Source organism: Mustela nivalis (genome assembly GCF_964662115.1).
Source record: "Mustela nivalis genome assembly, chromosome: 4".
Taxonomy (NCBI): domain Eukaryota; kingdom Metazoa; phylum Chordata; class Mammalia; order Carnivora; family Mustelidae; genus Mustela; species Mustela nivalis.
The window spans coordinates 148,684,013-148,828,191 of NC_139023.1; the positions used below are offsets into that span (position 1 = coordinate 148,684,013).

Sequence of the window (144,179 nt, forward strand, 5' to 3'; positions counted from 1 at the left end):
CCAGAGAGGACCAGAACAGAGTGCACAGCACAGCTGGGTAGAGGTGTGCTATCTTAGAGCTTCTTCGTCTCCACACATAGAGAGGAATTTGAGCAACACACGTGAGGAGCACCTAAAGGGCTTCCTCTCCTTATCTGATGTCGCTGTGTGGATCACTCAGCCGTGTACTTCAAAAGCAGACAGTCACTGGTCCTTTTGAAAATGCAAAATCTGATCTGTCAACTGCCACTAGCCCCCTGGGCTGTTAAGAGTCAAAATAGCCTCTTCTGCCTAGCTTGGCTGGTGGATATTAACCGGCGGATGGTTTCTGTACTTGGTGGGTGTTGGCTGGATGTGGTGGGAATTCCTACTATGTGCAAAGTCCTGAGGCTTAGGTGGAGTTCCTCATCTCTCTATTCCTGATCTTGAGGCTCCCTCTCAGGACTCCCCAAACTCCTTACAGTTTCCCAATGCAGGGTCTCCTAATCCATGCAGTTTAGTGTACGCTGTTCCCTCTGGGGAGTACCCTTCCCTTCTTTCTCCCAGTGAATTCCTACTCTTCTGTTAAGATCCTGTTTTAGCATATGCTCTGTGAAACTGTCCTGATTCCCAGTCATTCCCTTCTTTTGTCACCACTGCTCCAAGCACACCTTTGTTATAATTCTTTCTTGCCCCTTGTCATATCCACATTCGTTTCAGTGTTGTGTTTCCATGATGAAGTACAATCACTAACAATAAATACTGAATGAATGAATAAAATAATGGATAGGAAGCTTCTGATGAGATTCTACACCATAGGATGTTTTAAGCCAATTGGTTTTTTAAAATTTTTATTTAAACCAATTTAGTTTACATAATTAGAGTCCCAGCTTTAAGAGTAAAGCAAAGAGTAGGAACAAAAGGACAAGTGTACAAATGGAGCAGCATCAACCACAAAGAGTGTTGGGAATCCTGAACTTGATAAAGGGATGACACGGCAAAAGATATGGACAGGACTTCATAGTTGTCTCCAAATACATGACCTTAGAGTTGATTATACAAGAAGGATGATACATGTTTTCTGTGATCCCAAGGGAGGACCACTAGGACTCTTGGTTTCTGTGAAAGCTATATTTGGCTTAACATTCTCTAGTAGTTAGAGTTGTCCAAAATACAAGGAGCTCCTTTAGAAAGTAATGAATTTTCTGCCACTAAAGGTATCTAAAGGTATGACCTCATAACAATGGCAACAGACTAGATGTATTGTAAGACCTCTTCAAATCCCAAGATTCTATGTTCTTACTTGAAATGTTCACCAGCAAAGCTAGTAGTAGAAGTCCTCTGAGAGGTCACAAGAATTCACGAGAGACCCAAGCAGCTCCTGGTTTGTAATGCTGAGTTGGAAGAGCTAAACTACATCAAGTCCTAGCTAAGATAGGAAAACAAACGGGTAGATGAGCTCTAATGTATGCAAGTAATGGCAGTGCCTATCAATAACGCATTTTTTTAAAAAGTAGGCTCTATACCCAATGTGAGGCTCGAACTCATGACCCAAAGATCAAGAATCGTGCTCTACCGACTGAGCTGGCCAGCGGACTCCCCTCATCAATAACTTTAGATACAGAACTAAGAATTACCCTAAGAAAGAAACCCATCTGTTGTTTTCTGAAGACAGTAGCTCAATGAGCCACAGCCACAGTCACACAAAATGCTAGGCACTATATCATAGGGAGTGCTGGAAACAAAACAAAATATATGGTCCTAACAATAGACAAATCCACTGTAGAACTTCTAGAATAACTTGTGTTCTGGTAGCCACAATCCAGGAAGAAATAGAGAGGTCAGATGAAGTCCAAAAAACTAACAATTTGGTAAGCGTTTACCACCATACAAATGCTGAGATGAAGGCCCTTCAGTCTGAGAAAGAAGGAGATTTAGAGGAGAAGCAGACATGTTCACCAAATCCTGGGCACTGGTTTTGACTTCTTTTAGAGTCCCAGCAACGTCAGTTATCTAACTTCATTTATGAAATCAACAGTACACAATGGCCAGCAAGGGCTGTTATCATGTAACTATCTGTGTTTGGGCTGGGCTTAGCTGCTGCATGCCGCAGAAACACCAAACCATTGGTCTCCCAACGCCGGGGCAGCTATGGTACCAGTACCTGAGTAATTTGTGATCCCTAACTGAAATGTGGAGAAACTGGAAGTGATTTGAGTTGTGGTGTGGCGAATCGGGCTTCCAATTCCTTCTGCCAGTGTTCAAAGACTGGCAAGAAGAGATCATTTGATCGGCAAACCAAGACACTGGAAAGTGGAAGGTATCAGCAAGAAAAAGGCTGAGAAAGTAGAATGAAAGAAACACCGCGCACTTAAAAGGAAAGATTTAAACAATTATATCAATAGGGAGGGTAGTATGCTGCAGACTGTGAGTATCTAGTCACTGAGCTCAACTCCGTGATGGTAGGAAGGGCAGTAAGCTACCAAGCAGGTGTGGAAGGTACAGCTCTGGTTTTGCTACCAGTGAAAGGAGCTGGCAGCACTTCAGCCAAGCCATTTTATCACCCTGGGTCTTAGTTTCCCCATATGAATGAGAGATTGAACTAGTCCTTCTCGGATTTAGTTGGATGCCAAAAAGATTAAAATTCTTAATATGAAATGTCACCTGCCGTGCAATTAGGGCTCCCGTGTCATCAAAAGTAGCACAACCAAGATTCCTGTAATTTCGGGTTCATTTCACTTTCAGGAGCAAAAAAACCATGGGGGCACAGTCCTTCCTCAAACGATGTAGGCATCGACTTTACCCCCAAGAAGAGACAGTGGTGATAGTTGCATTTTGTGAAAGTTTGGCTGCTGCAGAGAAGCAACTGAAAAGAGTTCAAATTGATTGCTCATACAGGCAAGGTTTTCACGTATGGTTTATTTCACTTGTATTGCAACTATGCGGTTAGCACTGAAGTTTTGATTTTAGTACTTATTTACATTCATGTGCACTGAGCCTAAAAATAGCATCTTTTAAATGAGACTCTCTGCATATTTGGCTTGATATGGGAAAGTTGCACAGGACGCATTTCCTGTTAAACAACTGTGACTTTTGACAGTTGTTCTTGCTTCTCCCACTCTCCCTCTCTTGTTTGTGTTTACTTGATGTCTTTTTTTTTTTTTTACATCAAATGCACAAATGCAATAGTTATTCCTTTACTAGAACATCTTCATATAGTGGAAGTAAGTAAAGAATGCTTCTGAGCTCCTTCTTCTACAGATATGGACAATGAGGCCCAGAGAGGGAAAGGAACTTGTCCAAAGTCAGAGCAACTCCGAGTTCACTGTTCTCTCCATTCCACCAAGCAGCCTCTCACAGGTACTATATAAATAAAGCCTCTGGAGCTTAAATGCAGGAGAAGAAAGGGAACAGCACTCCCTTCAAATACATGACAAAAAGGCATTTTGGGAATGAAGGCTATTGTGTTGGACTAAGACAAGCTACTCAATAAAATTGTACTTGGGGCTTAAACTGAAGCTTTTGATTGAACATTCATTCTTCACTGCCCTCAGAAGTAAAACAAGCCAGTGTGTGTGTGTGTGTGCGTGTGCGTGTGCGTGTGTGTGTGTGTGTGAGAGAGAGAGAGAGATAGAGAGAGAGAGGTGGGCATGAGAGACTGAGGAGAACACTTACACTGCATTCCGTTTCTGATGCGGAATTGAATGTGCGTAAGAATTGCAAACATCCTGTCCTTGTCCCCCTAGCTCTTCTCTTACAGCCAGAATCTCAGCTCACCCTTCCTTGCTTCACAGCATTAGCCCTTCCTAATATGATTCTTGTTATCCTTGCATTTCTGTCTCCTACCCCCACTCCCACCCCACCCCCAAGGAAGCACTAATAGGAAAATATCAAAATGCCTAATTTAATAAACTTCCTTTACGGGGCATTTTTATCATTAACTGGTTTACTTTCTACTTTTATTGACTGTAGGAAGGGCTTGGTCCATAGTAAGCACTGAATAAATATTTGTTGGAGGAATGAGGTATTATCTTTTAAGTGTGTCTTAGATGGTAAGATTTAATAATGGCAGGAATTACATTCATTCATTCCTATAATCAAATATTTGTTGGGGCGCCTGGGTGGCTCAGTGGGTTAAAGCCTCTGCCTTTGGCTCGGGTCATGATCCCAGGGTCCTGCTCAGCAGGGAGCCTGCTTCCTCCTCTTTCTCTGCCTGCTTCTCTCCTACTTGTGATCTCTGTCTGTCAAATAAATAAATAAAATCTTAAAAAAATATATTTGTTGCATGTCCATTATGTGCCAGGCATTGTTCCTAGGTGCTGGAGCTACATCAGGGTATGAAGGGGGAAGGTGTCTATACACACAGAGCTTACATGCCAAAATGTGAATGGCGTAGTGGAAATTACTCAGGATTTGGCATCAGAATGTCTGGATGCGGGGATCATGTTCCAGGACTCCAACATAACACTGAACAAATCACCTGACCTCTGTAAGCCTCAGTTTATCTACATATAAATAAGTATCTCAAGTACAAAGAGACCTATTTCAGGAGTTCATTGTGATGAGTAAATGTGATATTGCATGCACGGTTGGTCTGTAGGCACTTAAGCGGCTGTAAAAATGTTATTTATTTTTAGAATATTTGATGAAGACAGTTAAATTAGAAATCAGTACAAGGATTCACCAGGGTCAAGTCTATTTAGTTTTGAGAATACATATGCCATTTTCACTGATAATCTGACTCCATTCTTGTCCACATCGATCAGTCAATCACCTCGAGAGTTCTATCTCATTGTCCTTCGAGAGTCCTTGGTGAAATCTTAACCTCCTCCCACAGAGAGGTGGGCTGGAGTATGAAATAAGAAGGAGAGTCTTAATAAACTGATGGAATGTTGGTGACATTTAGGATTTATTTCCTTTCTTCTTAAGTTTTAAGTACATTTGGTATTGGCAACACGTCCTAACCACTTTATTGGACGTTGCACTGCTCTTCCAAGCTAGCTATGTGCCAAAAAAGCCATTTAAACACATGAGCTCTGAAGCAAAAGTGAAACAAAGGCCTTCGAATCCCCAAAGATTAAGACCTACATTTTCAGCATTAACACACAAGCTAGTACTGTAACCTGAGAAGGGAAGCCCACAGAAGTACATACAGAAAAGGAGCTATTAGAATAACGTGATTTTCTCCCCCCTTCACACCCACACCATGAAGAGGTAAGTAAAATAAGCACATATTTTCATAACGTGCATTATTAGAGTCTAACAAAATGAATTCCAATTCTCTCACACCACTTCCCCAAGCTTACCAAAGCTAATGAGGCATAAGATGACATTAATAGGGGCGCCTGGGTGGCTCAGTCAGTTAAGTGGCCGCCTTTGGCTCAGGTTATGATCTCAGGGTCCTGGGATCAAGTCCCGTGTCAGGCTCCCTGCTCAGTGGGAAGTCTGCTTCTTCTGCTCCCTCTGCCCCCCAACCCCATGTTCATCCTCTCTCTCTCTCTCTCTCTCTCTCAAGTGAATAAATAAATGTGATATTAATACTACCCCTAATGATGACTGAAATTGCTGTGTTTTTTAGAAGGGAGGAATGATTAGTAACTTGCCTAAAATCACATTCTTATGTAAAATTCAAGCAAAAACCTGATCCTCTGAATTCTAGTTTATTGGTCTTTGCATAGCCTTATGATTCAGAAAGTGATACCCACTTTCCCTCATGAAAAAACTACTTTAAGATGATTAAGAGAGGGAAAAGAAACAAGTTTCCATATAGAAAAATTCCAAATATTTTTTGTAGGTACTCTATCCTCAAGAAGAGGGAGCATAACCATCTACTCCTTAAGTGTGGGCTTTGCAGAGGGCAATACAAAAGGAGGCAAGAAGAGTAACTTTACAGTAAAGAGATCTGGACACACACTGCACACAGCCAGGTGATGAAGGTCAACATGAATATTAATAGATCAAATCATCTGTATGTACCCTTGACCTGATATGATGAGAGCAGCCCTTTAACTCTGTGATCTCCCTCCCCTAAACCCATCACTTCAATCTAATCATGAGAAAAACAGTTACATCTCAATAGGGGTTAAGCCTACATAATATCTGACCAGCACTCCTCAAAACTGTCAAGGTCATTAAAAACAAAGTCTGAGAAACTGTCACAGCCAAGAGGAGCCTAAGGAGACACAACAATTAAATGTAATATGGTGTCCTGGATGGGATCCTACAACACAAAAAGGACAGTAGGGAAAAAAAAAAAAAAAACTAAGACAACCTGAATAACTTTTAGCTCTTAGTTAATAATAATGCTATAAATATGGATTTATTTATTGCAACAAATGTACCATTCTGATGTAAGATAGGAGAGAAACTTGGGTGTGGGTTATATGGGGACTCTTATCTTCTCAATGTTTCTGTAAATCTGAATTCTATCTCTTTAAACCAAGCACACATAACAGCAAAAATTACATAAGAGAAATGACTTACCAGATGTCACTTTTTCTGCTTTGGCTCTAGGAGTCCACAGAGGGGATGGTGGCAGTTTCTCCACCTTGGTAGAGATATGTGGAACCAGCTGAGGTATTTAGCCCTTTGCGGCTGCAGTCACAAGCCACATTCACACAAGCAGAAGTGAAACTAACTTGCCATCCGAGGGCTATTTATGAGGATCTCCCCCTTCAGAAATTGATTCGTACTATTTCCCCCTTTTCATTTAAACTTAAATTGTGTGTTAATTGGGGATCTTACATCCTTCTCGGCCCTATTCCTACAAGCAGGCAGGTATTAGTCATTATTAGTCATTCTTTTCTTTCCAAATAAATTATAGCATCCATTCTGCAGCATCCTTTCTTTGAGGGGGAATTTTACTCTGATGAATCTTCATTTTAAGACTTGTTTTATTTATTTATTTGAGAGAAAAAGAGAGATCACAAGCAAGGGGGAAGGATAGGGGGGAAAGCAGATTCCCCGCTGAGCAGGAAGCCTGACTCAGACCTCAATCCCAGGACCCTGAGATCATGACCTGAGTGGAAGGCAGATACTTAACCAACTGAACCACCGAAGTGCCCTATTCTGATGGATCTAACTTACTTGAGCAGATAGGAAAAATACCCCAGTCCGAAGAGAAACAATGCACTTATTCCTGCACCACACCTCAAATACAAGATCACTGCCCAAGATAGATGACGCAGATGAAAAAGATAAACTGCCTCTTGGTAACGAAGCCTTGAAACTCACCAAAAACCAAACACCATTGGATTGTTTGTAGAAATGAGGGTCATACAGTTTTAAAGATCTCTTTGGAATTTAAATTTTACATCCATATTTTAAAAAAGAGAGAGAGAGAAAAAGAGAGGTGCCTGAGTGGCTCAGTTGGTTAGACATCCTACTCTTGATTTCAGCTCAGGTCATGAACTCAGGGTCGTGAGATCAAGTCCCAGGTCAGGCTCCATGCTCAGCAGGAGTCTGCTTGAGATTGTCTCCCTTCCTCTCCCTCTGCCCCTCCCCCCCATACTTGCGTGCACGCCCCCCCCCTCTCTGCAAAAATCAATTAATCAATCAATCTTTTTTTAAAATCAGAAAAACAAATAGTTTTAGAATGCTATCCAATGGAGAAGAAGGAGAATCTACTCTACTTTGCTATGTTTGGCCACCTAAATAAGCACATCATGTAAGGGGAAATAAAGGAACTTTTAACCTTCAGCTTCAGGTAGCATTTGACCTTCAAAGGCAGAGTCAATCATTACCAGGATTACTGTCAGTACCTGTAGATATTTTTTAGTCCAAAGTGGGGATTCAGACAGCAAAGAGGTTAAAAAGAATTAAAGATAAATATTTAGACTGTGATCTTAAAAGTTGCTTTGAAGTTTTAGCAAGATGGTATGCCTCGTCCATAAGAGAACCATAGAAATAACGGTATAAAGTTCAAAGCAAAGAACATCAACATGAATACCATCATCAGTGTTGGATCTTCTGTTTCTGGGCAAAATCACACCTTAGTCTTGTGTTCACGTCACATATGCTTAGGTCTCCCCCTACCGGCTGTTTCTTTGCTCCAACAGTTAACCGTATTCTAAATCAGAGGTACTACTAAAATACCTAATAACTAAAATTAATTTTGATCATTTTTAAAGCTGCCTGGGCTATTTATGGTGGTCCTTCATGCCTGCTATCAGACACTTGAATGCTAGGTCTGTTAAAAGTTTGGGAAATCTACCAGGCTGCATTTTCATTGAATTCACTGGAAACACTGAAGCAATTGAAATAAAACTTGCTCAGAGTCCCATCACCACACCAGCCATCTCTCAGAATCTGCACCCCTGTGCTCTGCCTTCCAGCCTGTTACTAGAAGAACTATCCATGCACCCATCAAAAGCAAATCCCTTCTTCTGTGCTCCTCTCTCCAAATGCAGGACTAGGAAGAATAGTTTTCTCTTACAATTCATCAGATTTTCACTCTCCATTGGATTATTCCCATTGGCATAAAAACTGGCTATTATTTATTATTATGTTTTATTTTATTGTGAAAGATTGTATTTATTTATTTGGGAGAGAGAGAGAGTGCATGAGTGGGGAGGGGAGGCAGCGGGAGAGGGTCAAGCAGACTCCATGCTGAGCACAGAGCCCAGTGTGAAGCTCTACCCTAGGACTCTGAAGTCATGACCTAAACCAAAGTGAGTTGTTAAACTGACTGACTCACCAAGTGTTTATTTTAATAAACACTTCCTTTGACACCATTTTCCCTGCTGCCTACTACCCCAATTCTCTGTACTTCTTGAAGACAAAATCCTTCAAGAGTTGTCTAAACTCACTGTCTCAAGTTCCTCTCTTCTCGATCTGTCATAAACCTTTCGAGACAAGCCTTCACATCTACACTTTCATATAACTCTTGTTGTCAAAGTCCCCAGGATCTTAGTTTTCAGCCCTCATCTGACTTGACCCTTCAACAGCAGCATTCGATCCAGTAGATCACTTCATCCTCCTTAACACACTTGCACTTGGCTCCCAGGTAACCACCACTCTCCTAGTTTTCTTCCCACATCCCTGGGGGTACCTCCTCAGCTTCCTTTGCTGATTATTCCTCATCTCCTCAACCTGCTAAGAATCGAATGTCCCCAAAGCTTGGTCTTTAGTCCTCTCTTTCTTTTCCACTCTTACTCTGTTTTGTAGCTTTAAATTTCATCTATGTACCTGTAACTCTCACTTGGTAGGTCCAGCCTGAACTTTTTCATGGCTTACTGCTCGCTAGGATCCCAAACATGACAAGTATGGATTGACCTCCTCACACGCCCCTGCAAAACCCCACTCTGTCAACAAGCTTCTCCATTTTAGCCAACGGCAACTTCATGGTTCCAGTCCCTTTGTCCAAAAGTTTCAGTGTCAGTCTTGATGTTGAGGTCTTTCTTTCTCTTATATCTCACATCTGGTGGATCAGGAAAGCTTGTTGAAATCTTCAAAATGTTTTCAGGTTCTGAACACTTCTCATCACATCTACAGCCTACAACCCTGACTCAAATTATAATCATTTCTGGGCTCGTTTAGTAGTTCTCAAACTTTGCTTCCCATTAGAATCACCCAGGGATCTTTAAAACCTGACTGGCTCCCACCCCTTGATATTTTTATTTAATTGGTATGATATGGGATTTTTCACTGTTCTCTAGGTGATTCCAATGTGCAGCCAACTTTGGGAATCTGTAGCATAGGTAAGAAAATAGCCACCTAATTGATTTCTCTGCTTCTGCCCATGCCCACCTCCAGGGCTATTTCTAACACAGCAAATAGAGACAATGTTATTTTACTTAAAAAAAAAAATTATGTATTTATTTGACAGAGAGAGAGAGACACAGCAAGAGAGGGAACACAAGCACCGGAGTGGGAGAGGGAGAAGCAGGCCTCCTGCAGAGCAGGAAGCCCAATGAGGGGCTCTATCCCAGGATCCTGGGAACATGACCTGAGCCGAAGGCAGGCACTTAACAACTGAGCCACCCAAGCGCCCCGAGAGAGATAATTTTAAGTTATAAATCAGATCACGTCTCTGCTAAAAAGTCTCCAACAGCTTCCCACATCATTTAGAGTAAAAGGCAAGGGCTTTTGGCCTACAGGGTCTTATATAAACTGCTCTGTCCCTGACCCACCCCACCCCACCTCATCACCTCTCTATTACACATCCCTCATTCAGTGCTCCATTGATGCTGGCTTCGTTACTTTCCCTGAACATACAAGGCACCCCCTCACCCCAGGACTTTTGCACTAACCATCATTCGCTTTACCTGAAATACTCTTTCCCTTGATATCTGCATATCAAACATTAGCTCAAATAACATATTCTCAATAAGGCCTACCCTAACCATGTTTTAAAATTTACCACTGTACTTCTACCTCACTTATTCTCTTGTGTGAGTCAAAAGAGTGATAAGGTGAATGACCATGACTTCAGATAAAGAAGAGTGGGAAACAGGCAGATATGGAATAAAAATAGAGTTGTTTGAGATGCCCAAAACTAGATACCAAGATCTAACCAGAGGTCAAATGGGGAAGCTGGCCTATAAAAGTGGAGGCAGATAGATGGTATTTATTTATTTTTAAAGATTTTTATTTGACAGAGATCGCAAGTAGGCAGAGAAGCAGGCAGAGAGAGAGGAGGAAGCAGGCTCCCTGCTGAGCAGAGAGCCCGATGCAGAGCTCCATCCCAGGACTCTGGGATCATGACCTGAGCTGAAGGCAGAGGCTATAACCCACTGAGCCACCCAGGCGGCCCTGGATAGATGGTATTTAAAGCTTTGATACTCTTGGGATCACCTTGGGAAGAGACAAGGATGAGAAGTGAAGCCTTTGCTACACCAATATTTTGAGGTGAGGTGAGGTAGAGGAGGAATCCACCAAAGAGATGGGGAAAAAAATAGAAGAAAAACCAAGAGTGTGGAGGGTCCGATCATGAAGACTTTCAAGGAAGCTAACATGTTCTTTGGTACCAGCATGACAATAAGGACAAATACTAGTGAATTTGGTTTGATGGGAAGTTACAAAACTTGGCCAAGACTGTTTCATTGTCACGGTGGGGTCAAAGACCTGGGGTTACCTCAGTTCTAGTGGGAAGAAAGGGACTGGAAGCAGCACCTGTTCCTGTCTTTATGTTAATGAAAGGAGTTCTATGTTTCTGGCCCATGAACAAAGATCACGGATGGCTTTCAGGAAAGCGTCTTCCCAAGTCCTGTCTCCAAACTCTGCAAAACTTCGTGCGTGTGCTAGTTTTTCTGGAGTTATCTTCATTGCTTTCATGATGTTTATCGATAATTTGTGCCATTCATCTGAGACTAAGGTGATTAACTGGTGTCAAAGCCTGCCCCTCAGACTGATACTCGATTCCTGTATGGTCTCTTCCAGGCTCTGATTTAGTTTCCAACACACTAGGTGGTTACCCTCAGACGATCGATCTCCCACTCGCCTTTCAGCCCCGCCTCCTTGGACGTGGCGCGTCCAGGGCTCCTCTTTAGAGACCACCTACATTCACACTCCCATCTACGCCTGCTAGCGCAGCTCCTATTCATAAGCATTGTCCGGCCGCTCTGTTATTCAGGTCGAGCTTTCCAACGCCCAAGCCCCAGCTGTCCTTTACCTTCAGCCCATCCCCTGTACCGCCCTTAAACCCCAGCAGAAACCTCCCAGGCGAGCACATTTTCCCCGCCTCCTGCAACTTCGAGAGCAGCCGCTGAGGGGCGGGGCGGGCCTTGGCGCGGGCTGTCTTCGGGGAACAGCTTTACGATACGTTGACCGTCATTTTACGACAGGCTGGGGTTGCTTTGTGGCTGTCAACTTTCCCCGAGGTCCGAGTTGGTAGCTACCCAGCGTGTGACGGCGGTTACTGCCGCGGCGGAGAAATGAAGCAGAAGCGGAAAGGTACCGAAGGGAGGGAGAGGAAGTAGAGGCAAGCAGGGTGATAGGGAAGGGGCGAACACCTAGGCGGTCAGGTGCTGAACGCTGTTTTTCCCGCGGAAATCGTCCGCCTGAGCCAGTCGCCCTGCCACCCTAGGGTCAGTCCCTGTGTCGGCTCCAGCCCCTTGCCTTCTCGTTTTACCTGTTGCGCCTTTTAAACCCAGCCTACCCTTACGGTCTTCCTTTTTGGTAGTCATTTGGTGTCTTTTGCACCGGTGGCAGGAAAAGCTGTATTCCAAGGTGTGTCCTCCAAGGAGTTAACGTGGTCGGTGGATTTAACGTGCTCTCGGGTCTCTTAATTTGCTAAAATTTGTTTTAGGATACATTTCATGTATTTTTTTCAGGTTTTTTTTCTTTTTCTTTTTTTTAAGATCTGGGTTTGAAAAAAAAAAAAAAGGAAGAGTCTGAGTTCTTGAGTTTTTTGTGGGTCAGCTATGTAGTTTTTTTCGTTTATACTACCTCCTCAGTTACCCTGGAGAAGTTCCATCTTTCGTTTTCAACAGGATGGAGTCAAATTTTCAAGTCTTTTCTCACAAGTTCTAAACATCTCTGTACACTCATCTGAGCAGTCGGTCTGATCATGATTGATGGCTATTGATAATAATAGCTACTAGTTATTGAGCCTTTGCTAATAATTTTTGAAGTTGATATCATTTCCACTGTGATGGAAAGTAGAATCATTCCCACGGGAGATTCGAAGAATTAAGTAACTTTCCCATCGCATCCCATCTATATCCCATAGGAAGTAGAACTGATGGTCAGACTGTGTGTGTGCACCCAAAAAAACACAATTTTTTCTTTTAAATCTGTCTTTGATCACTGTGCCTCTGGGCATCCACTACCATTTCTTGGAACAACAGCTCCAGTTGCCCAGGTTATTTTCAGGTGTCTTATGGCATCAAATTACATGCCCCCAGTTAGTCATCTTCTTCCTCTGCCCTACTCTTCCTCACACTGTCAGGCCAGACAGCTTCACACTCTTCCCTTAATCTATCACTAAGCCCTGCCTCTTGACACAGTTTATTATTCATCATTTAGGCCACCATCCTCCTAAACCACCTTCATCAATAACTAATATTTGAACATACTTTGGCTTTCCTATGTGTTATTTCATTTGGTTCTTGCAATAGTCTTGTCAAATGAGTATGTTTTATCCCAATTTGGCAGGCAGGGAAATGGGTGTACAGAAGTCTTTGATCTTCCCATTATCACACAGCCAGTAGGGGTTGGTTGGGATCTAGGGATGGGAGCCTAATGTCCGAGGTTTTTTTACTTAAAATCTTGTGGGGTTTTTTTTTACATTGTTGCCTTTCAAGGGCCTTTTATTTAGTATCAAATTATATGTATTCTCTTCACCTTCTGAATTATTTTTATATCATTTTCTTTATTTTATATACTTTTTAAAAACACTACTTTCATCTTTTTACTCCCAAACCTGAAAATATATAATTCTCCACTCCATTTAAATGCCTTTTTCCAGTAGTCAGTGTACCCTGTAATCTGTTTTTTATTGAACCTTATCAGAAAGCCTATATTCTTGTCAGGCAACACTTCTTCACACAAAGATAGGTAATTCCTACACCTGACATTGTTCCTTCTGAATTCCCCTCTGTTTTGCTTGTCCCCTCCTTTCCTTTCTTTAAAGACCCCTGTGCCATTTCCTCCATGAAGCCTTTTCTTACTAATTTGCTTCTCTAGTTAATTTTTTATATACTCAAGAGCTATACATTTGTGGTTTTCAAATCTTTATTTTTATCACCTGAATCCTCTTTTCCTTGCTTCAGTATATTAAAGATGCAAAAGCTGAGCTGCTTTGGTTTAATGAAGAAAGAGACCCTCCTTTTCTTTCCTTTCCTCCCTTTTCCTCTTCTGGCACCACCACCAATCCTATCTCTGTTATATTGTTCTTGAAGCGCCTTTTTGGAACTCTGGAGGGCTGAATTACATGGTTTCGAAAGCATTTAGCCTCTGATTATAGATGGACTTTTTTTTCTCTCAACATTGTATGTGTTAACTTTGTTTCATTAAGTAAGAAGCAGCCTAGTTTAGTGATAAAAGGGTGGAAGTTTTGGAGAAAAACCTGGATTCGAGTCTTAACTATGCCATTTACAATGGCATCTTAACTTTAATTTTTAACATCTGTAAAAGGGGCTAACAACATCTACTTTACAGTGTTGTGAGGTTTCGAATGAGATAAAGTAAATGAAGGGGCTCCATAACTGCCAGAGCTTTCTCGTCTATACTTCTCTCTGATGATTCCATCGTCTCTGCGCACTAGCTTTCTCTACAGGCCGGCATTATGTTTGGTGGCAGTTCCCAAGCTGTAGTCTCATGGCTTTTATCAGTGGTGGGAAACTGGCATTTTTTTGTCTTAAGGAAAGAGCTCCGCTTGGCCTGACTTGGGTAGGTGCCCATCCTTGAACCAATCTACTGTAATTGGAATGGGGTCATGTAAGAACGTGTCGGCTTCTGCTTGTCTCGTCAGCCTCAGTTGCCAGAAGGTCATGATGGTGAATAGATTATATTTTAGAGATGCATTAAGATCCTTAAGCAAGTACAGAACCAACATCCTTTGTATTACAAGGTAGCATTGCATTGCTTTGTAATATTACTTCTGTGGATACCTGGATTTGAGTTTCAGCCTTGCCACTTGGTGGCATTTTTAATGGAAAAGCAAATATTCCTGTTCTATCTACTGCATTCTGAGAGTTAGGTGAAAGAATGCATCTAAATGTCATTACAATTCTGGAGATAAAGGGAAGCTATTTTAACCACTTTGGTGCTTTCTTGTGCAATTAGGTTCTTTCTCCGCAAGTTTGTCTCTCTTCTTCCCTGTATTTATCGTTCTTACAATGTTTGTGCTTCTAAAGTGAGTTCTTCCCATGTATAGGTGAAGCAAGTTTGTTCTTACAAAAGATCTTACAAAAGATACATCAAACTGTAAACAGTGGAAGTTTGGTGTTTTTTTGTAAATTTGAGCTGTTCATCTGGGATGGTTGGAATTATTTTGGGAGGAAAAAATAAATACAAAAAACTTTACTGGGTAAAATGAATTTTTATATTGTTAAATATTATTTTTCTAGGAGATCTCAGCCCTGCTGAGCTGATGATGCTGACTATAGGAGATGTTATTAAACAACTAATTGAAGCCCATGAACAGGGGAAAGACATCGATCTGAATAAGTAAGTTGATTTATAAAACAAGGCGATCCTGTTCTTAGGTGGTAGATATTTTTATTGAAATTATAAATACTACTTGTTTTCTTTCTCACATTTTAAATTTAAATAAGAACTTAGCTTTCTGCTCTGCCCTGTCTCTCATTTATGGCAAAATTCTCTCATAGCCTAATAATACAAATAGCTTCTAATATTCATTGGGCACTTACTATGTCCCAATCACTGTTAGTAGTTTATTATATTAGTTCAGTTGGTCCTCTCAAAAACTGTGGGAGTTAGGTACTTATGTAACTGTCATTTGACAGTTGGATAATCTGAGACAGAGGAAGGTTAAATAATTTGCCTAAGAGTAAAGAACTAGTAATTGGCAGAACTGGGATTTGGAATTAGATCGTCTGTTCGTCTTAGAGCCCATGTTATCTTCTGTGCTACATCACTTCACATCCTTGTTCCCTTCCTACTATCTCAGAAGAAGCATTAACTCTCTCAAGAAGACCCTGCCTTTGGGACACCTGGGTGGCTCAGTTGGTGGGGCAGCTGCCTTCAGCTCAGGTCATGATCCTAGCGTACTGGGATCGAGTCCCACATCGGGCTCTTTGCTCAGCGGGGAGCCTGCTTCTCCCTCTGCCTCTGCCTGCCTGTGCTCGCTCTCTTCCCCTCTCTCTCTCTGATAAATAAATAAAAATTAAAAAAAAAAAAGAAGACCCTGCCTTTGGGATATCCTTGATCTAATACAACCCTTTCCTACTTTATAGCCTCTATGACCTGTTCATCTGTAGTTTTGACTTTGCTACATTCTCAGTTAAGAGTAGTCTTTTATCTCTACATCTTTTGTTTTCATTAGATATTCACTATGTAGATCTGCTATAATGAAAGGGTTTTCTTTCCACTCTTAGGTAGGTCATCAGTGATCTAATCACCACAGCATGGCCTTTTTAAGACTGTTTCCTGTTGTGTGAGATACTGCAGTGTTTTATCACTTCTTGGAATATTGCACTTAATAAATTTTTGCTAAAAGAATACATAAGTTACTTAACTGTCTTTTTTTTCCTTTTTTTTTTTTTTTTTAAAGATTTTACTTATTTATTTGGCAGAGAGAGAGACAGCAAGAGGGGGAATACAAGCAGGAGGAGTGGGAGAGGGAGAAGCAGGCTTCCTGCTGAGCAGAGAGCCACAAGCAAGGCTCAGTCCCAGGGTCCTGGGATCATGACCTGAGCCAAAGGCAGATGCTTAACCCAGTAAGCCACCCAGGTGCCCCTTAACTATCCTTTCTTGACTGAGGAGTTATATGTTACTGATTTTTCTATCCTGTCCTTAGAAGTTGCTTTTCTCTCATTGTTGGCTATACCGCTAATTATACAAAAGTCTTTTATTTCTAGAGAACATTTCTACCTCTTGTATATTTTTGTCAGTCTCTTTAATTTAGTATATCTATAGTTTATGTTAACATCTTCCTGAAAACCAGCCTCTCTGCAGATGTCCTCTTTGCTTAATTGTGTTAACCTTTACCCAGGCTTGAAACTCTAGTGTCCTCTTCAAATTGTTTTTGTTAGATCCAATTAGTATTTAAATTTTGCTTACTCTCTTCTTCTTTATGACTCTCACTTTCATTCCCACTACTAATAATCCATCCCATTTTGAACTTAATTCTGGACTACTGCAGTGGCTTATGCTTTCATCCTCTATCTCTTGCTGGGTTAATTCTTATCTTTTAACTTTTAACTGTACAGCAGTTTTCAGTATGTCCCCAACATTTATGAAATTAAATGCATATTACTCAGCCTATTATGTAAACCTTGTGAATGCCCATCTGAAAACATGCAAACATACAAACATAGAGCGTGAAACAACTATGCCTTATACCTTTGGCATACCAAGTACTTAGGTACTTTTTATGAATCATGTACTAAATTAACATCGTTTGAAAATGATGCAAGTACTTCACAATATTTTTAGATGGATTAAAATGAGAAATTAGGGTTTGCTAGCAGCAAAGAAACAAGAAACCAATAAAATAATAGAGAAAAGCAAGGAATTATTGGCTGGGCTGAAGGTTATTTCTAGGAATTAGGGGTAAAGTTATAATCGGGAAAGGGTATAGTCTTCTGAAGTGCTGATCATATTCTGTTCCTTGGAGTGCAGTAACATAAGTGTTTGCTTCATAAATGTTAAGGAATGTTTATATGTTTTATGTTCTGTTTTTTATGTATACACTACTTTATATTAGAAAAAATTTTAAAACACTAAGAATATATGTACTTTATTTACTATTCAGTTCTGCTCACCTTTCCTTTAAATTATTTTTTGTTTGTTTGTCTGGTCTAAGACCACGGCTCATAACCAGTCATGATACCCACCCTCCCACCCACCCAGGAGATGTTTCACAATGTCAGGAGACATTTTTAGTTGTTAACAATGGAAAGTAGGGTGCTGGTGGGTAGAGGCCGATGAAGCTGCCAAAAATCCTACAGTGTAATAAACAGTCCCTTACAACAGAATTAATCCCAGATGCTGTAGTGTTGAGGTTGAGGAAAGGGTGGAACCCTTGAAAGCCAGAGCACTTTGTTGAATGAGGCCTACCTTGTGTCACTGTCCTGCCACCCTTCCCTTTAGTCATCTTGTTTTCTTTCTGGTACTCCAGGCTAAGAGAAGAAGTCGTTGATATGATTTCCTGATTTTCTTCTATTTTTCTGATACTCACAAATGTTAAAGCCACTGTTGTCATCGCATAGGGTGACAGGAGTTGATGATGTCATCTGTAGGTCATTCTTTTGGTAGTTTCAAGTTTATGCCTTGAAATACTATGATTTTGATAATGCTAGGTGCTTTACTTCCAGGGTGAAAACCAGGACAGCTGCCAAATATGGCCTTTCAGCACAGCCCCGCCTGGTGGATATCATTGCTGCTGTCCCACCTCAGTATCGAAAGGTCTTAGTCCCCAAATTAAAGGCAAAACCCATCAGAACTGCCAGTGGGGTGAGTAGTTTGGTTCATGAAATATTGATTGTGTATCTCTTCTGCCAGAAATCCTTGCCTCCATGTAACATCCTAGATTCAGTTTAATAAAATCCATGTATTATGATTTGTGCTGCAGTAGAAACACGTGCAGAATGTTATGAGGTCATGGTGAGGAAAAACACTCATGCTTAAAGGAGTAGATGATATTCTGATGGCCATAAAGGTATAAATTGAGACATGGTGACTATCTCAATATGATAAATATTGTTGGCCATTTTAAGCTCATGGCTTTCGATACAATTGATACTTTTAAAAGGTACTTTTATTTTTAAAAGATTTGGTTTGTTTGAGAGAGACAGAGAGAGAGCACATGAGCAAGGGAAGAGGTAGAGGGAGAAGGAGAGAATCGGGCAGACTCTGTGCTGCGTGCAGAGCCCGATACTGGGCCCAATCTCACAGTCACGACCTGAGCTGAAATCACGAGTAGGACTCTCAACAGACTGAACCACCCAGTCACCTCTTGTACCTTTGAAAGGTAATTAATAGTACAAAGGCATTCTGTATATGGTATTTGTGAAGTAACTGACATCGTGGGAAGCACGATGTCCCTGAAGTAAAAGAGACTAGGGAAAGCCCAAGAGAAAGCATGGCACTCACTTGACATATAAATGATGCCCATATAAGCTGAGAAGAGTAGGCTTGAAAAATAATGGGACCAAAGGCACAAGGAACTAAGGCACTAAGAGGTGTTATAAGAGTATGATGTGTGGGGCGCCTGGGTGGCTCAGTAGGTTAAAGCCTCTGCCTTCTGCTCGGGTCATGATCCCATCCCAGAGTCCTGGGATGGAGCCCCGCAACAGGCTCTCTGCTCGGCGGGGAGCCTGCTTCCTGCTTCCTCCTCTCTCTCTGCCTGCCTCTCTGCCTGCTTGTCATCTCTCTCTGTCAAATAAATAATTAATAAAATCTTAAAAAAAAAAAAAGAGTATGATGTGTGCAGGGAACAGTTAGTATCTCAGATTGACTGGGGTTGATAATTGATTTGAGAAAGCAGTAGAACATTAGGGTAAAGAGTTAGTTTGGGAATGAGCTTGTAAAAGATCTTAAATGTCCTGTAAAGAAGCTGGGTAATAGGAACCTGTTAAAGATATTTGAGGAGGGGCACCTGGGTGGCTCAGTGGGTTAAGCCGCTGCCTTCGGCTCGGGTCATGATCTCGGGGTCCTGGGATCGAGTCCCGCATCGGGCTCTCTGCTCAGCGGGGAGCCTGCTTCCCTCTCTCTCTCTCTCTGCCTGCCTCTCCATCTACTTGTGATTTCTCTCTGTCAAATAAATAAATAAATAAAATCTTTAAAAAAAAAAAAAAAAGATATTTGAGGAGAGTGATAAGAACAAAATAGACTTCCAGGAAATTAATTTGGATCCAAGATGTGGAGTAGCTTGCTGCCAAAAAGACCAGTTAGGATACTCTTGGCTTGATCAAGGAGTAAGGTTAAGAGCTAGAATTAGGGTAGAGGCTTTAGGATAAAAAAGATGAGTGTGAAAGATAGGATCTGGACCCTCTTAAAACATGATCTCCAGAATTAAATTGTGTGTGTGTGGTATGATCATAGAAATTCAATCTGTTATTTGGATAGGAGTATTATACTTGGTAATAACAGTTTATGTTGACTTGTTTGGTAGTCTTCTCTCCTGGATCATATTGCGTTTGTAGTTAATTAAACCCTAAAACTTTCATATACAATGTATCACCAATCCTGGTCTCTTCTCCCTGTACTTAAGTGGTTTTTTTTTATTTATTTGTATCTAGTGTAAAGGTTTCTTTAAGAGAAATTAATACCGTTGAACAACATGGGTTTGAACTGCATGGGTCCACTTACAGGCAGATTTTTTTCCCATAGGTACAGTACTACAGATGTATTTTCTTTCTTTCTTTCTTTTTTTTTTTAAAGTTTTTATTTATTTATTTGACAGAGAGAGAGATCACAAGTAGGCAGAGAGAGGAGGGGAAGTAGGCTCCCCGCTGAGCAGAGAGCCCAATGTGGGGCTCGATCCCAGGACCCTGAGACCATGACCTGAGCTGAAGGCAGAGGCTTAACCCACTGAGCCACCCAGGTGCCCCTACAGATGTATTTTCTTTATGATTTTCCTGAAACTTCCTTTTTGTGTAGCTTACTTTATTGTAAGAATACAGTGTATAATACCTATAGCATGCAAAGTATGTATTAATTGATGGTTTCTGTTACCAGTAAAGCTTCTGATCAACAGTAAGCTATGAAAGTAATTAAGTTTCTGGGTAGTCAAAAGTTATATGTAGATACTCAACTGAGTTGAGTGGTTGTCATCCCTCAACTCCTGCTTGTTCAAAGGTCAACTATATTTTCAAACCCCTTACCTCCCATTTTTCCCCTCAGGGCAAGCACTTTTAACTCTTAGCTGATTTCTTGGTGTCTGCTTCCATATCCCCAGATAACACACTCTGTAGATAAGCCTTGATGTTTCGTTTTTCAGCATTATGTATGAGCTTGCCACTATGGAAGACAAAACCTTATCAAACTTTCAACCTAATAAGCCTGGCTTCCATGACACCATTCTCTCTCTTCTTTTCCTCCTACCTCTGATTACTTTGCTTTCTTTAAGGTCTATTCTTGTTCTGCTTGCTTCTAAAAATTGTTGTTTTCTGTGATCCAGGGTCCACTGTTCTTAGTACCATACATGCCTTCTTTGGTGATTATCCATTGACATTTCTAAGTATTGTTATATGCTGACTTCCAGCTCTGACCACTCCTCAAGCTTCAGGCATTTATCGAAGTGCCTGTTAAACATCTCTCTTTTGACTGCCTGTATACCCTCAAGTATAACATAACCAAAACGAACCTCAAACTTGCTCATGCATCTTTTGTCTCCATCCTAGTCCATGGTGCCTCTGTCCATTCAGTTTCCAAAAGATGTGAAATGCATTGTCCATTCCAACCACCAATGGTAGTAATATTTTGGCCTTCATTATTTCTTGTTTAGATTATTTTGGTCTTTTCCTAACTAGTCTGCTTTTTCTTACCTGCACCAAATCCATCTTTGACAGCGTCACAGAGTGAATTATTAAAAATATCAGAAGTACAGGGAGAGGTTAGAAGATGACAGAGTAGGAGGAACCTAGGCTCACCTCATCCCACAAATATAACTAGGTAACTATCAAATCATCCTAAATACTCCAGAAATTGACCTGAATAATTGCAGAACAAACTACACAACTAAAGGTAGAGAAGAGGCCACGCTGAAGAAGGTAGTAAGTGTAGAGATACAGTTTGGGAGAGAAAGTTATCATGCCACTGTGGTTGAGAGTGAGCCGCAGTGACAGAGAAGGGTGAGAGACAGACTAACACTGTCATACCAAGGAAGACACAGGGAAAATGAATCCCCATAGCAATTGGCTTGGCAAGTTAGAGGGGCTGAATTTTGGGAGTTCTTGCTACCAGCGGACATAAAGTCTGGAATTTTAAAGGTCAGTGGGCTTGGCTACGATAGAGCCCAGAGGGCATTGCACTGCTCTTATAAGTTAGGCAAACAACCTATGACATACAGTGTATAAACAGTAATCTGAAGAGCACCTGGAACACACAGTGCAGAGGTTATTTGCTCATCTCAAGAACACATCCCAGAGAAGTAGAGTTCAAGGAGAGACCCTTCCATGAACAAGGAACTAACAGGCACCATTTCCCTCCTGCACACGGAGCACACGGCCACCGTGGGAATCAGTGTAGTGCCCACACTTGCTACCTAACTTGCTTATACCAACCTTACTTCAAGTGCCTTTTCTCCTATGGAACTGCTTTTCTCTGCCATGCTTGCCTCAGTCCCAACTTGGCCAGTCCCCTCCCCAGAAGACAGATCCAAAGTCCTGCTTACACTGTGTCTCCTGACTCAGAAGTTTTGTGGAGCCCCTGTTCAGATAGCAGTGGTGACAGGTCTCATTCACAAGCTGACCAGAGCACACGTAGTTAAAATGTACTATATTCAGGTCAGGGCCAAGCACTACTCACAAAAGGCAAAGAGAGCCTTTGAAGATGACTTGCCTAAAGGGTAGATCAGCTAGGATAAAACAGCAAGCATGTGCACCACACATTGGTGACATTTCCAGAAGCGCCAGGCCCTGCGGAGCTGGGTACAGTACACAGTAGTGCAGTACAGGACTTTTTCATAAGGCCATAACCCTCAACAGGAGATATAGCTGACTTTCCTAACACACAGAAACAGGCACAGAGACTTAGAAAGAATAGGACAGAAAAGGAAAGAAAGGAAAAAGATAAGGCCACAGCCAGAGATCTAAGTGAAGCAGATATAAGTAACATGTGTGATGGGGTACTTAAAGCAATGATCAAAAGGATACTCTCTGGACTTGAGAAAAGAGTAGAAGACATGAGTAAAGTACTTAAGACAGAGATAAGGAATAACGTAGTAGAGATAAAGAGCTCGATAAATTAAATGGGAAACACACTTGATGGACTGAATAGCAGGATGGAAGAAGCAGAGGACTGAATTAATGACCTATAAGATAAAGTAATGGAAAATAATCAAGCTGAACAAAAGAGAGAAAAAAGAATTATGAAAAATTGGAGTAGAGTTAGGGAACTCAGTGGCTCCATCAAATATAATAACCTTCATATTATAGGTGTCCCAGAAGAGGAAGAGAGATCAAGGGGGGTGGAGAATTTATTTGAGGAAGTCATAGCTGAAAACTTATCTAATTTGGGGAAGGAAACAGATATCCACATCCAGGAGCAATGTGAACATCCAATAAAAGCAACAAAAGCAGATCCACCCCAAGATGTAATGTAATTAAAATGGCAAAAAGTAGTGATTAAAAAAAAAAAATATATATATATATATATATCTTAAAAGCAGCAGAGGATAAGAAGACAGTTCAAAAAATGGGAAACCCCCCATAAGGCTATCAGTGGATTTTTCTGCAGAAGACTTGCAAGGCAGAAGAGAGTGGCATGATATATCCAAAGTGCTGAATGGAAAAAATCTTCAGTCAAGAATACTCTATCCAGTAAGGCTATCATTCAAAATAAAAGAGTTTCCCAGATAGGGGTGCCCAGGTGGCTCAGTTGGTTAAGACTGCCTTCGACTTAGGTCATGATCCTGGAGTCTGTGGATGGAATCCTGCTTTGGGCTCCCTGATCAGCGGGGAGTCTGCTTCTCTGACCCTTTCTCATACTCTCTCTTACTCTGTCTTTCTCAAATAAATAAAATCTTAACCAAAAAAAAAAAAAAAAAAAAAAAGAGGACTCTTGGAGTGGAAAGGAAGATCAAAAGTGACAATATGAAGGTAGAAAACAACAAAAGCCGTAAAAGTGAATATTTATGTAAAAAATTTGGTTATGTAGAAAATCACAAAATAAAAGGATATAAAATATAACACCATATAGCTAAAACATAGGGAGGAGAGGAGTAAAGAATGGGTTCAAACTCAAACAGCCATCAACTTAATATAGATGGCTATATGCATGCAAACCTAATGGTATCCACAAATCAAAAAATAATAGGTACGCCAAGAATAAAAAGAAAGGAATCCATATATATCACTAAAGAAGACTAGCAAACCATGAAATAGAAAAAGAGAAGAAAGGACCAGAAAAAACATCAGAAACAACCACAAAACAAGGAATAAAGTGGCAATAAATACGTATCTATCAATAATGACTTTGAATATAAATGGACTAAATTCTCCAAAAGACACAGGGTGACAAAATGAGTTAAAAAACAAGACCCACCTATATGCTGCTTACAGGAAACTCATTCTAGACCAACTGACACCTGCAGACTGAACGCGAGGGGATGGAGGAATATCTCTCATGCAAATGTGTATCAAAAGAAATCCAGAGTAGTGATACTTATATTGGACAAAATAGACTTTTTAAGGGCGCCTGGGTAGCTCAGTGGGTTAAGCCTCTACCTTCGGCTCAGGTCATGATCTTAGGGTCCTGGGATCGAGTCCCAAGTCGGGCTCTCTGCTCAGCAGGGAGCCTGCTCCCTCCTCTCTCTCTGCCTACCTCTCTGCCTACTTGTGATCTCTCTGTCAAATAAATAAATAAAATCCTTTAAAAAAATAGACTTTAAAACAAAGACAGTAATAAGAGACAAAGAAGGACACTATATAATAATAAAGGGGACAATCCAACAGAAGATAAAACAATTGTAAATATTTATGCACCCAACATGGGAGCATCCAGATACATTAAACAGTTGATAACAAACATAAATGACAAACCATAGTAATGCAATAATAACAATAATAACACAGGGCTTTTCCAGCCCCCTTAAATTGATGGGCATATCATCCAACCAGAAACAAGGAAATAGTAGCTTTCAATGACACATTGGACTAGATGGGTTTAACAGATATATTCAGAACATTCTATCCTAAGATAGCAGAATACACATTTTCCAGAAAAGATCACATATTAGGCCACCAAAAAGCCTCAGCAAATTCAAGAATATCATACCATGCATCTTTCCTGACTAGAAGTCAACCACAAGAAAAGATCTGGAAAGGCTACAAATACATGGAGGCTAAATAACATGCTACTGAACAATGAACGGATTAATCAGGAAATAAAAAATTTAAAAGTACATGGAGATAAATAAAAATGAAGACACAATATTCCAAAACCTTGGGATGAACCAAAAGCAGTTCTAACGGGGAAGTAACAATACAGACCTACCTCAGGAAGCAAGAAAAATCTCAAATTAACAACCTACTCTTACACCCAGAGGAGCTAGAAAAAGAACAAATGAAACCTAAAAGTAGCAGAAGGAAGGAAATAATAAAGATTAGAGCAGAAATAAATGATACAGAAACTAAGCAAATAATAGAACAGATCAATGAAACCAGGAGCTGGTTCTTTGAAAAAAATCAATAAAATTGATAAGCCTCTAACCAGACTTATCAAGAAGAAAACAAGAGAAAGGACTCAAAATCACAAATCAGGAGAAATAACCAACATCATAGAAATACAAGAAAATATTATGAAAACTATATGCCAACAGATTAGACAGTGTACAAGAAATAAATTCCTAGAAACATGTAAACTACCAAAACTGAAACAGGAAGAAATGAAAAATCTCAAGAGACCTATCACCAACGAAGAAATTGAATCAGTTAAGAAAATAACTCTCGGGCGCCTGGGTGGCTCAGTGGGTTAAGCCGCTGCCTTCAGCTCAGGTCATGATCTCAGGGTCCTGGGATCGAGTCCCACATCGGGCTCTCTGCTCAGCAGGGAGCCTGCTTCCTTCTCTCACTCTCTATCTGCCTGCCTCTCTGCCTACTTGTGATCTCTGTCTGTCAAATAAATAAAATCTTAAAAAAAAAAAAAAAAGAAAAGAAAAAAACTCTCAACAAACAAAAGCCCAGGACTGGATGGTTTCACAGGCAAATTCTACCCAATTTTTTTTTTTTAAAGATTTAATTTATTATTTGACAGAGAGAGACACAGTGCGATAGGGAACACAAGCAGGGAGGCTGGGAGAGGGAGAAGCAGGCTTCCCGCTGAGCAGGGAGCCTGATCCAGGGCTCGGCTCGACTCCAGGATCCTGGGATCAGTACCTGAGCCGAAGGCAGACGCTTAACCGACTGAGCCACCCAAGTGCTCTCTCTCTATTGCACTTTTATACACCAATAATGAAACATCAGAGAGCAAAATTAAGGGGTGCCTAGGTGGCTGTCAGTTAAGCATCTGACTCTTGATTATAGCTCAGATCATGATCTCAGGGTCATGAGATCAAGCTCCATGTCAGGCTCCATGCTCGGCATGGAATCTGCTTGAGATTTTTTTTCTCCCTCTGTCCCTACCATACCCTCCCCCGGTCCCTGTTCTCTCTCTCTCTCTCTCTCAAAGAAATAAAATCTAAGGAAAATAAAATTAAGAAAACAGTCCCCATCTACAATGACACCAAAAATAGTAAGATACCTAAGAATAAACCTAACCAAAGGGGTGAAAGACCTGAACTCTGGCAACTGCAAAACACTAAAGCAAGAAATTAAAGAGGACACAAAGAAATGTAAAGACATCCCATGCTCATTGATTAGAAGAACAAATATTGTTAAAATATCCATCCTATCCAAAATCTACACATTTAATTCAATCCCTATCAAAATGCCAATAGCATTTTTCTTAGGACTGGAACAAGCAATCCTAAAATTCATATGGAATCACTAAGACTCCAAATAGCCAAAACAACCTTGGTTGGGGAGTGGGGAGCAAAGCTGGAGGGATCACCATTCCAGACTTAAAGTTCTATTACAAAGCTGTAGTAATCGAAACAGCATGATACTGGCACAAAAATAGACACAAAGATCAGTGAAACATAATGGAAAGCCCAGAAATAAACGTCCAGCTGTATAGTCAATTAATGTTTGACAAAGCAGGAAAGAATATCCACGGGGGAAAAGACCATCTCTTCAACAAACCAGGTATTGGAAAACTGGGCGGCAACAGGCAGTCAAAAGAAAACTGGACCACTTTTTTCCACCATACACAAAAATAAATTCAAAATGGATTAAAGACCTAAATGTGAGACTTGAAACCATAAAAATCCCAGAAGAAAACACAGGCTATAACTTCTTTGACATCAGCCATAGCAACTTCTTTCTAGATATATCTTCTATTATGGGGATATTGTGGCTACATCAAAATAAAAAGTTTCTGCACATCAAAGGAAACAAGAAGCTACTGAGTGGGAGAAGATATTTGCAAACAACATATCTGATATAAAGAACTGATACAACTCAATGTCCACCCAATTAAAATGGAATAAAAATGGGCAGAAAATGGATAAAAAATGGGCAGAAAACATAAGCAGACATTTCTTCAAGGAAGATATCTAGATGGCCGAAAGACATGAAAAGGTGCTCATAATGATTTACCATCAGAGATAGGCAAATTAAAACCACAATGATTTATCTCCTCACATTTGTCAGAATGGCTAAAAGCGGCAGCACAAGTTATAGCAGGTGTTGACAAGGATGTGGAGAAAAAGGAACCCTCTTGTACTGCTGGTGGGAATGCAAACTGGTGTAGCCACTGGAAAATAGTATGGAGGTTCCTCAAAAATTTAAAAGTAGAACGACGCTACAAACCAGTAATCACACTACCAGGTATTTACCCAAAGAATACAAAAACGGTAACTCAGAGGGGAACATGCACCCCTATATTTATTGTGGAATTATTTATAATAGCCAAATTATGGAAGCAGTCCCAAGTATCCATCAATTCATGGATGGATAAAGGAGTTGTGAGATATATAGATACAGACATATGATGGAATATTATTCAGTCATTAAAAAGAAGGAAATCTTGCCATTTGCAATGACATAGATATATGCTAGAGATATGCTAAGTGAAATGAGGCAGTCAGAAGAAGACAAATACCATATGATTCTTCTCGTGTGGAATTTGAGAAACAAAATAAATGAGCAAAGGGAAAAAAAGAAAGAGAAATTAGGAAACTGCCATGAAGTTTATAGTACAAACTGAGGGTTACCAGAGGAGAGGGGTTTAGTGGGATGGGTTAAATAGGTAATCAGATTAAGGAATGCATTTGTTGTGATGAGCACCAGGTGATATATGGAATTGTTGAATCACTGTGCTGTACACCTGAAACGTGTAATACAATGCTGAATGTTAACTAACTGGAATCAAAATAAAAACTTTTAAAAAATTAAAAATACAGGGGTGCCTGGGTGGCTCAGTGGGTGAAAGCCTCTGCCTTCGGCTCGGGTCATGGTCTCAAGGTCCTGGGATCCAGCCCCATGTTGGGCTTTCTGCTCAGCGGGGAGCCTGCTTCCCTTCCTCTCTCTCTGCCTGCTTCTCTGCCAATTGTGATCTCTGTCAAATAAAAAAAAAATCTTTAAAAAAAGAAAAATTAAAAATACAAAAATACCAGAAGTACATACACAGGTGATTGTTATTCCCTATCTGCTATGCATCCTGATCTTCTTGCCTTTTTTTTTTTTTTTTTAAAGATTTTGATTATGTATTCATGAGAGACAGAGAGAAACAGAGGCATTAGGAAAAGCAGGCTCCCTGTTGAAGGACTCAATTCCAGGACCTTGGGATCAACCTGAGCCAAAGGCAGACGTTTATAATCCACCGAGTCAGCCAGGCACTCCATCTTCGTGCTTTTATTCCTGATGTTACCCTGCTTTGTTGTTATGTGTTTTTTTTTTTTTTCCTGTTTTTAACAGAGCAGTTTTAGGTTTACCTAAAAATTTAGCAGAAAGTATGCAGGGTTCCCCTATACTTCCTTTCCTTCCTGCCCAGGTTGCCCTTGGCATTGGTTTGCACATTTGTTAAAATTGATGAACCAATATTGCTACATTATTATTAAGTGAAGCTTATAGTTTATATTGGGGTCACTCACAGTAGTATGTATTGTGGGGTTTTTTTTTGTGTGTGTGTGTTTTTTATGATTTTATTTATTTACTTGACAGACAGAGATTACAAGTAGGCAGAGAGGCAGGCAAAGAGAGAGGGGGAAGCAGGCTCCCCGCGGAGCAGAGAACCTGATGCAGGGCTCAATCCCAGAACCCTGGGAGCATGACCTGAGCCGAAGGCAGAGGCTTTAACCCACTGAGCCACCCAGGCGCCCCTGTATTGTGGGTTTTACCAATGCATAATGTCATGTGTCCACCATTTCAAGATCATGAGGATTAGTTTCCCTTCCCTAAAACTCCTCTATTCATCCTTTCTGTTGCTCCAAACTTCTGGCAAACTGATCTATTTACTGTCTCTGTAGTTTTACCTTTTTCAGAAAGATGTAGTTGGAATCAAACAGTAGGTAGCCTTTTCAGATTGGCTTCTTTCACTTAGCAATATGCGTTTAAGGTTCGCCACGTCTTTTTAGTGGCTTGGTGCAGCTCATTTGTTTTTAGAACTGAATAATATTCCATTGTCTGAATGTACCACAGTTTATCCCTTCACCTATTGAAGGGCATCTGGGTTGCTTCCAGTTTTTGGCAATTATGAACAGGACTGCTATAAACATTGTTTGAAGGGTTTTGTGTACATCTAAGTTTTCAACTCATTTGGGTGAATACCTAGGAGCATGGTTGCTGGATTATATCATAATCCATAAAACTAAACCTTTGTGAAATTGCCAAACTGTCATCCAAGTGGCTGTGCCATTTTGTATTCTCACCAAAAGTGAGAATTCCTGTTGCTCCGCATGCTTGCTAGCATTTGGTATTGTCCGTGTTCTGGGTTTTGGCCATTCGGATAGGTGGGTGGTAGTATTTCGTTTCAGTTTGCTATTCTAACAGGTAATATCTCATGGTTTTAATGTGCATTTCCCTGATAATTATTGATATTGAACATCTTTTCATCTGTCTGCTGGTCATCTGTATGTCTTTGGGAAAATGTTCAAGTCCTCTGCTCATTATTTAATCATATGTAGTTTTGCTATTGAGCTGAGTTTGTAGTGTATTTTGGATATTAAACCCTTATTGAATATATGATTTACAAATATTTTCTCCCAGTCAGTAGGTTGCTTTTTCCTTTTGTTGATGGTTTACTTGGCTATGCAGAACCTTTGTAGTTTGATGTAGTACCACTTACTTATTTTTGCTTTTGGAGTCAGTTCCAAAACTTCAGCACCCAGACCAATGTCAGGGAACTTCCGCCTGTGTTTTTTTTCTAGGAGTTTTATGGTTTCGGGTCTTAACATTCAAGTCTTTAATCTATCTTGAGTTAATTTTTTGCGTATTATATAAGATAGTGGTCTAGTTTTGTCGTTTTGCATGTGGGTGTACTGTTTCCCCAGCACCATTTATTGAGAAGACTGTCCTTTCCCCCACTTGTATATTCTTGGTTCCTTTGTTGTAAATTAACTGATCGTATATGAGGGGTTTATTTCTGGACTTTCTGTTCTGTTGATCTATTTGTCTGTTTTTATGCCAGTATCATATTGTATAGTACAATTTGAAATCAGGGAGCATGATACCTTCGTCTTTATTCTTCTTTCCAATATTGTCCACTTTGAGCAAGTTAGCATCTCCTAGGCTTCTCCTCTGTAAAGTTAATCTTTTCCATTTTGTAATTAAGAAGCTTTGTGCAGGGGGCACCTGGGTGGCTCAGTGGGTTAAAGCCTCTGCCTTCGGCTCAGGTCATGATCCCAGGATCTTGGGATCGAGCCCCGCCTCGGGCTCTCTGCGCAGCGGGGAGCCTGCTTCCCCATCTCTCTCTGCCTGCCTCTCTGTCTACTTGTGATCTCTCTCTCTCTCTCTGTCAAATGAATAAAATCTTTAAAAAAAAAAAAGGAAAAGAAAAAAAAAGCTTTGTGCGGTGAAGTACTTTGAATTCCTTATCACATTTTCAGTTTACTCATTCATTTATTTGTATGAATGGTTTAATGATTTCCAGTCTGATGGTTATAATCTGTTACTATCATTATTTATTTTGACTACAGATGATTCCTGATTTGACCAGTGAGAGCCTTTAGGCTGGTTTCTTGGTCTTTCTAAAATGTCCCCATCATTTTTCGAGCAGTTTCTAGCTTTCTGTTCTAATAAAATGTTCCAGGTTCATTTTGTCCTTTCTTTGCTCCATGTCTGGAATCAGCTGTTTCTCCACAGACCGCTGGTTTTTTTTCAGTGGAGAAAGGTATTTAGAAACCAAGATCTGAGTGCTAATACACTCGTTGATATTAGGGTGTTGCTGCTTCTAGCCCATGTCCGTGAGCCAAGCTAGGAAATATGTATGTATACATACATATGTATGTGGATACACATATACTAACACATTTAACATTTATATTTATTTGTATATGAGTATACTTATTGAAAACTGTGAGTTCACAGCAATACCTTCTATCACATCCAAGTTCTCTCCCTTTTCATATTTATAACTTCCTTCTCCAATACTAAGAAACCTGGCTTGCATTCACCTTAGTCTATACCCTTATTTGGCCAATTCCCCACGTATGTAACCATACTTCTATCTCTGTCATCACCTCCTTTCTGAGGCACATACTGTCCTCAGATTAGGAAGGCTCTGACAGACCCCTCTGAGAATATTTTGCACACACTCTGAAGTATAGCTCCTAGCTTAATACTGTGCTCTAAATATTGAGGTCCAATATTTCCATGAGGAGGTTGAGTTACAAAGATTAGGCTTAGATACAATTTTATATCTTTAATGCATAAAGTAATTTTTTCTTGTAGGCTATTTTAGTAAAATAAAGAGAGTGAGAGAATGGAATCACTTTGACTTTGAAAAGTATTAATTCCTTATTTTTCACGTAATTTATAGGTAAAATATAATCTAAGCTAGTATATAAGTGCATTTGTGTATTTTAGAGATTTAAAACACTTAAAAGAAGTCACCCTTACACCTACTGCTCAGCTTAAGAAATACAGCATTACAGATACACTGAAGCCCCTTTTGAGCCATTTTCTTTTTTTGTATCTTTCCTTATGTACCATTTCCTGATTGCATTCATTTCCCTCCTAGATAATCACTCTCCAGGATTTTATATTCATTATTCCATGATAACTTTTTTATTAATTTTTTTTTTTTTTGTAGATTGCTGTTGTGGCTGTGATGTGCAAACCCCACAGATGCCCACACATCAGTTTTACAGGAAATATATGTGTGTAAGTGTGGATGCTTTTCATAAGTTGTGTGCATGTGTCCTTTAAATGAATTAGTTAACCCCCTAGAATCTTAATCAGTGTATGCTGGTTAATATTTAAAACTTTGGTTCAATAGATTCATAAGTTAGTTCTTTGAAACAAACAGCCATTGATAGGATGTTTCACTGCTTTAAAAATGAAACATATAAAGATTTTAATCTGTTGCAGTAAACAAAAAAATACTTAAGTTATAGAACTCAAGAGTGACAGTCTGTCAACTTCATAAATGAAACATGGAAATATGAGCTGCCTAAATTCTAAATGTCAGAAATTTAAAATGACTTTGGATCAGAAAAGTATCATTACAAAGTTATAATAAACTATAAATATATAAACTATATATAAACTATAAATAACCTTTAAACATTTAATTTTAGATAATTGGAAAAATAGGCAGAAGAATATGCATGATTCTAGGTAGGAAGATTAAATGAGAGAAAGGTTTTCCTAAGTGTAGTTACCGAGAGCACTGTATCATTCCAAACCTAGGAAAACTTAAATCCTCTTACTTGTCCCTAAAAGCTTAAACCTCTAAAATAGCAGTGACTGCAACATTCTGAAAATGACTACAATAATGTAGACATATAATGTTCCTTATATGTTTCCTGTGTTTACTTGTTCATAGAAAATAAATTAGTTGTAGATACTGCAAAGATAGACCCTTCTATTAGGATTGGAAAATGAAGCTTGTTTGCTCTCGGGATTTTATGGAGACTGCAGATACTTGATCTAGACTGTTGGACTGAGTTTTGTATCTGACATCCTTCTTTGGTTGTATTGGCAGATACTGCCCTGGTGGACCAGATTCAGATTTTGAATATTCAACCCAGTCTTATACTGGATATGAGGTAAAGTGATGTGAAGTCATCCTGAGGAAGTGTAACATTGTACTTTGACCTATAGTGTGCTTGTAGAAGTACTGGCTTTCTTAAATTTTTTAATTTTATATTTTTCTCCTGAAGATAGAAGTTGTTCATTCATCAAATATTTGCTGACTATCTACATATACTGCTCTAGTCACTAGAAAAATACTTATATAAGCATTTGTTATATATGTCAACTATTCCAAGTGCTTTACAACTTTAAACCATATAGCAGCATCTTGAAGGTAGATACTGTTATTATCCTGGTTTTATGAATAAGGAAATAGGCTTAGAAGTCCTAAACATCAGGCCCAGAGACACACTGCTAAGTGTGACAGAGCCAGGTTTTGAATTCTTTGTTCCTTACCACCACATTATACTGCCTCTACAGCAGTGAAAAATGGACAAGGTCCGTGATCTTACAGAATTTACGTTCTAATGGAGATAGAGAAGAAAGAAGAAAATATCAGGTACTAGTAAATACTAAGCCAAGAAGTAAAATAGAGTTAGATTTGTAGAAGCTGAGTAGATACTTTAGCCTTGGTGGCTGGCAAGTGACTGTCTAGGAGATGATATTTGGACTGAATTCCTGAATGACATGAAGGAGCCATGCAGGAATATCAGGAGAGAACGTTCCCAGCGGGGAGGATATCTAGAACAAGGAGCTGTAGCAGGAATGACAGTGGGGTATACCAGGACTTATGGGTAAGGGGAAGAATGAGATTGGAAAGACAGATGACATAGGGAGTTTGTAAGCTGCTCGGAGAGTTTGGATTTTATTACAGGTGTCATGAGAAGCCATTATGGTTGAAGGCAGAGGGATGGTCTGTTCCAGTGTAGGGTTTTAAAAAGATCATTTGATGCTGTGTGGGTAAGGATTAGAGTAAGGACAGGGTGCAAGCAGGAGAACAGCAAGCAGGCTTTTGAAGCAGTGAGCCTCTGCAGAAGAGGTCAGCAGCCAGCAAACCACTGGACGTTTTCTTATATATGGGATTTCACTTTTTACTTGTTTTCCATTGTTCAAATTGTTAAAAATACAAAAGGAATTATTCAGTGAAAAAGCTCCCTCTCATTTCTGTCCCCTAGCCACCCCTTTCTGCTCTAGCAGAAAGTGACCCTGGAGGTTTCATAAGTGTTTACACAAAGATAAATATGATTCAAGGAGATGCCCTGCTGGTCAGATACTTAAGACAGTTGGGTAGGAGCTAGCCACATGCTATTCAGAACATTATTTTGATCCCTAACAAGACTGAAAAAGGAAGGAGCACAAAAGAAGTTTATTTTTAATACAGTCCTTTTGAAACTACTTATTATTTTTATTGAATGTGGGCCCAGCAGGAGATTTTTCTCTTTTTTTCTTAGCCAACCTCCATGCGAGCTATCCGCGCTAGATATGACCCTTATCTACAGACAAGACACCGAATAGAACAGGTAAGTTTTTAAAAAGCATTTTTAAATTCAGTTTTTGTACACTGAAGGTTTTATTGTTTGATTTGAGTTGAACCTGAAATAACTAAAAGAGTGTCTTTCCCCTTGGTAAGTTTAAATATCCATCTGAAGAAGGGAGACTCGTTTGCAATACCCAGCAAGGTCAGAAACGCTACTTCCTTTCATGACTCTTTTATTGCTTTAAGGTTTTATATTCTCTAAGTTTCTTTCAAATTGTACAAACTCATTTACCAGACGAAATTTACAGATGTAGATATGTGGAAGTCCTTAGATAGTAGGTGGATGGATTGAATATTTGCTTCCATATGCCACATAAAAAGTACCATGCCTGGTTGGCCAGGGTGGGAATAGAGAATTGACTGCAAAAGGGTATGAGGAACTTCTGAGAGTTGTGAAATTGACTGTGGTGGTAATTATATAACCCTAAACAAGTTCTCTAAACACGTAACCAAACTCATCTGGTTGTACACTTAAAAAATAATTGATTTTATTTTATGTAAATTATACTCCAATATAACCAATTAAAAACAAGTCCTATGTCAACAGCCTTGCTCTGTTTGGGAAATCCAAATGTTAATATAGTTTTTCTCTTTTATAATTCTATTTTGAACTTATCCAACTTAAAAAAGTGTGACCACTAATTTTTACAGTGATATCTGATAGGGCAACTACGAAATCTCCAATGGAAAGTAATACATTCATGTCCTTAAGTCATTTCTGTGTTTGTTTAACTAGTATTAGTGAATGCCAGCCAGTTCAGATTTTTCACTTCACTGTCACCCAAGCACATGTTCATCGCAATTGTCAGCTGTAGGAAAGGACCCCTGCCTGGGTGGAACCTACATAGTTTAGAAAAGCATCTTCTAAGCTGACCGTTGCTTCAGTTTCTTTTTTAACTGTGGCATTTAATTCATTTAAAATGTTTCAATAGCATATGAAATTTTTATGTTTACTGGAAAGGGAATGGGTTTTAAAAGATTTGGAAACTACTGTAGAACATAAACAATGAATTTTGGAACACTGGAAAAAAATAAAATTTAAAAAAAAAGGAAAAGAAACTACTGTAAGCAATGATTCTTTTCTTAACTGTAAATGCACTTGAATCACCTGAGTATCTTTTCCAAAACATATGCCAGCATTTCACCTCTAGAGTTCAATTTATACGTTTACGGTTCTGGCAAGATATTTTGAAAAAGCTACCAGAATGATTTTGTTGTGTATCCCCAGATAGAAAGCTTGCTTTATGTGTGTGTGTGTGTGTGTGTGTGTGTGTGTGTGTGTACACACTTACATACACATTTTATCAAATACATATTTGTGTGTGCATGTGTATGTATATATGAATATTTACATACATAAAGATATACATATGCATAAATTGTTATCTGCCATTCTGAGAAACAAACATTTTAAAAGGTGCCTTTTTGTCCATATTAAGTGTAGACATCCTTGACACAGTGCATTAATTTGAGTTCATAATTTGGTAGTAACCCTTGACCCAGTTTTTCTCAAGCCTAAAATATGGCAAGAAATATTTTTTAATTGAAGTGTAGTTGGCACACAATATTACATTAGTTTCAGGCATCCAGCCTAGTGGTTCAACATGTCTATTTGTTATGCTCACCCTACAGTGCTGTTACGGTATCATTGACTATATTTTCTATGCTGTACTTTTTATCCCCGTGACTCATTCATTCTGTAACTGGAAGCCAGTTATCTCCTACTGCCTTTCAGCCATTTTTTCCATCCCTTCACCACTTACTCTCTGGCAACCATTAGTGTGTTCTCTGCATTTATGGCTCTTTCTGCTTTTTGTTTATCCGTTTTTGTTTTTCAGATTTCACATATAAATGAAATCATATGGCATTTGTTTTTCCTCTATCTGACTTAGCACAATACCCTCTAGTTCCCTCCATGTTTTTGTAAATGACAAGAGCTCATTCTTTTTTATGGCTGATTTATATTCCATTGTATATATATATATACCACATCTTCTTCATCCCTTTGTCTATCAGTGGACACTTGGATTGCTTTCATCTTGGCTATTGTAAAAATGCTGTAGTAAATAGAGGAGTACATATATCTTTCCGAATTTGTGTTTTTGTTTTTCTTTGGGTACCTACCTAGTAGTGGGATTGCTCATACTGATTTTCTATTTTTAATTTTTTGAGGAACCTAAGAAATTTAAATACCCGTTTTTTAAAATTTAGAATCTTGGCTTGTTATGGCTGACAAAATGAAAGATCTGTTTTATTCTCTCCCCTAGAGAGAGATACTATTTCATATTTTATCAGACTTTTATTTTCCTTTTTTCCTCCAGAGAGCAGTGCTACCTGTGCTCCTAATCTTCACAACTGATTTAAAACTTCTAAGTTTTGATTTAAAATTGCCTTCTTAATTTTTCTTTGTAATGTAGTGTTCTTTTTCTTCCGTTGGCATCAAGTCTTGATTATGTTGCATATAGTCATCTTTTTTGTCCCCAAAGCTTACCGCAAGTTCTGAAATAAATATTTATTATATTGCATATTGTATTGTATTATTATATTTGCCTTTCCTGCTTTCTAGTTTATATCTCCATGTTTTTAAATTCCCACATATGTATTGATGTTATGCTTCTTTTGATTCTTTATAATTCTCCCTTTCCCTCCATGAGCTAGAATTTTTTTTCCTTTCAGACTCTGGAGCCTATTTTTTTAATCCACAGAATTTGCTGAATATGTTCAATTGCTTTTCATTTTTAAAGTATACTGATGAAAATGCTCCAAAATAAAATTAGAAATTCGCAGTGCCTCCTTAGGGTAGTTGACTATGTCTAATGCTGATGAATTTATATGTATTTCAGTTAAAACAACTTGGTCACAGTGTGGATAAAGTGGAGTTTATTGTGATGGGTGGAACATTTATGGCCCTTCCAGAAGAATACAGAGATTATTTTATTCGAAATTTACATGATGCCTTATCAGGACATACCTCCAACAATATTTACGAGGCAGTCAAGTAAGAAATCCTTATTTTACCATATTCTTCAGAATGGTTATCAGCTTATCCTCCTAGCCGCAGCCTTTGAGAATTCCTTCTGCTCTACATCTATGTTCCTAGTTCTTTTTTGGTGGGGCAGGGGGGCGGGGGCGGTGGTAGATTTTGTTCATTTTATTTGCATATTTTTGATGGGTTATAATTAAAATACATTTTTCTAGTTTATTGAGATATAATTGATGTACAGCATTGTAAAATTTATGGTGTACAGAATAAAGACTTACATATATTGTGAGATGGCCACCACAGTCAGCTTAATTAGCATCCATCACCTTACGCATTCCTAGTTCTCATAGTTATGTCTGTTTGTGGTAAAGGACTGTTTTCATTGAAAAAATTATTTTTTTAAATAAGTGCATATGGTTCACTGACATTAGTATCCTCTGAGAAAGAACGATTCATAAAATCACTGAAGGTTTTTCAACCATAGGCTGGTCTAAACCACTAAACTAAAACTAAACTAGTTGAGTCTTTAAACCACTAAAAAGAGCACTGAGGGTACACTTTATGTAAAACATCTGGCTGCCATGAAATCAATGAAACAAGTGATTATTATTTAATAATTTATTATTAACTACTAAATAATTTCTATTCATGAATGAGATGACTTATTCATTGTAGTTGATAAAGCAAAAGAGAATTATACATTCTTTTGATATCTCATATCTCAGTTTTTAAGCAGGAAGAAGAAGAAGTTTTATCTATAGTTATTTAAAAAGTAGGTTTGAAAGTAGGTTTTATTTTCAGAAGTTTCAGGAAAACCTAGTTAATTACTGTATGCTATTCCCTCTTATTTACTCAGTGTTTATGGAGGGCCCACTAGGTGTTGTGCGCTGCGTTCAGCACTAGGAATAAGGATGTTGTCCTCACTCTTGAGGTGCTTATTTCTACTAGCTCAACAAATAAACAGGAATACTATAGTAGAAATAGACTACTATGATAAAGAACAAGATTATTCTCTGGACAACATGGTAGTATTTAAGCTGAGACCCAATGTATAAGGAATAATTAGGCCAAGAGCAGAAAAAATAAGACAAAAATCACTGAAATGGGGAAGATCTTGGGGTCTTCTAGGAACAGAGAGGAGGCCACTGTGACTAGACTCCAGTGAACAAAGGAGAGAATAATTATGAGGTGAGCTTGCAAAGTTAAATACGTATGGGCCAGAAAATATAATGCTTTTGAGGAGCCAAAATTTTATTTGAAATGCAGTAGAAAGTAGATGGTTTTAAGCAGGAGAGTGACACATTCAGGTTGATGAGGTCATTCTGTCTGTTGTCTGGGTAATGGGTTGGAGGATTACAAGAGTAAAAGTGAGAAGCCAGATAGAAGACTATTATGTCCATCATAGCTCACTTGAGGGTGGTGGCAGTGATGATGGAGAAGAGAGGATGGATTAGAACTCTGTTTTATTGCTGCAAATGACAGGACTTTGGGTTGGGTTGGGGGTAAGAAAGAGGAAAGAATCAAGCACGATACCCAACTTTTGGTTATAGGAAATGTTTGATGGGTGGGGCCATATGCTGAGATGAAAAAGACAGAGAAGAGCAGGTATATAGGAGAAAACCGATAATTTTACTTTGGATATGTTAAATTTGAAATATCTAAGGCACATTCAAGTGGAGATTTGGGTAGATTGTACAAGAGACATCTGGGCTGGCAATGCAAAATTGGGGGTTATCAACCTATACATGGCCTTTGTAGCCATGCAGACAGATAAGATCACCTAATATGATAAAGTTATCAGTCTCTGAGGTATATATACTATGTGAAAAAGCAATTTTTAGAGCCAGTTCTTACAGTATGGATCCCGTCAGTTTTGTGTACCTGCACATAAATGTAAATGCAGGGACATATGTGTAAATGCTTAGAAAATGTAAATGCATGGAAGAGATAGTAGAGTGATGATGGTTATTACGGGCATTAGAGCTGAGGAGGAAGAGACATGGCAGATGGGGATAAAGGAGGACATTCATGTTTGTATATCATGTGCTGGGCATTGTGGTAAGTATTCATTTTTTTAAAACTTACAGTAAACCTTTGAATTAAGTATTTATTTGTTTTTAAAGATTTTATTTACCTATTTGAGAGAGAGAGAGCACGAGAGAGCACAAGCAGGGGGTGGGGCAGAGGGAGTGGGAGAAGCAGGCTCCCTGCTCAGGGAGCCAGATGCCAGGACCCATGGATCATGACGTGAGTTAAAGGCAGGCACTTAACCAACTGAGCCACCCAGGCATCCTGAGTTAAGTATGTAAACTACCCCTGTTTTACAGATAAGGAAACTAAGGTACAGAGATTAAGCAACTTGTCAAAATTACACAGGTAGTTGGTGGCCAAGTGGGGCTGTGAAGCCAGTCAGCTTTGCTTTCAGAGCCTGAGCTTTGCTCTAATGCAAGAAACTGTGCTAGATACAAAAAATGTATGAAAGTTTGTGTGTCTATGTGTATATGAGCACACATGTGTGTACATCATTAGAACTTCAAAATATTGGAAGAAATAGGATCTCTCTGGAGTTTTTTTTAATACTCCTCTTCCTGTGTTCAGGCTTTTTTCTGGCTTCTCTTTTATATTGCGGAGGGAGGGTCACATAGGTAATGACAAAGTTGTTCAAATAGTGCCCCTCTTAGAGAATTTTTTGTAGAGTCGTAAGTGCAGCCAAAGTTCGAATGAACCTAAGGTATTATAAATAAAATGGTTCTTGGCACATAGTAGCCATAAGTAAATGTGTGAATACATTTTGAATGAATGATCAGTCTGTAGGTGAAATACTGACAGCTAACAACAGGTAGGGCAACCTCTTAGATTAGGGACACTTTTTGTCTTCTTTCTACTTTCCCTGTCCCCTTAGCTATCAAGGGTATCTTGAGACATCTGTATAGAGTTCAGCAACTGGGAGAGTGTGTGAGGAACCTACTTTGTTTGATTGGTTCTAGAGAATGTGATGGGTTAATTCTATGTCCATGAATCTAGACTTTTAATAACAGCTGGCTAGTGTGATCTCTTCCTCCTATAGGACCTTTAGTAGGAAGATGAGATGATGACCATATTTTTACTGCTTATTTGAAATCTTGATCATTCATGAATATAAGTCATGCTTAGTAAAACACTGAAATCTTTGAAACTTTAGAGGAATAATGTAGTCCAACCCATTCTTCTTAATGCTGAAAATCAGGTGATAGCTTAAAATAAAATGTAATTTAAGAGGAAACAACATTAATTTGTTCAAAGCCCCATGACATTGAAATGGCAACTGTACTTCAGAATTACTAAAATTCATTTAAATCTGAGAATTCTGTAACAGGATAATCTGTCAAGACCATTGAATTTTTCTACCCACACTTAGACATTACACACTCTTTTCTCAGTGCAGCTCTTCTCGTGTTGAAGACCTTATTTGCTAAGTATAATGGAGTAGACTTCTTGGACTTGCCCCACCCTCCCAACCTTCATAAAAGTTTGTCACAAAACTTTTCGCAGTGTATAGTTGGAGTCCCCTGGGCCATATAAGCTAAGTTGACTGAAGATCTGTATAATTAATTTTTAGGATGCAGCTAGTTTGACATTTTTATCAGTTGAAACTTTAAAATTTTGCTTTATTCTTAGTATGAAGTTTTAGCTTTATTTTTGCAGAAATGTTCTAGTGCCTTTTATAAGTTGTCTGTTATTGGTGTGAAAATAGAGTTTATATTATAACTCTCCAGTTTCAGAGCATGATAGGTTTGTAGAAAAAGCCCTTTGGAGAAGGAAGCCTCTTTCTATAATGGACTAGGCCAAGCCAGCATTGTTTTATTTCTGTTCTTGAATTTGCCTCAAGAGGGCAACAAACACTTTACTTTCAGATGAAAATTTATATATGATTTGAGTCTTCATTGCAACAAATCTCATGAACAGCTCTTGGGAAGTAATAAAAGTACAATCTGGGAGCCATAAAACCATCCATGAATGTTACACCGAATCATGGCAACCTACATTTGACATGTTTTGTTCTTTCTCTTGGTCTCTATACTTTTATGAGATAATCTGGAAAAAGCTGATTTGTGGTATCTTATTTTGTTTGAGGTAAATTTTTTGCTACTACTACATTTTTGCTACCATACTAAAAGATGGCATTTAGTTTTTCAGAAAATGTTACATAGTTTAAAGAAATAGCAGTCTGGCTTGTGCTATAGAACTAGAGACCTAGAAGACCATTCTCAAATGTTAACATTTTGTAAAATAAAGAGCAGCCCAGAGATAATGTGTTTTGGACATAATGTGTTTTCTTCAAAAATTTTTGGATGAGCTCTTTACCTCTCTGTTTTCTATGTTCTCTTGCACTAAGGGTATTTGTGAAGACTGGCTGGGTTACCCAGTGTGGCTGAACTTTCCCAGACGTTAAGTAATGAGCTTCATGTTTATTTTAATGTTCGTTGCTATTAGTTTATTATTGCTGAGTACAAATATGCAATACTGATTTTAGTTAGCACAGCAGAGGTTTTAATTTAAAAGCTTAATTTCAAATTAAGTTAAAAATTACATCGTGGACAGATGAGTCCGTAATAATGTTTAAGGTTAAAAGTCTTCATTCAAATTGCAGTTACCTCATGTTACCCTCCTTTGTTATTCAGTGTCTAACCTGATCAAAGTTTAAGCCATGTTTAAGCCTGATCAAAATTTTGCTTTTACTTAAAAGATCAAAAGTTAAGGTAAGGAAAAGCCCCCCCAGAGTGAACCTGGTTTCTATTTACAGCAAGTTAGTAGCAAAAAGTATGATCTATCCTTGCAAATAGAAAAATTGGAAAACTGAGTAAAAGAGTTCAAGGACAAAGCAGGTGTGGTTTCTGTCAAGGTGCATTAAATCAAGCAAAGTGATAATCACTCATTTCTATCAGCTAGACTAAAACTCCAGTTGTCTCCAGAGAGCAACAACTTCTGGTGACTGTTGTCCTCTAAAAATCATAGCTTGGAGATGAAAAGGACCGGCAGTAGGATCTGAGTCACCCATTCACTGGAATGCAAATATTGCCAAATAACTCAGAATAACCTTTTAAAATAGTTTTATTCCTTTTTAATCAGTCCTGCCCAGTAGCAGTTTTACATTCAATCTTTAATGCTTTTTGGCTGTTTTTAAAAGATGCAATTTCAAAGGGTGGTTACCCATCAAGAAGTGGGTGAGTCATACCTTCTCCCAGTGGAATTTTTAATTCATTTCCGTTTCTTCCTCTTTTTGCCCCTCATCAATGACTTTAAATCCTCCAGCTGTGTCCTTATGTGTCTTGGAAAAGCTGGTGTGCTAGATAATGCTGGGTACCAGGCCTACAAGATAGTTTCGTAGATTTGCAGAAGTTAGGAAGAAAGCAAAAGCAACCTCAGAGGGCTTGAAAGTGATTATTTTCTTTCTTGCTGCCCTGGGCTTTATTTTCTGGCACACTTCAGACTTCATGCATTTCTGGTCTTTGGCTTTAATATATTCCTCACCCCTCACTTTATATACTGACCTCTTTTGCTTCCTCCCTTGATCAACCAGATTTTCATGGATGGTGACCAGGATCCTTAACTTTGGCAGTCCAGCCTAAAATATGATCTCAGTCATATTAGCTCAGTCATATTAGCTTCCAACATACAGAATTTTTCAGTGAGCACTACATGCTTTTCACCTGGATTCTGCAGTACTTCCTTTATCACATACTTATCCAACTATCCCTTTTTCTACCCATCCATGGATCCCTCTTTTTTTTTTTTTTTATGTATTTCAAAACGTTGCAGGCTTCAGTACATTTCTTTCCATATATAGTCCACTGTGTTTTCTTTTGAAGTACATTTACATACAATGAAGTGCAAAGATCTTAAGTGTATCATTTGATGAGTTCTAATAAACATATATACCTGTGCATCAAAACGCTGTCATGATATAGAACATAATCGTCATCCCAGAAATCTTCCTCATGCCCCTTCCCAGTAAATTCTCAACTGTATCTCCCAAAGGCAACCACTATTCCCCTTTTCCCCCTTCCATACAGCCATAAACTGTTTTGTATAAGGTTTCTTCATTGAGCTTAATATTTGGAGATTCATCAGTGTTGTTGGGTATTTCAGTGGTTGCGCTGAGCAGTATTCCATTGTATGCATGACCACAGCTTATCCATTCTATCAGTGGACACCTGGGCTATTTCCAGTTTGCAGTTATTGTGATAAAACTTCAGTGAACATACTCATACAAGTCTTAGTATGAATACTGCATTTATTTTTGTTGGGTAAGCCAGAAGTAGAATTGCTACATCTATGTTTAATTTTTTAAGAAACTGCCAGACATTTTTCCAAAGTAGTTGTATCATTTGTACTCTGACCTGTGATGTATGAGTATTTGGTTTTTCCACATCCTCACAAACATGGTGGTGTCAGTCTTTTTAATTTTAGCCATTCTAGTAGGTGTGTAATGGTTTCTCATTGTGGCTTTAATTTGCATTTTCCTGATGACTAATGACGATGAGCACTTTATCATGTGCTTATGCTTTCTGTGTATACTTCCTTCGTGAAGTGCCTGTTAAAATCTTTTGCCTATTTTTTATTGGACTGTTATAAATCCTGGATACCAGTCCTTTGCTAGATCTGTATTTTACAAATACAAAAACCCAGTCTGTGGCTTGAGTATTATTATATTAAGATTAACTTTAAGCTGAAGTTTTTATTTTGATGAAGTCTAATTTAGCAGTTTTTTGCTTTAATAGTTACTGCTTTTGTATTGTCTCTATTAAACCTGGGCTTACTCCCAAGACAAGAAGATACTCTCCTGTGTTTTCTTCTAGTTCTCGTTTTAGGTTTTTATATTTAGCTTGCCTGTTCAGGCTTGTGATCCATCTTGAATTAATTTTTATATGTAGTGTGAAGTAAGTCAAAGTTTCTTTTTTCCCTTATAGGTAGGCATCTAATTGTTTCAACATTACTTCTTTAAAAATGTCCCCATTTTTTTGTTTCAACATTACTTTTTTAAAAACTTCCCCATTTTTTCCCATAAAAACTCTCCCATTTAGATTATATTGGTGGCTTTGTCAAAAATTGATGGACTATAAATGTGGAACTGGGCTCTGTTCTGTCCCATTGATCCATTTTTTAGTTCTTATGCCAGTAACATACTGTCTGATCATGGTAGCTTCATAGTATATCTTGAAGACAAGTAGTTTGAGTCATCTTTGTCATTGTTTTTCAGGATTATCTTGCATATTCTAGTTCCTTTGCATTTTTACTTAAAGTTTAGAATCAGCTTATCAATTTCTACTAAAAAGTGTGTTGGGATTGGGATCGTGTTAAAACTATAAAACAATTTGGAGAAAATTGACAATGATATTGAGTCTTCTGATCAATGAACATAGTCTATCTCTTCATTTACTTAGATCTTCTTTAATTCCTTGTAGAAGTCTCCAGTGTAGAGCTCTTATTAGCCTTTTGTTAAATTTACTCCAAAATATTTTTGTGTCTGTTCATGCTACAGAAATTGAACTTCTTACCCCTGGGGATAAAAATATATTATGTTTATAAAAAATAAAAAAGAAAACAAAAAAAAGAAATTGAACTTCTTAAAAATTTCATTTTCAGATTTTTTACAGATAGTATATAGATATATCATTGGTTTTTGTATATTAACCTAGTATCATATTACCTTAATAAATTCACTACTTAGTTCTAAAAGCTGTTTTTGTAAATTTGCTAAGATTTTCTTCATAAGCAATCACTTAATTTGCAAATACAGTAGGCTTTAATTTTTCTTTTTGGATTTGCATCCTTTATCTTGCTTTGTTGTAATGGCTAGGACATTAAGACAGTGTTAAATATAAGTGGTGAAAGTGGGCTTTGTTTTATTATCTTATCTTGAGGGGTTTTTTGTAGGCACTTTTATTAGATTGAAGAAGTTTGCTGAGAGGTTTTATCATTAATTCATTTGTCTAATGACTTCTCTATATCTGTTCAGATGATCACATATTTCTCCTACTTTATTTTTATCAGTTAGATTACTTTTTTTTTGTTTTGTTTTTACCTACTTTTACCTACTTTTTTTTTTTAATTTTTTTATTTTTTATAAACATATATTTTTATCCCCAGGGGTACAGGTCTGTGAATTACCAGGTTTACACACTTCACAGCACTCACCAAAGCACATACCCTCCCCAAAGTCCATAATCCCACCCCCTTCTCCCAAACCCCCTCCGCCCAGCAACCCTCAGTTTGTTTTGTGAGATTAAGAGTCACTTATGGTTTGTCTCCCTCCCAATCCCATCTTGTTTCATTGATTCTTCTCCTACCCACTTAAGCCCCCATGTTGCATCACCACTTCCTCATATCAGGGAGATCATATGATAGTTGTCTTTCTTTGCTTGACTTATTTCACTAAGAATGATACGCTCTAGTTCCATCCATGTTGTCGCAAATGGCAAGATTTCATTTCTTTTGATGGCTGCATAGTATTCCATTGTGTATATATACCACATCTTTTTGATCCATTCATCTGTTGATGGACATCTAGGTTCTTTCCATAGTTTGGCTGTTGTGGACATTGCTGCTATAAACATTCGGGTGCACGTGCCCCTTTGGATCACTATGTTTGTATCTTTAGGGTAAATACCCAATAGTGCAATTGCTGGGTCATAGGGCAGTTCTATTTTCAACATTTTGAGGAACCTCCATGCTGTTTTCCAGAGGGACTGCACCAGCTTGCATTCCCACCAACAGTGTAGGAGGGTTCCCCTTTCTCCGCATCCTCGCCAGCATCTGTCATTTCATGACTTGTTTATTTTAGCCATTCTAACTGGTGTGAGGTGATATCTCATTGTGGTTTTGATTTGTATTTCCCTGATGCCAAGTGATATGGAGCACTTTTTCATGTGTCTGTTGGCCATCTGGATGTCTTCTTTGCAGAAATGTCTGTTCATGTCCTCTGCCCATTTCTTGATTGGATTATTTGTTCTTTGGGTGTTGAGTTTGCTAAGTTCTTTATAGATTCTGGACACTAGTCCTTTATCAGATATGTCGTTTACAAATCTCTTCTCCCATTCTGTCAGTTGTCTTTTGATTTTGTTAACTGTTTCCTTTGCTGTGCAAAAGCTTTTGATCTTGATGAAATCCCAATAGTTCATTTTTGCCCTTGCTTCCCTTGCCTTTGGTGTTGTTCCTAGGAAGATGTTGCTGTGGCTGAGGTCGAAGAGGTTGCTGCCTGTGTTCTCCTCAAGGATTTTGATGGATTCCTTTCACACATTGAGGTCCTTCATCCATTTGGAGTCTATTTTTGTGTGTGGTGTAAGGAAATGGTCCAATTTCATTTTTCTGCATGTGGCTGTCCAATTTTCCCAGCACCATTTATTGAAGAGGCTGTCTTTTTTCCATTGGACATTCTTTCCTGCTTTGTCGAAGATGAGTTGACTGTAGAGTTGAGGGTCTATTTCTGGGCTCTCTATTCTGTTCCATTGATCTATGTGTCTGTTTTTGTGTCAGTACCATGCTGTCTTAATGATGACAGCTTTGTAATAGAGCTTGAAGTCCGGAATTGTGATGCCACCAACATTGGCTTTCTTTTTCAATATCCCTTTGGCTATTCGAGGTCTTTTCTCGTTCCATATAAATTTTAGAATTATTTGTTCCATTTCTTTGAAAAAGATGGATGGTACTTTGATAGGAATTGCATTAAATGTGTAGATTGCTTTAGGTAGCATAGACATTTTCACGATATTTATTCTTCCAATCCAGGAGCATGGAACATTTTTCCATTTCTTTGTGTCTTCCTCAATTTCTTTCATGAGTACTTTATAGTTTTCTGAGTATAGATTCTGTGCCTCTTTGGTTAGGTTTATTCCTAGGTATCTTGTGGTTTTGGGTGCAATTGTAAATGGGATGGACTCCTTAATTTCTCTTTCTTCTGTCTTGTTGTTGGTGTAGAGAAATGCAACTGATTTCTGTGCATTGATTTTATATCCTGACACTTTACTGAATTCCTGTATAAGTTCTAGCAGTTTTGGAGTGGAGTCTTTTGGGTTTTCCACATATAGTATCATATCATCTGCAAAGAGTGATAATTTGACTTCTTCTTTGCCGATTTGGATGCCTTTAATTTCCTTTTGTTGTCTGATTGCTGAGGCTAGGACCTCTAGTACTATGTTGAATAGCAGTGGTGATAATGGACATCCCTGCCGTGTTCCTGACCTTAGCGGAAAAGCTTTCAGTTTTTCTCCATTGAGAATGATATTTACGGTGGGTTTTTCATAGATGGCTTTGATGATATTGAGGTATGTGCCCTCTATCCCTACACTTTGAAGAGTTTTGATCAGGAAGGGATGCTGTACTTTGACAAATGCTTTTTCCGCATCTATTGAGAGTATCATATTGTTCTTGTTCTTTCTTTTATTGATGTGTTGTATCACATTGACTGATTTGCGGATGTTGAACCAACCTTGCAGCCCTGGAATAAATCCCACTTGGTCGTGGTGAATAATCCTTTTAATGTACTGTTGAATCCTATTGGCTAGTATTTTGGTGAGTATTTTCGCATCTGTGTTCATCAAGGATATTGGTCTATAGCTCTCTTTTTTGATGGGGTCCTTGTCTGGTTTGGGGATCAAGGTGATGCTGGCCTCATAAAATGAGTTTGGAAGTTTTCCTTCCATTTTTATTTTTTGGAACAGTTTCAGGAGAATAGGAATTAGTTCTTCTTTAAATGTTTGGTAGAATTCCCCCGGGAAGCCGTCTGGCCCTGGGCTTTTGTTTGTTTGGAGATTTTTAATGACTGTTTCAATCTCCTTACTGGTTATGTGTCTGTTCAGGCTTTCTACTTCTTCCTGGTTCAGTTGTGGTAGTTTATATGTTTCTAGGAATGCATCCATTTCTTCCAGGTTGTCAAATTTGTTGGCGTAGAGATGCTCATAGTATGTTCTTATAATAGTTTGTATTTCTTTGGTGTTAGTTGTGATCTCTCCTCTTTCATTCATGATGTTATTTATTTGGGTCCTTTCTCTTTTCTTTTTGATAAGTCTGGCCAGGGGTTTATCAATTTTATTAATTCTTTCAAAGAACCAGCTCCTAGTTTCGTTGATTTGCTCTATTGTCTTTTTGGTTTCTATTTCATTGATTTCTGCTCTGATCTTTATGATTTCTCTTCTCCTGCTTGGCTTAGGGTTTCTTTCTTGTTCTTTCTCCAGCTCCTTTAGGTGTAGGGTTAGGTTGTGTACCTGAGACCTTTCTTGTTTCTTGAGAAAGGCTTGTACCGCTATATATTTTCCTCTCAGGACTGCCTTTGTTGTGTCCCACAAATTTTGAACCGTTGTATTTTCATTATCATTTGTTTCCATGATTTTTTTCAATTCTTCTTTAATTTCCCTGTTGACCCATTCATTCTTTAGAAGGATGCTGTTTAGTCTCCATGTATTTGGGTTCTTTTCAAACTTCCTCTTGTGGTTGAGTTCTAGCTTTAGAGCATTGTGGTCTGAAAATATGCAGGGAATGATCCCAATCTTTTGATACCGATTGAGTCCTGATTTAGAACCGAGGATGTGATCTATTCTGGAGAATGTTCCATGTGCACTAGAGAAGAATGTGTATTCTGTTGCTTTGGGATGAAATGTTCTGAATATATCTGTGATGTCCATCTGGTCCAGTGTGTTGTTTAAGGCCTTTATTTCCTTGCCGATCTTTTGCTTGGATGATCTGTCCATTTCAGTGAGGGGAGTGTTAAAGTCCCCTACTATTATTGTATTATTGTTGATGTGTTTCTTTGATTTTGTTATTAATTGGTTTATATAGTTGGCTGCTCCCACGTTGGGGGAATAGATATTTAAAATTGTTAAATCTTCTTGTTGGACAGACCCTTTGAGTATGATATAGTGTCCTTCCTCATCTCTTATTATAGTCTTTGGCTTAAAATCTAATTGATCTGATATAAGGATTGCCACTCCTGCTTTCTTCTGATGTCCATTAGCATGGTAAATTCTTTTCCACCCCCTCACTTTAAATCTGGAGGTGTCTTCGGCCTTAAAATGAGTTTCTTGGAGGCAACATATAGATGGGTTTTGTTTTTTTATCCATTCTGATGCCCTGTGTCTTTTGACAGGGGCATTTAGCCCATTAACATTCAGGGTAACTATTGAGAGATATGAATTTAGTGCCATTGTATTGCCTGTAAGGTGGCTGTTACTGTATATGGTCTCTGTTCCTTTCTGATCTACCACTTGTAGGCTCTCTCTTTGCTTAGAGGACCCCTTTCAATATTTCCTGTAGAGCTGTTTTGGTGTTTGCAAATTCTTTCAGTTTTTGTTTGTCCTGGAAGCTTTTAATCTCTCCTTCTATTTTCAATGATAGCCTAGCTGGATATAGTATTCTTGGCTGCATGTTTTTCTCGTTTAGTGCTCTGAAAATATCATGCCAGCTCCTTCTGGCCTGCCAGGTCTCTGTGGATAAGTCAGCTGCCAATCTAATATTTTTACCATTGTATGTTACAGACTTCTTATCCCGGGCTGCTTTCAGGATTTTCTCTTTGTCACTGAGACTTGTAAATTTTACTATTAGGTGACGGGGTGTGGGCCTATTCTTATTGATTTTGAGGGGCGTTCTCTGAACCTCCTAAATTTTGATGCTCGTTCCCTTTGCCATATTGGGGAAATTCTCCCCAATAATTCTCTCTAGTATACCTTCTGCTCCCCTCTCTCTTTCTTCTTCTTCTGGAATCCCAACTATTCTAATGTTGTTTCGTCTTATGGTGTCACTTATCTCTCGAATTCTCCCCTCGTGGTCCAGTAGCTGTTTGTCCCTCTTTTGCTCAGCTTCTTTATTCTCTGTCATTTGGTCTTCTATATCACTAATTCTTTCTTCTGCCTCATTTATCCTAGCAGTGAGAGCCTCCATTTTTGATTGCACCTCATTAATAGCTTTTTTGATTTCAACTTGGTTAGATTTTAGTTCTTTTATTTCTCCAGAAAGGGCTTTTAGATCTCTCGAGAAGGTTTCTCTAATATCTTCCATGCCTTTTTCGAGCCCGGCTAGAACCTTGAGAATTGTCATTCTGAACTCTAGATCTGTCATATTACCAATGTCTGTATTGATTAGGTCCCTAGCCTTCGGTACTGCCTCTTGTTCTTTTTTTTGTGTTGAATTTTTTCCGTCTTGTCATTTTGTCCAGATAAGAGTATATGAAGGAGCAAGTAAAATACTAAAAGGGTGGCAACAACCCCAGGAAAATATGCTTTAACCAAATTAGAAGAGATCCAAAATCGTGAGGGGGGAGAAAGGGGATAAAAAGAGGTTCACAAAGGAAGAAAGAAAAAAAAAAAGAAAAAAGAAAAAGAAAGAAAAGAATTTAAAAAAAGAAAACAAATAAGAAAAATATAAAAAAGAAAAAATATATATATTGGATAAACTAGTTAAAAAACGTTAAAAAAGAAAAAGGTAAAAGTTAAAAAAAAAATTTACCAGAAGGCGAGGAAAAAAAAAAAAAACAAAAAATGAAAAAGAAAAAAATCAAATTAACTGCAAGACTAAAAAAAATCACAGGGAAAAAGCCATGAGTTCCGTGCTTTGCTTTCTCCTCCTCTGGAATTCTGCTGCTCTCCTTGGTATTGAAACCGCACTCCTTGGTAGGTGAACTTGGTCTCGGCTGGATTTCTTGTTGATCTTCTGGGGGAGGGGCCTTTTGTAGTGATCTCAAGTGTCTTTGCCCCAGGCGGAATTGCATGGCCCTTATCAGGGGCCTGGGGTGAGTAATCCCCTCGGGTTTGCTTTCAGGAGCTTTTGTTCCCTGAGAGCTTCCTGTAGAGTTCCGGAGGACGAGGAATACAAATGGTGGCCTCCTGGTCTCCGGCCCAGAGGAGCGGAGAGCCCGGGGCCCCACTCCTCAGTGCGCCCTCAGAGAACAGCGCCCAGTTACTCCCGTCTGCCTGACCTCCAGCCGCGCTCCGAGCTCACCAAGCCTGCGACCGGTTCAAGGTAACACTGAGCTGTGAGCTTACTGTCGGCTCTGTCTCTGTAGCCGGCTTTCCCGTTCCAATACCCGCAAGCTCTGCGACACTCAATACACCCCCGATCCTTCTGTGACCCTGCGGGACCTGAGGCCACGCTGACCCCGCGTGGGCTTTGCCCCGGTTTAGCCTCTGGAGCGATGTCCCTCAGTGGAACAGACTTTTAAAAGTCCTGATTTTGTGCGCCGTTGCTCCCGGCAACCCGTCGCTTTGGATTCACTTCTCCGCTGGTCCTACCTTTCAGAAAGTGGTTGTTTTTCTGTTTCCAGAATTGCTGTTCTTCTTCTCTTCGATCTGCCGAGGGATTTTCTGGTGTTTGCAATCTTTAGATAAGCTTAGATTACTTTTTTTTTTTTAATTTTAAACCTACCTTACATTTGTAGGATAAACCCTATTTGATCATAATGTGTTAATCCTTTTTATATATCATCTTGTTAATACTTTGGAAAGGATTTGTATATATATGTTCTTGAACAGGGGTGGTTTGTAATCTCCTTTTTTGTAAGGTTTCGGTATTAGTGTTATTATGCTGGCCCCATTAAACATGTTAGGAAGTGTGTCCTCCTCTGTTTTCTGAAAGTTCATGTAAAATCAGTGTTTTTTCTTCCTTAAGTGTTTACTAAAACTCACCAGTAGAATGATCCAAGGCTGAAGTTTTCCTTATGGAAGGGTTTTAGATAATTAAGTCAGTTCCTAACTAAGGAAGGGTTTTAGATAATTAAGTCAGTTCCTAAGGATATTCAGATTTTCTGTTTTATCTGTATCCATTTTGGTAAGTTATATTTTTCAGGGAATTTGTCTACTTCATCCGGGTTGTTGAACTTTTTTGGCATTAAGTTGTTCATAATATTCCCTTATGCTTTTAATATCTGTAGGATGTTAGTGATCACCCCTCTTTCATTCCTGACACTGATAATCTGTGTTCTCTTTTTTTTTCTTGATTAGTCTAGTTAGGGGTTTATCAATTTTGTGGTTCCTTTCAAAGAACTGACTTGACTTTATGTCCTCTACTTCATTAATTTTTGTTTTACTTTTTTATTGTTGTCTTCTCCTTTCTTTGGCATGCTTCATGGTTCTTTTTCTATGACTTAGTAAGGTATAGAGGCTTGGCCATTATTATAGACCTTTTTTCTTTTCTGATGTAAGTATTTAAACCTTTAAGTTTTCCTCTAAGCATTGCTTTGGCAGAATCCCATAAACTTTGATATGTGGTATTATAATTATTATTCTCTTAAAGTATTTTATAAATCCTTTATATTTAAAGATAATCCTTTATATTAAAGACCCATGGATTATATAGAAATGGGTTGTTTGATTTCCAGATTTCCAAAAACAGAGTTTTTTTTGGTATCTCATTGTTGTCAGTTTCTAATTTAATGCCATTTTGGTCAGAGAGAAGCTATTCTGTATGGGTTCTGTTTTTGTTTTGGGGGGAGATTTTTTTAAAAAGATATTTATTTATTTATTTAAGGGAGAGAGAGAGAGAGAGAGAGAGAGAGAATGGTAGGGGCTGAGGAAGAGGAAAGAGAGAATCTGAAGCAGACTCCACAGTGGATGAGGAGCCTCATGTGGGGCTCAGTCTCACGACCCTGAGATCATGACCTGAGCTGAAATTGGGATTTGGATCCTTAACTCTGAGCCACCTAGGCATCCCTTCCTAAATAGGAAATTAACCTTCTTAAGAGAAAAAGTCCCTTATATCTAGCATAATGTTTTACGGATAGAGAGTACTAAGTAAGTGTTATTAAATGAACCCAGTGGAAAGAACTGTGCATGAAGAATCAGAAGACTTACTTTCCACACTTAATTCTGTGATCATCTTACATTATTACCTGATTTAAGCCAGTTATGTGTTCTGTGCTTATATTTACTCATCTATAAAAATGAGGTGGGACTAGATTATCTCTGAAATTACTACTTTCTCCGACATTCTGTAGTTTGAAGATTTCTGTTGGAATGAGAATGTTTATCTAAAAGATGTATTTGGAAGTTACTTTTAATCTGGCAGTCACTTTCTGACAATGACTTTTCTATAATGCATTTATAGTCCTTATATGTAGTCCTTAAAGTAGAATATGAATGCAGTGTTAAAAGAATATGTAATAACTCTTTTTTTTTCTTTTCTTTAATAATGCATTGCAATTGGTTCTTCAACTGTCTGATAGCATTCTTGTCAGCTGTTGAAAGAATCAAAAACCAAAATGTTATGGGTTGTTTTGTCTATATATATCTTACTGTCTTATACCTTATCAACTAGCATGATAGGGAGCAAAGGTCCCTTATTAGTCTCTAAACTTACAAGGTCACCAGGTTAGTTTTTCATTGGTTGTGCTCATTTAAAAATCAGAATTCTCTTTGTTTCTGTTTCCTTGGTTTGTGTTGGGCAGAACTTTGTTTTATAGACCTCATTGACATAACAACCAATGTCCAGGAAGCAAACTTGACCACTGTCTCAAAAGGGGAAAATAAATTGTTATTTTTAAATCATCAAACACCCAACTCAGTCATTTTTAAGTCTAGAATATCACCAGCACAGCATTGTACAGAGCATAAAATTTTATTGAAATATATTTTCCAGATATGACAATAGCAAAAAAAGAATTTGGTCTGTGGTGCTACTCCAGAGAAATTGCATCATGAACCCCTGATGTTATTTGGCGTTTCAAGCAAATTTTTGGCTTTCCAAGAATTTTGTAAATTCTAATTAGCCAAGTTTGGGGTTGTAGATATGGAAGAGAGTTTCACATTATGACTAATCAAAATTAACATTTCTTCTGTGTACCATTTTTATTTACTTTGCCATTTGGTTTGAGCAGGTTGAGGTTCTGTAGGATTTTCAGGAATTTGGGCCTTGAGCTCTAGTAAGATTTCACACAGGAGTAGACTAAGACACATTGACGTTATTAATGACAGAGGTTTTAAAAGTTGTTTTTGTTTTTAAGATTTTATTTATTTCTCAGAGAGAGATACAGCAAGAGAAGGAACATAAGTAGGGGAACTGAAAGAGGGAGAAAGAGGCTTCCCCCTGAGCAGAGAGCCTGATGTGAGACTTGATCCCAGGACCCTGGGATTATGACCTGAGCTGAAGGTGGACACTTAATGACTGAGCCACCCAGGCACCATTGACAGAGGTTTTAAAAGAGGACTGCAACAAACTGATAGCAATGAAAAGCGTTCTTTGATGCTATAATCTTCCTGGAGTGAATCATATAAACAGTTTCCAGAAGACTTTAACATTGGTTTGCTGTCTTCCTTCAGTGTCCCCTTTGTTGGGACCCTTCAGGCAAGGAGTTAGTAATAATGGATACCACTTTTATAGTTTACTTTTTTCCTTCTATAAATAGAACCAAGAAATAATATGTGTTCATATTTCTGCCCCTTTTAGGTGTTTGTTCTTAAGTGGTTCTTGATTTCATCTGTGTCTTTTTCTTAGAGCTAGATTGTTAAGCATCTCTGGGACAAGAACTAGTGTATTATTTCTTTCTATAGAATCCCTGGTCTAGTTTGAGGCATCCTCTAGGGTTGATTCTTTGCAAGAGGAAAGATAACCAGCAGAATTACCTAGAGGCTGCTGTGGGAAGGTAAAGAAAGACCTGTCTTTAGTTACGCTTGATTATTTATTCATTCTTTATAGTTGTATTTTTTTATACTGAAGTAGAGTTTTTGATGCTGAAGACTTTAAGCAGTTACCGCCAAACATATTCGAGCCTACTGCCTTCAAGGTGCCTGCTGTCTAGATGCACAGACAAACATCCACCAATAACAAGGCAAACCGTATTCATATTATGGGCAAGGTGGCTCTGGGAATGGTAGCACAAAGTGATGAGAGGTTCTGGGAAGATGTTGTGGGAGGAGAAATATATTTGAGCTATGTTTTGAAGACCAGCTAACATATAGTTTTTGTGTACTTTCAAACTCTGAAGGTATTGTCCCACCCCACTTGCACCCGCCCAACCTTCTTAATAAAAAAAAAAAAAAAGTCAGCATAAGTTATTGGCTTCAATTATATTTGGCTTTACAGAGCATATTAGCTAGCATCTTTTGTAGTTGGTGCCACTACTGTGGCATACAGAAATGTGTAGGATTCAGTATAGCCCTGCACAGTAGGGTCCACACTTACTTAAGATGACCCTGTAATGGCATAAAAAGAGCGGTGGAGTCGGAATTAGAAGACCTGGGTATGAGTCCTAACTTGGCCTTTAGAAGTTTATGATCAGGGTTGGAAAATGTGTAGTGCATTTCCTGGGTGCCCAAGAACTTAAGAATTTTGTGGTCCCCAGAAGATATGGGAGTTGAAGTGGGTACTAACAGAGAGGAACCCTATTGGATGGCTACCTAAAATGATATGAGAGTTATGGCAGGCCCTAAAAATTGCCCCGAAGTTGCTTGGACTAGTTGAAAGCCTTCATGCAAATATTTGCATATTAAAGAACAATCATTAATATCTTTACACTGCTGTTCAATGAAGAGGTATGTTCAGTGACTATAGGACTAAATGTAGCATTAACAAAAATCCCAATAGAAATACAGTTATCCTATAGGAAGGATGACCTTAAACTCTGTTCTTTTAGGAAAATACCCCATTAATTTGTCATTCAGATTAAGAGTTTCTGCTAAATTGCTTTGCAAATGAAAATACAATTCTGAAAAGAAGGTAGTGGTAAAAGCTTTTTGTAAATACAAAATGTTAGCTTTTTAAAGCTTACTTTTTAATTTTTCCATTTCTTACCCTGCAAAAGGTAATGACATTTCCCTTAAGAGGAAAGACATTTTTGAAATGGAGTTAAATTATTGTTTGAGAATGAGGCTTTTCTCTCTCCTTATACTATATTCCAATTACTAAGAAAGAGATTTCTTACAGTCCTTGCAGCATGCCTTTCGTGATCTGTGTCTGCATGCCTTTCGTGATCTGGACAAGAGAAAGATTTGCTGGTGATTTTCTCTTTCCTGTGGACAGATTCCCACTTGCACAGTTGCCCATCCTCTAGTTTTTTCCCAGTGATCCAAGGTACTCTTGTGCTGCTGAGCTTTCTTTTAAGAAAAACTGGAAGCTTTGAAACAGTCGGTTAATAGGGAGATATATGGTACAATTTTAGAATGCCTGATTCTATTACGTTCTTCTTTACTTTCTTAAATACACAAATTTAGAGTTTCTTGCTTTCCTTTCTTTTTAAATCAATCTTCATGTGATTTTTTTTCTCCATAATATGAGTATTTTAATTTTTTAAATATGGTTTTCCCCAAACACAATAATTGATATTTAAGGAAAATTATATTTAACCATGGCATTATATACTTCTTTCTGTTAGTGCAGGTCTTAGTACCCACCTATTTGAGAGGCATGGGACTTTCTGATTTATTTCAAAGATGTATAGTGATTTATATCCTGTCTTAGGCAAGATTTGATAAATATCTGAGCACTTTATCTCTCTTATGATTCAGTTTTCAGTAACTGTGGACCACTTATTTACTTTTTAGGTCTGTTGCCTCTGGTAATTCCATATAAAACTTTATAGGTAATAAACAGTGCAAAAGAGTTGGAATATCAAGAATGAAAAATTTCAGAATCAGTGTTCCAGTTCAGTGATTAACTTTGTTAATAACTGTTATTAAAATTAAGTCAGCTTTTATTGACAGTTAGTGAAGAAGTGAAACTAAAGGAATAGTTTTAAAATTTTGGAAACTTGATTATTTTTATACTTGAAGAAAGGACTTTGAACTTCTTTGAAAGGAAGAAAATTAAATAGGGGGCGGGGTGGGGGAGAAAAGAGGTTTCCCTTACCCTCCCAGGGAATTGAGAAAGTTGTAGAAGGGTGCACCAAGAAGAATCACTGGGTTCTAGGATGTTAGAGAAGCTGAAAAGAGAAATCTGATGTTCCTTGCTGAATTGTCTAAGCAGTGCTATAAAGTGAAATGAAGAATAAGAATTTAGAAGTCTGATAGACCCAATTTCAAATCCTGACTTGGATATTATGAGCTCTGTATCCTTAGACATGGTATTCATCTCTTTGAACCTCAGTTTCTTCTGTGAAATGGAGATAAGAAGACATGCTTCATTGAGCTGATGGAGCATTCCATATATGTACAGAGTATCTAACATAGTACTTGGTGCAGTGGCCCCCGGAAATGTTAGGTCCTCTGCTCACATTAGCAGCCCCCTCAGTAGGTCCCTTTTACTTCCCTGGATTCTCAGCCAGCAGTAAAGCCATTAACTCAAGCAGCTTGAGTCTGAAGTATTACTCACTACTTTGATACCTAGTGTTAGTGAAAGAGAAGAATGATGCCTAATTTTGTAAATTATTGCTAAGATTAATAGGCTTGGCAGAATGACTTGTGTGTGTATATAGAAGACATTTTATCTAAATTATTCCTATGATCATTATACATACTTCCCTTGCCCTTCTTTTTTTTTCTTTTATTTAACATGGCATAAAATATGGAGTAGGATATAAATAAGGCAGATACTTTTCACTTATATGAAAAGTGGTTACTAGAGTTTCCACAGTTGCATTTGCTGTTTCAAGGAGATTATGGTTACTAGCGTCCTGTAGGGGGATAAGAATGATAATGATGGTGGTAACAGTACTGTGTGCTAGTTGAGTCATGTCAGTCCTATGAGGTATGGCTTCTATTAGGCTCATTCTGCACATAATGAAACCGAAGCACAGAGAGGTTAATAACATTTCTGTGCGCATAGTTAAGAAGTAGCAGAGCCAGGATTTGAAGTAGGCCACGCTCTTAACCACTGTCTTACAGGACTAAGCGAAAACAGTCGTTCAAATGGGAGCAAATGTCCTAAAGCTGTGGAAGGTTGCTTACTTTTAGATTTGCTCTGCAGGTATTCTGAAAGAAGCCTCACAAAGTGTATTGGAATTACAATTGAGACCAGACCAGATTACTGCATGAAGCGGCATTTAAGTGACATGTTGACCTATGGCTGCACAAGGCTGGAGATTGGGGTACAGAGTGTCTATGAAGATGTGGCCAGAGATACCAACAGGTAAAATGAAGACAAATGATTTCACACAAGCTTCCTTCTAACTCCCCCTGATTATATCTATATTTATACTCATCCTCTTCTCCTTCCTACCAATATCAGAGAAAGAGGTATAGGTATTCCTTCTTCTCAGAGTCATTCTTCTGTCTCTGCTCTTAATTTCCACCCCCTTTCCATTTTTCTCGTCTTTACTGGCTCTTTTCCAGTAGCTTGTAAATGTGCTCTTTTCTCTTCCTGTTCTTGTCATAAACAGCCTTTTCCATATGGAAAGGGGAAGGCAGGGCTTCAAGGTCAGTCATCTAAAGCAGAAGAGAAGGCCAGGAGCATGGAAACAAAGAGAAGGGTTTGAACAAGAAGGAAATCAGGGTGCTATTTAAAAGATTGGTTTTTGTGACATGGATGCCAATTAATAGAGTAGTGAGAGAAGGGTTGTTGAGCAATGGGTGTAAACTTTGAGAAATTTAGGAAGTTAAGAAAGAATAGAAATAGGGGTTGACAGAGCCATATAAAGTTCTCTTGAAGAACTCTAGAAATAGATCACTGAGTTGAAGAGAAACTTACACATGAAAGATTAGCTGTATAAGGAACTTTATGATTAATTGATAAATTAGAGAAAAACAAAAGATTTCAGGAGTCTGTTAGGCAGCAGAGATCATTGATTGAGGATGTAAAGTCAGGTTTCAGGGAGTTGGTATATGATCAGTTGGACTTTAAAGGCTACTTTACCAGGAGAGGCAGACGTGATTGGGGGTTGTGGTAGGAGAAGGAAGGCAACTAGGAAGTAAAAGGCTTACACTGGTCAGCATCTTAGAAACCACCAGAAGAATGCCAGGCTAAGGAGAGAGGAATCTTTCCTTTAGGTACTAGAGATCTGTTGGATAGTTTTGATCACAGGGAAGAATTACACAGATATCAGGCTTAAGAAAGATTAACATGAATAAAATGTACCCTTGTAGGGTGAGTCTTAAACCGGAAACACTGGTTGGCCTGCTGCAGTGATCACGTGTTGTACCTGTGGAGATGGGAAGAGTCTCTTGAAGGTCAGAGAAGCTTTCTGAAAAGAATGGCATCAGACCTGAGACTTAGAGGAAGAGTATGACTCAGATGGGGAAGAAGAAGATTATTTCTGGCAGAAAGAAACATACAAGCAAATGCCTAACGATGAGAGCACTTGGCAAATTTAGGGGATTTGGAGCAGGTTAGCTTGGTTAAGAGTGTAGAGCATGAGGTAGGATAGTGGTAAGAGGTGAGGCAGAAGAGGTTAGCCGTGGTAGCCAAATAATGAGGAACCTTAGAAGTCAGCCCAGGGAGTTTTGGCTTTAGTCTGAGGACAGGCTGTAAGATAAGTTGTGATAGGAGCATATCTGCATTTTAGATCCCTTTGGAAGGATCACAGTTTGCAGGTGGAGAAGGAAGATCAGTTAAGAGGCTATTGTACTCATTTAAACAAGAAATGATGTCTTAAAAAGAAGCAAATGACAGTGTTTGGTGAGTAGATGGACATGGGGGTAGGAGAGAATGGGAAGTAGAGGAGTCGTGGAGGGAAGGTGAGTTTTGTTGTTGGATGTACTCAATTCTAGATACTTGTAGAACAACAATTTGAGGGTTTGCTTTAGAGCAGAGCTGTCCAGAACATTGTACAGTGATTGAAGTAGCCTACATCTGCATTGTCCAATATGATAGTGCAACTGAGGAACTGAATTGTTCATTTTAATTAATTGAAGTATAAACTGAGTAACTACATGTGCCTAGGGACCGTGGTGTTGTACAGTAGAACTTTCGGGTACTGGATATTTGGATGGAGTATCAGGAGAGAGGCCTCACCTAGTCATATAAATCGGGAAGTGGTTAGCAAAAAGAGATTGGAAATGGATTAATGGAAATGCATGGTAATATCCAGAGTGGGATGAAGTCCATGTTTCTAGGAATTTTTTGTGTGTGGTTTTTTGTTGTTTATTCATTTGTTTATTTGTGGTGGTGGTAGTGGTGAATGGGAATGTCCTGGAGGTGAAAGGATTGGCATAGGGCTTTGGTTTACAGTAGCCCCAAACTGTTATTAGGGCTTGCTTCCTATTAGATGTGGTGCTAGAATGTTAAAATGATTTACCCAGCTGGCCCCAGATGATTCTGCCTTGTCAGTAAATCATTTACTCTTCTCACTTTTTAAAAGACATTGGAGACCACCAGAATGAAATCTATTTTGTATGTAGGTGACATTCTTCATCTCCCTCTCTCTCCAAATAATTTCAGAAAAATTTTAAAGGAAAGAGCATAATAAGAGGCTGCTTCTGCATGGTTTTGAGCTCATTATTTTTGTTTTTAACTTAAATATTTATATTAGTAAGCTTACTTCAGCTGATGATGCTAAACCAAATAATTTTTTTTATAGTCCAAATAATTTTTGTGTGCATTAACTCTGGTTAACCCATTCATTTACTGTCACAGCCGTGAGTTAGGTACCTGGGGAATTTCTGAGAAATATCTCAGAAGTGAACTGATTTATTTCCAGGCCTTTTCACAGCCAGAAATATAAAAATGATTTTCTGAGATTCTTATTCCCCAGCCATATTATTCTTCATTATAAAACTACCATTACATGTCTCCAAGATTGTTTTCCCTCTGTTCCTTGTGTTAACCTTCTTGCCCATTTATTTGTATAACAGGAGTGAATTTTCTTTCCTCAGGGGCCACACTGTGAAGGCAGTGTGTGAGTCATTTCACCTGGCCAAGGATTCTGGTTTCAAAGTTGTGGCTCATATGATGCCTGATCTGCCAAATGTGGGACTAGAGAGAGACATCGAACAGTTTATAGTAAGTGTTGCCTTAAAAAGGCTAATTTCAAGTGCCTCTGCATGTTGCTCTATCTACCCTCTCTGTTCTTTTTGATTATTTACTGCTAATTTCCCCCTCATTATTTAAGCAATATGTCCTCATTATAGAATAGTAGAAACACTATAGTGAAAGAAAAGTCATTCACAGCCCCAACACCAAATAAAACCCTAACATTTTAATATGTTTCCTTCTAGGAATTTTTTTTATGCTTAGGCTATTTGGAGGGTTGAGGTGGTTTATACATATACACACAGAGAGATACACATGCTTACATATATATGATAAGTAATTTTAATGGCCTTTTCACTTAATGTTATGCAAGCATTTATCTGTTATGTAGCCGCTCTCTGTTAAAATGTTAACGTATTTAAATTTGTACTTAATTTCCATGGAATAAATATTCCATACTTTGCTTAATTCCTTCCAAATTTTTTTTAAATTGAAGGTATTGCCAGTTGTTAATATTGTAAATGGCACTGCAGGTGAACAGTTTTATGCCTATAACTTTTTATAGTTCTTAGGATTATTTCTTTAGGATAAATTCCGTGCGGTAGAATTATCAGGTAAAGGTATAAACACTTCAAGAATCCCACCATATTACTTAGTTGCTTTTCAGAGGTTATAACAATTTACAGTCATTTTAGCAGCGTTATCTTTTTCCCCAAATAATTCTCTCCTATTTATGCATTTGCACACACACAGATACAGTGTTTCTCTCTTTGCTGACTTGGTGGATTAAAGTGCCATTTCAATTTGTATTTTGTAATTATGGTAATACATTTTTCAGTTTTGCATGTAATAATAATTCTTTCATCTTTTTGGAATTGTATGTTTTTGTTCTCTGACCAATTACTCTGTTGGATATAAACATTTTTTATGTTAATTTAGATGAACTTTCTAGGTAAGGACATTCTGGATTCATTTGGGTTTTTTGTTTTTTAAAGATTTTATTCATCAGAGAGAGCAAGCAAATGCATGAGCAGGGGGGAGGGGCAGGGGAGAAGCAGCAGCAGATTCCCTGCTGAGCCCGGAGGCTGATGTGGGGCTTGACCCCAGAACTCTAAAATCACGGCCTAAGCCAAGGGCAGAAGTTTAACCAACCGAGGCACATAGGCATCCCTCATTGATTTTTTTTTTTTTTTAATAGTTGTTACAAATATTTTTGCCCACTCTATCTTGGGCTTTTCATTTTTGTATCTGTTGTTAGATCCATCCTTTATGATTTCTTCAGATGCTTCTGAACTGAGAGCTGCTTTTCTCTTCCAGGATTTCATTAAATAGTGAAAGAAAATACTTGGTTTTTTTCTAGGTTTCCTGTTCTTTAAATTTGAATACCTACTCTGGGTTGGTTGGTTTTGGGTTTTGTTATTTGATTTTTTTGTTTTGGGTTTTGTTTTTTTTTTTTAAGATTTTCTTTATTTATTTGACAGACAGAGATCACAAGTAGGCAGAGAGGCAGGCAGAGAGAGAGGGGGAAGCAGGCTCCCTGCTGAACAGAGAGACCACTGCGGGGCTTCCATCCCAGAACCCTGGGATCATGACCTGAGCTGAAGGCAGAGGCTCTAACCCACTGAGCCACCCAGGCGCCCCTATTTTGGGAGTGTTTTTTGTTACTCTATCACATGTTTGCTTGATCTGTGTTCCTGTTGTCTTAGGAAATGAGATTGATCAGAACTCTTTTTTTTTTTTCTCCTTCAAATTCTTAGCTAGAGAAAGTGCCTTTGGGATATTCTTTTAGAGAAGAGAGTGAAAGTATTTATAAAATTATTTCATTCACAGAAATACTTAATTTTTCTATTTAGAAAAATGGAATTCACCTGGCCTCATTTGGAACATAGTTAATAATTCATTCTTTCCTTACCAAAAGTTTATCTTTACAATTTTTAGGCCAGTGAATTACAACTGAAGGCCTGTTTATAATATAGTACTAATTCATAAATGTCCCAATTACTAATTCCCCTGTGTTAGCTGTGTAGATTTTGAGTCTAATGGCCTCTCCTCAGTAGTTAATAGCGAGGTATCTAGACTCGAAGCCTTAAAGTCCCCTGAAACACTTTTCTTTAACACAGCTCCTAGGTGTACCAGTAATCAGAATTCATTACTTTAGGTATCCTTAGAAGAAAATACGGCACGTTTCAAATAATACCAAATAGCTGAGTCTTACTATTCATTTTCCTTAGTATCCTCAGAATAAAGAACAGTTCAGTGATAATATTGCAAAGACAATTCTTCACGTTAACAGATCTTGTTTGTAATCTTTTCAGAAAAACTCAAAAGGGAGTATGAATGGACTGTATGCCTCTTCTGACTGCATCCCAACAAATAAATGAGTGACAAAATAGAGCTAACATTTCTCTCTTGAGCAAAATTGAATTGCCCTAAAATAAAGAATTTCTACAAATCAGTAAGAAAAAAGCAGACAGCCCAGTAGGAGAATGGGCAAAAATACTTGAACAAACACTTCACAAATAGGATATTCAAACAGCCAATAAACGTACTTAAAAGTTCTCAAAGTCATTAATCTTCAAAGAAATGAAATTTAAAACTATGATGCATTCCTACTATATACTCACCAGAAAAGCTAAGAATAGCTAAAATGAAAAAAGACAAAACCAAGTGTTGATAAGAGGATTGAGCAACTGGAATTCTTCATTTCCTGCTAGTACATTGGTACATCATGTTGGACATTATCTACTAAGGGTGAATATATATGCATACCCCAAGACCCAGCAATTGTACTGCTAAGGGTGAATATATATGCATACCCCAAGACCCAGCAATTATACTCCTAGATGTATACTCAACAGAAATACCTACATATATTTACCAAAAGTCACAGACACAAGTTATTGTTGGTAATATCAGAGCGGCAACAAGTGTCCATCAACAATAGAATGCATAAATAAATTGTGATGTAGTCATACAGTGAAATACTATGAAAAATAATAAATTAATTACAACCTCATGAAACAACATGGCTGATTTTTTTCAACATAAAATTGAGCAAAGGAAACCAGATCCAAAAGACTACCTAATATACAATTCTGTTAATACGAAGTCCAAAAACTTTGGGTGGAATTGTAACTGGAAACACGCATGAGGTGGACTTCTAAGATTTTGATATTCTTTTTCTTAATTTGAATGTCCGGGTGCTGGTTATGAGATATGTAAAAATCTATCTAAGATACACTCCGGTAAAAGTTTGCACAAAAACTTCTTAAACTAATTTTTGTTTTAGGAAATATTGTTGGGCCCATTTGGAATTCACAAGCTTTCCTGAATTAGTAGGACTAGCAGAGGAAGAGGGAGCAGACTCCCCACTGAGCAGGGAACCCCATGCACGGCCCAATCCCAGGACACTGAGAACATGACCTGCGCCAAAGGCAGATTCTGACCTGACAGAGCCCCCCAGGCACCCCTGTTTTATACTTCAAAAACTTTTTTCCCTACTTTATTTTACTGTTCCACCATTAGCAGCCCACAGGTATTTTTTCCTTAATTAATGTGTTTTGTTCCGCCGGAAGGGTTGCTAAATCGGGAGACTGCTTGTATAATTACAGAAGTGTAGCAAATGTTACCTTTATAGAGGACGTGATAGCCTTGCCTGGCATAGATCCATAAATCTACTACCTAGCCTGCTGAGGTATCACAGCTATATCTTGGGTTGTATGCCTGCAGTGTGCTAGTTATAAATTGGCTTAGATCTCATGCTTTGTTGTTTAGGTCAGCTCTGGGTCACTACTCTTAGTATCTGTTTACGCATCTGTTCATGACACATTCACACTCTTACCTAGTGGTAGGTGCAGAGCTTATAGCTGTGCATGATAAATAGCATTTGCTTCTATTTTCCAGGAACTCAGAAATGAAGTTTTCTTTTTTTTATAAAGCTAGAAGTCCTTGTTGTGGTGGAAATTCAGGAATTTATCCTAAAAGCATTAACTTTGCCCTTTCCACCTATCCTCAGATAGAACTTATTTATTACTCAAAGTAACCTTTATCTGTTTTGGTGTTTTATTCCTTTAATAATTAGACTGCTCTTGAATATCCAATCTTAAGATTGCTGAAAATGCTTGAAGAATATGTTTCTCTTCCGAATCTGTCAGTTAGCGGAAGTCTTTCAAAGTCCATTAACATCTGACACAAGTTCTTTTTTTTTCCCCACTGAGCCAATCTGATTGAATTACTATGTGGCAGGGATGGCTAGTGGTATTTGTTATAACTTGGTTTTTAATATAAAGGCTTGTTACTGAAGATAGTGGCATAGGATACAAGTCACTGTAGCATTCTGTCAGGAAAGACCACCTGATGTAGTCTCTCCAGGTAAGGAAGCGGGCCTGATGAGTTTAAGTAACCAGTCAAGTCAGTGGTGAGTCTTGTGGACGTCTTATCTTCCAACTCCAAACTGGCAGTTCTCTGTGCCTGGTTCATAACTGTCCTCTTGGAGGTCTTCTCTTCACCAATGTCCTGGATTGGATTCTTTGTTTTCTGGATTCCAAGTTAACCCTTTTTATTTGTTTATTCCTTGACTTTACTAAAACACATTTTCTACCAGGTTCCTTAGGAAAGGTTCCTCATAGAAAGTAAGCCTTTGGTGTACTCAAAAAATGGCTCTATGCAACCTTCGCACTTACAGACTTGTGTAAAGACTTTTTTTTAAGGCATTGCACCATTGCCTTGTAGCTTTTAGCATTGTTGTTAAGGAGCATAATGTGTTTTTATTCCTAATCCTGTATTCCTTATTCTTTAATCCTGTGATCTATGTAACCTGGGTGTTTTGTTTTGTTAACTCTGTTTAAGAAATTGTCTTTATCCCATGTATTGTGAAATTTCACAGTGCTGTATCTTGGCAAGAGTTTTTTTTTAACTACTTGTGCTAGATTTTTGAAGAATCTGTCATCTGGGAAATTTCCTTGTACCACTGGTTAATTTTCCCCTTTCATTTTCTATGTTCTCTTTTTTAAACTCCTCTTAGGCAAATGTTGGATCTCCCATATTCATCAAATATTTTTTACCTATTTTTTCCTATTTTTACCTATTTTTTCCTTTTTTTTCTGCTTTCTTCTATTCTTATATTTATCTTTCAACTTTTCAGTTAGATGTTTTTATTTTTGTTATAGCTTGCTTTGATTTTCAGGAGTTCTTTCTTACCTTCTGGTTGTGTGATTTTTTCCTACCATCCTGTTCTTGTATAATGGATGTAATAGATCTTCTCTCTCTGAGGGAATTACAGGGTTTGTTTTTTAAGTTTTATTTTCCTTTATACAATGCATCTTTCCTCCACATTCCTTTTTTTTTTGTTTTGTTTTGTTTTGTTTTGTTTTGTTTTGCCCTTTATTTTCTAGGCTTCCTCCAAATTTCTGGTGATCCTTAGCCAGATGGTCATACTTTAAAAGTAGGTGACCAGGGGGACCTGGGTAGCTTAGTCTGTTAAGCATCCAGCTCTTAATTTCACCTCTGGGTTGTGAGATTGAGCCCCATGTCAGGCTCCTTTCTGGACGTGGAGACTGCTTAAGATTCTCTCTCTCCCTCTCCCTCTGCTCCATTACCCTCTTTTTCCCCTCTCTTAGAAAAAATAAATAAAATTAAAATTTAAAAAGTAAGGGACTGAAAGAACAGACTGCAAGTTCTGGGTGGCTAGCTACTGGTATACCTCATTGAAAGATATTCATGTAATAAGCTTTCCTTTTCTTGTTTTAAGGTTTTATTTTGTTTATATTTTTTAAGATTTTTATTTTTCAGTAATCTACACCAACATGGGCCTCAAACTCACAACCCCAAAATCAAGAGTCACATGCTCTACTGACTGAGCCAGCCATCCATGCCCCAGCTCTCCTTTTCTTTAGGGGATTCTCAAATGTCAGTATCTTGAACTCTTATTTAGGGCTGTTTGCCGAATCCAGAGATGAACTCTCCAACTTCCTGCTTGGAAGTGGCTGGTATGAGTAGATCACAAAATTGACTGCTGGCATCCAGGAAGCAAGGCAGGGGATTCACCAATGTGCTGGCTTTCACTTAATCTCTCTGTTTTCAGCCTTTATCCTCACCTAGGCCTTCCTTTGTACCTGGAATCACAGCATTCAGGAGTTTCTCCAGGAACAAATGGGCAGGGCAGAACAAATGCCTTGTAGGCAGGGCAAAAGAATAAGGGATAAATCCCTCCATCTTCAGACTTTGATCCCATGATTTCTTCCGTCCTGCCTGGTTAATGGTACATTTGACCCATGAGCCTTTCTGGGACTCTAATGTGACTGAGCTGGACCTTCATTGGTAATCACTTTTGCAGATACTTTGCTTATAGCTCTATTTACCTGCAAAGTCATTTGCCAATCTTCATTCATTTTCTGTCTTTCAAAAATTTATTACTATCACTGGTCCTGTACTCAAACCCCCAATCCGCATCTCCTCTGATGTTCTTTTTGTTCTTCTGGGTTTATACTTTTATAAAAGTTCATCTCTTATTATTACTATGATTTTGGAGGGAAAGGAAGGAAGCACATGTTTTAATTCTTGTTTAACCAGAAGTCCAGAACCAATTTCATCTATCATCATTCTTATTAGCCCATCTATCTTCTAAATTTATCATAGAAGCACTTGAACTACTTCTCTGAAATCCTGTATTCCAACATGCATTCAAACTAGGTACAGAATGACTTGCATACATGTTCTTTTGGGTGGCTATAGACTACTTATAAAGGCTTAATGAATTGTTAATATACAAATGGTACACAGAAAATTACATGCAATTACAGAAGAATATCTCTAAAACCAAATGATGCACAAAGAATATAGCATTTAAGAATATGACAAAAATTAGTGAGAGAGATTGAAAAATTAGTGAGAGAGAGTTACATTTCTTTGAAAAGCAAGTTAAGCAGTGGAAAGCTTTGCAAGAATAATGTAGCACGAGATAAAAAGCATTGTTATAGTCACAAGATACAGTACAGCTAGCTCCACCAATGCCGGGGTGGAGTGAGAGGAAACTGAGTCCACCTTCATTCCTCTATTACACAGTGTGCTAAATTAAGAGCAAATGAGCAGTGCAAAGTCATGGAAAGGATAATGCCTGGTGTCTCCATGCTTTATCCCAAATAAAGCCAGCTGGGATGATACAGTACAGGAAATGACTGTGTCAAAGTAGATAAATTAGATGTATTTCTCAGTGTCTAGATAACAAATAGTGTGTATCCCAGGTTAGGAATGGTACCAGCTGGCCTGAAGACAAAATAGGCATATCCAGGGACTGGCATACTCTTCCTGCTAAGGGCTGTATAGTAAACATTTTAGGTTTTGTAGGCAAGTGATGATCTCTGTCACGACTTTTTTAGAAGTTTAAACTAAGTATATTCTATATGAAAGTAGGATGCAGTCTAGAGGCAGGCATCGAATAAATTACCAGTGTGATATTAAGAAAGCAGTATTATAGAATTCAATATGAATTTTTTTTTAAGTGAGGCAACTTGTATTTGAAGGTCAGGAAGGCCTCTCTGAAGAATTGGCATTCATGCCGAGACCTAGAGATTAGCTAGATGAAGTAAAATTGATGTACTCTCCAGACAGAGGAAATTGCCTTTGCAAAAGGCAGAAAGGCAAGGTGGTGAGGGTGGCATGAGATGAGATTGCAGCAGTAGACCGACTGGATTAAACAGGGGCTTTGTAAACCAGCACACACACATTTTGTTCCAGGGAGATTGTAAGAACAATGAGTTGCTGTTTTATCTGCATCCCCTCCCTTGAAGGAAAGGAAAGGCATTCTAAGGACTTGGTAGGTATGTGCAAGAAGCTGGCCCAGGACTGAAACTTGACCATGGAAAACTTCATCAATCTCTGCATAACTGATGGAGTGGTAATTTTCTCTTCTCCATTCACAGGAATTTTTTGAGAACCCTGCTTTTCGTCCTGATGGTTTGAAACTCTACCCTACCCTGGTGATTCGTGGAACTGGGCTTTATGAGCTCTGGAAATCAGGAAGATATAAGAGTTATTCTCCTAGCGACCTGATTGAATTGGTGGCTCGGATCCTTGCCCTCGTGCCTCCATGGACTCGAGTGTACCGAGTGCAGAGGTAGTGTGTTACCTTTTATGCTGGAAATAATATTAATAATCAATAATAAAAATGAGTCTATTTAATTTCTAATTGAGAACAGTCCAAATTAATATTGAGGAGTTTGAATCTTTTTTTTTTTTTTAATTAGAAATGAGACCTGGAATTCTGTCTATACATAGAGATGGAAATGAAAGGACAGCATGTCCAAGCCACTTTGCCAGTATCTTATTTATTCATGTATTCATCTCTCCATTGATTCACGTGCCAGGCGATGAAATTACGATGGTACATATGCATGATGTTGGTTCCAGAATTTCCTTTTCCAGGCCTACTTCAGTCTGGATACAGTAGTGAGTACGGAGGAAGGAAGTGTAGGCATATATCTGTTATCCCTGTTGTAGAGCCTCTAAAGGGAAAAAGAAAGAGTAGTAATAACCATTCTTCACAGATATTAATGTAAATGTGGAGAAAGAATGAACTATTCCTGATGACATGAAGGAAATCATTTCAACTGCTTTTTTCCTAGAGGAGAGAAAAACTAAGATGTCATTTGCATTCATGACCTTTACTTATTTATTTATTTTATAAGAAACATAACACTGAAGAAAAATTTTAGGAGCCATAAAGTTACAGATCTACCTACAATCCTGACAGAGCCATGCCTGTATTTGCTGGTGAGGAAGGCACATTTCCACCACCTTGCCAAAAGCTGCCTAGATTCTAGTACAAACAAAAGGGGGAAAGGTGACTAGTGAATGTGTGTACAATCAGTTGCTGTGACTATTAACTCCACTGAGCACAAAAATTGTGTTCCTAATAATATAAAACAGTGAGTACTGAAAATAAGCAGAATGACCAACTAAAGGACAATTATCAAGAATATAAAGTAATGGATTTGCTTAAAAGTTGAAGGATATTTACACTAGTGATTTCTTAAATTTTTTAAATTATTGGCCCAATGTAAGGATCTAAATTGCCTGTATGATCTGGTTTTTTTCTTTTAATACTGAAGAAAACTAAGCTGCCAAAACTGTTTGTGTTGTCCTTCCCCTTCTTTTTCCAACCCTTCTCAAACAACTCAGTTCAAAAGACATTAGAAGGTGCTCACAATGCAGCCATCCGCCCAGAAGTAGGGAGCCACAGGGCATGGAGGTCGCTGTTGTGGAGGAGGCAGTGCTATTGTGTGGTCTCTGGCAGCCTGGATGTGGTAGTGAGGGCATTCTTGGTGAGGTCTGGTCTGGCGCAGGATGTCAGTACTGAGCAGGGTGAGGACACGTCCTGGAGTAGGTGGGGGATGGGGTGCAGAGAAGAGAACAGCAGTGGAAGATTGGTTACTTGTAGAAGGTTGATCTAGGAAGTAGATAATATTAAGGATAATGGGAGCTAGGCTTTGTGTTATCTGGAATGGGAATTAGAAATGTGAAAAAGGAGAAAATTGGAATGTACCCCATGATGTTTTAGAATAGGAGATACTGGTGTGAACTCATGGTTTTCAGCATATGGGTAGATACAGAAATAATTATAAATAGTATAATAAATAATAAATATAGTGTGTGTGTCTTTTTCACAGTCTTTAATGCAATGGTATTTTGCATTTTTGTGCTATTTTTTGGTCATTTCACTATTTAAAATGACCCTTAAAGGTGGTACTGAAATGTTGTGTACTGTTCCTAAGTGCAAGAAGGCTATGACATGCCTTATGGAGAAATGACATGTGTTATATAAGCTTCATTCGGCCTTGAGTATAGCACTGTTGGCCGGGAGTTCAGTGTTGTATCAACAATTTTATATATATATATGGTGGTCTTAAACACATGTGAAGCAAGGTTATATGTTGATTATTAAATGAAAATGTTGTGACTAGAGGCTCACAGGAACCTAGCCCTGTATTTCCCCTAGGAGCAATATTTTAATATTCACTAACTCAGCATTCGTGGAAACTTTGTAGAATATAGTTACTGAGAATAATGCATATTGACTGTACATTGTTTCAGAATCCCTCCCTATAACATGCTTATTAATTACAGAGCAGAAATAAGTAATTTGACTGTGGAGAAGACTGGCAGCTGGTGAAAGTGAATACCATCAGTAATCGTACAAGTCATTTAATGTGCCACATGATAGTATGACGGTATCACTTCTGTGTTACTCAGCCAAAACTCCATAATCTGAATTTAATTATGAGGAAACAACAGACAATCCCAAATTGAGAGGTACTCTAAAAAATAGTGTGAAATCTTCAGAATTATAAGAATTAAGGAAAGAGTTTCATTTTGAAGGAGACTAAAAAGTCATGACACCTAAATACAACACAGGGTTCTGACTGGACCCTTTTGCCATAAAGGACATTGTTTAGACACTGGTGAGCCTGCAGTGGAGTCCAGGATTAGACAGTAGTAAAGTACTGTTGTTAACTTCCTGATTTTGGTGGTTGTATTATGGTTGTGTAAGAGAATATCCCTGTTATATACTGGAAATACTTCCAGTATTCTGAGGGTGTTGGAACATCTTGTTCCCAATTTGCCATCAAATAATTTAGGAAAATAGTTATTTGTACTGCACTTGGGACTTTTTCTGTAACTTTGAGATTGTTTCAAAAAATGTAAACTAATACAATAGAAAACAAAGATGCAATAAGTAGTATTAACAAAAACAAAAGATAAAGATTATTTGCATTTAACTGACTTGAGCAACGAGATAAAAGTGAAGATACTACTTCCCAGCAGCTGAGTATGAAAAAGCAAATCTGTTGTGTTGACGTCAACTTAATGATGGTGATCTTATCAGCTCTGAGTACCTGAGATACTCACCTGACCCTTATTACTCATATTGGGCCCCAACACATATTTCCCCCATGGGGGCCAGTGTTGCTGGACTAGCCCCTATGCTGCTTATTATAACTGCAAGACACACTTCAGCAAAAACCATCAGGGGACTTAGAGAAACAAGACTCAAGTGTCCTGGAAGGTCCCCAGCAAACCCAATAGGTACACAGTGAACTTGAGGGGGAATGCGGGAAAGGCATGAACCTGCCTTTATTAGGATCCAAGGGTAGAGTGTCTAGGGTTTTGTGGGTTCATTCATTGGTTAATTTAAAGAACAAAAATGGGAATTAAGGTGTGATAAGGAAGAAAATGGGGCCACTCCGAGGGTCATTTATGTAGGTTACCAACGGCTTTCTCAAAGAGAGAACTTCATGGGGGGAAGGGACTGTCTAAATCCTTATCTGGTCATTTTGCTAGTAGCTGTGTCACACAGCTAGCAATATGTTTACTCAGGATAGATGTCTTTTGAAATGGATGCCTCAACAATCAAAAACTTAATGTCAAGCACTCATGCTACAGAAAGCTTAATGTCAGGCACTTAAACACTGCAGGGCAGCCAGAAAATAATACTTCCCAGCAGCAGCGAATGGCAGCAGATATCACAGAGTAGATAGAAATGTCACAGCCATAGACACCATAGTTTTCTTACCATAAGTAACAAGGCATAGCTCACACAATCAGGTGAAGAATTTGCATTCTCCCCCTTCACTTTCAGTTTTAAATTTCTTACTGCTGTAACCAGTGATTCAAAACCAACAGAGACATTGCTATAACATTAAAAGCTTAAGTTTATAGACTATGAAATATCACCATGGGACATTATCCTGGCCTACCACCAACTAAGAAAATAAAGACTTTGAGAAAATAAGAGCAGCAAAATAATCTCTGTAGGAAAATTGTAAGGGCATCATGACCAAAGAATTAAGAACATGTGTGTTAATACTTCCAAAGGTTGTGTGTGAGAAGGGCATATTATGGGTAACCAACATGAGGCTGAGGAGAGAAAATCTGTTCTCAGTTCTCCTGTCATGACCCCAGTAGAGCTCTCTCTGGAGAATCTGGCAATAAAAGTGTCCCCCAGCTCTAATTCCAAGAAGCCAAACTGTCAGTTCTATTTCTCTATCAATACATCACTTAAAAGATTTATGCAGGACAAATGGTACAGGTGGGTGTAGGCTTGAGATTTTGAAGTGACACTCTTTTTTTACTTTACGATGTGTGGGTGAATTAAAACTTAACAGAATGCTGTAAAACAAGAGGTACAATCTCTTTTAAAACATGGAATTAGTAATAGCCTCAGACACACTCAATTTATTTCAAAATCATGACTCAGTTCCTAACATAGCAAATGCCTTTGGTGGAGAGAGTCATGCAAAGTCTACCTGTGATGTCAGATTTGCATGCTTTGGGACTGATAATTTACTTAATTTCGAATGTGATTATTTTTAAGTTTTTTAGAACAAAGATTAAAATCTTTATGATACTTTCTATTTTATTTTTTGTTTCCAATATAACAATGCTATTGTTAAACAAGTTTCTGTTAGAATTCTTTATTTTTTTAATGAACCATGCACTAATTTAAAGCATTTGTTTCCGAATAAGCCTGGACAGAATTCCTTCAAATTAGTTTATTTTTTGCGTTGAATATTAGTGAACTATTACTATGGCTGCCTGCATAAGAATTCATTCAGATTTATGTTTTGCTACTTGCTTTTTGCCCATTTTTATTTGCATACTTTCTTTGTGTATACTGCATAAAAAATTATTCAAATTTATTTTATATTGACTTGTTTTTTGTTATCAATAATCACTGAAATTCTAGCCTAGACTTCACAGTGCTGAGGTAGAGTGTTTCTGTGTACCACAGTTCACTGATCACAATACATTTCTTTTGGAGCATGTGATTTTATGATTTTTTTCCAACAGAGTTCGTAGGATATTACTAACTATCCAGAACTCGTATTTTCTACTTAAGTTCCAGCCATAAAGCACTGTATTTACATGAACAAAATAACTTCTCTATAAAGCTACTTTAAAAGCACTTTCAAAATATGTATTAATAACGGGCTTATTTTATTTTCCCAAAAATTTCCTTGTATGTTTGGGATGCATCTCTACATAGCAATACATTTTATACACTGGCAAATATTTTGTTTGCATTTTTGTGTTCCTTTTCTCATTAAAGACTTAGAATAATCTTCATAGTTATAATTTTAATGACAGCACCGCAGTTTAGCATTTCATTCTGTCTCATTTAGTCTGTTCCCTAATGTTGGACATTTAGGTTGCTTCTAACTTTTTTTTTTTTTTAAATCATTATCCTAATCTTCATGACAACTAAAATCCATGTAGATAGAAAAATCTATTTTTAGTTTTGATGAAGCCTTCTATTAGGGTAGTATAATCTAGGAGAAGGATCACTCATGATAAAGGAACCAAGTAAGATGGTGATGAATATACTTTATGGAACAAGGGGAGTATAAATGAATTTTATGGTTATTGCTATGTATAGTAATAAAGTTTTCCAAAGGAATTAGGATAAGCTACCAATTTAGAGTAATAAGCAGTTATTGGCTTAATCACAATCTCTATAGAATCAGATGCTTATATTTTTTATTTATCTAGGGATTTTAATTTGCATTTCTGTAGTTATTAGTGAAGGTTAACACTTTTTTCCTATAACTGATTATTATTTCTGCTTCTTCTTCAGTCAGTTGTCTGTTTATATATAAGTTGCCAGTCATGGAATTTGGGAATAAAGGAGATGGTGCTTTTTCTTGAGGTAACTCAGAGAAAATCTCAGTTTTACCTTTCAGAGGCCTTTTGAATTATCTTCATTCTTCTAGACAAAGACAAAGACTAGGGAGATAAAAAGCCATATTCACATAGTACATTTAACACTTAATAACAGTCTGATAGCTGTTTTCTGGTAAAAGCTTCATGTCTCAGCTTAATATTTTATATTTTATTCATTTTATATTTGGTTATAGCTCAAATTTGGTGTATCTGGACCTCTAGAAGGAAATTTGTATTGGTAACTGGAAAGTAAAATTTTGAAATAGAGGTGCTAAAGAAAGTTTTAGTGGGTAACTGAAACATTATATACAGATGTGTACAAGAAAAGGCTGGGTCTTTAGAGAGTGTTAATAAGTAACTGAGAAACCTGATTTGTGCAAAGGGAATCATATGGTTTTGACTCCACAATGTGCCTTCCAGCTTCAGTTTTAAACTTTTAGAGCAACTCTGAGAATGTAGAAAACTGATAAACCATTGGCAAGAGAAAAAAGTCCCTCCCAGAGTGTTGAATCTAGGTAATTTAATAATTATAGTTTATTTTTGTTTTAAACCATAGTAAAGGCAAATCACGTGTGTCTTTGTGTTCTGTGCATTTAGGATATCTGGCTATTTCTATGTAGGGTCCCCTAGTGATAACTTCTACCAATTACAGATAATAAACTTAGCACTGACTGGTGAATCTAAACATACAGGGAGATTTTAGGAATTGTTTTTCAGATAGGTGTTAGAAGGGGAGAGAGGAAGGAAAGTAGGAGAGAAGGTGTTTCAAGTGAAAATACAATGTTTTATACTTGGCCTTTTTTAAAAATGCTGTATTTTACTAATAGATTAGTTGGTATTTTTAATTAGACATTTCCCCCACCTTTTCTTTTCTTAACTAATTTATTATAATTTACACTTTTAATTTTATGACACTTGAATCAGTAACATCTGATTCAAGTAACATCTTACTTATTTTTATGAAGCAGTATTCTAATAGATGATTCTGTGTTGTGCCCCTGAAGGATGCAGTGAATGATTGAATGTAAAATTCTGTCCAGACACATGATGGAGCCACATTAAAGTGCTGCCGCCTGCGGGCTCTTTGACAGCTGTCTGCCTCAGTGTGGTATTTAAGTCACTGTGAACCATTAGAAGAGGAATACCAATTTGCAACCAAAACATGCTTCTGAAGCTTGAGAACCTTCAGACCAAAAAAGCTCTAGACATCACTTTGAAAGGTTTCTGATGAGCAAATTGCAAATATTAGCACCTCTAAGCTTAAAATGTTACCTACTGAAATAGGAAAGTGAATAAATATTCTTGAGTTATAATCTCTTTTCAAGTCAAGAAAGTGAAACTTGATTGAAACAAATTGAGAAAACCTAAAAATAATTTTAACTCCTACCTAGATGGAGTTCAGATGGTCAGTAATCTCACCTGGGCTTTGAACTCCTAGAAAAACTGTAACAGTATTTGTCTCTCTTTATATATTCCAGATTGCTTAATACACTCCTTTGCACATAAAAGGTACTCAGGATACATAGAATTCTGTCCCTTTGTTTTCACTGAAAGAAACCTTTGCTTTCGTTGAAAGAGATACTTTCGCTGAAAGTGGAGAGTGCCACATTTCTATTCCTTAATGAGGAAGAACTCACATCTGATACACTCCAAGCACATCACTGCCAAAGACTACTAAAACCATGTTGCAGGGCTTCTGGGTGGCTCAGTCAGTTAAATATCTGCCTTCCTCTCAGATCATGATCTCAGGGTTGCCCCACATTGTCAGGGCTCCCTGTTCAGCAGGGCGTCTGCTTCTCCCACTCCGTCTGCCCTTCCCCCCAGCTCATGCTCACTTGTGTGTGCGTTCTTTCTCTCTCTCAAATGAATAAATAAAATATTATTTATTTACTTGATAGACATCACATGCAGGCAGAGAGGCAGAGGGGTGAGGGGGAAGCAGGCTTCCCAGTGAGCAGAGAGCCCGATGCGGGGCTTGATCCCTGGACCCTGGGATCATGACCTGAGCCGAAGGCAGAGGCTTTAACCCACTGAGCCACCCAGGCACCCCTAAATAAAATCTTTAAAAAGAAAAATGTTGAATTTTTATATTGATAGACATAAATTTAACAATATTTATGAATTGTTCACATCATTAAAAAGCTCTCTATTACTAGGTTCTCTCTGGTTTGTGCTTCGTGGTAATCAGAGCTAGCTTCTGGGAAATGTAAGCTGTGTAGTCTCATAGCTCCTTGAACTTGGCTTAATGCTTTGCTTTCACCATCGTGAAATTATTAATAATTTCTTAACAAGAAGCTATTGTCCTTGTACTAGGCCCCACAAATTATTAGCCAGCTCTCTTGGTAATTATTTCTGTCATATAATTCTGCTTAACGACACTATATGATAAAACCAATCCCTTAGAGAGTTTACTTCCTTTGAAATTTTTAGTGTCTTTTAAAAGTACTGGTTTATTATTAAAATATTTGTAGAGAGCTCATCTTTCTTTCCCTTCCCATCTCTCCATCCCATCACCTATGGAGGCAATGCCATGGAGGCATTTACTGCTCATATCTGTCATCTGAAGAAATGGAGAAGGGTAGAGAGTGCAGTGGTAGCAGCTTGAGCAGTTAGGAGATTAGCAGATAAACTATTTGACTTAGCAAATAAGTCAATATACTAAAGATAAGAGAGCCAGATTTCTCATCATCTGATTTGAAAGGTGGAAAGTTGAACACTGGACTAGAATTGTAATTATCAGTATGAACTCATGAACTTTTTAAATTTACATACAGAAATAGTTATAAATGTACATTTATGTATATTCATATATGAGTGCCTATATGCACATACAAGTATGTACGTATATACATAAATTTCTTAGTTATTTACACTGTGTTTGGAGGCAATGATACCTCAGTAGTAATGAGCACAGTGAATGCTTAGATCTTGATTTCTAAATACCATTCCCCACTAAAAGGAATCAGGGCTGCTTGGAACATTGGCCAATTACAGGGTTGGAGCAGCAAACATACAAAATAAACCTGGAACATATTGTTGTTTCAGAAAGTAAGGAAATATTCAAAGAAGGTGAACATGTCAAAAGGACCCAGAAACCAGCCTGAATACATACCCACAGGCCAAATCTAATTTAAGCAACAAAATAAATAACATTAGCATCAGGTTACAACTCTTTGAATAAAAAAGGAATCCATGAGTTCATAAATGAATAAATAAATGGAGAAAAGAAAGCTCTTCCTTGTAATACAAGCCCAACTAATAAATGTAGGAGGGATGATTGATAATCACCAGTTTGACAGTCATAATAGGGATGGTGAAACAGGAGTCATCGGTGCATGTTAGACTAGTGTTTGGAGGGTTGTTGAGGAACAAGATACTGTTCTGATACTGTGCAAACAGGTGTCCTTTTCACAATCTTACTAAATAATCCATTTTTCACATTTTTGTGCTTTGTGTTGATTTTTGCATTTTAAAAGGGCCCCAAGCATAGTGCAGAATTGCTGTATAGCATTCCTAAGCACAAGCTGTAATAAACCTTCTGAAGAAAATAAATATTAGATGAGCTTCATTAAGGCATAAATTTAACTGCTGTTAGCCACAAGTGTTAGGTTAATGAGTCAGATACATGTTAAATAAAGTATTTTTACATAGAAATAAAATAAAAGAGGGTTATGTATCCATCAGTTGAAGAAAATGTAAGTGAGGCTCACAGAAACCTAACCCTGTGTTTTCTGTAGGAACAGTGTTTGAGTAATTACGAATACAGTACTCAGGGCACCTTTATAGAATTTATGCCTAGTGAATAACGAGAATCAAATGTATCTGCCATTCAATGAGTACTAATAGTGATTGCCAGTGATTTTATCAGATTAATATCATGTATAACAGGATTTTAAATTTTACCTGTAAGACATGGAAGTACATGTATTTCTGAGTTGTTTATAAAATGTTTCAGGGTAAATGGGGCGCCTGGGTGGCTCGGTTGGTTAAGCATCTGACTTCAGCTCAGGTCATGATCTCAGGGTTCTGAGTTCGAGCCCCAGAGGCCCACATCAGGCTCCACGGAGTGGGGAATTTGCTCCCTTTGCCACTGCCCCTCCTCCTGCTTGTGCATGTGCACGTGCACATGCGCGTGCATGCTCAAATAAAACCTTAAAAAATGTTTCAGGGTAAAAAAGGGCACTTAGAAGACTTGATCTTTGGCTTATATAATATGAAACAGTAAAATATTTAAAACAGTGTATTTGCACATTCCTGGCCAAAATAAATCTCATATAGATATAGATATATTTATTTATTTATTTTGCTTCAGTAACCTTCATTTAGTTTTATGTGATTATTAATTTGTTTGTTTGTTTTTGAGAGAGAGAGAGAGCACATGACAGGGAGGGGCAGAGCGAGAGGAAGAGAAGGTCACAATCAGACTGCTTGCTGAACACAGAGCCCTATGCAGGGCTCAGTCTCAACCCTGAGATCATGACCTGAGCTGAAACCAAGAGACGGCCACTTAATTGGCTATACCACCCAGGCGCCCCTGCAACTGATTTAAAATGTACTTGATTTTAAGAAATTATAGTTTCAAAATAGAAAGTTAATTTTTTTTGCTAAGAACTTTAAGTATACCATATATTTTAACTAATCCCTCTAAAATATATTCTTTAATATCACTCTTACACTGAACTCACTGATGTGTCATTGTCTTAAAGAATTTTGGCTTATCATTGCTTTATGTAATGTTTCATGGAAACTCTGCTGGCTTCCAGAGCCTAATAGATTTACTGTGTATATCTTTTAATGATAATTGATTGGCTGTTGATATTTTTGAGTGAGAAATATCTTACTAGAATCAAATGGGTGAATTAGCTAATTGTATATATTTAACATTTGGAGGGATAAGTAAAAAGAAGAAAAAAATTCAAGTTGATTCAAAAACAAATGAGAAGAAAAGATATATTCTTCAAATCTTTCTCCTAATGAATCAAATATTAGACAAAACAAATTGAGGACTTGCCTTTGAATAGGAAGTAGATGTGCTAAGCATATTCTTCAGATTTTTTTTTTTTAACTTTTATCATGAGATGCTGATTTTTGTTTAGAAGAGGATGTTGGGGCTACTAAAATAGAGCTCATAACTTTAGCTTTTGATTGAAATCTCCTTTATGCCTGGCACTTTATGCTGTATTGATGCCAGGAAATAAAATTTATCTCCTCTTATCTTTAGGCAAGCTGTTAATCTTCTAATGCAGAGTCACTTCTAATTTAGATTTCTAGGAAACAGGGAGACGCGGGGGAGTATTCTTTGAGTCCATTTGTTGGCTGAGCTAGGCTTTTGAGCTTCCTGGTTACTTGTCATTCAGCAACTGTATGGGCAAGTGTTTTTAAGCTATTAATAAAGAAGTACATTAACAATTGCTATTTCTCCTCTTTAAACAAATTGGATTTTACCTAAAAAGACAGTTGTATTTCTTGTTTTGCTTAGTGCAAATTTATCTCTTCAGCCAAAAATCATTACTGATGGCTATCAGACATTTATTTTATACTTTGTAATCTTATAAAGTTATTTTCATTGAGTGTTTCCTCACAAAAACTCTGAGTGGTAGGTGAAAATCATGATTTCATGGATGGGAAAACAAATAGAGAAGCCCTGAACCTTGCTTCCTGTTTAGAATAATTCTGCTTTTCTGATTTGCTTTGTAGGTTTTTGTTTGTTTCCTTTTTTATATATCCCTGCCTTACTGCTGTAGAGAATGATTTGTATTTTACAACAGCTGACGTCTTTCTTTTGCAGAGATATTCCAATGCCCTTAGTCAGTTCAGGGGTAGAGCATGGTAATTTGAGAGAGCTGGCATTTGCAAGAATGAAAGACCTTGGAATACAGGTAAGAGTTTGACTAGAACTGTTAAGATCAAAGTAATCTGAAACACAAAACACTTTGATACATACTTACAGACTCACAAGTTTGGTCAAAAAGTTTCACATACTGAAGGTATTGTACTCTGTAACATGAAGTTGAAACTAGTGGTTACAAAGGCTGCATCTTGTCCCTTACACCCGTCTGCTTTCTTCTAAAAGGGCAGGTTTGCTGATTTAAGGGTTGCTTTTTCACCTACTCAGATGCCAACTATGTGCTCAACTCTCCCTTTTAAATTTTGAAGTATTTCTTTTTTTCTTTCTTTTAGAGTATTGGGTGTTCAATTCTTGACTAGCGGTGGTAGACAATATGCATATACATTTGAAGAAATAAGGATTACATGTGTAAAATGATTACCAAACAGTGTTGTTGCCCACATATTCCAGTGTCCCTTGCCCCACTCCATCCCTTTGTCTGTTCAGGTACTTACTTCTTCTGCAGATATTTACTAAACATCTTTCTTCTGACCCTGAAGTACTAAAGAGCCCAGGAATGTGTGACAGTCTCTGCAGATAACTCTTAAATGCAGTAAGATGATTATGACATAAATTCACAGCCCCCTAGAAACTTCTTAATATATCTGCTAAAGGAAAAAAGCCAGGAGTGGGCTCAAGGGGTGAGCATTAATTCCTGGGCTCCGCTTTCAGCATTTGGATTCACCAGGTTTGGGATAGAGCCATGGGATGTTCTCATGCACAATCCAGACATGGACCACACTTTGAGAGATACCGTTTCAAGAACTGCATATCATGTTTGTGGACTTGCCCAGGACATTTTATTCTTTTAGTCCATTGTTTGTCCAAAGAAGAGTTTGTGAACATGATTGGCTTATTCTTTTTAAAAAACAAAAACAAAAACAATTTTAAGTTCTAGAAAAAGGGCAAATTTATTATCTATAGTAATTAATAGTACCAAATGAAACTATGTGCCTGTTCTGCTTCCCGTTTTCCAGCTGTCCTTCTTCCAACCCCTCTCCCCTCTGAGTATACCACAGCCAAAGTGATTGACCTGGCCTGGTTAGCCTGATAATCTCATCATCTAGCTATCATCTGTAACCTAGTATCCCTTTTAAACTGTAATAGCCTCTCTTAAACTGGAAAGACTAAAATTCAGTGAAAGCCCAAAGACACCTAGTTCACATAGGCAATGTCTTTACCAGAAAATAAGTACACACCAGTCTCTGCTTTTTTAAAAAGCTTTCTCTGGGCAGCTTGGTGGCTCAGTCGGTTAGGTTTCTGATCTTGATTTTGGCTTGGCCTGTGATCTCAGGGTTTTGGGATTGGGTCCCACACCAGGCTTGTACACTGGGCATGGAGCCAGCTTGGGATTCTCTCTTACTCTCTCCCTCTGCGCCCCCCCCAAAGCATTATCTCATAGCCCCCCTCCTGGAGGAATGCAGGTGTTCATTAAGAGCATATAACTATGGTGCGTTCACATGCAAACTACTATATAGATCTGCTGTAGTTAAAAGACAACATCTAAATTTAATAGATTTGTAATTACAGAGACTTCTGATCTTTGTTTGCTATATAATTTTTGAGTTCATAGAAACCACATTAACAAAGCGCTGTTATCTGGGGCTAGTTCCTGGGACATGGAAATAGGTTTGCTTTTACAGAACTGAATAATGAGATTTTCTCATGGAATTCTATACGTATGTAACAGTACTTCATAAATATGCTATTTTAGTAATAGAACTTGCATGACATCATCACGTTTCCTAGGATGATCTTTTCTCACTGGTAGAAAATGTTAGAATCCTCCAGGCGGCTGGGGCTCAGTGGGTTAAAGCCTCTGCATTCGTCTCAGGTCATGATCCCAAGGTCCTGGGATGGAGCCCTGCATCGGGCTCTCTGCTCAGCAGGGAGCCTGCTTCCCTTCCTCTCCCTCTGCCTGTCTCTCTGCCTACTTGTGATCTCTGTCTTTCAAATAAATAAATAAAATCTTTAAAAAAAAAAAGAAAATGTTAGAGTCCTGACAGTAATTTTTATAATTTATTCTGAAGGGGAAAAATACTATATTACATATAATGCAATACTGTGAGGATTTTGTAATTATAAATGTCCGGCTATATAGTGTACACACTGGGTTGTGGAATAAGAGTGAGAGTTGTATCACATGAGCTTGGCCTTGCAGAGACCAGGCATTGCATGTGTATCATGTGCAGGCAGCTCTGTGCCTCCTAGTGATGATCTCATGACTATGGTTTGGACTGTATAATAAATAGCTCTGGGTTCCTTCTTTACTTCCTTTTTAACCTCTTTCTTTCTCCCAGCCTTTCTTCCATAATGCAAAAAAACAAAAACAAAACACGGCAGTCTTCCAGCATCCTTCTTTTTGGCATTTGTAAAATGACAGAAACATGATGATGCTAAAAATTTTAACTGCCATAAAATGGTGAAGGTTTTAAAAAATGAGGAATTTTCTTCTTATTCTTCTATATACATAGTTTTGGATTATACTTTCAGGTTTAGTTATATCCCCTGGGTAAAACTGTTGTCAGATTTTAGAACATACATTATTTACTTTGAGTATTACATATTGCTCTCAGAATTCTTTTTTTTTTTTTAAGATTTTATTTATTTATTTGAGAGAGAGAGTGAGAGAGAGCATGAGCGAGGAGAAGGTCAGAGGGAGAAGCAGACTCCCCATGGAGCCGGGAGCCCGATGTGGGATTCGATCCCGGGACTCCGGGATCATGACCTGAGCCGAAGGCAGTCGTCCAACCAACTGAGCCACCCAGGCATCCCTGCTCTCAGAATTCTAAGCTTGTTTTTAAAGCACTACCATTTCCTTCTATCCTCAGACTTAGTAAAGATGGTTTTATTTTGAAATTTATTTCTTTTTAATCTCCTTGTAAATTGTGTCCAAACTTAATTTTGAGCCCAGGATTTGATGGAAAGGTGTGAATAAAAATTTAGTTACCAGTTTTATACTTGCCCCTCTCCTCCACCTTTTTTTAATTTTTTATTTTTTTGGGGGCAGTGTCGAGATGTAAGAACCAGAGAGGTTGGAATCCAAGAAATTCATCACAAAGTACGGCCATACCAGGTTAGTTTCTTCATTTTATAGAGAGAGTGGGCCCTGATCATTAATCTTTGGCAAGCCTGGATCCATACTTTCTAACCAACAGGACTGATCCCTAGAAGTTAGTAAGTAAACTAAGCAAAGTAATTGAGGATCAGATAGAGATGACAAGACAGGAGAGGCAAATATGAGGGTGGGTGAATTGTAGAAGAGCCAGGCTAGGAAATACAAGCCTGAGCTTCATTCTGGATCAGCACAATCCACCAGAACTTTCTGCAGGGTTGAAAATGTTCTGTAATTTGTACCATCCAGTATAGTGTCAGCCACCAGTCACATGTGACATGTGACTAGTGCAGCTAAGGAACTGAGTTTTTAATTTTATTTGTTTTAATTCAAATATAAATAGCCACATGCAGCTAGTGGCTACCTTCAGGAAGAGCTAAATGAGATATTTATTTCTGTGTATACAGCTATTAAATTCTACTCTATTGGTGATAATCAAATGGATAGGCCTTTATCAACAGGGGTTCCACAAAACTTAAGCCTAATGCCCCAAAAGGTTCATTGTTTATAATGAGTTAACTTCTCTCCTATTTACGTATAATGCCTAGCTATGTGCCCTATTTCCTATGAGTTAACTCTCTTGTAGAACCCCATTTGAGAAAGACTAGATGATACCTGCATTGATATTTTTAACATTTGGGACCTCTTGAGGAAAAAAGTCAACCCAAACAAAGTTAATCGTTTTTCCACATTCCTTTGCAGTCCAGTTAGCAAACATTAAGTTTGAGAAGAAAGAAACATAACCATCATTCTGAATTGTTCACTCACTACAGTTCACTCACTACAGTCATAATCCACCCATTTTTGGAAAGTGTCTGGATGTGACCTTGTCCACATATGTAGGTTTTTCTGTGCATACTGTTAAATATTGCTTATATAAATGCAAAGGTCAAGGGGCACTTGAACAATGAGTTGAAGAGTGAAAAGCCTATGTAGATTGCTACAACAGGAGCTTCCCCTAAAAGCTACTTTCCGGTGCTTGAATTTCTTTGATGTTCTAATCTTATCACTAACTAGGTATAATATTTTAAAGGCTTATCCCTTTAAAGGGATTCCATACTTTCTTAAAATCCCATCAAGAAACAAGTGACCAATAGCACATTTTTCCCCCAAAAGCAGGTTTTCATAGAAGAGATAAAGGCTAGGAAATGAAACTGTTGCGCCACCTGACTGTTATGGGGCTCAGTGGTGCTCCCAAGAGCTACACATGTGATATAATATATAATTTTATTAGAGACTCTTCTTGGAGAATCCAAAGATATAAGTACATTGAAGCCTTTACTGAGCCAGATTTCTGCAAGAATTTCAAGGTTAATGAAGTTCAAATGTGTTTTCCTTTTATAATATTCCTTGAACAAGGCCTGAACTCTTATTTAATCAATGATATGTGAGAGTAGACAAGAAGGAACATAATTCATGATTATTCATTCTTTATCCTTAATTGGGCATATTAGCCTAAATAAGTAAATACTTATAAAAATGAATTCTATTCCCTGATTAAGGGTTTGTTTGTTTGTTTTTTGTCTAACTTAAAAGAAGTTTTTATTTTTATTCAACAGGTTGAATTGGTGAGGAGAGATTATGTTGCAAATGGTGGCTGGGAAACATTCTTATCATATGAAGACCCAGATCAAGACATATTGATTGGCCTCCTGCGATTACGAAAGTGTTCAGAAGAAACGTTCCGTTTTGAATTGGTTGGAGGTGTTTCCATAGTTCGAGAGCTGCATGTGTATGGAAGTGTCGTCCCTGTGAGCAGTCGAGATCCTACTAAATTTCAGCATCAGGTATCCTGTATTCCATCTCTCTTTGACTATAATTAAGAAATTGCCCAGGGGCACTTGGGTGGCTCGGTCAGTTAAGCGTCTGACTCTTGATTTTGGTTCAGGTCATGATCTCAGAGTCATGAGATCAAGCCCAGCATTGGGTTCTGTGCTGATCTAGGAGCTTTGTGAGATTCTCTCTCCTCCTCAGACCCTCCCTCCACCCCGCCCCCTTACCCTGCTCCCTCTCTGGGGAACATGCACACACACACTCTCTCTCTCAAAAATAGATTAGGAAGGAAGGAGAGGAAGGAACAAAGGAAGGAGAAAGAAATTGCCCAAGGGAGGAAAAGTGAAAAAGAGTGGGTAGTGGGAGGGGCTGGAGGAAGAGACAGTGAAAGAGGGAAGAGGAAGGGGAAAGCTAGAAATGGAGGAACTAATAGTTGATGTTCAGGGATGTTTTCTCTCCGACTTGTATCCTTTTGGGTGTGAGAGGGAAGGAGTGAGTGACAAATTTGAGAGTCAAGTAGGATACAGTATTAGGTTAAACCACATGAAATTTCTATTTTTGAAAGTCAGAAGTGGTTTAATACCAGCAATTTCTTATGGTTCAACTACGTATTATGAAATCAAAGCAGATGATAATGTAAAGCACTTGTGAAATATTAAAGCTCTTCATAGACGCAAGCTCTATCTGATATATAGTGGAATGCTATTCCACTCCCCACGAACAATCTAAATAAATAACTCACTTTTTCAAATTTCCACAAAATAAAACCACTAATGGTGGATATAGCCTAAACCCCAGACTTGGTGATTTAAGAATATTGCCTGGTTTCAAAACCTTTTAGAAATTGGAGGGGTGACTAATAGATTAAAGATTGGATGCCCCAGACTTCATCACCTGGAGATTGCCTAGAGCTTATTTAAAAAGAGACAGGGGTGCCTGGGTGGCTCAGTGGGTTAAGCCGCTGCCTTCGGCTCAGGTCATGATCTCAGGGTCCTGGGATCGAGTCCCACATCGGGTTCTCTGCTCAGCAGGGAGCCTGCTTCCCTCTCTCTCTGCCTGCCTCTCTGCCTACTTGTGATCTCTGTCTGTCAAATAAATAAATAAATAAAACCTTTAAAAAAAATTAAAAGAGACAGAAGTTGAGAGGCAATTACCACCAGCCTGTAATGAGATTACATGATCCATAGATTACCTTTTGATGGCTTTTGTTGCAAAATTATTGCCTTTTTTTACTAGTCTGCTATAGTGTATTTTTGGTATAATTGAATGGTTTCTGTATTCTTATCCCCATAATTTTTTTTGGTCACTCTTATTTTAACAGATTTTAGCAACTACTGAATATTATCCCTTTTGTTTTACATATCCACATAATGACTTCCTTCCTTCTTAATTCCCTAACCCCTCTTTTGCTCTTTCCAGGGATTTGGCATGCTGCTGATGGAGGAGGCAGAAAGAATAGCTAGAGAAGAACATGGATCTGGGAAAATAGCTGTTATATCAGGTAACTGGAGAAAGACAGAGTTCATGATTCATTCACGTTTTTAACTTGGTATCACAATTAAAATGATCTCAGGCCTCTCTTGCCCCCATTTATGATTATTCACAATTGGACAGAGTATAATAGTGAAAGACTTGTGGTCAGACACAGAATTACTGCAAACAGTTTGGTGGCATAGTTTCAGAAGCACTCCATCTCTGAGTGGCAAGACCAGTAATCTGGATCCTGCCTTCCTTGCTGTCTGTCACACCAGTCATCTGTCTGTCCCACTAGTTGTCATGGTCATTTCCTCTCTTGTGCTTTGTGCCCACTCTGTCTGGGAAGATGAAATTTGGTGATAAAGATCCAAGAAAAAGGGGCGCCTGGGTGGCTCAGTGGGTTAAGCCGCTGCCTTCGGCTCAGGTCATGATCTCAGGGTCCTGGGATCAAGTCCCGCATCGGGCTCTCTGCTCAGCAGGGAGCCTGCTTCCTTCTCTCTCTCTCTGCCTGCCTCTCAGTGTACTTGTAATTTCTCTCTGTCAAATAAATAAATAAAATCTTAAAAAAAAAAAAATCCAAGAAAAAGTAAACCAGTGTGGCCATTATCAATATTGTTGTTCAGAAACTTAAAATGGATCTCAGGTGCCAGTACAAGATGTTTAAAGGTAGAGTTTTTTGCTCCTTAAGTATTGCCCTCAGTGACTTTGCTTGTGGGAAATAGCTTTCCCTTGTTTGGAAGTTTCCCCGTACTTTGTCTAGGTAATTGAGGAAGTGGGCACGAAAAGGAAATTCTAGTATGAATGGAGCAAAAACAACCTTATGTATACCCTTTCATTCCTACACTTTAGTAGTATATCCTTACAAAAATTGCTGTTCCCAGTAAGAAGCTTGCATGGGGGAAAGCTATGATCAGAATATAGGTTGTTTTCCCTCAAGAATTTGTTTTTCCATTAGAAAATATTTTCTCTTAGAGGCAGATTATTTTCTTTGAAGATCTTTTAAATAATCTTTTCTGAAAGGTTTTTTAATCAATAAGTTGCTGCTAATCAATAAATCAATAACCTTACCTGGGTTTTAACAATTATAATTATGAAAATATAATGACACAGGCTTACTTAATCACTTAGTGTGGTTGTGGTTTTCTTGGCATTATCCAGACAGATAAGTAAAACATTTCTCAACATGGCTAGCTTTATATATTTTCCTCTGTTATCTTTAATTTCACTAAAGAGGGACTTAATGAGGCTCATCTGATTGATACTGATATTTGTAATAAGAAATGTTTACCTTTCAACTGTTTAACCTGTGGTGGTTCAGAAGTTAACATTTCCCAGTACCAGGAAAGGGCCGCCTGACTCAGGACTCCTTCTACACACATCTGTGAAGGATTGAAAGCACCTGAAATTTCAGTGGTCCCTTTTGCTAGACGCTGTCAGTGTTTTCAGCACAGTACTTCTCAAGCTTTAAATGTGCTTGTGCTTCACGTGGAGATATTGTTAGAATGAAGATTCTGTTTCAGTCTGGGATGGGGCTTGAGAACCTGCATTTCTAACCAGTTCTCAGTGATACCTCTGCCAAGGTGATACCTTCAGACCACACTTCGAGTAGCAAGGTTCTCATATTCTCTTCCAAATCATTAAGGTCTGGATACTCTCCGTGACCCTGGCAGTGCCTACACTCCCACAGTCTGCTTTGCAGTCACATGGTTTTCTCGCATCTGTGGGAACGTCTTCAATTTTAAAACGAAAGAACATTGGTAATCTATCACTTCTCCACATTATTTCATTAGCCTTCCTAATATCTTTCTTTTGAGAAATGTTACATGCACAGAGGGCCCCTGACTGGCCTGAGGTTCTATTCAGTTGCACATAAGAGCCTCAGTTATTGTTTTTTATGAGCAGGGTGTCTAAGTGGAAATCAGCACCTGTCCTTTTTCTGGCTTTTTATCATAATCTAAAAGCTCAATTTCAAATCGTCTGCCTATAGGATTTTTAAAATAATAAGAAGAGACTTACTGAAAGCAGGGAAGAACCTTTCTGCTTATCAGCAGTACAGTAGGACCACTAGATTTCTGTATAGGAGATTTCTTTTGGCCAGTGGGTTTCTGTAGTCCTGGATTGTCTTTTTGAAACCAGAGTTCTGTGGGAGGAAGGAAGCGTTACTTCGGGTCACTCTAGTCTATATACTAGACCATTGCTTTCTACTGAGGAAAGCACACAAGGCCTTGACTTTCTCTTTGACTCAACATCTGATCAAAAAGCCAAGAACATTTGCTCTTTGTATGCATTTTATTGCTGTAATTTAGTATTTACTTTACTATTTCAGTTAGGCTTGTGAATTAGATACCTGAGATGTCCATTATTCAGAACTTTGAGCAGTGCAGATTTAATGTATTATCATCACCTGTCTTTTATGTTGCTTTTGTTCTTCCATGTTTGTTCATTCTTTACTTTATAGTGTGTGTGTGTTTTATTAACATATAATGTACTATTTGTTTTAGGGGTACAGGTCTGTGATTCATCAGTCTTAAACAATTCACAGTACTCACCATAGCACATACTGTCCTCAGTGTCCATCACCCAGCCACCCTATCCCTCCCCTCGACCACCAGCAACCCTCAGTATGTTCCCTAAGATTAAGAGTCTCTTATGGTTTATCTCCCTTTCTGGTTTCTGGTTTCATCTTGTTTCATTTTTCTCTTCTTTCCCCAATGATCCTGTCTTGTTTCTCAAATTCCTCATATCAGTAAGATCATATGCTAATTGTCTTTCTCTGATTGACTTATTTTGCTCAGTTCTAGTTCTCTTATTACCCTCTTGTTCCAGCCATGTTGTTGCAAATGGCAAGATTTCATTTCTTTTGATGGCTGCATAGTATTCCATTGTATATATATACACACCCCATCTTCTTTATCCTTTCATCCATTGATGGACACCTAGGCTCTTTCCATAGTTGGGCTATTGTGGACATTGCTGCTATAAACATTGGGGTGCATGTGCCTCTTCAGATCACTACATTTGTATCTGTAGGGTAAATACCCAGTAGTGTGATTGCTGGGTCATAAGGTAGCTCTATTTTCAACTTTTTGAGGAACCTCCATACTGTTTTCCAGAGTGGCTGCACCAGCTTGCATTCCCACCAAGAGAGTAGGAGTTTCCCCTTTCTCCACATCCTCACCAACACCTAGCTGGTTAATTTTAGCCATTCTGATTGGTGTAAGGTGTATCTCACTGTGGTTTAAGAATATGGAATGCTTCACGAATTTGCGTGTCATCTTTGCACAGGGGCCATGCTAATCTTCTCTGTATCATTCCAATTTTAGTATATATGCTGCTGATGCAAGTACATGTGTGTGTGTTTTGTTTTTGTAAAAAGTCAGGCAGTTGTTCTCCATAAATCAATCCTTAGAATGAAAAACTCTGTGATCACATTAGTGTTTGTGCACTGTGCTTTTTCATAGTGTGTCATTAGTTGGGCTGTATAAGAGGAGACGTTTGGGGGGTGGTTGGATTCCATTCCTTTGTTGATTGTAGCACTCCTTGTGATCTTGGATAATTTTACTTGATCGCCATGGACCTTTCTTTCCTTACTAAAAACAATGGAGGTAGGTTATCTTTTACAGTTATAGAATCTAGAATTCGGCCCTTCAGTGTCTTAATCTGTTGTAGTGCTCAGAGTAACCAGTTATGTTTTACTGATTACGTCTAAAGTAGATTCTTTTCTGAAACCATGTTAGGAAGCCCTTCGGTTTCATTAGTATTTGAGTTCCATCTCCTTGTACATTGGATATTTGATGGTGAAAATTAACACAGCTTCCCATAGGTAGGTTATCCTATCCTTGATTTGTGGATGCATATTGACTTCAGTCACAATTTGGTGATACTTTTTTTTATGACCTTGCCCTTAATTTGTAAATCCATCCTTGTTCTGGTCTGTAGGCTTTTGTACACAGTGGTGGCCTAGATATTCTGTTCTGCCATAACTAGTAGCTTGAGCAAGGAAGAGACAGGTCATTTATCATTCTGGTTACTGTGACTATAAGAGTAATGCACTTATGTAGAGGTTTTTTTTAATTACATTCTGATTCATTATTACTTCCCCTCAACTTGCCAGCAGATTTTCTGTTACTTGGATTTATGATCTTTGATTCTGTCTCAGACAATATGATTAACTGCACAGTAGATCTGATTTGAAACACTAGTCAGAAGGATTCCATGTGCTCTATTTTTCTCTATTAAAAACAAATCGGTTTTTTATCTTAAACCAATCGGCCATTTTATCTTTGTTACCTTAATATATTTTGTTTCTAGAGGGTATATACTGAATATTTTACAGCTGATTGATCCTTTTTTTAAAAGATTAACTTTATAGCTACATGAGAAAATTACAAATTTTCTTGTTTATTGGAGTCAAATGAAGCACTTTCTTAGACTTTTAAAAATAATTCTTTCTATTTTTTAAAGCACACGTATTTGTCTTGGGAAGTAAACTGTGTTTTTAAATTAACCATCAACTCCAAATGTGAGTATTAAAGCAAAAATGAAATGTTTGGCTTCCCCCAAGTTCAAGGAACCAGCACTGAGAGGGCAGAGGAGTACAAAGTGCTACCCTGTGTTTGAGGGATGTTTCTATTAAGCCGCACAGCTAACTCAGTCCTCACCACGTGGATTATCTTTAACTGCAGAAGAAGATAGATTTTTCTCTCTACTTACATTACATCTCAGTTCATGACTAATTGCCTCAGAATAGGAAAATAATCTTTTTCTGCATACAAAAATGAGTAAATCAATAGGATAAGAACAACCAATTTACAAAATAATGTGTAGGCAGTTAATTACTGCTAAATATCTAAGCAATTAATTAGTCCCCATTATATCCAAGTGCTTTAGGATCTCTCCCCAACTTACTCATGTAGGTTCTGTCAACATACATCTGTTTAAGATTAACAAATTCTGTCTACTTGAAAAGCTGTGATGTTTAAGTGGATGATGAACATTCTTTAATGTGTTAAGATAAAGCAGTTTTTTCTCTGCCCTGTCTTATGGTGTAAAGTGAAGTGATTATACTGTAGAATCTAACTACAACATTTGAAATGCCATTACTAATAATCACCATGGAAACTGGAGATCTCTGATGTTATACTGCCCATACCCTTTCCAAAAGGGCAAATATAACTGATGATAGCTACTATTTAAAAAGCCACTTAATACCCCCAACAGAATGACTTTTTTTTTTTTTTCTCCTTTTGGCAATTTTGGCTAGGTATCAGATCCAGTGATGTTACCGTTTCTGTTTGCCAGGCTAATTGCTATGCATCAAGACGAACAGCTATTCCCCAAGCTCCCCCTAGTACCTTCGTCATAAGCACTATTCTATTTGTGTTCTTTCAAGTAGAAAATTAATATGGCCATTGGCCAAGAATTGTACCAGGCTGATAGATCACACAGTGGTGGTGAGAAATGAGGAAAATGTCTGAATGGTTGATGACAGAAATCACTGAAGTCAGAGACTGTTAGCCATTTTGCTTAAACCCATTAAACAGGCACAGAAGAGGGAAGGGGAGAAGGTAAATATACAGGGTGAATAAAACTTAAACCTTAAATATAGAATGAGTAAACAAGTCCCTGTGGAGATGAGATCATTCTAAATCATGATGCTCAGAATACGATTCTAAAACTATATCTACAACTCCTACCAGTGAAAAAACATCAACATGCCTGTGCCTTACGTAACCCAGTATGGTTTCCTAGGACCGAAATTAATGGTCTGGTACCCCAGAGCCAGTGTTTAATGATATGTGGGCAGAAAATAACAGTCATTTGGTTTCATTAAACTACAAATGGCTTAGGTTTACTTATGGGACCCCAGAAACTTCACCTGTATTCCAAGCAGCAACCATCTCTCTTAATTTAAGGTGAAGGTAGCTTTACTTTATTCTTTGCATGAAAATCTAGGTGAAAAGAAGCATGTATTTGTAACTGGTTCTGTCTGGTAGTGGAATCATAATCCTAACCAAAATGCCTAGAAAAACCTTCCTTGTTTTGGCTTATCTGTTTGCTGATGGGCACAGGAAGCCTGCCAGAGGCAAACCAGTCTGTGCTGCACGTGCATGTGTGCCTAGCACTTCTCAGTAAGGAAGGGAGGAGATGGTTCGCTCTTCTTTCTGTCTCATCTCTTTCATAATTTCTCTTTAATAAATTATCCTCTAATGAAATGCACACTGTTAGGGTTCTGTATATTCCTCTATTTCTCCCATTTTGGTGTTCTAACAATTATACATACTTCTTTTTTGTTCCATGTTCCCACAGGATTTTATCATGATGGTGGCTAGTATTTTCCTCTTTTTTTTTTTTTTAAGATTTTATTTATTTATTTGCCAGAGAGAGAGAGAGCGAGCGAGCACAGGCAGGAAGAGTTGCAGCAGAGGCAGAGGGAGAAGCAGGCTCCCCGCTGAGCAAGGAGCCCAATTTAGGACTCGATCCCAGGATGCTGGGGATCATGACCTAAGCCGAAGGCAGCCGCTTAACCAACTGAGCCACCCAGGTGCCCCTAGTATCTTCCTTTTTAAAGTCAATAGATAGAACATAAAATATTGCTGTGCAACCAGGATTTTCTTAATTTTAGCATCATTATTAACTAGCATTGATGATATACTACTTTGCTGGATAAGAAATTAGCTAAATGTTTGCTAATTGGTGTCTGTATTGCACTGTTGCCCAGCTCCTCTCAGGGCCATTATTCCTGACTTGATATTTATTCAATTTGTAGATGAATCAGATACCAGATTGTAGTACTTTGCGTACCAAGTGCGTTATACTCATCCCTCTCTTGGTATTCATGACTATATTTATTAAGGCATGTTTTTCAAGTATTCCTGAATAAGCCACTAGTGAGTTTCCGCTGTTTGGATCTTGTCGGCAACTGAATTTATGATGAGATTTTCTAAGCCAAAGCTAGTGATCCAGGTAGGTAGTAGCTTGTTGGCTCTTGAGGAACAATCTCTGGCAAGTGCTGTTGCTCTTCCCAGGTCCTTGCTAGCAAGTCTCCTTGCATCTCAGAAATGTGCACATGAGCATCCCAGAGGACAGCCTTGCTAATGTTGACACACATTTGTATACTTTTTCTCCCCACTCTTATTCCTCTTAGTTTTGGGGTATTGGGAATTACGACTGTGTGCATCTGCTTGGGAGGAGGAATAGTGTTATGTCACGTGGCCTCTAATAATATTCCCAAGAGGTCTGGGAGCTTGGATAGAAATGACTGCTTTTATTGTAAAGTTAGACACTTCACAGGCTTTTTTCTGAGGAAGAAGGCCTTCTCCAAAGTGGTCTAGTCTGGACTACTTATCATATGCTCTCTGTCACAAAGTCAGTTTTTAGTTTGTTACCATGTTAACTCCTTATCAGTGTAACTTTCATATAATTAGTATGGTTCTTTTCTGTAAATATATGGCATTGCTATAATCCCTTCAGTTTGATAAAACTTTCCTCTTTCAGATCTATTAGAGGCAAGGATTTGGCGGCTTCTTGCCTTTTGGGTGAGCAGATCACTAAATAATGCTGGAAAACATTTGCTGCCTTCTTTGGCAACTGAGATACTGCTTTTATGGAGTCTTTTAGTTTAAACATTTCTCATTCCAACAGGGTATAATACAGGGGACTTTTTATTTTTTGGTCAGCCTGGCTTAAACTGTTGTCTCTAATAGCTCACATTTCCAAGACATTAACTGGTAGATTTAGGGTTTTAGATAGTGGCCGTGGGATATATTTCCTTATATCCCCCCCCAACCACCACCACCACCATTTTCTCCCACTCTGAGCATCCAGTTGTTCAGTTTTTCCACTATGTATGAATGAATCATGGATGTTTGGTGTATCTAAGCCTCAGATCCAGACCCTGTGTGCTCTGTAACCTCTTACTGCAAATCCTACTAATTAGTGATTGTTTTGGTTACTTCTTGTTGTCTGACACACCACACCAAAATTTGGTGGCTTAACAGAACAAGCATTTCATTTTCTTAGTGATTCTGTAGGTCAGAAATTCAGCAGGGAATAGAAAGGATGGCTCATTTCTGTTTCATGATATCTGGAGCCTTAGCTGGGGTGGCTTAAATGGCTGTTAACTGACTAGGTTGGCTTGTCTGGAGTCTCAGTTCTAGCCGGTAGCAGGTGCACAGTGGAGGCTATTAACATGAGCACCTTGGTTCCTTTCCAGATGACTTGCATGTCCCATGGCTTGAAAGGCTGGGCTCGAAGAGGAAGGAAACAAAGACTTGGGCTTAGAAGTCCCAGAAATCTTATATTCATATCTGTCTCTGTGTAATAAATAACCACAAAACTTAGTGGCTGAAAACAAGCAGTTACCACACAGTTTCTGTAGGTCAGAAATCTAGAAGCGACTTAGCCCGGTACCTCTGGCCCACAGTGTCTCACAAAGCTGCAGTTAAGGTATCAGCTGGGGATATAATCATTTCAGGATTCAATTAGGGTTGAAAGATGCACTGCCAGTTTTACTGTGTGGTTTTGGCAGGCTTCAGTTCCTCACAGGCTGTTGGTCTAGGGCCACAGTTTCTCACCATGCCACACAGGCCTCTCTGTAGAGCTGCTCATCACATGTCAGCTTGCTTCCCCCCTTAGAGCAATCACAGAGACAGAGAGCCCCTCAAGATGGAAGCCATAGTCCTTGTACCTGGTCTTAGAAAAGAGTCAAGTCCAGCCCACTCTCAAGGGGAAGGGATTATATAAGACTGAATACCAGTAGACAGGGACTCTGGAAGTCGTCTTAGACACTGCCTGCCTTAGGCCCCATTCTGTTGCTTACCCAGCATCACTGGGCCAGCGTGGATTTAAAGGGTGAGAGAATTCATCCCCTTATAAAGAGAGGATCTGGTGACAGCTCTTTTTTGCCTACTAAGTTAAATATGTTTTCATTAACTTGAGATTAACAGGCATACAGTCCCTTTCTACAGGAAACTTCATTTAGCCTTCTCCCAGGATAGACTCTCTTTGGGCCAACGTAGGTTCAAGGGTTCTTATCCCAAACCCAATATCAAATTTTCATAGAAACAGTTATGGCAGCACAGTTATACCTAACACTGTCCTAAGCAGACTTTGGCAGGCCTTCCTCACAAGTTGCCCCTGCATCTGACCTTTTGTCTGTCATCTTTCTTCCATGAGGACATGTCTGTATTTCCCTTTACAAGCCTATCTAAATCCTGTCTGATCCTTTAGATCTATGATATTGGCCATTTATATCTTCTAGGTTATGGAATATAGAAGATTATCTTTGGGCTGAGGGTACATGGTTTCTCTTTAGAGATATCCCACTCTTATCCACACCCCTTCCCCCCCATAAACACCTGAAAATAGTTAATGAACCTTTAAAGTCTTTTTTTTTTAATTTGGGGAGGTAGTAAATTGTATATGACAAAATTTACCATTATAACCATTTTCTTAAAAAGATTTTTATTTATTTATTTGACAGACAGAGATCACAAGTAGGCAGAGAGGCAGGCAGAGAGAGAGGAAGGGAAGCAGGCTCCCCACTGAGCAGAGATCCCGATGCAGGGCTCGATCCCAGGACCCGGGCATCATGACCTGAGAGTCTGTTTTTCCCTCTCCCTCTCTCCTCCCCCACCCCACCGGCTCATGCATGCTCGCTCACTCTCCCTCTATCTCAGATAAATAAGTCTTTAAAAAAAAAAAAAAAAGTAGAGTTGCTGGATAAAACTCTTTTTAACTTTTTCAGGAATCACCAAACTTTTCTACAATGGCCACATCACTCATTTTATGTTCCCTATCAGCAATGCATGAGTTCTCATTTCTCCGCATCCTTGCCAACACTTGTTTTCCCTTTTTTCTTTTTTTAAATAACCATCCTAGTAGGTGTGGAGTGTTGTTTTACTGGGGTTTTAACTTTGATTTCCTTAATGTCTTTTTTGTGCTTGTCATTTGTGTATCTTCTTTTTTTTTTTTGTCATTTGTGTATCTTCTTTAGAAAAACATCTGTTCAAGTCCTTTGCTTATTACTTAATTGGGTTCTCTTTCTGTTGTTGAATTTTAGGGATTCTTCATATTTTCTGGATACTGTTATAAGATCTGTGATTTGCAAGTATTTTCTTCCATATACATTCATAAAGTTAGAGGTTTGTAGTTTTCTTTGTACTGTCTTTGTATAGCTTCATTATCAAGGTGTTGCTAGGCACATATGCTAAGTTAGGAAGTGTCCCTCCTTTTAAGTTTTTTGGAAATGTTTGAGGATTGGTGTTAATTCTATAAACATTTAGTAGAAATCACCAGTAAAGCCATCTAGTCCTAGGTTTTCCTTTGTTTGGAGGATTTTGATTCCCTGACTTGTTAGAGGACTATGTAGACCTTTTCTTTCTTCTTGAGTCAGTGTTTGTAGTTTGTGTTTCTGGGATTTGTCCATTTTAACTGGATTATCCAGTATACTGGTGTATGCACACATCCAAGTTGTTGTCATAGTATTCTTATAATTCTTTTTATTTCTATAAAGCCAGTAATATCTCTTTCATTTCTAATTTTAGTGATTTCAGGTTTTTTCTTTATACTTTTTTCCATACTTTGTAAGATTTCAGTCTTAATAAATTTATTAAGATTTGTTTTATGACCTGATAATATGATCCAAGTTGTAGGACCCTTCATGTCCACTGTGGAAAATGTATATTCTGCTGTTGTTGAGTGATGTGTTCTATATGTGTCTGGTAGGTCTAATTGGTTTAAAGGGTTTTTCAAGTCTTCTATTTCCTTACTGATCTTCTGTCTTATTTTTCAAGAAATTATTAAAAATGTGCATTGAGATGTCCAGTTCTGAATGTAGACCTATTTATTTCTCCCTTCAGTTCTGTCCATTTTTGCTTCATGTATTTTGGGGCTCTGTTGTTAGGTATAAATATGTTTATAATTGTTAAACCTTGATGAATTGAACTTTTTATCAATACATAACATTTTTCTTCACCTCCTGTACATTTTTTTGGCTTAATATATCTTTTCTTTGGGGCACCAGGGTGGCTCAGTCGGTTAAGCATCTGCCTTTGGCTCAGGTCATGATCCCAGGGCCCTGGGATCGAGCCCCCGATTGGACTCCCTGCTCAGTGGGAAGCCTGCTTTTCCTTCTCCTTCTGCCTGCTGCTCCACCTGCTTATAATATCTTTCTCTCTGTAAATGAATGAATAAAATCTTTAAAAAAAAAAAAAACTAGCTTTCTAAAAAAATGAAAAAAAAAAAATCTTTTCTTTGGTAGTATATCCACCTCAGCTCTCTTTTGGTTACTAGTTATTTTCTTAGTGATTACCTGAGGGATTACAATTAACATCTTAAACTTAGAGCAACCTAGTTTGAATAATATGAATTTAGTTTTCATAGTATGCAAACATTTTGCTCCATACATATCGGTTTCTGTTTTGCCTTGTTCCTGTCATAAATTATATATATATATATATATATATATATATATATATATATATATATAATCTTTATACCTATAAGTCTCTTAACAAATTTATAATTATTGTTTTATGAATTTGTATTTTAAATTATATAGGGGAAAAGAGGAGTTACAAACCAGTACAATAATATTGGCTTTTGTATTTACCTATGTAGTTAATGTTTAGCAGTGTTCATTCATTCTTTGTTCTTCTTCCCTCCTTCCTTCCTTCACATGGCTTTGACTTACTGTCTAATGTCCTTCTGTTTTGATCTGAAGGATTCTTGCAGGGTAAGTCTAGTGGTACAACCTTTCCTAGCTTTGGTTTATTTGGAGATATCTTAATTTATTCTTTATCCATGAGAGATAATTTTGCTGTATATAAAATTCTTAGTTGACAGGTTTATTTTTTGCTTTCTTTACTTTAAATGTGTCAGCCCATGCCTTCTGACCTCCATGGTTTCTGAGATTAGCTGTTGATACTATTGAGGATCCCTTGTATTTGATGAGTCACTCCTCCCTGCTTTCAAGATTCTTTGGCTTTTGATGATTTGTCTGTAATGTGCCTTGATAGATCTTTTTGAGTTTATCCTACTTGAAACTTTTGAGCTTCTTAGGAGTGTAGTTTCATATCTTTCATCAAATTTGGGAAATTTTGGCCATTTTTTTCTTAAATTTTTTTTTCTACCCTTTATCTGTCTCATCTCCCTCTGAGACTTCCATTATGTGTATGTTAGTATGCTTCATGGTGTTTCAACAGGTCTCTTAGGTTCCTTGTTCTTTTTTCTTTCTGCTCCTTAGACTGGATAAATTCAATCACATTATCTTTAAGTTCACTGATTCTGTTTTCTGTCTGCTCAGATCTGCAATTGAACTCCTCTATTAAATTTTAAATATTTTTGCTACTGTACTTTTCAGCTCTAATATTTCTGTTCAGTTTCTTTTTATAATTTCTCTTTATTGACATTCCTCCTTTGTACATAGAGTGTTTGATTTCTTTTAGTTCTTGTTTTGAAGTATATATAACATTGTATAAATTTAAAGCATACAATATGTTGATTTGATAAATTTATATATTGTAATATGATTCACATTATGGCATTAATAACACCTCTAACATACCACATTATTATCATTTCTTTTTTGTGGTAGGATTAAGATCTAATCTTTTAGCAAGCTTGATGTTTATAATATTGCTGTCTATAATCACTATGCTGTGCATTAGATCTTCAAGAATTATTTATCTACAAGTTGCAAGTTTGTACCCTGGTACAGTATAGCTCCTATTCCTCCACCCTCCCAGCCCCTGGCAACTAACATTCAACTATTTTTTAAGGTTCTGTATATAAGTGATATCATACACCATTTGTCTTTGTCTGATTTTATCACCTAGCATAATGGCCTTAAGGTCCATCCATGTTGCAAATGGCAAGATTTTTTTCTTTCCCATGGCTGAATAATACTCTGTTGCATGTACTGTATACCCTACACCACAGTTTCTTGATCCATTCACCCATTGACAGACACAAAAGTTGTTTTCATATTTTGGCTAGTGTGAATAATGCTGCAGTGAACATGGAGTAAATATATCTCTTCAGTGTCTTGTTTTCATGACTTTTGGATGTTTATACCCAGAAGAAGAATTACTGGATCATGTGATAATTCCTTTTTTTTTTCCTGGTAATTCTGTTTTTAATTTTCTGATGACTCCATACTGTTTTCCAGAGGAGCAGCACCAATTTATATTCCCACCAGCATGCACAAGGGCTCCCTTTTCTCCACAGTCTTGCCAACACTTGTTCTTTTGTCTTCTTGCTGGTGGCCATACTAACATGTGCGAGGTCATATCATTGTGGTTTTGATTTCCATTTCCCCGATGAATAGTGATGTTGAACACCTTTTCATGTACCTGTTGGCTGCGTGGATATTTTCTTTGGAGAAATGTCAGTTTAGTCTCTCTGCCCATTTGTAATCATTGTTTTTTGTTACTCAGTTGTATGGTTAAGTATTATGGATATTAACCCCTTATTCATATATGAATTGCATATATTTTTTCCCATTCTGTAGGTTTTTTCATTGTTTTAATTATTTCTTTTGCTATAGAGAAGCTTCTTAATTGCAGTCCCCCTTATTTTTGCTTTTGTTGTTTGTGCTCCTTTGGTTCTTTGTCCATTGTTTCCTTCAGCTTCTGAGCATATTTAATACAGTTGATTTTGCCTGGTAATGCCAGTGTCTAGGCTTAAGCATAGCTTTTGTCAAATTCTTTTTTTTCCTGGATTTTCTATTGTTAAGATCTGCACATTTGAATATTATACAGGTCAGACTGTCCTCCTCTGTAGGGTTGCTTTTTTTTTTTTTTTTTTTTTTTTTTTTTTTTTTAACTTTTTATTTTTTATAAACATATATTTTTATCACCAGGTTTACACACTTCACAGCACTCACCAAAGCACATGGGCTACAGTCGTCCATTTGTGTAGTGACTTTTCCAAACTGTTTTTGTAAAGTTGATTCTTCATTGCATGTGGCCCCTGAAGTTTTTGTTCTCTCTGCAGTCAGCTTGTGACCCAACAGGGATTTTCTTAAATGTCTGGATCTTTAAAAGCGGGAGAGGGTAGTGTATGTCTCTTCACATCTTACAATAAATACCCCAGGGAAGCCACAGCAAGGAGGGAACAGAACAAAAACACTAGTCCCCCCAAGAGCCTCCAAACCAAACAAAACATACAGCCTCACATTCTTAGAGAAAAGGGTTTATTGCCCACCATGGCTGCAGCCAGCTACATAGAAATCAGGAATAGTAGGTGCTTTGCATCTGCTGCTTTCTTGTCATAGTTGAGCAGCCCCTTCCTCAGGCACCCCCCTGGATGCTATAAAGTTCCATTGTCCCAACATAGTTGGTTCTGTTTTTTTCCAGTTTAGTAGTAGATTCAGTGGAGCGACTGATCTCTGCAGTTTCCTACTCCACCATTTGCTCTTTTAAAGTCTGTTTTTTAAAAGACTATAAATAGAAGGGATCCCACTTCCTATACCAGGTTACCGATGGCACAGTCTTTAACTACTGTAGAGACACTAATGATTTGGGACATGAACAAAGTAGTGAGAATGATCTGTGACATACACATATTCTGCACTGATATGAACAGAGCCACTTCATTTCTGAATTAGAAGATTGTGGGTTCTCCTATATCATACACCCTATGAAGGAAAAAAAAAAACCTAAGAGCTATAGGATAACCAACCACCATCAGCCTACCCTAAGTTAACATAGTAGCTTTTAGCTTTTATTTAGATTCTCTGTGTCTGCTTTATAAGTTACCTACTTTTATTTTTTGTTCAATTTGTCTTTGTTCTTATCTTAGTATAGCCATTTCAGAATGGCTAGAGGAACTTTCAGGCCGCTTGGTAGCAGGTTGGGTCTTAGAGCTCTACTCAGGTAGTCTCTGTATCTTCCAAGATCATGGAGAATAAGGTACTAATGTGCTGTATTTTTGACTTGGAATAATCAACTGCTTTCAAGAACTAAGATTATCTGTGGGTAACTTTATAAGATTTTTTTTTTTTTTTTTTTTTTTTAGAATAAGGGAAGAAAACCTCTTTCAAAGATTTCAGGTCATTGAGTTTATTGGTTCATTTTCAAACGTTCGGAATAAAAGCCTTTCCCCAACTCTCATATGTGTGCATTGTTGAAGAGTGAAATATTGCCATCCAACTAAGAGATCAATGAGATGTAATAAAGTCTCATTTCAATAGCAAATGAATGAAACTAATGAATACATTTGCCTTGTATTAATGCTGCTAGGCACATATCAAGCACTCAATAAATAGTTGATTAATTGAACCCAAAACTAATTAAAACAGTTTCTTTATTTTTATTCCACTGATTTTTTTAAAATGATCATGAATCATCGTCTCAGTCTTTTGCGCCTAGTTGGAAAAATCAGATTTAAGTTTCAAAAGATAGATTTAGCATATTTTCTCTTTTCATGTTTGGCTCTAGGAATGTGATGTAGGCTGAATTTTAATTCAGTCCAACACATGACTAGCAATGAAGGGGACAGCCTTGTGTCTTAGCTGAGGTAGTGTCAAAGAACTGGAATGCTCCAGATTTCAAATTCATTTTCCTACTTCAGACATGAAAGCTTCTAAATTATTAGGTCAGAAATTTTCTTTCCTTGAAGAATTCTAGCAGATAAAACTCTTAATTTCTAGCTCCTAGTACATACTCAATAATTACATGATATTAAATATTTTTTCCTGTATTAAATCACATTAGTAATTTCATGTGCTTCCTTTGTCCAGTTGGAATCACTAAACCCAAGTTTTTCTGATATTCCACATACATGAGGCATATATTTCCTTATTTAATAAACAATAGTTAAAATTACCAAATCTTAACTAATCTGTCATTTTTAAAAGTTGACAGTAAACTGTAACAAATAGGAAAGTTCATTAACTGCTAAACAAGAAATTGTTTAACCAGTGCCTATGTCGACCTTACTTAGGTCAAGAACATACGCAGCATCCATATAATAAGTACCCTCTCTTGACCCCTCCCATCATCCTCTCCTTCCACCTCCTTGCGTTCTTCCTTCTAGCAGCAGCCTGGCTTTTTTGGTATTTTCTTCCATGTATTCTTTTTATACTCCCATTACCTAACTATGAATCCCTAAACTGTAGTGTAGTTTTGTTGTTAGTTTTAGATAAATGAAATCATTTTAGTAAATTTGTTGTTCTGGCTGCTTGTGTGCAATATAATGAGATAAAGTCACGTTGTGTGTGGCTGTGTTCATTTTCACTCATTTTCATTGATATATAGGATTCCATTATGCAAATATCTCACATTTTTTTTGATTCTTGCTGGATATTTGTATAGCTTCCAGTTTGAGCTCATGAATATTCGTATATATGTATCGTGGGGCCCATGTGCAGACATGTTTGTGGGCAGTGCACTAAGAGTGGCTTGTTGGATTACAGAGAGTTACAGGTGTTTATAAGAATCTACAAAGTGGTTTCCTATACTGCTACCAATTTTTACTCCCACGAGGAATATGTAAGAGTTTTAGTTGTTCAGTATGTATGTGGTGGTATTTTCTGTAGTTTTAATCTATATTTCCTGATGACTGATGTAGTTGACTGCCTTTTCATATGTTTATTGGTCATTTAGATATTTTTTGAACTTTCTCCATGTGTGATACTTTTTAAAAAATCCACAAGACATTATTACTAATATTATTGTTATATACATTTAATATTCATTTGGACTTACTGTTACATTTATTACTTTCTTTGCTCTTTATTTTCATTGATATATAGGATCCTATGATATGAATATATCACATTTTATCTGTTTTATTGTTGATGGGTAATCAGGTAATTTGCAAATACTATTTTCTTTATGCCTAAAGAATTTAGTGAACTAAATTTGATTATATGACGTGTCATTAGCTGATTCTGTTCTTGAATGCAGTTTTCACTAAGAATTCTGGGTTTGTATTTTTTGGCTTTCAGCACCTTGAGACTTTTTCCACTGTCTTTGGCTTTTAATGATACAGTTAAGAACTCTCAGGTCTGTCTTCAGGATATCTCTCTGGCTGCTTTTATGATTTTGTTTTTTAATATTATCTGGTTTAGAGTGTGTTTTCTGTAGTTTTACTATGGTATTCCTGGGTATGGGTTTTCTATGCTTGGGTTTCTTTCATGGTGGAGTTGATTTTTTTCTTTTTTAAATGAGTAATTTTCAGCCTCTATCCCATATTGTCTCTATCCTATTTTCTCCCCACTTCCTGGAACTGCTGGTAAACATACGTTAGACCTACTCATTATATCCATTGTGTCCCATACCCTCTTTCCCTACCCCCATTGCTTTGTTTCTCCATGTGTCATCGTTGATAGTTTCTTCTAATTCGGTATAACCTACTGCTAAACTCACTCACTGATGCCTTAGTCCTCATTTTTCAGTTCTCTGATTCTAGTATCTTTTTCAACTGTTCTATCATGTTTTAGTTTTTTGTTGCTTTTAAATAGTCTTAAATTCAGTCTCTATCTCAGTGAACTGTAGGAAGCATAGTTCTTCTACAATTTGCATCAGAGGACCTCAGATCTGGAATACCTTCAGCCTTTTGTTACCCTGTTGTCTTGTTTAAAAGTATATCTCATCACTTCTTATTTGCAGAACATTTTATGAGAGAATTTGCTTTCAAGAATACTTCAAAACCTAGATGATGTTAGCTTCATCCAAGTAGGATCTCTGTTTCCTTTAGCCAGGGCATCTAAGAGCACTAGTTGTCCAAGAACAAGGCTTGAGGTTTATCCAGGTCATGTGAATGACCTCCCCCCCCCTCCCCCCAGCAGTCCCTCTCTCCGCTTCAAAGTTGAACCTTTCAGAGACAATCCCGAAAGGGAATTGTTACCCTGGAGTCTGTGCCTTTACCAGGCTCTGGATTCAGACTCTTTTCTTTTCCTTCATCTTCTTCAATCTTAGAAGCAACTCTGGCTTTCAGTTACTCCCACAGTGCAGAGTGCCTTTCATGGAGAGGAGTGAGATGAGCAGTATTAAGCTAGTTCTCTGCTTCTGGTGGCCACATGACTCCTACCCAGTCCCACTTTTCTCCATCTGGTCTCTGTAGATCTCAGCTGCCCTTCCTGGATTGGCAACCACCACCAAGGTAGAAGTCTACTCCCTACTTAAAGCTCACCTTTTCTCTTTATTCTCTGCCTGATAATAACTATTAGACCTTTGGTGTTTTGTTTTTTGAATTTGTCTAAATTTTTAGATTGTTCTCAGCTGGCAAGTTGATCTTAATCATTTAGTGTGCCACAGTCCAGCCTGAAGTCACCTTGTTTTCTATAAGTTTCATACTCCTCCTGACTTGACTGCCCTTCCTCTGGGATCTCGGTTCCATCATTTTTCCATCTTTGTTGCTCCCCGCCCCCCCACATTTTCCCTCCAAACTCCATATGGTATTTTTCTTCATTTTAGAAAGGGTGACAATTTATCAAGTAGTTACTGAAAAGTAACAGTAGGTCTCACACTTGTAAGCCTTATCTGCTTACAAAGTTTGTTATTGCCTATGTTATCAGACCGTTTTATGTAACTTTTCTTACTGAGCCCTATTAGTGAGGTGAAAATAAGGTCACTGTGTTTATTTCATCTAGTGATTTATCAAAAATGATACTGACAAACTAGACACAGGTATGAGAGGTAAGTTGATGAAGACAAGCCAGTTAGTTGTCCATTCTGTGCAGCTACTAAAGCAGACTTGACGTTTAAAGCCAGAGTGGGGGAGGTGGCTGGGGCACTTATCTACAATACCTAGTGCCACCCCAGCTATAGCTTAGCAGAAATACTGTGAGCTGTGGAGACAAGGGACCTGGGTCTGAATTATGGTTCCGTTTCCTAACTCTGTGACCTTTTGTTAGCGCCCTTTCTGGAACTCACATTCCTCATAAGATAGTAATTCCAGTCTTGTTAGGTTTTGTGTGTGTGTGTGTGTATGTTGGCAGGGGGCGGGGGGAGTCTGTTGTTTAAGATTTTATTTACTTTAGAGCGAGAGCATGCTGGGGAGCCGGGGAGGGGTAAAAGGAGTGGGAGAAATCTCAAGTGGATTCTGTGCTGAGCAGGGAGCCTGACATGAGGCTTGATCCCAGGATCCTGACTTCATGACCTGAGCTGAAGCCAAGAGTCAGACGCTTAACCACCTGAGCCATCCAGGTGATGCTTAACCACCTGAGCCATCCAGGTGCCCCTTTGTTAGGTGTTTGAGTTGGTAGGTCAGATATCTAGATGCAATGCCTGGCATTTCTAAATGCTAAATTCCTCCTCCCGCTTTATACTGTAATGTTGTTGGGCTTCCTTTGTTTTGAAATGGAGTTAGGTGGGGTGTAGGCTCATCTCCTGCTCCTGACTTACTTTCTCTCTTAAAGGGAATATGTGTTTTCAGTTTTCTCAGCCTCTGCTTTGGTGGAGGATTTATCCTTTTAGAAGGAAAGGGCTGCAGTAATACGAAGAAGCAAAGAGCTACTTTGTACCCAATTCACGGACCACACTGACTAGTTTACTCCTTTTGCTTACTTCTTCCCCCCGCCTTTGTTTTCTAAAATAGAATCAGAGTGGAATTTAACAGATTTGTTCCATTTTCCTCTTTTATTAATCTTAAGATTTTGTGATTTTTATTCCCCCACTTGTACTAAAGATCATTAAACAACCCGTAATTAAGCTACTCCTTAGTCAGTGGCTGAGGCAGTGGCATGTAGGTACACACTTCGTGATTTCCTTTCTTTCCTCAGTATTAAGAATATGCAAAACTTAAGCTAAATGGTATGCATTTTTCAAAGAAAGAAAGGAGAGGGGGTCAGAAAAGTGGAGGCATTTTCACCCACTGTGAGGGGTTTGAGGCTTGAAGGTATTGGGTACAGAAAAAGGATCAGAGAAATACTCTATCCCCTTGTTTCCCCTAAGTGATAGGGTCCTAGGAGGTAGGCAGCTCATGGCAGCCAGCCTTGGAGCAATTAGCTGGAGATCACAGTTGGGTAAGGAGCACTTCCACATAGTGCTGACCAGCTCTCTCTTCCTGTCACCCCATCAGAGTGCTGTCCTGGGACTGCGTTCTGTGTAAAGTTCCTGCACACAAGTAACCAGGTTTATGTTCTCCTCCAAAAGAGCTATAGGTCCTGGGGCACAGGTGAAAGCCAGGAGGGTAACTATAGAGGCTGGTCACTGAAACCGAATCACAGAGTATCACTCCAACACATTTCAAGATACTCTTCTTTCACCATATCTCATCATCATCAGAGCCTGCAAAGTGGTGAAGATAGAACATTTATCCAGCCTCTGAGAGTAGGAAAGAGGCCCCCAAGATCTACGTAACTTCTGGTTGTGGGTTACAGAACTTGGAGGATGAAAGGAAGCAGGCATTTGGCCCACCCCCACTACTCCCCATCCTGACTGCTCTGCTGACAACTGGCCATAGGGCACCCTGAGGGCTGTTGTGTGTCTGTGCAAGTCCTGCTCGTTCCCCAGCCCAAGGCTTTGCAGACCCAAGAACTCAGTTACATGCACAGCCCACTGCATCTCTCCTCAAGGGCAGGAGCAGCTTTAACACTGAGGCCTGTGACACAGCCTGCCGACGTCAGTCTGGGAGGCTGGCTGACGTCAGTTGTGACACGTAATTGCTTGTTGTTGGCCGAATAACAAGAGGAAAGTTACTGTGACAGGACTGTTTAGAGCCCTGCTCAGCACAGAGTGGGGATGGGAGCAGGTGTGACCTACACCCAGTCTGGGTGATGGTGTGTTCTCCTTCAAGCTGGCTAAGAGCACTAATGCTTTTGGCAGTCTGTTCTGCAGATTGTAGAAAGAGGGGGGGGGGCACATAGAAATACAAATGGGGAGTATTTTTGCTTAGTTGGTTAATACCCAGTGGAGGTCAGACTTCTCTCCCCCAAATTCTTAAAAGTTCTCAGAGCCTCCAGAAGTAGATTTTCTATCTCAGTGCTACTGCATGTTACTGAAAACAAAGAAAGGAGCTTGAAAGTATACCTTTCCTTCAAAAAAGCACAAAGCCTAAATGTGTCTTCTCAAGCTGGTAATGATTTCTAGGGTGTGTGCCCTGTATACAGGCAGAAAGGGAGAGCTCAGGGAGTCTGTATGCTCACTGGGAGTCACGACTGAGGAAGGCTTCATTGTGCCCCTGTAGACCTGTTCTTCTCAGCAACGTGCTTAGGAAATCTGGACACCCTCAAGGTGAGGAACTTTTGCAGTTATCCGAGGCCTGGCTAGTCCTGTCTGGGAGCGGCTTCTGTGTCACCTCTGCTGCTGGTTGTGGTGGATAGATACGGGTTGTAGCATGTCTCAGGAAGTAAAGTCCACTGATCAACAGGACATCTTCAGTCTGGAAATTGATGGTGAAGAAAATATCATCATCTTTATTTGAAAGAAGGCAATTAAACTATGTCTCCAGTGACTAAGCTGAGCAGAACTGGAAGGAAACAGATGTATTATGTGACTTCCTCTGAGTAGAAAGCTGGAAGCATTAACAATCTGGCGGATGAACTGATAATTGTTGAAGGAGCTGGGTAATGGGTATGTGGAGGTTCAATATACTATCATTTTTACTTTTATATATCTGAAATTCTTCATAGTGGATTAAGTCCATGGAAAATGGCATCTGCTTTGTGAAATTAGAATATATAAAAAAACAAATATTTCTTTAAAAATTGGGGGCAGTTTTATTAGATATAATAGTATAAATTGAAAAGCAGACTCTTAATCTTTAACATAACAAGGTGGAAAATTTGTAACTTGATGAAGAAGTCCTGCCCTTAATGCCTTTTACATTGAGTCATTTCCACTGACTGGGCACCTAACAACATAGTGGCAATTTTTTCTTTTTCTTTTTTTAAAGACATCCCCCAGGAGCACAGTTCTCTGTATGTATACCACATAATAACTGTGAATACAATACAGTATATCTGTAAGCATTCATTGCATGTTCATGATATGCCAGGCGCTTATTAAGCCCTAATGATGGAAGTCATGGACTTTAAAGAGCTTACATTCTGGGAGGGGAGCTAGACATGCAAGTAAAATAAAGCACAGCATGATTACCAAAACAACAGGGCGGTAAGGAAGGGATGAAGCTAGCATAGAAAGAGGGGCTATGATTTCTTGCTTCTTTGTGGATAGTGGACGTATGTGCAAGAGTCTCCTGGTGGTTTGTCCAAGTGGGCGGTTCAGTGTGAAGTGGGCCACTCATCCTATTCCTTCTACCTTATTTTATTGAATTCTCTAGACAAATTGATCTCTCAAAATACATTGAAACAGGGGCGCCTGGGTGGCTCAGTGGGTTAAAGCCTCTGCCTTCGGCTCAGGTCATGGCCTCAGGGTCGTAGGACCAGGCCCACATCGGGCTCTCTGCTCAGCGGGGAGTCTGTTTCCTCCTCTCTCTCTCTGCCTGCCTCTCTGACTACTTGTGATCTGTCAAATAAATAAGTAAAAATCCTTAAAAAAAAAAAGTACATTGAAACATCTATTAAATGGAGTGTCCCTCTGAAGCTTTATTTTTTTAATTGAGATACGTATACGTGTTAAGCACACCACTTAATTTTTTTAATTTTAATTTTTTTTATTTTTTTTTTATAAACATATAATGTATTATTAGCCCCAGGGGTACAGGTCTAAGAATCGCCAGGTTTACACACTTCACAGCACTCACCATAGCACATACCCTCCCCAATGTCCATAACCCCACCACTCTCTTCCTACCTCCCTCCCCCTGGCCACTCTCAGTTTGTTTTGTGAAATTAAGAGTCTCTTATGGTTTGTCTCCCTCCCAAGTCCATCTTGTTTCATTTTTTCTTTTCCTACCCTCCAAATCCCCCACATTGCATCTCCATTTTCTCATATCAGGGAGATCATATGATAGTTGTCTTTCTTCGATTGACTTATTTCGCTAAGCATAATACCCTCTAGTTCCATCCATGTCGTCACAAATGGCAAGATTTCCTTTCTTTTGATGGCTGCATAGTATTCCATTGTATATATATATACCACATCTTCTTTATCCATTCATCTGTTGATGGACATCTAGGTTCTTTCCATAGTTTGGCTATTGTTGACATTGCTGCTATAAACATTCGGGTGCACATGCCCCTTTGGATCACTACATTTGTATCTTTTAGGGTAAATACCCAGTAGTGCAATTTCTGGGTTGTAAGGTAGCTCTGTTTTCAGCTTTTTGAGGAACCTCCATACTGTTTTCTAGAGTGGCTGCACCAGCTTGCATTCCCACCAGCAGTGTAGGAGGGTTCCCCTTTTTCTGTATCCTCACTAGCATCTGTCATTTCCTGACTTGTTAATTTTAGCCATTCTGACTGGAAGCACACCACTTAATTTTTACATTTAGCTACATGTCCCGATGTAGCTACTAGATTTAGAACATTTTCAGCACTCCAGAAAGACTTTCTTCCCTCATTCAGTCCATACTGTCTTCCATATGAAAACAGTACTCTGACCTCTAGGACGATAAAATTAGTTTTGCCTCTGTCTGAACATTGTGTTAACAGGTGAACTTATGTTAACCTTTTATATCTGGTTTCTTTCATATACATTAGGTCTGTGAGGTTCATCCATGTTCTTACAGAGAAAGTTCCTTTTTCATTGCTGTTTAGTATTCTGTTATGTGAAAATACAGTTTATCCATTCTGTTGATAGATATTTGGGATATTTCCTGTTTGGATATTATAAATTATATCTTTTGTTGGATGTAAGCATTCATTTCTCTTTTCACTCAGGAGCAGAATTGCTAGGTTATAGGATATGCTTACAGATACAGAACTTTAGAAGAGGTTGTGTACCTCTGGGGGTCTGAGCTGCCACCTGACCTGTGCGGTGTTTTTGTTTTCCCCTTGCTCTATCCTAAGTCACAGTGTTGAACAGAAGTAATGATTAGAACAGAGACACGGTACAATTATGCGAGATGGAGTATTAGTAATCCTTGATTTCAAGGGGAAAGTCTCCAGTGACCTGTTCTCACGGGTCAGTTTTGTGACCTTTGTCATGCCAGCTTTAGTTCCATTTTCTAAACACTTGAAAAATTTTGAAGGGGATGGGAAACAAAACATGGTGGGAAGGCCTATTCCTAAATAGCAAATGTTTGGACTAAAGAACTAAGCTAGACTTGAAAGAGCTAACAATTATTTGATTCCAGGCACAGGCCTCTGCACTAGAAATACACTTGATCAACAAGGTAAATAGAACTTCCATCACACAGGGAGGCAAGCAGCACATAGTCAACCGGGGGGTGGGGAGAGCCGTGGGCAGCAAAGCACCATAAAGACACATGTTGTTGTTTTCACTCACATTGCACACAGTGCTCTGTGAATACTTACATTACCGACACCAGAGGCAGCAGTTTTCCACACATCAAGCAATTCTGCAATACCAGCTGTAATTTAACTCCATTCCAACACTGTCTCCCTGGAGTTAGCATCAGATCCCATGGGCTAAGGGCTCAAGCCTGCAAGAATGTCTTTACTTCAGATGCCCATTGCAAGTCCAGCTTGTTACCTGTGTGACCTATAAATGGAAGTTTCCATTACCCCCCTCCTCAGGTTCAACTAATTTGGTAGGGGGAACAGCACAAGCAAAGAGACCTGGAAGCAAGAGAAAGAGCCAGACATGCAGAGAGCCTGGAAAAATTTTAGATTCACCAAGGCTGAAGCGCATAATGTTAGGGAGAGAGTTGTAGCAAGAGATGAAGCTAGAAATATAAGCAGTTACCAGTTCATAAAAAACTTTTAAAAGAGTAACAACAGCAGCCAGTGTTTCTGAGGAATCGGCCTTTTTCAGACTCTGAACTAATCACATTTCATAGACAGTCTCGTTTAATACTTGACACCCTTAAAACTTAAGTATGTTATTACAGACGATCAAATAATAGGGAAGTTAAGTAAGTGGCGCAGGTCACAGACCTATACAATAACAGGTCTAGGTCTCAGACTCATAGCAGACTGATCCAAAGTCCATCCTCTTAACCACCCCTGGAGATACTGCCTGAGTTACTGTGCTCTATCCTCTTAGGAGCTCAGCGTCTTATGTGTAAGACTGTTTTTACTTTAGGAACACCACTTAGGATAGTGTTTCTCTAAAGAAACTAAGTTCCTGGATCTTTAGTACTGACTTAAATCAGCTACGTTGTTTAAATGCATGCAAACTTAAAACTGGTATGAACTCCTCGTACTTACACTGCTCATACATGAAAGTAAATATGCCAGTTAAGACAAACAAAACTTTAGTAAAGTGCAAATTGAGTAGCATTGATTTAATGTGACCAATATTTTGCTGAAATTGTCACTCGCGCTGCAGAGGCTGGCGCAGACACTAAAGCGCAGCTCTTCCTTCCGGGCCCTTTTCCTCCGGGCGCTCCGTGCAGACCCCGTTTCCCACGCCTCTTCTCACAGCTTCCTGGAAACGCTACTGCTGTTTGGCTCCATTGAGAGTGTGGACATTTCTCACACAGATCCACCTCCTCTCACAGGGAGGTGTCCGCAGGATTGCAACACGCGAGGCTCTGAAATACAGTTTCTGTGTTTTAATACAGCTTGAATTCAAAATAATAAAAATGTTCCGAACTTGTTAAGGTAAGATTCAGTCTGGACTGGAATTTGGTCTGTGAATGAGTGGAAGAGGGCAGCTGTGAGGGGGGAGTTTGCTGGCTTTTGAGGGTTTTACGAAAGTTAGACTTTGTAGACTTTTCTTAACTTCAGTTTTCTGCTGCTTCACAGGGGTCGGCACCAGGAATTATTACAGAAAGATTGGCTACAGATTACAAGGTCCGTACATGGTAAAGACACTAAAGTAATGGCCACACCAGCTCACCTTGATGCAGTCTCCTCCCGGCAGAAAATAAAAATTCAAGATATTTTGAATACTCAGCAGAGAGGCTGAGCTAAACAAATGGACCCAGCCTGTCTCCCTGGCAAGGAGCTTCTCCCTCATCCTACAGCTGTGGAGACTGGAATCTGCTCGCAGGGCCAGGCTGGGTGTCTGCTGACCAAGCCCACCGAGCTTCGGTGCTTAGAGCTCCCGTTCGCCCTCCTCTGCATCTTCTCAAGTCACATATCCAGTTCCTAAAGTCTGCATGAAGCCTCCAGTTGACCTGCCTTGACTCATGCACAGTGACGAAAGCAAAGTAACTCATTTGGACACCAGCATTCGTGAAATAAAGCTAGCTATTGTCATTCAAGGAATAAACTTAGGAGTAGGTTATTTATGTCCTGTAGGGACAAAAGGATTGGAACGTGGGAAAACTGTTTGACGTTGATCTCTGTCCTTTTATCTGATATAAATTCCGGCACAAGAAAATGAGCTTTTGTTTTAATGGAAATCACTCTGATTCCTGTGCTGATATTTGAAAGAACAGTGTGATGGGGAGAGAGGAACTGAAGTTGTCAGTTGGTGTTTCCAGCCTGAAACCAGCCTTCCTCACTTGGGAGTCTGCCATCTGCAATGGGCCGTTATAGACAACCTTTGTTTCACAATTTGTCTTGTCTGTACTCTCTTGACCCCTACAAAGCAGCGAGGGCACCACTTCTCCCCAGAAGTGGCTTCCCCTGTTGTCTGTCCTGAGCAGGGAGAGTCTGAGCCGCCCTGCCTGGGCAGGAGTGGCCCTGAGTCCAGATGCGCTTCCACAGAAGCCATTTCCTGCACCATAATTCTTTAAGATGGGTTTCGGTTTGCTTTAACAGAAGAAAGGTAAGAGTTACATGCCCTTGAAAGCAAAAATGTGGGAAACAAGCCCAAATCTAAAAATAGGGAAAAGACTGGTTTTTTCAAAGGTTCATATTCTAGAACTGCCTCTTTGTAACTTCCAGGTGATCTCTGAGGGAGACTCTGCCTGGAGATGGCCAGTTCTTCAGAGCATGGCTTACCCCTCTGCCCCCGGCTTCTGTGGCATTTTACAAAGGTTTAGTAAATGGAATTAATTCCCCTGAAAGGTTCGAAAAATAAAATCTTCAGCCTACAGAGAGGAATCATACAAGGTGTTTCTCCTTTCCCTGTTACACACATAGTGACATTTGCTGTGAATTCGTGACGCCGCTGACTTCCTCTGGGTGCCACGTACTGTTTCATTTGGCGGCCACACAGCGCTTAACCTGGGTGTTCTCAGGGGCGCACTGTGTAATCTAGCTACTTCTCACTTTTGCTTGTTTTTCCTCCAAAATTGGAATTGTTAAACTCACGGTGCGTACACTGCACTAGCTGTTAGTACACGTAACGGGGGGCAAGGGAATGGAGAGCACGCTGGCCCAGCCTTGCCTCTGCCTGCAGTGTGGCCGCAGCTTCCACAAGAGCTTCTGTGCCTCCAGTTGCTCGTCCTCAGTGTCCTGCTGCCCTAAAGGGATCCACACGTGTAATGTACAAACTGGTCCCTTATAAAATTGTAAAAAGGCTTATTTTAAAGTAATAACTCAGAGCAAGATTTTAAGACGAAATTCCCTAAGAACATGCCCATTTCTGGTGGCTGTCAGCCAGTGTCCCATCTGGGTTTTCATCTCCGGCACAGGAAAATAGCTTGCTTTCTAGCTCATCCTCAGCCTTCCTTGGAGTGAGTCTCCTAAGCTTGTGTAAAAGCTGCAGAACTTTGAAAGCTACGAGGGTTAGAGGGAGAGCAGGCAGAACTCTCGCGGCCTCTCCTGCCAGGAGAGGCTTCAGCTGCTCTTCTGACTGCCCAAGGCTTTTCCTGGCGAGTGTGGTGCTCGGCGCCTCCACAGCCTGGCCAGCCTGGCCCTCTCAGAAACGTACCCCTCGGTCCCACGGGCTGCTTCTTGAGAAGGGTCAGCTGGGCAGGACCTGCCAGCCTCAGCACGGAAGCTTTAAAGCTTGTGTTTCTGATCCATATTGAACATACCTTAGTAACCACCTCAAGCCTAGTCAAATAGCTCTGCTTTTAGTTCCCCTTGTTAACTCCCCTGGGTAGTAAGCCATATCAAAAACAGACTGAAATCTGAGTAGAAAATAGATTTTAAAAATAGGTTATCACCAAGTGAAGGAGCCTGGTAAAGATATGGTTTCTTAAAGTTGAGAATGGATCAGGTCCCTTTAATGGAAAGATTTCTACTGACCCAAAGGAATAACTTAAAAGTACAACTTAAGAACTAAAACCTGTTCTAGGAAAATAGCTTCAGATTGCAAATTTCTGTTTCCAAAGGTATGTGGGTATACCTGTTTTAGAGATTATCATCTAATCGAAAGCACAATTTGTTCATAAAGAACTTACAAACCCCTGAGTTTAAGAAAGAGCTCAAGACCTTGATTCTGAAAACCCTGAGGCTCTGGGGATGCCCCCTTCACCTTTTGAGCTGCATTTAAAGATTTATTTACTTACTTGAGAAGAGAGAGTGTTGGGGGCAGGGGAGAGGGAGAACAAGTTTTCAGCAGACTCTGTGCCAAGCACAGAGCCCAGTGTGGGGCTCGATCTCATGACGAGATCACAACCTGAGCCGAAATCAAAAGTCAGTCACTTAACTGGGCCAGCCAGGCACCCCTACGATCCCTGTTCTAATGGGAGATAAACACCCAGCTCCTCGGGCAAGTGCGAGGATCAGATGTGGTCATACTGGAGAAACAACGCATAACCATGACATTCTCATATATAAACAGTTGTTACTCTAGTGAATGGACTTCTCGACAGGAGTGTGACCTCGGGCACGTAAACTTCCTCTGCTTCTCAGCAAGTTCCCAAAGATGACAGTCACTCCCTCCTGCGGTAGTTGTGCGGATTAAATAAGCTCATGTATGTGAGGCATACGGTCTGTTCAACATAAAACACTGCCAGTACTAGGCGTTATTACATCTAACAAAGTGTAGTCTTTGGCCCATTTTAAAAAGGGAGTTTCATATCTGTTGGCAATAAAATGTGGCTTTTTGCTAGAATCTCTAAATTTTGCTAGAAGCCAGTCAGGAAAATAATACCTCTGGTGCTCTGAGACCTTTTGTCCCATCCTCTAGTTGGTCCTTCTAGCTCATTCATCTAAGTCTAGGGTTGCAAACTCTCAGATCCATGCCTGGAGGGACAAGAGACTAGCTGAGATTGGAGCAGCAAAAAGCATTTTAAAATAGCACTGTAGGGACGCCTGGGGGGTTAAGCCAGTGGGTTAAGCCTCTGCTTTCCGCTCAGGTCCTGATCTCCGGGTCCTGGGATGGAGCCCCACATCTGGTTCCCTGCTCAGCAGGACACTGCTTCTCCCTTCCCTCTGCCCCTCTACTCTGCTCATGCTCTCTCACACTCTCTCTCAAATAAGTAAATAAAATCTCCAAAAAATATAAAATTAAAATATCACTGTAATTCTGAGAGCTTCCCAGGACGTTGTCCAGTACCAGTATGGCCTCCAGTCCCCCCGTGTGTGCTGGTGGCTGTGCGTTCAGGGAGACCCTCCGAGGGCGTTGGGGAGCGGCATAGTGCCACACTTCTGTGTATGCCAGCAATGCATTTGTGTTTCGTTCTGGGCAGGCTGTTTCAAGAACTAAGTTTACAGACTCTTCAAAGAAACTGATTTTAACATCGATAGTCAAACTCATGCCCATTAGAAATAACAAACTGGCTGCTTTTATGTCCGAACATGTATGATTGCTCTTGCATCTCTTCACAAGCCTAGAATACCCTCGTGGTCTATCTGGAAAACTCCCTCAAGGGAAGGAGCTAGGATCTGCTGAGCCCCACAGGGCTGGGCCCTGCCTTGGGCCCTTCCCACGCCTGATGAGGCAGTCCTCACCCAAAGGGGAATGCCACACTCCCCCACGTGACAAAGGACCACACTGCCTGGTGTCCTCACCTCTGGGCCTTCAGTCCCAGGCCGGGCCACCACACTGCGCAGCTCCAGTCGGTGGCCATCCCATAGTGTCTGGGTCACACGCAAGGGAATAAGAAAAGTGCCCACACCGCCCAGCATGGCAGCCCAGGTCTGCGGCTCAACGGATTGAGGGTTCGAACACAAGTCAGTGACTCGGCCTCTCTCGCCCTCTTCTACCCACCATGTTTCCTGTTGTAAGGGGAAAAAAACTTTCAGCCCACCTGTGTTTAAAGTTGTTTCAGTCAGCAGGTTCAACGGAGCAACGAGGCTGTGCTTTCATGTTATTTCATCCTCCTACCAACCAACCTGTGAGGAAAATCCTGTCATTGTGCCAGTTGCGAAAACTGCACATAACGGAAGTCAATGAGATCATCAAGAAAGAATGCAAAGCAGAGGCTTTTTAAGTGAACATAGCTTGTGGTTCTAAAAATTATATATGTCCACTGTAACTAATTGAAACAGAAAAGCCCAAAGTCCCCTGAGATCCCACCGTCAGAGACAACCACGGTAAACACTGACAAACAGCCTCCCTCCGTCTCCCGCACACACATGAGCAGCCCCACATAAAATGCTCGCGCTGTGCACATGACTTTGTAATGCGACAAAAGTAAACCTCTTTCCGTGTCGCTACACATAGATCCGCTGAATCCTTTTTAATAACTACCTATAATTAATATACCTACAACTTCTATTCTGTTGTCACAGATGCCACAGTTTAAGCCAGTCTTTCATATCTTATATTGTCTTACATGTCTTACATTCTCATTGTCACAAGAGCTAGAATCCTGAATGAAGCATGGGAGCAGCACACGTAAGTGTATTCAACACTGAGATTTGCTTCTTTACGCCTTTTCTCTACAAGCATTCATTCATCCAACCGTGGCAGGTCTCTTCCCTGTCTGCCCCCAAGTCCCTCAGTCCCACATTCACAACCATCTGACAGGAGCAGGGGGAAGGAGCAAACCTGTCTCACACTCGCCCTTTTTCATTCAGAAAGCAGCAGCACAGCTGATTGTGAGCAAGCCCCATGATGAGAAATGTCAAGCAGCCTGTTCGCAGAAAGACACTGGAGCGTGAACATCCTCTCGTGGAGATTAGAAGTGACCAAACCTTATCTTTTCTCCCCTGATGGAAATTACTGTTTTGAGTCAGAGCTTTTGCCAGCTAAAGCGCTGCAGTGAAGGTTATCCTCTTGTCTCAGGGATGATCTTATCTGTGAGGCTAGCAGCTACAAGATGAGGAAGATGACAGTTCCTGCAGTCCCAGCCAGGGCAGGTGGCGAAGGGCTCCACACCTGAACCTCTAGGAAAAGCCAGTCTGCTTTGAGCTGCCTGGGATCAAGTCTTGTTTCTGCCTGTTGTCAAGCTTTCCAAGAACCGGGGTCTCAGACCGCTACGTATTTGGGGTGCTAAGGCAACAGGCAAAGCATGGTTTATGTCCATCTGAGGAAAGGAAGGCTTGGAAATCAGGGGTTGGTGGGGGCGGCAGAGAAAGGAAAGTAGTACCTGTTGAACAGACAGTCCTGGTATTGCCTCTCCCAACAACCTTCTGAGGAATGATGGCCTCCATTTTACACACTAGAAACCAAGGTCCCAAACAGTGAAGTGAGTTAACCAAGGCCACAAAACTAGGAAGTGAAGAGCTGAACATAAAGGCAACAGTTTGGCATTCACACACCAGCAAAGATCTAAGGACTCTAAAACCTAGGAGCAGTGGTAGCTCTAGAAGTTCTAAAACAAAGGGCTTCAGGGGTGCCTGGCTGGCTCAGGCGGTTGAGCTTCCGACTCTTGATTTCAGCTCAGGTTGTGATATCAGGGTCATGAGACCGAGGCCAGCATCAGGCTCCATGATTGGCAGGGAGCCTGCTTGAGATTCTCTCTCTCCCTCTGCCCCTCCTCCACCCCCATGCTTTCTCTCTCTCTCTCTCTCTCTCTCTAAAATAAATAAATCTTTAGAAAGGGGGGCGGCTTCGGGCTGGCAATTGGGTTAGAAAAGGATTTTTTTTAAAAGCTACTTTTGCCTAGCAGACACTGTCTGCCTTCACCCCACCTACCCCAAGCTACCTCTTGGCACAACTGCCAGTAAACTCTTCCTTAACAACTTGATGAAGAAATGCAGCCAAAAAGTACATCCAAATAAAGAACGTCGGACAAGGGGCAATATGGAAAGAAAGAACCGGCAGTAAGTAATCAATCTATTTAATTAGAGAACTGAAACTAACTCTGAAAGCTACTGCTACAGAAAAGAATGGACGCTTCTGGGTTAAAATGGAAAACTGAGCACACAGATCTAGTTTGGTTCCCACCAAAGCTCACAAACACAGACTAAAGGGGATTTTTAAAAATCCATACCATAGGAAGAGTAGAAGAGACAAAAGTGGTAAGATTTTGGAAGGTAGATAGTAGTAACTCACTTAGCAGTTGAAACTGAGCAATGGAGAAAGTTCACAGCGAATACAGCTCACACCACAGAAACCAAAAGCCACAAGAATGGACAGCAGCAAACACTGGAGAGGAAGGGAAGAGGCCAAAGTGAGGAGGACTGATAGTGGGAGTCATTTGACAGCAAGTAGGTCCTTGGGTCCCTATACCAGCTTCCTCCATTCAGCAGATGCTCTGTTCTCACCTCAGCAATAGCCTGGGGGTTTATTTTCTGAAGAGGGTCAAACAGAGGATCTTTGAAAGAGAACCTTAGACAAAGTTGAAGGCTAGAGTAATATTATTGAAAACAGGATGATTAAGGGAACCCACGCACACCAAACAGTGAGTACTAAAAGTTCCAGTCCTCTTCCCCAAGTCAATTTTCAGAATTTTGGCAGCTAAAACTTTTCCCTGCAGGCCAGAAATTGAAAGGCTGTTCCGGAGACTCTAACAAACCCCAGAGGAAAGACCAAAAAGGCTGTCATTTGGAGTTCCTCAAAAAAACAACCCAGATAGCAAGATCAGTAAGCCCCAGAGCCACATACTGTATGTTTGTATCCCTCCCCACCAACTCATGTATTGAAGCCTCAAATCCCAATGTAACAATATTTGGAGATAAAACTTTTAAGGAGGTAATAAAGGCAAAGTGAGGTCCCAAGGGTGGAACCTTGACCCAATAGTATTAGTATTAGTGTCCTTATAAGGAGAAAACAGGGGAGAGTGACATCAACAAGATGGTGACATAGGTTGTTCTGACTTGCTCCCTCACAAGGAGAACAGCTGACAATTATTCATAGGCAAGACACCACTGAGAATTCTAGAACATGGGGATGAGGCTGAAGCATCCCCCCAAACCACAAGAGACCAAGACAGACAGCACTAGAAGGGTGAAGGGAGTGGCCCATGTGGATTGTACTGCCCCTCACCCAGGCTGGAACAGCACTGCACCAAGAGGTCTGCCCTGAGCCTATGGTACCTCCAGTGAGAAAAGAAAGCCTATGGTGGACATCCAGCTCCCCCAGCAATGTGGGTGGCTTCCTGGGAGCCCTATGGGGATTACAGGGGAAAATCAGATTGTGATGGAGAAGGGGGAGGAGCTCACAACAACTAGCAATAGGATCGTGACCCAGTTCCTATCGCAGCACCCTAGTAGTAGTACCAATGCTGCAGCTGCTTTGTTCATTTGCAGAGCCAAGATGGCATAGGCTGGCCAGAGAACTTGGCACATTCTAGGTGTACCTAATTTGGGTCCTCAAACAAAGAGTTTTGCTGGGCTTGGAGCCTGGTCTGCCTTCACCCAGACAGGGAAGCTGAGTTATAGCCCAATCCATTGCTGAGTATAGCTCCTGGACCCTCCTGACCAGAAAGTCAGATCAGGAACACTGGGAAGCTGCATGGCCCAACATGCTGAAGATGAGCAGAGAGAATGGAAGGCAGAGCTGATCTGCAGAGCAAAGCCAGTGACACCATTTGGCCAGAGAACTTAGGGGAGCCGGTTGGTTTGAGTCGAGACCACAAAGAGTCTTGCCAGGCTTGGAGGGTTCCTCGGCTTTGTCCAGGCAGGGAAGCTGAGACATAGCCCAGCTCACTGCTGAGTATAGCTTCTGGACCCTCCTGACCAGAAAGCCTGACAAAAACACCAGGAAGCTGTGTATCCCAGCAACACTCTAGCAGAGAGTGTAACACGCAGAACTGATCATCTGCAGAGCAAAGCCAGTGACACTATTTGGCCAGGACACGTGGGGCATAGGTTGGCCAGTGCCACAGACAAAGAGCCTTGTTGGTCTTGGAGCTGATTGGCCTACTCTGCCTGCACAGGAAAACTAATTTGTATCTCCACATATTGTTAGGTGCAGCCTTGAGCCCACTTTATCAAGAACCTAACCAGAGCATCTGGGAAGCTGCATTGCCCACTAATGGCCCTGCTGAGAGAGACACTTCAACAAAGTACCCTATGGCTTTCCCCATTTGCAGAAACAAAACCAGTGGCCCCAGCTGGCAAGGAAATTCAGGACATAGTCTTGCTACACAGTAAGCCATGTGGGCTCTGGGGCATATCTCTGCTTCACTGCCAGAGCAAGGAAGCAAATTCATAGTTCTACTTACTTCTGACTATAGCACCCAATCTGAACCATCTAGTGAGCCTTACTACAGAACACAGGCAGCCACAGATCTCCTCCTACAGTACTGCTTGAGCAGGGAACCAAGCCAGCAGTCTTATCCAAATGTTCTAAGCTAGTGATACATCCCCCAACCTCAGAGGTTAGGCATTGGCCTCACCCCCCAAAATAGAACTCTGTTTAGCAAGCTCCACCTGCCCAAGAAAGTTACCAGCACACACACCCAGAAACCCAAACTGAGCTAACTAGTAAGTAACTATCTCTGCCAAAGGAAACCTGTAAAGTCTGGAAAAGACCACTTACCCAAATGTATAGACACAAATGTAAGTAAACAAAAATTATTTAAAAACAAGAAAACATGACACAGCCAAAGGAAACTAGTAAATCTCCAATATCTGACCCTAAGAAAAAAGAAATCTATGAACTGTCAAAGAATTCAGAATAATTCTCATAAGCTTATTGACTACCAAAACACACAACTAAATTTGGGAGCAATGCATTAAAAATAAGTTCAACAGGGGACACCTGGGTGGTTCCATTGGTTAAATGATTTCAGCTCAGGTTGTGATCCCAGAATCCTGGGACCAAGAGCCAAATTGGGCTCCCTGCTCAGAAGGGGAGTCTGCCTCTTCCCTTCTCCTGCTCATGCGCTCTCTCGCTCGCTCACTCTCTCTCACTTGCTCACTCTCTTTCAAATAAATAAAATATTTTTTTAAAAAGTTCAGCAAAGAAGTAGAAACCATCAAAGAAAATTTTTTTAATCTAGAGCTAAAAATACAATGACTAAAGTGAAGAATTCAATAGACAGCTTCAAAAGTAGATTTGACCATGCAGAAGAATCAGTGACCTAGAATACAGGACATTTGAAATTATCCAGACAGAGGAGAAAACGGAAAAAAGAATGGAAAAAGACTGAAGAAAACCTATGGGATTTATGGAACACAATCAAAAGAAAGAGACAAAGCAATTGAAAGCAATAATGGCCGAAAACTTCCCAAACCTGGAGAGAGAAATGGACATCAAATCCATGAAACTCAAAAGACCACAAACAGGTTGAACCTGAATAGGGCTACAACAACAATTACTGTAGTTGACTGTCAAAAGTCAAACACACAGATTTCTTTTTTTTTTTTTAAGATTTTTATTTATTTATTTGACAGAGAGAGAGATCACAAGTAGGCAGAGAGGCAGGGAGAGAGAGAGAAGGAAGCAGGCAGAGAGCAGAGAGCCCGATGTGGGGCTCGATCCCAGGACCCTGGGATCATGACCTGAGCCAAAGGCAGAGGCTTAATCCACTGAGCCACCCAGGTGCCCCCAAACACACAGGTTTCTTAAAACAGCAAGAGAAAAGAGAGAAGCTATGTATAACAGAAGCCCTCCAAGATTATTAGCAGATTTCTTAATAGAAACTTTTCAGGCCAGTAAGAGAATAGGATGAGATATTCAAAATATTGAAAGACAAAAACTGCTAGCTAAGAATTCAACACCTGGCAAAACCATCCTTCAGAAATGAACAGGACATAAAGACTTTCCCAAACAAAAGCTGAGGGAGTTCACCACTGCTAGTCTTGCCTTATAATAAAAGCTAAAGGGAGGTCTCTAACTTGATATAAAAGGATGTTAACATCATAAAAACATTAAATGGTAGCATAAAACTCACTGGTAATGGTAAATATAAGTTAGATTCTATAGTATGCTAATGGTGGTGCATAATTCACTTATAAATAGTTTAAAAGTTAAAAAAAGACAAATGTGAAAATAACCACAACTATAATAATTGGTTACACAATATAAGGATATATAAACTGTAACATCAATAAAATAAAATGTGAAGGGGAGGAGAAAATTATAAGGTTTGGGAATACTGTTGAAGTTTGTAGTCTGTTCAAAATAGGCTGTTATAATTTCAAAATATTTTATGTAAGCCTCATGGTAACCACAAAGGAAAAACCTGTAGTAATTACATACAAGAATATGATAAAGAAGTAAAAAGCAGATTAATACCAAAAGACATTAAAACACACGCACACACACACACAAAAACAACCACAACAAGATTAAAAACAAGGAACAAGTCTACCAAACATCCAGTACATAATAAAATGACAATAGTGTATCCTTATCTATAATTACTTTAAATGTAAACGGATTAAATTCTCCAATAAAAAGACATAAAAGAGCTAAAGGATTTTAAAAACAATTTCCAGTGGTATGCTCCACAGAAGAGCCTCAGTCTAGCCTCAAAGACACACATAGAATGAAGGGATTGAAAAAGATGTATCAAGCAAATATGTATATAGATGTATATATTTCACACATACATATCAATTTATATTTATACAAAATAAAAACTAACAAAGCTAAAGGATAAATAAAGAATAATGTAATAATAGGACATTTATGAGGACATTTATACCCTACTCTCAGCAATCATCCAAACAATAAACAACAAAACTATAGACCCCAATGGATCTGACATATACCGAACATTCTGACAACAGCAGAATACACATTCTTCTTAAGTACACATGGAACATTTTCTGGGATAGACCATAAGTTAGGACACAAAAAGATCTTAGCAAATTTAGGAAGACTGAAATCATGCCAAATATCTTCTCTCACAAAAATGGTATGGGACTAGAAATCAATACCAGGAGGAAAACTGGAAAGCAAACATGAATGATAAAAATTAGAAAATTTTCTAAACAAATGGATCAAATAGAGAATTAGAGAGGAAATTAAAAAGTACTTTGAGACAAACAAAAATGGAAACACACCATACCAAAATGTATGAGATGCAGCAAAAGCAGTTCTAAGAGGGAAACTTCTACTAAAAAACACATTAAGAAATGAGAAGGATGGAGAGGAAGGTGGCAGCAGGGTAGGAGGACCCTAGGCTCACCTCATTCCACAAATACAACTAGATAACCATCAAATCATCCTAAACACCCCCAAAACAAACCTTAAGACTGGCAGAACAAACTCCAGAGCTAAAGATAGAGAAGAGGTGGCCTTGAAGAAGGTAGGAAGTATGGAGATGCAGTTTGGGAGAGAAATGGATTATAGCTGCTGCAGTGGGGAGAGAGCCACAGTCCTAGAAAGGGTGAGAGACAGACTAGCACACAGGGAAAACAAATCCCATAGCAACTGGCTTGAAAAGCAAGAGAGGGTGAATTTCAGGAGTACTGCAACCAGCAGGTCTTAAAGCATGAAGTCTTAAAGGTTAGCAGAGATGGCTTGGATAGAGCCAGGGGAGCATTAGGGCTTCTCTTAAAGAGAAGGCAGGGCAAATAGTCCCTGGACAATCAGCATGAAGACATCAATCTGAAGGAGGTTATTTTTTCATCTCAGAGAGGCCAGCATTCATGGAGAAATCCCAATGGGAACAAAGGAACTGACCAAAGTCATTTCTCCTCCTATCATGTCCCTCAGCATAAGCACAGGGCACCTTCAGGAACCAGCACAGTGCCCACACTTGCTACCCCATTTGCTTACACCAAGCCCTGCCCCCCTCCATTCCAGTGAAACTGCCATGCCCAGTCCCACTTGCCTCAGTCTTGGCTCCATCCCAGAAGACCAGCCCAAAACCCTGCAAACACCATTCTTCCCAACCCAGGAATAGTGGGGATGCTCGGTTCTGGTAGTGGTGGTGACAGGTCTCATTTCACAAGCAGATCAGAGCACCTAGTTACCTAGATCAAAGATCTAGTTAAAACATACTACAATGAGGCTAGGGATGACCATGCTGCCCACAACAAAGATGGGCTCTATAGACCTCTTACCTGAAGGATCGAGTGGCCAGAACACAACAGTAGAGCACACAAAGAACATACTGAAGACACTGACAGAAGTGTCAGACCCTGGTGAATAGGGGATACTAAACTGTAGGGCACTACAGGAACTCTTCTTCATAAGGCCATTATCATCAGGAACAAGAGACATGGCTGACTTTCATAACACAGAGAAACAGGCACACAGACTTAGAGAAAATAAGAAGACAAAGAAATTTATTACAAATGAAAGAACAGGACAAGGTTACAACCAGATATCTTAACAAACCAGTCATAAGTAACAAGCCTGATGGAGTATTTAAAGCAATGGTCATAAGGATATTCTCTGGACTTGAGAAAAGAGTGGAAGACATCATGAAACCCTTAACAGAGAGATAAAAAAGAACCATTTGGAAACAAAGAGTATAAAGAACTTCGTTAGAAACATCCCTGAAGCAAAGAACAGCAGGCAAAAAGAAGCAGAGGAACAAATTAATGACCTAGAATATAGAGTAATGAAAAATAATCAAACTGAACAAAACAGAGAAAACAGGATTATGCAAAACTAGAATAGGGAACACCGTGACTCTATCAAACCTAATGACATTATTATTATAGGAATTCCAGAAGAAGAAAGACAAAGGGGGCAGAAAAATTATTTGAAGAGACACTAGCTGAAAACTTCCTTAAGCTGGGTAAGGAAATGAATATCCAGATCCAGGAAGCATAGAGAACCCCCAACAAAGTCAAAAGTAGAGTCACACCAAGACACACTGTAATTCAACCAGACAACAGAGGAGAGTAAAATATGTGAGTAACCCCAAAAGACTATTGGCAGGTTTTTCAGCAGAAACTTTCCAAGCCAGAAGAGAATGGCATGATATATTCAAAGTGCTGAATGGGGAAAATCTGCAGTCAAGATTATTCTATCTAGTAGGCTTACCATTCAGAATAGAAGGGAAGAGAGAGAAAACATTTCTTGGACAGACAAAAACTAAAAGAGTTTGTGACCACTAAACCAACCCTGCAAGAAATATTAGAGGGGACTTTTTGAGTGGAAAGAACAAAAGTGACAGTATGAAAACACAAAAGCAGTTAAGAATGAATATTTTTGTATTAAAAAAATCAGGTAATCCACAATCAAGTAATCCACAAAATAAAAGGAGGCAAAAAATGACACCATATACCTAAAATATGGGGAAGAAAGGAGAAACGAATGAGTTGAAACTTACATGACCATTAAGTTAATATAGACTGCTATATGAGGAAGATGTTATATACAAACATAATGGTAACCACAATCAAAAACCACTAATATGCAAAGAATAAAAAGAAAGGAATCCCAATATATCACAAAAGAAAACCAGCAACCATGAAATAAAGACAAGAAAGCATCAGAGAAAAACTCCAGAAACAACCACAAAAGGAATAAAATGGCAATAAATATGTATCTATAAATAATGACTTTGAATGTAAATGGACTAACTGTTCCAATCACAAGGCATGGGGTGACAGAATGGATACAAAAATAAAATAAACAACAACAACAAAAAAAACCAAGACCCACCTATACACCGCCTACAAGAGACTCATTTTAGATCTAAAGACCTGGAGATTGAAAGTGAGGAGATAAAGAAACATCTATCATACAAATGGGTATCAAAAGAAAATCTAATCTGTATAGCAATATTTCTATTGGACAAAATAAACTTTAAAATAAAGACTGTAACAAGAGACAAAGAAGAACACTGTGTAACAATAAAAGGGACAATCCAACAAGAATATACATTTGTAAATATTTATGCACCCAACAAAGGAACACCCAAATACACAAAACAATTAATTATAAACATAATGGAGCTAATCAATAATAATACAGTGATAGTAAGAGACTTTAAAACCCCACTTACATCAATAGACAGAATCATTCAAACAGAAAATCAACAAGAAAACAATGGCTTTGGAGGACAAACTGGACCAGATGGATTTAACAGATACATGCAGAACATTCCATCCTAAAATAGCAGAATACACATTATTTTTAGAGGCACATAAAACACTGTTCAGAATAAGTCTTGTATTAGGTCACAAAACAAGCCTCGACAAACTCAAGATGATAGAAGTCATGTCATGCAGCTTTTCTTACCACAACATCATGAAACTAGAAATCAACCACAAGAAAAAAATCTGGAAAGACCACAAATACATGAAGGTTAAATAGCATGCTACTAAACAACAAATGGGTCAAAAAGTAAATAAAAAACAAATTTTTTAAGTACATGAAAATGAAAACACAATAGTCCAAAATCTTTGGGAAGCAGCAAAAGTGGTTCCAAGAGGGAAGTTTATAATAATACAAGCCTACATCAAGAAGCAAGAAAAATCTCAAATAAACAACTAAACCTTAAAACTGAAGGAGCTAGAAAAAGAATGACAAACAAAATAAAACCAGTAGAAGGAATAAAATAATAAAGATTACAGCAGAAATAAATTATATAGAAACTAAAAAACAAAAAATAATCAAAACAATAAACAAATCAATGAAACCAGGAGCTGGTACTTAAAAAAAAAAAAAAATCAATGAAATTGAGAACCCTTTAAATGGACTTAATCAAGAAAAAAAAAGAGGGCTCAAATAAATAAAATCACAAATCAGAGAGAAAAAATAACAACCAATACCACAGAAATACAAATTATAAGAAATACTGTGAAAAACTATATGTTAACAAATTGGACAGCCTAGAAGTAATGGATAAGTTCCTAGAAACATATGACCCACCAAAATTGAAAAAGGAAGAAATGGAAAGTTTGAACAGACTGATAACCAGCAAAGAAATTAAATCAGTAATCAAAACATTCCCCAAAAAACAAAAGTCCAGGACCAGATGGTTTCACAGGTGAATTCTAACAAACATTTAAAGAAGAGTTAATATCCTTCTTTTCCAACTATTCCAAAAAACAGGAAAGAAAGGGAAACTTCCAAATTCATTTCATGAGGTCAGCATTACCCTGATACCAAAACCATAGAAAAAGAGAATAGGCCAATATTTCTGATGATAAGATATGGATGCAGCCTTTGTCCGTTGGTTGATGAAAGGGTAAAGAAAACATCCTATACAATGGAATAATATTCAGCCATAAAAAGGAATGAAATCTTGCCTTTTCCAAAGACATGGATGGAGCTAAAAGTATAATGGTAAGCAAAAATAAGTCTTTCAGAGAAGGATAAATACCATATAATTTCACTCACACGTGGAAGTTAAGAAACAAAACAAATGAATAAAGGGAGAAAAAGAGAGAGAGAGAGACAAACCCAGAAACAGACTCTTAATTATAGAGAACAAACTGATGGTTACCAGAAGAGAGGGGGGTGGGCTCATAGCTTAAGTAGATGATAGGATTAGTGAGTGCACTTGTCAGCGATGAGCTCCTGGTGATGTACGGAATTGCTGAATCACCATATTGCACACTTGAAACTAATATAACACTGTATGTTAACTAGCTGTAGTTAAAATGAAAAGCTTAAAAAATGAGAAAATTCTCAAAAAAATAACTTAAATCTCTGTCTTAATGAATTAGAAAAAGAAAAGCAAACTGAGCCTCAAATTTGCAGAACAAAAGAAACAAAAAGATTAGAGCATAAATAAATGAAAGGAGAACAGGAAAACAATAATAAAATTAACAAAACTTGGTTCCTTAAAAGTTAAAGTTGGTTGGTTCCTTGAAAAGATAAACAAAATTGTCAAACTTTGAGCTAGACTAACCAAGGAAAAAAGAGAGAGGACCCAAATAAAATTGTAAGTGAAAAAGAAGACTTAAAACTGATACCACAAAATACAAAGCATCATCAAGACTACCAGGAAAAACTGTATGCCAGCAAACTGAACAATATAGTAGAAATGGAAAAATTCTTAGAAACATACAACCTACCAAGAGCAAAGTGGAAAGAAATAGAAAATCTGGACAGACCAATTACTAGTAAGAAGATTGAGTCAGTAATCAATCAAAAATTTCCCAGCCATGAAAATCCCAAGACCAAATGGTTTCATTGAATTTTACCAAACGTTTAAAGAAAAATCAACACCAATCCTTCTCCAACTTTTCCAAAAAATTGAAGAAAAGAGAACAGTCTGCAATGCATTTTATGTGTCCCAGAATTACCCAAGAAAAAAATCAGAAAAGGACCCTATCAGAAAGAAAACTATAGGCCCATATCCCTGATGAATATAAATTTTAAAATCTCTATAAGATATTAAAGCAAACCAAATTTAGCATCACATTAAGAGGATTATTCACCATGATCAAGTAGGATTTATCCCAGGGATGCAAGGATGGCACAACATACACAATTTAACCAATGTGATACATAACAATAAAATGAAAGAAAAAAGTGGTATGATCATCTCTATAGATGCAGAAAAATATTTTGACAAAATATTCATAATAAAAAACCAACAAATTAGGTATGAAAGGAACATATCTCAACAAGGCCATATATGACAATTCCACAGCCAACATTATATTCAATGGTGAATATAGAAATACATATTCAATGGTGAATCAGATATGGAAAAAAAAAAAGCCAACAGAACTGGAAAGAAAGAAGTAAAATCATCTCTAGCGACATGATTATATATAGAAAATCCAAAAAGACTCCAAAAAACAGCTGTGATCAATGAATTCAGTAAAGTTGCAGGTTACAAAATTAACATATAAAATCATTAGCATTTCTATATACAATATATCATCAGAAAAAGAAACTTTAAAAAACATTCCATTTTAATAGAGGGCACATACCTCAATATCATCAAAGCCATCTATGAAAAACCCACCGCAAATATCATTCTCAATGGAGAAAAACTGAAAGCTTTTCCGCTAAGGTCAGGAACACGGCAGGGATGTCCATTATCACCACTGCTATTCAACATAGTACTAGAGGTCCTAGCCTCAGCAATCAGACAACAAAAGGAAATTAAAGGCATCCAAATCGGCAAAGAAGAAGTCAAATTATCACTCTTCGCAGATGATATGATACTATATGTGGAAAACCCAAAAGACTCCACTCCAAAACTGCTAGAACTTATACAGGAATTCAGTAAAGTGTCAGGATATAAAATCAATGCACAGAAATCAGTTGCATTTCTCTACACCAACAGCAAGACAGAAGAAAGAGATATTAAGGAGTCAATCCCATTTACAATTGCATCCAAAACCATAAGATACCTAGGAATAAACCTAACCAAAGAGACACAGAATCTATACTCAGAAAACTATAAAGTACTCATGAAAGAAATTGAGGAAGACACAAAGAAATGGAAAAATGTTCCATGCTCCTGGATTGGAAGAATAAATATTGTGAAAATGTCTATGCTACCTAAAGCAATCTACACATTTAATGCAATTCCTATCAAAGTACCATCCATCTTTTTCAAAGAAATGGAACAAATAATGCTAAAATTTATATGGAACCAGAAAAGACCTCGAATAGCCAAAGGGATATTGAAAAAGAAAGCCAACGTTGGTGGCATCACAATTCCGGACTTCAAGCTCTATTACAAAGCTGTCATCATCAAGACAGCATGGTACTGGCACAAAAACAGACACATAGATCAATGGAACAGAATAGAGAGCCCAGAAATAGACCCTCAAATCTATGGTCAACTCATCTTCGACAAAGCAGGAAAGAATGTCCAATGGAAAAAAGACAGCCTCTTCAATAAATGGTGCTGGGAAAATTGGACAGCCACATGCAGAAAAATGAAATTGGACCATTTCCTTACACCACACACAAAAATAGACTCAAAATGGATGAAGGACCTCAATGTGCGAAAGGAATCCATCAAAATCCTTGAGGAGAACACAGGAAGCAACCTCTTCGACCTCTGCTGCAGCAACATCTTCCTAGGAACAACGCAAAAGGCAAGGGAAGCAAGGGAAAAAATGAACTACTGGGATTTCATCAAGATCAAAAGCTTTTGCACAGCAAAGGAAACAGTTAACAAAATCAAAAGACAACTGACAGAATGGGAGAAGATATTTGCAAACGACATATCAGATAAAGGACTAGTGTCCAGAATCTATAAAGAACTTAGCAAACTCAACACCCAAAGAACAAATAATCCAATCAAGAAATGGGCAGAGGACATGAACAGACATTTCTGCAAAGAAGACATCCAGATGGCCAACAGACACATGAAAAAGTGCTCCACATCACTCGGCATCAGGGAAATACAAATCAAAACCACAATGAGATATCACCTCACGCCAGTCAGAATGGCTAAAATCAACAAGTCAGGAAATGACAGATGCTGGCGAGGATGTGGAGAAAGGGGAACCCTCCTACACTGTTGGTGGGAATGCAAGCTGGTGCAGCCACTCTGGAAAACAGTGTGGAGGTTCCTCAGAATGTTGAAAATAGAACTGCCCTATGACCCAGCAATTGCACTATTGGGTATTTACCCTAAAGATACAAAAGTAGTGATCCAAAGGGGCACATGCACCCGAATGTTTATAGCAGCAATGTCCACAATAGCCAAACTATGGAAAGAACCTAGATGTCCATCCACAGATGAATGGATCAAGAAGATGTGGTATATATACACAATGGAATACTATGCAGCCACCAAAAGAAATGAAATCTTGCCATTTGCAACAACATGGATGGAACTAGAGCGTATCATGCTTAGCGAAATAAGTCAAGGAGAGAAAGACAACTATCATATGATCTCCCTGATATGAGGAAGTGGTTATGCAACATGGAGGCTTAAGTGGGTAGAAGAAGAAAAAATGAAACAAGATGGGATTGGGAGGGAGACTAAACATAAGTGACTCTTAATCTCACAAAACAAACTGAGGGTTGCTGGGGGGAGGGGGTTTGGGAGAAGGGGGTGGGATTATGGACATTGGGGAGGGTATGTGCTTTGGTGAGTGCTGTGAAGTGTGTAAACCTGGTGATTCACAGACCTGTACCCCTGGGGATAAAAATATATGTTTATAAAAAATAAAAAGTTAAAAAAAAAAATAAAAAAAAATAAATGAGAATAATGCTAAAAGCTAGGTCCGAGAGTCAATGCAATGAGATAAGGTATATAAGGCAATGCAATAGCAATGGTGCCTGGAATATGGTAACTGATCAATAAATGTTCATTATCATCAAAAAACAAAAACAAAAACAAAGAAATTTATCCTAGAAATGGTTAAAGGCATATACAAAGGTTTATATATAAAAATACCTAATTAGACATCAGCCACAGCAGCTTCTTTCAAGATATGTCTCCAAAGGCAAAGGAAACAAAAGCGAAGATGAACTTTTGGGACTCCATCAAGATCAAAAGTTTGTGCACAGCAAAGGAAACAGTCAACAAAACAAAGAGGCAACCCACAGAATGGGAGAAGATATTTGCAAATGACACCATGGACAAAGGGCTGATATCCAAGATCCACAAAGAGCTCCTCAAACTCAACACACACAAAACAGATAATCATGTCAAAAGATGGGCAGAGGACATGAGCGGACACTTTTCCAAAGAAGACATACAAAGAAGGCTAACAGGTGAAAAAATGTTCGTCATCATTAGCCATCAAGGAGATTCAAATCAAGATTGGATTGGGAGGGAGACAAACCATAAGTGACTCTTAATCTCACAAAACAAACTGAGGGTTGCTGGGGGGAGGGGGTTTGGGAGAAGGGGGTGGGATTATGGACATTGGGGAGGGTATGTGCTTGGGTGAGTGCTGTGAAGTGTGTAAACCTGGTGATTCACAGACCTGTACCCCTGGGGATAAAAATATATGTTTATAAAAAATAAAAAATTAAAAAAAAAAAAAAAAAAACATTCCATTTTACAATAGCATCAAAAGCAATAAAATACTTAGGAATAAATTTAACCAAGCGGGTGAAAGATCTGCAGATTGAAAACTACAAGAAACTGATGAAAGAAATCAAAGACAAACAGGAAAGGTATTTTATATTCATGTATCAGAAGAATTATTATTAAAATGTCCATGTTATCTAAAGCCACCTATAGATTCAATACAATCCTTATCAAGATTCCAATGGCATTTTTATGAAAGTAGAAAAAACAATCGCAAAAGACCACAAATACCTGTCAATCCTAAGAAAGATAAACCAAGTGGGAGTCACCATACTTTGTGATTTTGAGCAATATTATAAGCCTTTAACAGTATGGTTCTGGCATTAAAAACAGACACATTGACAAATGGAACAGAATTTAAAAAAAAAAAAAAAGAAGTCCAGAAATAAACCATATAGTCAAGTAATATTTGACAAGGATGCCAAGAACACTCAATGCAAAAAAGAAAGTCTCTTCGATGGTGCTGGAAAAATTGGATATTCATTTGTAAAAGAATAAAACTAGACCCTTAACTTGCATCACTCACAAAAAATAACTTGAAATGGCTTAAAGATTTAAACGTAAGACCAGAAGTCAGAAAACTCCTACAAGAAAACATAGGGAATAATAGCTCTATGACTTGGGTCTAGGCAGTGATTTTTGAGATATGACACCTTAATGCACAAGTGACAAAATAAAAGATAAACAAGTGGGACTATATCAAACTAAAAAGTTGTGCACAGCAAAAGAAATGATCAATAAAATAAAGACAACCTATGGAATGGGAAAGAAATATTTGCAAATGATATATCTGATAAGGGGTTAATATCCAAAATACATAAAGATCTCATACAACTCAATAGTAAAAAGCAAACAATAATCCAATTTAGAAATGGGCAACAGACCTAAGTAGATGTTTTTCCAAGGAAAATACACAAATGGCCAACAGGTACAGAAAAAGATGCTCAGCATGGCTAATCATTAGAGAAATGCAAATCAAAACCACAATGAAATATTACCTCGTGCCTATTAGAATCATCAAAAAGACAAGAGAAGGGGCACCTGAGTGGCTCAGTTGATTAAGTGTTTGCCTTCAGCTTGGGTCATGATCCTAGCTAGCATTCTGGGATGGAGCCCCACATAAGGCTCCCTGCTCAGCAGGGAGCATGCTTCTCCCTCTCCCTCTGCTGCTCCCCCTGTTTGTGCTGTGTGTCAAATAAATTAATTAAAAAAAAGAGAGAGAGAGAAAACAAATGCTACTAAGGATATGGGTGGAAAAAAAAGGAATCCTTGTGCACTGTTGATGGGAATGTAAATTGCTGCAGCCGCTATGAAAAGGAGTATGGAGGTTTCTCAAATATTAAAAACAGAACTGCCATATGTTCCAGTGATTCCACTTATGGGAATATATCTTAAGGAAATGAAAGCGCTCCGTCAAAAAGATATCTGCACCACCTCCATGTTCACAGCAGCATCGCTTACCATAGCCAAGACATGGAAACAACCTAAATTCCCTTCAATGGATGAATAAATAAAGAAGTTGGGGGGGGTTGTCTGTATATGTATGTGTGTGTGTATATATCTGTACACAATGCAGTATTATTCATCCATAATAAAGAAGGAAATCCTGCCATTTGTGACAATGTGAATGGATCTTAAGGGCATTATCCTAAGTGAAATAAGTCAGAGAAAGACAAGTACTATATAATCTCATTTATATGTGGACTCTTAAACTAAAGAAAAAACCAAAGTCATAGAAAAAGAGATCAAATTTATGATTACCCAAAGCAGGAGATGGGAGGAGTAACTGGATAAAACCAGTCAAAAGGTGCAGTATAAATTAGGACTAGGGATATGTGTATAACATGGTGGCTATAGCTAGCATTGCTGTATGACAGTGGACATGAAAGTTGCTAGAGTAAATCCCAAGAGTTCTCCCACAAGGAAAAACACATTTTTTTTTCTTTTTTTCATTTTTGTATCTCTATGAGATGATGGATGTTAACTAAGTTTATTGTGGAAGTCGTGTCACGGTAGATGCAAACCAAGTCATTACATTACACACCTTAGACGTTATAGAGCTACATGTCAGTTATATCTCAATAAAACGGACAGGGGCAGAAGAGATGATAGAGAACCTGCTTGCTCTCTCTCACAACCATGTTGAGGACACAGTGAGATTTGTGAGTCATCTGTAAGCCAGGGAGTTCTTTTTTTTAAGATTTTTATTTATTTGACAGACAGATCACAAGTAGGCAGAGAGGCAGGCAGAGAGAGAGAGGAGGAGGAGGCAGGTTTCCAAGCCAGGGAGCTCTTATCAGGAGCCAAGCTTTGCCAAAACTTTGATCTTTGATTTCCCAGCCTCCAGAACTGTGAGAAAAGAACTTTGTTATTTTATAATTTTTGTTATTTTGTTAAGCCACTCAGTCTGTTAGAGCACCCCAAGCAAATTAAGACACTCACTATACACACAGAGCTTCTTATCAACTTTTAGTTTCTCTTCTCCTCTTAATCATGAGCAGACAACCAAGAATTATTTGATTTCTGAAGAAAACCCTCTATCGTGGAATTAAGAAACAAACAAAAGAAACAAACAAAAAAACCACAGGAGAAAAAGAGTTGGAGAAAACACTCAAAAATCACTAACAGCATCAAAGAGAGACAGATGACAATATGTACATAAAATAACAAGATATAGATGGTAGATATGGTATATGTTATATGTTTTATATATATAGTATATATATATGGTAGGTATGATCATATATACAAATATATATATCTGTATTCACATACATATTCACAGAGGTAAACAGAAACACTAGGAAAGAAAAGTATGGAACTAAAGTGAAAAGCTCAGAAAATCGGAAGACCAGTTCATGAGGGCCAACACCTGAATAGGAGTTGCAGAATGACGGAACAGAGAGAAAAAGAGAAAAGAGACTAACAAAAGCATTAAAAATGTTTTCCCAAATCTGAAGGATATGAATTTTCAGACTGAAACGGAATTATGATTTTCAAATTTGATAGTTTGAAAACGGATGCATACCAAAGTACAGGACTGAAATTTCAAGATAGTGGAGAGCACAAGACAACCCACCAGGTTTTGATGGAACTAAGATAACAAGTTATATATACAAAGGATCAAAAATCAGAATGGCTTTGGACTTCTCAGCAGTGACACTGAAGGCAAGACAGAAAGGAAGCAATGCCTCAACTTTCCCAAGGGAAAGATTTCCAAATCCTATTTCCAGCCAGATTATCAATTAAATATAAGGACAGTATAAAGACACTTTCAGATATTTAAGGTGTCAAAAAATTTACTTCCCATGGACTTTCTCAAGAAGCTACTGAGGATGTGCACTATGAAAGCAAAGGAGTAAACCCCAGAAAGAAGATTTCATTACAGACATGTGAAAGGATACCCAACATATGAGAACAGAGATGAAAATCTTCCACGTGATGGTGAAGTAGAGGTCCCAGAATGATGGTTGTACACAGAACAGAGAGGAACAAATCCAAACTGAAGTGGGGTGACTCAAGACACAGTCATGTTGGGGTGTCTGGCTGGCTCAGTAGGTGTGCAGCTTTTGATCTCGGGGTTGTAAGTTTGAGCCCCACATTAGGGGTAGAGATTGCTTAAAAATAAAATCCTTAAGGGGTGCCTGCGTGGCTCAGTCGTTAGGTGTCTGCTTTCGGCTCGGGTCATGATCCCAGGGTCCTGAGATGGAGCCCCACATCCGGCTCCCTGCTCAGTGGGGAGCCTGCTTCCTCCCTCTTCCACTCCCCCTGCTTGTATTCCCTCTCCTGCTGTCCCTCTCTCTGGCAAATAAATAAATAAAATATTTTAAAAATTTTTAAAAATTCCTTAAAAAAAAAAAAAAGACAAGACACAGTCATGTTGAAGACATCATCTTCAACTTCCCACAGCAACTGCACCCTGAGGCTAGAATGCGCACCCGAGTCTCAGTATATATTTCATATACCCTAAAATATAATATTCCGTTATTTAAATGGATTAAAAAGAAAAAACTATACAATGTAAGAGAATTGTAATATAACCCTCATGGACTTAGATAGTCTACTATGAAGAAAAATCAGGAAGTAGAAGAAATGAAGGAAAGAAAGCTATAAATGAGTATACTGAATTCCTCATATTTAATAACAAGAATCGGTAGATTCAGCTTCATTTTTTACCTTGCAAATCAAGAAACAGAGGTCAAAGCTATAATGGTCATTAACAGAAGAACTAAAAATAATCGATAAACTTTCAGTGTGCAGGGGAAATGGCAGGAGAGAAGGTGTACAGCAAAGACCACGAGCCTCTGGGAAGCAAGACTGATGAGGAGGCCAGAAGACCTGAGAATGCAATCATTCCTTGCATGATTTTACTTGGAAAATAGAATTGTTAAAAAAGTAACAAAAGAGGGGCACCTGGGTGGCTCAGTGGGTTGAGCCTCTGCCTTCGGCTCAGGTCATGATCCCAGAGTCCTGGGATTGAGTCCCGCATAGGGCTCTCTGCTCAGCATGGAGCCTGCTTCTCCTCATCTCTCTCTCTGTCTGTCTCTCTGCCTATTTGTGATCTCTCTCTCTCTGTCAAATAAATAAATAAAATCTTTAAAAAAAAAAAAAAGTAAAAAAAGAAAATCACAAGGAAGTATTGAAGGCAAAACAAAGCAAAAAGATAACAGCATTAAGACCAAACACGTACTTTAATTTTAACATGTATATGGAACAAATTCACGTTAGGTCAAATAATAAAGCCCAAGTAAATGTTGAATAGGAGATATTTAAGATCAAGTGGCTCAGAAAGATGGGAATTAACAAGTGTCTAACCTGTCTATTTAACCCACCATGTCTTAAACATCAACCAAAAGCAGAAGCAGTATGATGTTAATATCAGACAAAGCTGAATTTGAGACAGAAAGTACTAAACACGTAAAAGAAAGCTTCATCACGATAGAGCTGATGTTTCACAATGAGGTCATAACTGACATCAATTATTATGTACCACAGAAAAGTACCAAGTAAATAAATGGTTAAAGTGTAGTTTTCAAATAGGTAAAAATCTGAACTCTCAGCAAATACAGGAAGAACACATGTTAAAAATTGACTTTAACTATTTAATGAGAGAACCAGAAAATTGTAAAACTAATCAAAAGACCATGTGAGAAGCTAGATATGTACATACAGTTAATTTAATAGGTTATGGGTTAGATGCAAAACTAGTTAATGTCCAGCAGGGCCATAAACTGTAACCTTTGGGGTCATCTGTTCCTCTGCACAGAACATATTTCCAGTTCTACCTGACAACCATCTAGAAGTTAACTTCTGCCCTACCAGACTTAGAAAATACCTAGCAAATAGAGTCAAGCCCAGCACTGCACTGAAAGAACACCTAGTAATCTCTTTTGCCTCTTTCCAAGTTTCAAATAACTTTTCTTACAAAAGCACAAAAAGCCATACCTGCAAGGGAAAGCTGACAAAACACAATAGCAATGGGAGACAAATTCATCTTTGTCAAAGCAAGACCAAACAATCTTTTTTTAAAATAAGTAAAAATAGGGGCGCCTGGGTGGCTCAGATGGTTAAGCCTCTTCCTTCAGTTCAGGCCATGATCCCAGGGTCCTGGGATTGAGCTCCGAATCGGGCTCTCTGATCAGCAGGGAGCCTGCTTCCCCATCTCTCTCTGCCTCTATGCCTACTTGTGTTCTCTCTCTCTGTGTCAAATAAATAAATAAATAAAATCTTCAAAAAAAATAAAATAAAATAAGTAAAAATACAGAGCAGAGGTGATAATTTCAAATGCCTACAGGGCCCAAGGGATTAACATAAATGAGGGATTTAAGAAAAAGACCAACTTCCAAAACTATGGTTAAGTATGCGCCTCAAGCAAGATGTGAAGAGGTTCTTCCAGTTGTTGCAGAATTTTGGCCAAAGTCCCTCAGCTGAGGAGGCGAGTGATGAAGACCTCTACTACCACAGAAAACAGAGATTCAACAAACTGGAGGGGCTAATAAACCACAGAACCAACCTACCTGGACACCCCCAGCCTAAAAAGGGGAGACTGAAACAGAAAAGGAAAATTATTGGAAGGGAATTCATGGGAAGAGAGGGGGGCAGGGACCTCCCACAAGCCAACTGGATGGTCTCCGAGAGATCTATGAGGCAAGATGGGCGTCCCCTGGAAAGGGGAGCCTTGTGTCTCCCTTCAGCTGTAGAAACCTGCGGGCCAATTTCTTTGCTGCCCCCAGGATGTACATAGTGAGAGAGGGTTTGGGGAGAAACTGGATACATGTGAGCATGAAGCCTGGTGCCTGCCTCTGAAAGAGAATTCTCAAGTGGGAGCCAAGTGGGACAGCCAGGACAGCAGGGGAGAGTGGACAGCAGTGACTTCCAGTGCGCGGATGAACCTGTCCTAGCCACAGACTGAGGGAACACAGACTGCTGGACACATCTCCAAGTTAGAGTCCTCCCAAAAGAAGTGCCGGCAGCAATAAAGGGAGTCAGAGGGAGGAGACTGTTTTGGAAGCTGGGAAGTCCAAGGTCAGGCACAGACCAATTTGGTGTTTGATGAGAGCCCCCATGCTGATTCACAGATGGCCATCGTTAGGGGAAGGGATCTCTTTGGGGTTTCTTTTATAGGGGCTCTATTCCCACTCATGAGGGCTCCACCCCCATGATCTAAACACCCCAGAGGTTCCATCTCCAGATACCAATCACAAGAAGGGTTAGAATTCCAATATATATATTTTGGAGGGACTCAGACATTCAGACCATAACAGAAACTAGAGCTACAGATTCCGGGGTAGGGGGGTGGTAAGATCAGGGTAGGAGATAACCTGCCAGATATCAGGGAGGACCGTGGCACAGAGGTCCTTGCAAAAGTCTTCCCAAAACCCTGAAATGCATATCGTGCATTTAGAGTTAAAGATGCTGGTGATGTCATCGCAGCACCTCCTTTCATAGACTGCTTTACCTCTCCTCCTCTCTGGCCCCTGTCCTCCCCACACCTTTAAGGGTCCTGCAGCAGGAAGAGGTACGGAGAGCGACAGAGTGAGACAAAGACAGAACAAGAGTGAGAAGACATCTAGGCCCCTTCCTCACAGCTAGAGGAGGGGACAGGTCTGGAAATGGGTGTTACAGTGCATTGCTTACTTAGAATGGTTTTTTTTTAATTCTTTTTTTTTTAAAGATTTTTTTTTATTTATTTGACAGAACACAAGTAGGCAGAGAGGCAGGCAGAGAGAGAGGAGGAAGCAGGCTCCCTGCTGAGCAGAGAGCCCAATGCGGGACTCGATCCCAGGACCCTGAGATCATGACCTGAGCTGAAGGCAGCGGCTTAACCCACTGAGCCACCCAGGCGCCCTAGACTGTTTTTTTTTTTAAACATATACAAAAGGAGACTGCTCTTACAGTCAAAAGAGGAAAACCCTGGATCTGAGATATCTTGGAGGAACAAGGAAGAAGTTGAATGGAACCATGTAAAGGCAATGGTGGGTTTAAAAATATATATATATATACATATATATTTTTTAGTGTGTGTGTGTATAAAAAATATATACATAAAATAAAATTTAAATATATATATATAAATATAAATATAAAATTTAAATATATATATAAAATAAAGGAAGCTGCAGTAGAGTTCCTGAGAAGGGAGCTATCCAAATGAGATACTTACCTCACATGGTTGGAGATGTTTACACTGATCTTAAATCTCTCATCTAGATAAGGATGTAGAAAGTCAGACTGGAGAATGAGATTTTTTTAAAAGGATTTTTTAAGGAGAGACCCGTGCCTTTTCTCGAAGAAGAGAGGTAGAGGTTTGCCCCTCACCTGAATAAAACTTCAACAAGACCCTCTGAAATCTAGCTATGTGCCCCCTCCTACATGGGCATGGTATCTCCCTCTAGGGAAATCCAGAAGGTTCTGACAGCCTCTCCAGGGAGAGTGAGAGGAACAGGAATAAAGAGAGAGATGAGGGAAGGATGTGTGCTCTTGGGATATGTCTGGATATGCGTGTTCAAGTGTTCCCAGTAACCAGAGAAAGCCGCACAGGAAAGGAAGCCAGCATGGGGTGTCTAGGGCTTCCCAGAAGGGCAAATATGTCTTAGCCAGGAGAAACTGAAAGCACCCCCAGATTCCAAGGATTGGAGAAACAGCAAGTGGCCCACCAGCATAAGATGCATGACCTTCTGTCAAGTTGGCTTAACCCTCTGCTGACCCAGAGAACACAAAGGCAGCTCAGGACTGGCCTAGCCTATTAAAACCCTTCCTCACACCTGACTTATCTCTAGACCCAGGCCTTCATCCAGCAGGGAGTGGGCATGAGAAGGAGGCACTGCCCCCCAGGGCAGCAGGTCCCCGCTAGGGAAAGGGCAGAGGTCAAGCCTTTGAAGTGTGGATATTACATGGAACAGGACATTCTAGTTGTTGAACTAAGATTGTGTTGAGTGACTCAACGAAAAGACAGGACGTTCAGCACCTAAGAGAGGTCATGAAAGTCACGGGCATCCCCTGAGAACCTTCCATCAGCTGAGCTCCTTCAAGACAACAGGGACATTGCGGTCACGCTCCATCTGCTCAGCCTCTTCGACTGGCGTGAACAACACTAGATTTCCACTTTAAACTGAAAATTGAATGCAAAATGAAGAACAGGTAGTTAACGGTCATTTTCGGTTGAATAATTTATTACCCCTGTTGGTGCCAGGTGTGCAATTTGACATTGCTCTGTAATTGCAGAATTCAGCCTTCAGCCCTGAGACGGAGATCACAGAAGGTATTGTGAAATCCTTTTTAACAACAGAAAAGTTTATAATGGAATGAAGTTCTTACTATCAATACTTTGGGATTAAAGATGGTCTGTGTATTTAAAGTGTCATTTTTCAGACAATTTGACACTTGGGATTATATGACAGATTAGCTTGGGATTCCAATTTAAAATGTGCAGTTGGTTTTTAGACATGATTTTAAGTTGGATGGTGTGAGAGAATTTGACTTAATTTGTAAACAATTCTAGAATATTTAAGTTGAGTACATTTACATTTTTAGGTATTTGATTTAGAAGATTTTTTTTTTAATTGCCTGGGAAGGTGTTGCTTGTTGAGGTCATCAACTGACCAGTCTGGCATTGGAAGTGCATACAAACAAAATCAAGTTTACTGAATTTATATGAATGTTGGACTGTGAATTACAACATTTAAGGAAATTTCACTAACTGAGTTAAAAATAGGACTGACTTTGAATATTTATCCTTAAGCTGCACACCAAATAGGAAACAATAGGAAACAACAACTTCTCATAATCTACGATCTCACTTAATACTCTTATCCTTCATCTAGAAATTATATAACTAGTTTAGCTACCTCGGGAAAGCCAACACTCAAACTGTCCATTAGCGATCAGATGACACATTTGTATATTACCAAGAGCTTCCTGAAGCGGAAAGTCTATAGAACGTGAGGGAGTGCACTCAAGGAGAGGAATCCGGAAAGCTTTCTATGGGAAGGTCCATGAGGGTAACAAGAGTTTGCCCTGGGAAGCAGGGATGCAGAGAGAATTCTAGGCTGAGGGCATCTCACTAGCCAGCAGCATGTGTCCCCCAGAGGTGGCTGGAGCTGGAGAGAGGGTGAAAAAAAAGACCAGTTTTAGACAAAAATAGGCTGAACAAAGGTGAAGGAGAGAAGACATCTGAGAACTCGAAATGAAGCAGCCAATGGACAAAAAGCCGAATGGGAGGGGTGGAGGAGGGGGTGCCATGCAGGGAGACAGAGCTGCAAATGCAGTGTCCTTAACCCCAATTTACTCCTGCTCAGTGACACCAGTGTTTTTTAATCCTGTCTAAGCAGGGCCTGGAGACTCACTTGCTGATGCCGTCTAGGCTGTGAGCTGCTATGCGCCCAAGACCACACCTTTGGATTCCCGGAACCCAGCTGACACCCAAGAAGCCTTAGGAAGTATTTGTGGAAGAAGTGCAGGAATGCCTGGGTGGCTCAGTCCCTTAAGCATCTGCCTTTGGCTCTGTAAGGGCCTATTTAGCCAGAGCGATTCCATCTGGTTAAACAGTGATTTTGTTGTTTATGCAGTAAAACTTAAACTACCCTGCCCCCCCCCCAACTCAGGGAACTTAAAAGCAAATCCGGATAACCAGTCCCAGGTAACAAAGCCCGAATACAAGGGCGGGTCAGACGAGGTGGAGACATCCAATCAGTGGGGCGCGCATACTGTCTCCCTAGCTACCAAGGAGTGTGGGTCCCACCTTTTGGGTGCCAATTCTGACCAAGGTGATAGGCTAGTTCAAATATCTACTATAGGGTAAATTATAATTCAGTTGATCACTTATGTGTGATGTAAAATGACTGTGCAGCTTTCTCTCTGTGTTACAATCTCACTGGCCACCTGTGTATGGCCAGGCCCAACCACATGGCCTTTGCCCTTAAAAGCTAGTCTGTAAGGCAGAGAGGGGTCGCCTCTTAGTAAGACAGCCCTGGCCGGCTGGTTTGATTCTCAATGCTTGGAGCGAAATAAAGCTTTGCTTGACCTTCACTTTGTATCGGTCTAGCTCCCTTTGATTATGGACCTAACAGGCTCAGGTCATGATCCTGCGTCCTGGGATGGAGATCAGCTCACTGGGGAGCCTGCTCCCCTCCCCCTGCTTGCTGCTCCCTCTGCTTGTACACTCTTTTTCTCGGACAAAAAAAAAAATAAATCTTAAAATAAAAAAATAAAAATAAAAACAAATGCCAGGAATGACAGTCATTGTGTTCTGCTGCAGAATTAGGGGGACACTAGAAAGAAGCCGAGGGTATTATGCTCCATTAAGATGTCGTTTCTCTGAAATCCTTTTTGCGTTGTCTTCCTGAACACAGAATGAACCAAAGCTGCTGTACATTTTGTAGCTTGCTTTTAACATAGTAAGCCAGGGAGATTTTACTCCAAGTGCTTTTATGAAAAAGTTTTCCATGCTTTCAAATGTCAACACTGATCTCCTGCTTTGAACTCCAAGCGGCCTTTCCTCCTGTTTTTCCTCCTGAGCCTCTTTGTCCTGGATTACGATGATCCTTTGCACTTTTCTTAAGCTTATATGACATTATACATTTTATGACTGAACCTCCCCAGTGCCCTCCCCTCCGCCTCCTCCCGCACCCTTTCCACACAGACAATGCATCCATTCTGGTCTAAGGTACAATGTGACTCTATTAGTGACAACTGTGTCCCCTCTTCGTGAGCTCCAGTCACCCATTTCCAATTGCATACTTGACATTTCTACTGTAATGGCCCACTGTTAGCTCAAAGTCATCTGAAATTAACCTGGACTCCATCCATCCCCATAAAAGTGCTGCCCTGCCTGACTTCCATTTCTGTTAATGGCTTCAGTACTGTCCCAACCTCCCAGACTAAGTCTTCGTCACTGTGGACTTTACTCTCTTCCTTGACTCTCCCCACTGCCC

At 38.9% G+C, this 144,179-nt stretch overlaps 2 protein-coding genes across 4 annotated transcripts in view; one reads left to right on the plus strand and one right to left on the minus strand.

Moving 5' to 3' along the window:
• Positions 1-6,587, minus strand: part of NUGGC (nuclear GTPase, germinal center associated) — a 53,351-nt gene extending 46,764 nt beyond the window's left edge. For 2 of the 3 annotated variants that reach the window (XR_014311100.1, XM_082728464.1), the window contains exon 1: positions 6,442-6,587. The gene's annotated coding sequence lies outside the window, so the exon portion shown is untranslated. The remainder of the gene's footprint in view (positions 1-6,441) is intronic. The other variant, XM_082728465.1, reaches the window with a different exon arrangement.
• A 5,148-nt stretch (positions 6,588-11,735) lies between these two features.
• On the plus strand, positions 11,736-116,041 carry ELP3 (elongator acetyltransferase complex subunit 3). Its single transcript, XM_082726843.1, has 15 exons — positions 11,736-11,850; positions 14,970-15,069; positions 17,901-18,039; positions 31,600-31,670; positions 32,494-32,557; positions 33,935-34,003; positions 36,864-37,018; positions 57,863-58,024; positions 60,706-60,832; positions 68,722-68,915; positions 80,307-80,397; positions 83,416-83,481; positions 85,080-85,307; positions 86,713-86,794; positions 112,496-116,041. Exons 1-15 carry the CDS (start codon positions 11,832-11,834, stop codon positions 112,570-112,572), a joined length of 1,644 nt encoding a protein of 547 aa, XP_082582969.1. The 5' UTR covers positions 11,736-11,831; the 3' UTR covers positions 112,573-116,041.
• Positions 116,042-144,179: the final 28,138 nt, after the last annotated feature.

What these genes read in the sequence shown, in the direction of transcription:
- ELP3 (XM_082726843.1), top strand. An exon ending in GTGGCCAGAGATACCAACAG is followed by an intron (nt 58,025 to 60,705) that starts GTAAAATGAAGA and finishes TTCTTTCCTCAG; the next exon opens with GGGCCACACTGTGAAGGCAG. An exon ending in ACAAAGTACGGCCATACCAG is followed by an intron (nt 83,482 to 85,079) that starts GTTAGTTTCTTC and finishes TTTATTCAACAG; the next exon opens with GTTGAATTGGTGAGGAGAGA.